This window comes from Chroicocephalus ridibundus, chromosome 21, assembly GCF_963924245.1.
Source record: "Chroicocephalus ridibundus chromosome 21, bChrRid1.1, whole genome shotgun sequence".
Taxonomy (NCBI): Eukaryota; Metazoa; Chordata; class Aves; order Charadriiformes; family Laridae; genus Chroicocephalus; species Chroicocephalus ridibundus.
In genome coordinates this window covers 807775-929670 of record NC_086304.1, presented here as the reverse complement: position 1 = coordinate 929670, position 121896 = coordinate 807775, and the positions used below count along the sequence as shown (strand labels likewise).

General features: G+C 55.9%; 5 protein-coding genes across 9 annotated transcripts; 4 read left to right on the top strand and 1 right to left on the bottom strand.

Moving 5' to 3' along the window:
* Nucleotides 1-835: 835 nt before the first annotated feature.
* On the bottom strand, nucleotides 836-15819 carry EFCAB12 (EF-hand calcium binding domain 12). Its single transcript, XM_063357605.1, has 16 exons — nucleotides 15735-15819; nucleotides 15264-15325; nucleotides 14732-14891; nucleotides 12603-12859; nucleotides 11695-11768; nucleotides 10965-11059; nucleotides 9025-9142; nucleotides 8239-8347; nucleotides 7708-7869; nucleotides 6520-6777; nucleotides 6185-6379; nucleotides 5270-5423; nucleotides 4601-4827; nucleotides 3556-3769; nucleotides 2921-3080; nucleotides 836-2179 (listed from the first exon to the last, which is right to left on the bottom strand). The coding sequence occupies exons 1-16, from the start codon at nucleotides 15817-15819 to the stop codon at nucleotides 2017-2019; spliced, it is 2493 nt and encodes an 830-aa protein (XP_063213675.1). The 3' UTR covers nucleotides 836-2016.
* A 3343-nt stretch (nucleotides 15820-19162) lies between these two features.
* HORMAD1 (HORMA domain containing 1) lies at nucleotides 19163-34725 on the top strand. Its single transcript, XM_063357511.1, has 14 exons — nucleotides 19163-19432; nucleotides 20040-20091; nucleotides 20472-20616; nucleotides 20948-21011; nucleotides 22610-22646; nucleotides 23048-23068; nucleotides 23170-23196; nucleotides 23865-23932; nucleotides 25815-25966; nucleotides 26565-26815; nucleotides 27986-28049; nucleotides 31151-31227; nucleotides 31973-32047; nucleotides 33959-34725. The coding sequence occupies exons 2-14, from the start codon at nucleotides 20059-20061 to the stop codon at nucleotides 34037-34039; spliced, it is 1095 nt and encodes a 364-aa protein (XP_063213581.1). The 5' UTR covers nucleotides 19163-19432; nucleotides 20040-20058; the 3' UTR covers nucleotides 34040-34725.
* Nucleotides 34726-35057: 332 nt separating this feature from the next.
* On the top strand, nucleotides 35058-41965 carry GOLPH3L (golgi phosphoprotein 3 like). 2 transcript variants are annotated; one of them, XM_063356990.1, is made up of 5 exons: nucleotides 35058-35168; nucleotides 35635-35829; nucleotides 39865-39996; nucleotides 40183-40297; nucleotides 40808-41965. In XM_063356990.1, the coding sequence occupies exons 2-5, from the start codon at nucleotides 35647-35649 to the stop codon at nucleotides 41233-41235; spliced, it is 858 nt and encodes a 285-aa protein (XP_063213060.1). In that variant the 5' UTR covers nucleotides 35058-35168; nucleotides 35635-35646; the 3' UTR covers nucleotides 41236-41965. The 2 variants fall into 2 exon arrangements, with proteins under 2 accessions (XP_063213060.1, XP_063213059.1); XM_063356989.1 differs by lacking the exon at nucleotides 35058-35168 and adding an exon at nucleotides 35278-35512.
* Nucleotides 41966-42527: 562 nt separating this feature from the next.
* Nucleotides 42528-50039, top strand: ENSA (endosulfine alpha). 2 transcript variants are annotated; one of them, XM_063356991.1, is made up of 3 exons: nucleotides 42528-42719; nucleotides 45658-45783; nucleotides 47621-50039. In XM_063356991.1, exons 1-3 carry the CDS (start codon nucleotides 42663-42665, stop codon nucleotides 47789-47791), a joined length of 354 nt encoding a protein of 117 aa, XP_063213061.1. In that variant the 5' UTR covers nucleotides 42528-42662; the 3' UTR covers nucleotides 47792-50039. The 2 variants fall into 2 exon arrangements, with proteins under 2 accessions (XP_063213061.1, XP_063213063.1); XM_063356993.1 differs by lacking the exon at nucleotides 42528-42719 and adding an exon at nucleotides 42916-45449.
* A 3832-nt stretch (nucleotides 50040-53871) lies between these two features.
* Nucleotides 53872-89730, top strand: MCL1 (MCL1 apoptosis regulator, BCL2 family member). 3 transcript variants are annotated; one of them, XM_063357037.1, is made up of 6 exons: nucleotides 53872-54513; nucleotides 56361-56608; nucleotides 57086-57198; nucleotides 67912-68094; nucleotides 68753-68965; nucleotides 89651-89730. In XM_063357037.1, the coding sequence occupies exons 1-4, from the start codon at nucleotides 53907-53909 to the stop codon at nucleotides 68009-68011; spliced, it is 1068 nt and encodes a 355-aa protein (XP_063213107.1). In that variant the 5' UTR covers nucleotides 53872-53906; the 3' UTR covers nucleotides 68012-68094; nucleotides 68753-68965; nucleotides 89651-89730. The 3 variants fall into 3 exon arrangements, with proteins under 3 accessions (XP_063213107.1, XP_063213106.1, XP_063213108.1); XM_063357036.1 differs by lacking the exon at nucleotides 89651-89730 and adding an exon at nucleotides 69602-69969; XM_063357038.1 differs by lacking the exons at nucleotides 67912-68094; nucleotides 68753-68965; nucleotides 89651-89730 and having other exon boundaries at nucleotides 57086-58843.
* Nucleotides 89731-121896: the final 32166 nt, after the last annotated feature.

Below are 121896 nucleotides of genomic sequence, written 5' to 3'. Positions count from 1 at the left end.
GAGGTTGGAAGGGACCTTTCAGATCATCGAGTCCAACCATCAACCTGACGCTGCCCAAACCCCCACTGACCCACGTCCCTCAGCACCGCGTCTGCCCGGCTTTTAAACCCCTCCAGGGATGGCGACTCCACCACTGCCCTGGGCAGCCTCTTCCAATGCTTGACAGCCCTTTTGGTGAAGAAATTTCTCCTAATATCCATCCTAAACCTCCCCTGGTGCAATTTGAGGCTGTTCCCTCTTGTCCCATCGCCTGTTCCTTGGGGGAAGAGCCCGACCCCCCCCGGCTACCCCCTCCTTTCAGGGAGCTGCAGAGAGCGAGGTCTCCCCTCAGCCCCCTTTTCTCCAGGCTGAACACCCCCAGCTCCCTCAGCCGCTCCTCGCAGGACTCCTGCTCCAGACCCCTCACCAGCTCCGTTGCCCTTCTCTGGACTCGCTCCAGCCCCTCAGCGTCTTTCCTGGAGTGAGGGGCCCAAAACTGGACACAGCACCTGAGGGGGGGCCTCACCAGTGCCGAGTTCAGGGGGACGGTCACTGCCCCAGTCCTGCTGGCCACACTCCTGCTGGTACAGGCCAGGGTGCTGTTGGCCTTCTTGGCCCCCTGGGCACACTGCTGGCTCACGTCCAGATGGCCGTCGACCAACACCCCCAGGCCCTTTTCCGCCGGGCAGCTCTCCAGCCACTCTGCCCCCAGCCTGGAGCGTCCATGGGGTTGGTGTGACCCAAGGGCAGGACCCGGCACTTGGCTGAGGAGAAATAACTGGACTCCAGACGATCCAACGTGAATCAACAGAAGCCGTTTATTAAGCACAGATCATCATCTTTTATACCCTGTGGTGTAGCCGTACACGCGACTCGCTTATTTCTGATTAGCTCGTTACACTGTCCACGCGCTGTCCATGCAGTTCGTTCACACATCAGATTGGTTACAAGAATTCACATAGTAAATTGCTTAGTCATTAGCACAACATGTTTTCTACCTTCTCGGTTCCCGTTTTTCCCATGTACTAATTCCATCTTCTACCACCTGTTTTGCTCTTAATCTAATCTCTCATAGTAGGGAGGCATTGCGTTACTTAGCAACGGGTATACAACAAATTATGGCAAGCAGTACTTCAAAAGAAAAGAAAAGAAACAAAGGGATAGAGAAGGAGAGAGACTGAGAGATAAAGAGATCGCTGGTTCTGGTTCCAGTGTTTGTCCAGCCAACTGGGAGGGGTAAAAGCGCCCTTCTGTATATCCCCAGGGAAAAATCTTCTTTTTCTCGGGGCACTTATTTTCCCCTTTTATGTTGGCCTTATTTGCATGGCCCGCCCTGCTCCTCGGGGCAGTTTCATCTCAGGTTTCTCCACTTCCCAGGTGATGTGTAGCATGATTTGGATGGGGAGATGAGAGCTATAGTCATATATGTTGAGCATGATCTCGATAATCTGTGTTAGCATATACGGGGGTGTCAACTTTAATATGCATTTCACGGGTAATGAGGCAAAGGTCATCCATCGGGCATGGTAGCCTTCTGCAGAGACAGTGTTTTTTGTTATATCGATTTTACTGTCTTTGCCGACGAAAAGCTGGGCTCTGTAAGCTCCCTCCTTGTCTTCATAAAAACTTCTAGACGAGTTTTCTCTCGCATGAATCACACAAGAGATAAACAGGTGTTAACCTTATCAGTTCTTTAAGCAAAAGGCATGGTACTTGCGAGTGTTGGAGACATTCCTCAGGCTCTCACCATTTGTTTCATGCTTCCCTCGGGCTGCTTCTCTCAATCTTTGTTTACAAGTCATCTTTTACACCAGGTGAGCAGAAAAGCTCCCAGTTGAGAAGTGCATTTTGTGGTCAGTCCAGCTCCCACGCCTTCAGCCCAGCCCAGGTCCCCTGAGCTGACTGAGGGATCACAAAGCTGTGCACGCATCTCCTGCTGCTTGAAGAAGAGCTTCAGGTGGAGCTGGTCTTTTTGAAGGCAGTGTCTCCAGAGGCCAAGCGTCCGGGCTTGCTGAGGAGCCAGCTGCAGTCGGGGCTTTAGAAGCCATGGTAGACAGGCTTGGTTGGACGAACACAGCTGAACAGGGCGTGCGCCCTGTCATGGTGCTTATCAGGAAAGTAAAGGTATAGCTTGTCCAGGAGATGACCTGGCCAGAACCTATTGTCGCTTGTCTTTTGCATCTTATTCCTCTGAAGATGCCTGTGAGAAAAAGGGGGCAAAAAAGGGAAGAAAAAAAAAAAGTGAGAGAGAATACCATGCTTTACAGAAATAAAATTCTGGACAGTTTCACTGCTTCCCTTAGTAAGGGCAAAAGTGAGCCTGACAAGAACCAGCTGTCTGGGCTTCCGGGCACCAGGAAGCTCTGCCAGATCTGTGCACACCTTGTTGGTCCATATTGGACTTGACTGACATTGGAAATGCCAGCTTGTGAAGCTATCTTAAGAGCTGGTATGTTGCCCATCTCTCTAGTATCTAAACACTTGAACTGGGATAAACAAAGAAGATTGTGCTCTGCTTTGTAATGTTTTTGTCTCTCCAAAAGCTTCTCCAGCCACCCAAAGCGCAGCTCTTCAGGATTGCCTTTCTTCCAGAAGACTAAACAATCTCTGAGGGGATTTCTTTCAGACAAGTGCTGGGTTGGTCTGAGGGGAAGTTTTGTCACCTCTGTAGTTCACAGCACGAAGCTAGTCCCAACTAGTCTGCAAGGCTCCTGCCAGGCACCACAAACTGTTCACCAGCACCACCGCAACCCGATGACTTAGCTAAAACACAGGAGTGGCCGTGTAGCCAAGAAGAGGATCTGCCTCTTCGCTGTCGCTTGCTGCTTCCTTGCAGCATCCTAACGGTTTGCTCCAATACCTTGGTACCGCCTCTAACGCGGTGGGGACTGAGCACAGAGGGATGATACACAGCAGGGCAGCAGGAGGGGATTGATCAAACCTATTTTCTGCCTCGTTGGTCTGGCTTCCAGATGCAGATTTGGAGGTGCTCCCAGGTGATCGAGCATCAGCATGTCCTGTGCTGTAGTATCCTCCAGGCTGCCTGATCTTCCTTACATGTTCGCCTTCCTTGATGATCTTGTCTCCTGGATGCAGCAGGGCTGTTGGCAAAGCGCACAGAGAAAACAGTCATGTCTCACCCTGGGATCAGGAGCCTTGTTTCAGCTCAGACATTGTAGGCGTAGCAGTCTACAGGTCAGTCACAGCCGTGTCTGTTCCTGCCTATGCACCCACTGATCCTGACCATGGTCTGACTCCCCAGCTTGACCTTGGACCTGCCCCATCATCACAAACTTGCCTCGTGAGCTGCACTCTCAGTTGAACCTGGCTACCATCCCCGCGGCAATGGGAGAGGGCCTGGCTGATCCGCAGCACCCTTTGATATCCCTGCCCTGCTCTGGCCCTGCTGAAGATATTGCTGATCCTAACCGGCAGCATCTGCCATGGCTCTGCAAGGGCTGCAAACATGCTCCATCAGCAGTGCCCCCTGACAGCAGTCATGCGCCTGGGCTTGGGAAGAGACACGAACTTGTCAGATTTAGTGCATTCACATCAGGCCCTTGGTCTTGTCTTTACCTTTCTGCAGCACTGACTTGGTGATGGGAACATTGCGCTCTTCACACAGCTTGGAGTCCTGCATATAGTTCATCAAGGTTTTGCTGCGATATTGGTCAACCAGCTCTCCAAAGTCAGTCTCTACGGTTGAAGGCAAGCAGTGCTCATCAACGGGGCGATCCCCAGATCTCACCATCCGGCACTTTTCTTTTCGTTCTATTGGGCTCTCTTTGTTCTGCAAGTAGAGGACAGGTCCCAGTTAGCATTCGGTGGGGCCCTGGAGTTGCTGCATTCCCTTCAGAGAAGCTACAGGCAGGGATTCATCTCAAAAGTGTGTGCAAACAGGAGTTGTCACCCTGCAATGGGATCACAGGGACCGGCACTCCTCTGAGAGTTCAGTTCCCATCCAGGGCTGCGTCATCAGACAGATACTCCCTGGACGGCTTAGCGGAAGCGCAGCACACTGGGCACAGGTGCCTCAGATGAATTGCAGTCACCTTCTTGTTTCTGATTGTGTCAGGAAGCCAGAGGGTCTCCCCATTACCGGTGACTGTGGGACAGCACGTTGGCAAGGGGAGGTAAGGCTGCATTCTGCCACAGTTCATCCAACCCAAGATGCTCCAAAGAAAACATTTGGGAGTGAGTGAATGAGTGAGTCACTGTTATATTTCCATTGGAACATCTTGCACTGAGCCTCACAACTGAACAGGACAAAGTGCTTATCAGCACTTTAAAGGACAAATCACAGTCTGGTGGACAGGTCGACTAGACGATCAGAAGGCAGTTCCATCCCCAGACAGAAACTGCTTCAACTTCTCCTCCTCCCTCTCTTCTTCTTGGCAGTTACCCAGAAGAAGGGTTTATCTCGCCAGAGTGTTCAGAAGCCAAACAGATTGTTTGAGACAGCTTGTAGGACCTCAGCTGCAAGGCACCGTGTGGTCAAGCGACTAATGAGAAGATAATACTCACAATAACCCCTTTCCTTTACTGCTGCACTGTCCTCTAAATCACCCCACGTTCACCAAGGCATGTAGGTGCACTTGTTCTCCTGCCACATACACAGTACCTTCTTCCACCGTCTCTTCTCTCTTAATTGTTTTTCAGTCTCTTCCATTCCTTCACAGCTCATTTGTTGTTGTTCTGGCTCGGTGTTGACTGGTGGAACTTCCAAGTGTATTAGTTTTCTTTTGGGCTTGGTAGGAGGACGAGGCGTCATCCATTTGGCTGTGTCCCCAGCAGAAGATGGAAAAGCGGCAGTTTGGCAGGTGGCCTTCTGGAACCAAGCTTCTACGCCTAGGATAGATTAAAAAACAAACAAACAAAAAGCCCAGAGAAGCCATGTTTAAGACAAAGGGGTTTGGCATGTTGTGCTGATTGGAACTCCCAACACAGCTTAGTAAAGAATAAGCTCTTCTGAATCGGTGTTTTCCAGCTGCCACCAACAGCTGGAGAAAGGGTCTGGATGAGCTGGATGATGAATGCCAACAGACAAAATGCAGTACAGGTTGTTAAACAACAGGGTTCAGAGTTTGATCCCAACCTGAAAGACTAGATAACCTGTCTCCTGCAATTGGGCTGACTACAGGCACATCCCTGGGATCCTTCAGCTTTCCCTAGAAGTCTCCTCCGGCCACTCTGCTCTAGGACAATGGTCTCAAGAAGTCATATTCTGGACTCACTTTGGGATTTCCTGTCTGTATAGAGATGCTTTCCGAAACTAGTGCTCTCTTCTCACCTGTTTTGGTCTCTTGGGCTTGTCCTTTCCTCATTTCCAGCCACTGCTTTTGACAGTTAATCAAATCTTCAGGGCTTATAAAATTCCCTGGTTTTGAGGAAGTCAAGAAGATGACCACATCCTCGAGATCCTTGTCGCTGATGGGAACTTTGGTCTGGCAAGCAAAACAGAAAATGACAGTGGGATCACCAAAAGATCAAGGCTTGCCCCAGAGTGGGAGGGGTGAGCTTTGCTGCTGTTCCAGATGCTTTTGCAGGGAAGCACAGCAGAAAGGCAAACAGCTGAGGCAACCTGATAAACCCTGCTTGGGTTTATCAAGCATTCACAACTTGACCAGTCTTCTGCTGCCCCCTGTAGAGCGCTCAGCTTTTACAGTGCCAAAGTTCCCAGTCCTCTGGGTTTCAGGAAGATATTTTGGCTCGGACTAGGATATCAGTTAACATCTGAACTGTTAAACCCCAATAACCTGAACGTACTCTTCACAGCTCTGTCATCACTGTGGCTTGTGGAAAGTGAGGCCCAGTGTGAGCTGTACTGTGCCAACATGTACTGAAAGGCTGTGCGGTGGGGAGATGTAGGAGCCTGACGGGGGAACGACCAAGTAGCAATACTGGGAAACTCAATGTCAGTTCACGGTTTACAGCAGAATCCTGACAGCCACATTACTGAGCAGTGACTGTCTTCCAAGTCTGTGAGGCACTGGGTTTCTTCACTCCCTCCTAGGACAGGCTCCACATGCATCTCTGCAACTTTCCCTTCCCTTTGCCCTTTAGCTTTTGACAGGTTGTGGGAGCCATTCTTTGAAAGTAAGGCAAGTAAGGCCCTTTGCTGAAGCTCTTCCATTTGCTCTGGGTTGGCGTGCTGGAAAATAGGGCAGAGTTGCAGCAGTTCAGTACTTTTCTGTTCCCTACGTACCTCCTTGATGACTTTAATGAAGTCTTCTCTCTTGATGTTCCTCCCACCCATACCAGCTGCCTTGAATACGGACACCATCCTCAGCTTCTTTTCATGCAGGAGGTTATGCAGCGTGACAAGAGCCTGGGGGTACGGTGCACAAACAAGGGGAATGGCACCCTTCTTCTGGGACTGTCTGCTCTTTGGTGGTGAGTGCTGAAAAGGATTAGAAAATACACAGAGATCACCATTATCCAGGACCACCATGCCCGTCAATGTGGCATCAGCTGGGGTAAAGCAGTGTCACTCTCCTGATTTGATGGCAGACGCCATTTCTGAGGCACTTCCATACTTACGTCCAGGCTGTCAGTCGCGGCTGATTTGACAGCAGCCCTCCTGTCTGCTCTGAGTGCCCTTATTCTTTGCAAGAATTTTTTTTCTTGTCGGCTGAGGGAAGGTTTTTGAGTGAGCCATCTTTCAGTGTCCCCTAAGCTTTCCAGCTCAGATCGAAAATGCCTCCTTAGCTGAATCCAAGCCTCCGCTGTCTGTAGACCCTCTTCTGTCTTGGAGGTGTTCTCTGAGGATCCGAGGCTATCTTCTTCCTTCTGAGTCAGCTGCAAGACAGACAAGTCACAGAATTCTGTAGCCTAAATTGGTTTCAAAAAGGCAGAAGCTGGTTTTGTCACAGGTGGAGCAAAAATAATGTGGCGTCTGGATTTGGATGGCACACACCTACTCTCAGTTTAAAGACAAAAGTTGGATACATGTGTCTCCAACGGTGTAATTGGAAACCATGCTCCAAGACCACTTCTGGATTGACATTAGTCAAAACCTCGATCACATCCTTGCTGCTCATGCTGGTCCTTTACGTGACTTCTTGCAGAACTGAGTTGGGGTCAGGTGGGTATGGTGGTTTCCAAAAACGGCAGCAAGCCCATCACAGAACAGTATGGAAACACGGGTGGTAGGACGTGGTCAAAAGTGGCAGCCTCTGTCTGTGTAGTGGGCAGGGGCCTCCGCTTCTGACATACTTCTGGCTGAACCGGGAGGGGTGGGGTGCAGACAGGGCCATCAGCAAACTACTGATGCAGCACAAAAACAGGTGGGTCCTGCCATTTCACAAAATGCTGGCTCCCTGCCACCAAGAAGCAGCTGAAATAACATGTTGGCCATTTTGTTTATGAAGAATGGCCGGGGTGCTACCTGGAGAGACAGCTCTCTCCCTCCACGCCGCCGGCTGGAGCTGGCTCTAGTCATGTGCCTGGGAGAGATCCTGCTCAAGCTCCAGAGCCAGCGCCGGAGCAGACGTGGCTTCCTTCCCAGGATCAGAGCAGGCCCACTGATGCCCTCACCCTGGCCAGCTGCTCGTTTTGCCCCTTGGCCTCTACCAGCAATTCTTCCCTCACAGCAGTGAGCAGGGAAGAAGGAAAACCACAGCCACCTGCCCTGCTCTTTGGAGGGAGCGACGCTGCTGGGACTTGGAGACATTCCCAATTCAGTGCCACTCCAACCAGAAGAAGGCTGCTCCGTTGATACTCCCATACCTGGGCTCTCTGCATCTCGTCGCTTCCTCTCCCAGCGTGCTGTTGAGGCAATTCTGGAAAGGTGATGCTCCCTGCTTCTCTGTTCTGTTCTTCCTCCTTCCTTTTGGCCATGGATGCCTCCAGTTTTCTTCTACTATTCATCCCAAATACAGACCGTCTTTTCTACAGGGACCCAGAAATGCAATAGCAGTGGTTAGTCTCATCTGTCTTTTTTTTTTTAAATAGTGCTCTTCTCTCTTTCATTTTTTTCCAGTTTCTGTTGACAGGCAGTTCTTACAGATGGAATCAGAAAGCCCTTCTGTTATAACCAATGAACTAAGTCATCAAAGAGCTGCTTTTTGAAAAGGCTACAGTTCCTTTTCTGAGATAACAATACCCAAAATAGGTAACTGAATGGGAAAATGAGCCACAGTAAGAGATCTACTCAGAATCAGTATCTGCGTGGTTTTTTATTTACCTATTTCTCCTAAAATATCACCACTTGATTTTCTACAATCAAGTGACACAATTGCCTCAATCGATATTACGTACCTGTCCCGTCTGCCTGTGCTCTTCAGAAGTAGGCAATGGCAACCCAGGGCTCACCAAAGGAGTTTCTTTGTGCTGCCTTCCTTCTGTGCCTGCACATTGTTGCAACAGTCTGAAAATACACACCGGGGTGAGTCGTTATGAATGCAGGAAGAGTTTCTTCTCCATCCTGTCCTCGCACTGCTCAACTGCTTCAGCAGCAGACCAAGTTCTCTTCACCCAAACTGTCTTCCCCTCCACAGAGACAGGGATAACCCTGAGCTGTAATGCTCAGATGTGCCACTGAGGAAATCAAGGAGATGAGCTTTTTCCATAAGGAAGTCTCTGGGACACGCAGCCTGATGCAGCCCTCTTGATGGAATAACGAGAGGATTTGCATGCTGTGCAATGACAGGCACCTGGAGATACTTTTAACCCCTCCTGGCCATTACACTGACCACTGCAAAGCAGTCCAAATACTGTGGGTCTTCCCATCCAGCAAGGAAATGCACTGTGTGGTTGACAGCCCTTCTGAGTCAATGTAAACACCGGGTTCAAAGGAAACAGGGGAACAGATTTCTCAGAGAGCTTGGTCAGTCCCTGTCCCTGAAGGCTTTGAAGACAAGGCTGGATAAAGCCCTGAGCAGCCTGGTCTGACCTCAGCTCACAGGTGACTCCGCTTGGAGCAGCCGGTTGGACTAGGACCTCCCGAGAGCCCTTCCAACCTCCATTATTGTATGAGCTTATAAAACATCCCGCCCAAGCACTAGAGCACAAGGCCATTCTGATCGAGTCCTTTCGGAGTCTCACCTGCCAGGAGGCCCTTTTCTCTCGGTTTTCTCCTGTGCTTCTTTTGCCATATCACCTCTGGCTAAGCTGTCTGGGGAAACGCTCCTTTGCAGAAGGAGTGATGAGTGATGAATAGTCGCTGCAAGCATGAAAGGAGAAAACCTCTTAGAACAGGCAGAAGGAGGCATAGATCTGCTCTGCAATGTTTGACGCCTCTCTGGCATTCCTTCCGAGACCGGTTTTCTTGGAGAGAGATCTTAAGCCCTTCCTGACACCATCCCTTGATCCTGTTCAACCCTCAATAGCTACATTATTCTCTTCAGTGTGAGGTTTCTCCTGCTGTGCCTAGTCCTTCCTCTGCATAGAGTCTTTTGAGGGGAGACAGATCTTGGCGCTTAACAAGCTCTTTTGGGGGAACAATTTCTTGGCGTTGCATATAAGTTTGGTATACAAAAATCTGCTATCATGGTGCATTCAACTCAAACATGTTATAGCTCTGATGTTCCTGAGGAATTTAGGTCGAGGAGCTAGACTTTCCAGCTTTAAAAGAGAAGTGAGGTCTGAGCTCAACTTAGCAACCTTTGCACGGTTGTTCTCTATGTGATTTTTCTCATTGAATCACACCGTGATGTTTCCAAGAGATAGGCTGACACCCCCTCCCAGTCTCTCAAAACTCAAGGGAGAGTTTATGATTCACAGTGCCAATGGACTTCCCCAAACATTTACTCCCTTCTGCACAAAATCCTAAAATGGAAGGGGTATACTCCAGGGCATGGAGTGCAGGGGCAAAACATATTTCAGCACCATCAACTGCAGCAAGTGGTGCTGAGCCCTCCTGGGATCTTGCTCCAAAAAGAGTCCCTTGAGATTTACAGGAGGCGTAAATAGAGGCACACAGGGTGCCTCTACCATCCCAGGCCTCTATTGTAGCTTGGGCCCTAAACACCCACCAGTAATGAAGACAGGCAAATGCACAAACCTCTGATGGGAATCAGTCACTAACCAGTGCTGTTTAACATCTTTGTCGGTGACATGGACAGTGGGATTGAGTGCAGCCTCAGCCAGTTTGCCAACGACACAAAGCTGTGTGGTGTGGTTGACATGCCAGAGGGAAGGGATGCCATCCAGAGGCACCTGGACAGGCTTAGGGGGTGGGCCCATGCGAACCTCACAAAGTTCAACCAGGCCAAGCACAAGGTCCTGCACCTGGGTCACGGCAATCCCAGGCACAAATACAGGTTGGGCAGAGAATGGCTGGAGAGCAGCCCTGAGGAGAAGGACTTGGGGGTGCTGGTGGGTGAGAAGCTCAACATGAGCCGGCAATGTGCACCTGCAGCCCAGAAAGCCAACCACATCCTGGGCCGCATCAATAGAAGCGTGGCCAGCAGGTTGAGGGAAGTGATTCTGCCCCTCTGCTCCGCTCTGGTGAGACCCCACCTGGAGTACTGTGCCCAGCTCTGGAGTCCTCAGCACAAGAAGGACATGGAGCTGTTGGAACGGGTCCAGTGGAGGGCCACAAAGATGATCAGAGGGTTGGAGCACCTCTCCCTTGAGGACAGGCTGAGAGAGTTGGGGCTGTTCAGCCTGGAGAAGAGAAGGCTCCAGGGACACCTTATGGCAGCCTTCCAGTACCTGAAGGGGGCCTGCAGGGAAGCTGGGGAGGGACTCTGGAGCAGGGAGTGTAATGACAGGATGAGGGGTAATGGTTTTAAACTGAAAGAGGGTAGATTTAGATTGGATATCAGGAAGAAATTCCTTGCTGTGAGGGCGGTGAGGCACTGGAACAGGTTGCCCAGGGAGGTTGTGGCTGCCCCATCCCTGGAGGGGTTCAAGGCCAGGCTGGGTGAGGCTTTGAGCAGCCTGGGCTGGTGGGAGGTGTCCCTGCCCAGGGCAGGGGGGTTGGAACAAGATGATCTTTAAGGTCCCTTCCAACCTGAACCATTTTGTGATTCTATGATTACCTTTTTTTCCCATGCTACTCAAACCACTTTTGACATCTGAAGATGTCTCTTCATCTGGGAGAGAAACTCTTCGAGGCACTACCCTAATGTCAAACCTGGAAATAGAAAGAAGGAACCATTCTGAGAAAAGGGCTTCTTTGTCAGACAAATGTCAAAGTATCTGTATAGAAACTACCTCATGTCCTAGACCATTAAGGAAACCACCGAGCAGTGCTGGGCTCAGGAAGGGCTCATCAGCCCCTCACTAGGCAGAAGTTTTGATTTTTTGCCTCAGTCCTCCTGTGCCATCTTGACCCAAGAAGGAATTTCAGAGATACTTTGATTCAAGTGAGTTTCACAGAAGGCATGGAAACGTCACAGACGATTTGCATGCATCTGGTCTTTGATCCACCCACTAAGAGAAGCTTTCCATGTTATATTCAAAACAATGGAAATGTTAGGATCTTACTTCTGTTAAATGTTTGGGCAGTCTCTACCAATGGAAAGAGAATGAGCAGATGAAACGTTAGGAAGGTTGCCTAAATTCCTCTGTCTAGCAAACCAGTTCCCTCTAATGGGAGTAATGGTAAAATGCAAACCACAGTCAGTAGTGGAGGATGCATAACTCCAGACTAAGCAAAAGCAAGGATGAAATTAACTGCAAACCAGTAATTTGACAGAGCCCTACCAAACATGAGCAGAGCACATCTGTGCTTGGTCAGACAAGGGCTGCAGAAACAAATATACTCACTGTGGAAACCGGTGGACACGGCCAAAACGGCTTGGAAAGAGAGTGACTTCTTTGTCTGATATGACCCATTTCTTCTGCAACAGGGACAGAAACATCTGGTGTGACTTCAGGGAAATGAACTCAATGCTCACAACAGCCTTTCCACAGCTCCAAGAATTAGCAACCCCTCAGCAAACTTCTGGCCAAGTGCCTCATCCCCTTGCTGAAACAATCTGCAAAGCATATCATCTGCTATGGGCAAGGAACGTCACCAGCCTTTTTACAAGGACAAGAGTTGATGGCATCAGGCAGGAGACTCCTTGTTTACCAGGGAAGAAGTCAATGGAGGCCAACACAAGGGAAGGCCCATTATGAGCGTGGGTTCCTGGCTGCTGGTTGCAGTGAAGTGGCTTGTGTTAACTATTGCTGAACCAAGCGCAAATGGTTCTGAGCTGATTTTATCCCCAGAGTCCTTCCAAAGACCTCCAAAGAGTCCGCATGCCTCTGCAGTGTGGAGGAACCCAGCCATTGTCTCCTTCTCTTCTGTCAGGCCATGAGAACTACACCAACAGCATGCCAGCAGCCACGAGGGGCTGGTCTCAGCAAGGCCTTGGTGTCTCTGCACCTCAGCCTCACGTCCAGAGCATGGGGTGATTATCATCAACCCTGGCAGCACTTTGGCCTTTTTTCCTATTTATGGCAAGGCCCTTTCAGGGCTTTCCCTTGCCCAGGAAAAGTAGTACTGCGTACCTTTCCAGCACTCTTGGAACACAACAAATAAAAGAAAGAAACTACACAAAGTTTTCACTGCTAGAGACCATGCCTAGTCCGAGAGACCCAGCAGGTTACAGCTGGCCAGCAGGGCTCAGTTCCCCTTTGATGGGATGTCAAACCCAGGCTGAGTAGCACTGGAAAAACAATAAACTTACAGTGAGCAACTTCTCTATCATGTCTGTAGACTTGTTAAGGCTTAGTAAAAAGTCTTCACAAAATGCCATTGTCACTTCTGTTCCTCGGATAGCAAGAGTGCCAACATCCTTTAAAATGAAGTCTGCATCTTCTTTCTTTTTCAGGATGAAGCAGAAAAAGTCCAGGGTCTCCTGCACACAGTGCTGCACGACTTTCTCAGAATAGGGCACATTCAAGTGGGTCTTCTTGTAGCTCACTGACACTTTGTTAATCTCTTCTGGAAAAGAGGAGGAAGACTGTAACTCAGACAGCAGATGGACAGACTCAAATAAAGTGCCAGCAGATCCCAGGTAAAATACATTGCTATAGCACTGTCTGGTCTAACCACCCGATACAGAGGCTGAGGAGCTGATGGAGGCCCCTCCTCAAGTTAAGGTCAAATCACTCCATTAATGGATGTGCCAAGTTGCAGCCATGATTCCCTAAACAGAAACGGCAGCCAAGAACCTCATGCATCTGTGCCCACACAGCGCAGGAGGGCAGGACGAGGTGGGAAGAATGGGGCTGGTTCCCATGGGAAGAGCAGAGGGTTCCAGGCCATGGAGCTGAGCCCACATGTAGTGCACCAGGAGACTCGATATAAACACAAATAAACCACCAAGCTCTTAGTGCTGCACAGGCCTCACTGACGACACACTGCAGATACAGCAACGGCAGCAATGGTCAGAAATGGCAGCAAATCTGGCCATCGGCAGGTTTCTGTGCTATCAATTCCATCTCTTGTTCAAGGTTCTCTACAGCTGACTTTGACCCACTTCTCTGCATAAAAGTAGCTCTAAGGGCCTGTGGGCGTTTGCCTCAATGAGGTCTGGTGCAGTGCAAGAACAAAGCATCACCATCTTCTCAACACCTTTATGGTAAACAGTTCTAATAAACGACCATGTGCCACCAGTCATCCTACAGATCAATAAACGTGGCTGGCACAAAGCCTGTTGCTGAAACAGATCATGGAGAGAAGGCCCAACTTCATGCAACCTTAATAAAAACTAGACCAAAAAAAATGGCCCGTTTCTAGGCATTGCTTGTTGGTGGGCTGTTTGTGTCATATTGGACGCTCTGAGTCAACCACAACTACAACCTGTCTTTTCTTCCTCGTGGAGGTGGTCATTAATCAGGGAGTTAGGCCGTTCTGGTCCTGGCAGCTCCTCTGGTGTAGCTGGAATGTCCCCCACATCATCCCCGGGCTGGCCTAGCCCATCCAGAGCCTATTGTACAGCGGCACCTGGCTAGGGGAGGTGGCCAAGGAGGGGGTTACCTTGCTGCCCCTAGCAAGGACTTGCCTCCATTCACAGCTCTCCATTTGGCCACTGCCTTCAGCCTGGCGGGGGGAGGGTACACAATCTCCTTTATCTTGGGTTTTTTTGGCTGTTGTGGTTTCTCCCTCACGGAGGTCTGAGCATGATTCCACCAATCTCTTTCCTCCCCACGCTCCCTGATGCTCCGTAGCCTTTCTGCTTCCTCTTTTAGTTCTGCCACCAGGCTGAGTACATCGTCCCCCCGCTCGCGCCTCACGCAGCTGTCCTCCCTCCTACCATCCGTGAGCCGGGGGAGGTACCGCACTCCCTGCAGCCTCAGACCCGCCCGGCTGCCTGCTTCCACGGGAACGCTGTCTGTGTGCCCACCTCTGCCCTGGCAAGCGCACAGGGCGCAGATTTCCGCCGGGGAGAGGCCGCGGCTGAGCTCCCCTCTGGGCCTGTCCGCGCCCTCCCCGCCGCGCTCCCCGGGGCCGCCTTCCCGGGGGGGGCTGTGGCCGCCTCCGCCGCCGCCGGCCCCTCAGCCGCCCCCTCAGCTGGCCCCGCGCGCCCTGCTGTCGCCCGGCGGCTCCCCGCGCGGCCGCGGCCTTTCCCCGGCTCAGAAAATGTCGGGAAAAAGCCCCTTTTCGCCGCCCTTTTTGCCGGACGTGCCAGCACCGGAGCTGCTGCTCTCGGCGAGTGACCGTTGGTGGTGGTTATGCCTCGTCGTCTCACGGAGGGTTTTCTCAGGGCCTTCTGAAGGCCTCTGCGTCCATCATCGCTTCTAAACAGCAACCGGCATAAACCCCGAATGTATGGATGTAGGGGAAAACAAAGAATTTAATTGCTCTTCTTACCAGGAACAGGTACAGAAGCATGTTGCAGCTCACGGACCTGTGCAACAGTCCTGGACAGCGAGAACACAGGTCTCTGAAATGTGATCATCTTGCCATTTTCAAAAAAGTGACAGCTTTTGATATGAAATGTCCCCAGTCCTGTTATGGTGACAGCCTGAGGCTGGAAAAAGAAGAGAAGAGCAAGCATTTGTAGGCTGAAAAACAGAGTGAGGAGTTGTGAGAGCTTGAAAGGGGGTTCCCATGTGCCCTGCCAACTGCTGGTGCAGAACAGTTTTGTACACCTCAGACAGACTTTTATTTCTGTATTTATATATTGTGTATACATGAAATATATCTTTTATGTCGCTATATTTAAAAAAAGAATGTATTATTTTATGTGTCTCAGTTTACGGAGAAGCTGGTCTTTGGCACATTGGTGGCAAATCCGTAAATGACAGTGCAGTTCTGGGAAGAACAACAGCACTCGCTGGCATACTGGTGCCGGGACCCCTGAAGCCACCTGTGGGAGGGGAGGGGTAGGGTAGGATCCCACCTCTTCCTTCAGGAGCTGTTGCCGGACATACTTAGACACACCGCTCCAAATAGTAACAACATCTGGAAAGCAAGGGAAAGACACGTCAAGCTCTAAGTCAGACAGCTTAGATGGACACGAGTCCCATCAGCCCGTCTGTAGACAAGGAGATCGCAGATGCGAGTGTGCTTCAACGAGCCTCATAGGATAAACCCATCCGTGACACGGGCCAAATCTTTGACTGGCTTTGGCCTTCTTCCGACAGGACATCTTCCCCTTCAGAGCAAGATCCCTGCATGGGACCCACTGCCGAGGGAAACCCGTCCATGGGACTTCCACCACGGCAAGGGGAGGGTGCTGTGTGCACCGGACACAGTGGGGCGCAGGGTGTCCCCCGGGGCCTCCACCACAGGAATGGACACCACTTCCCACGATTTGTGCCCTTCATCTTGTCTGCAGTGATGCTCGTCAGAGAGCTGCCAAAGGCCTTACCGTTGACAGAAAGCTTCTTGAGAGTAGGAAACGTGAATGTGCTGCAGAGCTCGATGCTGGTGACCCGCGCTGCCAGGTTTGTCATGGTCTTGCTTTGGGTCACCACACCAGGCTGCCAGGGGAAGGATTTTGATGTCTCCTACTGGGAAACACCCTCTCCCTGATGCGCTGGCCTGTGCTTCACCAAACAGCTCCTGCACTGTCCCACCGCCTCCCTTCGTCCTCTGTGTCTCTGGGATAAAGGAGAGACTTCTCGTGTCCCCTGGATCCGAGAGCTCGCCGAGGCCTCGCAGGGAAGTGAAGGGAGGGTCTGGGGCACGAGGCTGTGATGAGGAGGGGCTCTATGACACCTGCTGATGTCACAGAGGGACGTCCCCAGTCACCCCTGTGCCTGCTGACCCGGCTGGGTTTGGTCCTGCAGTGGAAAGGGGGCTGCTTCCTAGAACACACCCCCAGTCCTCAGTCCCCGTGGAGCCCATGGGGCAGGGAGAGTCTCCGAGATGTCACCAGATTATGGAAACAGGGACACAGAATGTGTGAGCCAACACAGGCAGGACGCAGGAACAAAATCCTACAGTTTCTTTCTGATTTTTCGTCCTAGTCATCTGCCACATTCCCACAAGATTGTATCATCTGGAATTGTTACGTCTAATTCAAAAGGATATCCTCGCTTAGGAGTGTGTAATTGCGCACGCTCAGTCATAGCAGTTTTGTAGGCATCAAAGGCTTCCTGTTGCTGCTTGGTCCCCTGCCAAGCAACTTTCTTCCTAGTTAATTTCTGTAGAAGGCAAATAAATATCACCAGATGTGGGATAAAAGTCCTCCAATACCCTAAAAAGTCCCCAAAAGGTCTGTAACTGTTTTACTGTGATTGGTACAGGAAATCGCTGGACTGTTTGCTGTACCTTATGTGGTATTTCTCTAATCTGTCCCTGACAAACTATTCCCAAACATTGTACAGTAGCACTGGGGCCCTGTGTTTTCTTTAGATTAATTGCCCAGCCTCGGTCCTGTAAATGCACTTTCAGCAATTCGGCAGCTGCTTCAGTTTCTTGTTGTGACTCTGCCATAATCAACAGATCATCAATATAGTGATAAACAGTGATGGTACCCAACCATAGAGCTACACCAGCTGCTATCGTTAGGTGGCAAATGGAGGGACTGTGTTGGAGATTGCTTTTGTTGCCTGGTGTGGGAAAGTAACGGAAGATCGGCAAGGAGGATTGTAAACACGCTCAAGTAACTTGCACCTGGGGTGCTGGGAAACACATATATTGTCGACGCAGAAGGCTCGGACAATAACACAGCGACCAATATGATCAGGTTAATGCCAGTTTATTGCACAGATAGCTCAGTTATTATAGACGTTCTGATTCTGCATCACGCGCCAACACTTTGCCGATTGCCTGCATGAGCTGTGCATGCGGCAAGCAGCATATTATAATTGGCTTAAAGCATCTGTCCACGCGGACAATCACCCCTCCTATATCCTGGGTGAAGTTCTACATTTCGCACGCTGAATTCAGCACACTTTCTCATATCTTGTTGGTCTCAGCATTTCTAACATCGCTACAGTGTTTTCACATAGCCTTCAAACTAATAAAGCCTACATAGTTGTTAGCAATTCTTTGGTGCTTGGCCTACATAGTTGTTAGCAATTCTTCGGTGCCTGGAGTGTTCACAGGATGACCCCTTTGTACTAAAAATCCTCCAACATATATCACACTAACTATTGTTCAGTCTTATGTGCTTGCTGGTAGAACATCTGCACTTAGATACCGTAAGTCTGCGATGGACTCAGGGACGCCTTATCCAGCCACTTGAGAATCCGGGCCTGTTGCTGAAGAAGATCAAAGCACAGTGGGAAAACGAGGCCTGCCTGAACTCTTGAAATACCGCAGGAACAGGGAGTCTGTGCGCTCGCACTCTCTCACTCTCTTGCTAACAAGGACTCTCTCACTAGTAAGGATTCTTTCTCGCTCTGCGGTACCTGCGTCCCCTGCTTGCATGCCTCTGCCCGCCTGCTGTTTCGGAGATCCCCCTATCCATGAGGTATCAAGATTAAATTTGTTCTTTGCCTTTCATCTGTGGTTTTGTGGTTGTTCCTGTGTCCTGCCTCCATCGGCTCACACACCAGGTAGCGTCTTGCCTTGAGGTGGCACGGGGGGCCGAGGGGGGTGGAGCTGGTGGTGGTGGTGGGGCTGGGGGCGGTCAGCTTTTTTGCACAAATGCTAACTTTTGCCATTGGCGAAACATTTCTGATGTTACGATCCCACTGCTGCCAAAAGCGTGGGGAGGGAATGTTACCAAAGACAGGCCTCTGCTTTGTTTCTTACTGTGTGAGAAAATAGCTAATTACTGACTTTCTTGCTGTATAAAAATAGTTAGTCACTGAGCTGATGTTACAGATAGCGATAATGAGACAACCAGAAGCAGTTAATCACTTCAAGGTTCTTCTATACGTCCAGTACGTACTCCTATACCAATCAGGATAGAGTTATGGCTAGTTCAAAGAACATCCTTATTATCTTCAAGAAGTTGGCAAACTTACAGAAAACTTTTACTGTCCTGAGATGACTCAATACCTTAAAGGGATAATGTGAGGAAGGGTCTCCTTACCCAAATGACCACTGAGACACTCACACTTGCGCAGAAGTGTTTTGCCAACGCACCAAAATTTGATATGTGTGGGCAAAAAGACTATTTGGTCATCCTAATGAATATGTAGGCCTAGGTGGAGTTATGTATTAGGTAGGCAGAATAATGAGAATATTTTGTGTACAAATAACGGGTGAATATCCCCAGTAAGGGGTGCTAGATTTGTGGGTTTTCCCCCAGCACCTGATGTGAAATAAAGCTGTATTTCCTCTCTGAACTACTTCTGGTTTCGAGGGCTTTTATTTCAGGTGACAGGAACGCAGCAGCCACTGCCAGCGCGTTCACGCTGGCCCAGGGTCTTGGTGACAGACACCCAAACGCAGACCCTACCACTAGCACTTCCAGCTGCCATCACACCCACGAAACATGACCTGGGATGAAGCACAGCACCTGCATCCAACAGGGAGGTAAAACCAACTCTGAAGGAAAAAAGCCTCCACGTGTAAACTGTTGATTGAGTCTGAAATCTCACTAGAACCTTTTCTTTACGTTTAAGCATAAATTACACTGATGCTGGCTTAAAAACGCTTCAGTGCACAGCCGCTCCTGCGAACCCCTGCTGTATTTAGCCGGATGAAGAGCCAAGCGCGGCCACGCGCAGCCTCAGCCCGCCGCGCCATTCGCTGAGGCGGTGGGAGGGGCGGTGGGCGCTGCGCACGGCCCGCAGTGCCGCGTGCCGGGGGCGAGCCCCACCTCTCCCTTTGCACACGGCCCCTTGCCCTATAAAAGCGGAGGCGGGGGGGCGGGCTGGGACAGGCCGGGTGGTGCGTGGGGGGCCGTGGCGGAGGGGTCCGCTCTGGTCCCTGGCCCGGTCGATCCTGGCCCTTGGGGCCTTGCTGTCCCTGGCGTGAGGGCAGTGTGCGGCCCACCCTGTGCTGTTCTTACCTTCTGTTTCCATAGGGGTGATAGTGCTGGAGGGGCCTTTTGTCACAGAGCTGCTGAGCTCAGCCACATCCTGAGATCAGGTGGATTTGGGGAGGCTCAGCTGAGGGGGGTTAAGTTCCCTGTATGGCCCAGGGCCAAGCTCCTACTTAGCAAAGGTATTTTCCATGTCAATAGGTGTGGGTACATTTTGTTTTTAGAGGTGCCGGGGAAGGCTTGTCTTGAGTGAGGGTCATGGTGCTGAGGGTTAAAGGTTTAACGAAAATGTGGTTTAACAATAGCTGGAGAGGGGTTGCTTTTCACAATACTTACTTAGATTACAGAGGAAAACAATCCAAGCCCAGAGGTGTTTTACAAAGGTGATGGTTCAGCTTTGGCTGGAGGTGATGTGGAGAGATGCTTCTTAGGGTTCTTTGAAAATCTGTTAGCCTGGCTGCTGGTTGGCACTTCAGGGCATTGCTTTAAAAGGCTCGTATTTTGTATAAATAGGCACACTATATTCTCATTTCCACATACTGCAACCTTGGGGGACGTCTGTGCTGGTGTGAAGATCAAGAATCTAGTACTGGTGATTAGTATATGAACTCTCCTGCCCTATTCCATGTCATTAAAGTTATGGCGTGTGTTTGAACTAATACAGATCAGTTGTGCAGGAAGTGTTCATAGGTTCAGGTACTGAGTTAAAGCTGAATAGCTGCAGTCTGGGCTTGCACGCGCTTGTGAGTGGTGGTCATACGTGTATTAATGCAGGTGTTTTATTAACAGACAGAAGAGTATCTGCAAAATGGCAACTGCTCAGAAGCAAAGGAATTGCGTGGTATGATTTTCTTGTGTATTTCAGCACAGTATATTATTTGAGTTGGAAAAATCAGTGAATTTTAGCTGACATAGTGCACCCAGGTGCTCTGTAGTATTTCTTCACTTGAAAATGACTGGCTAATTTCATCTTTTAACTACAAATAAAGATGCTTAATAGCGAAATACTTTTGAGTCTGAACTTTGTGGTCATGCACTTGGTAGAAATCAGCTATGTCCTAAAAACACAGTAACATCAAGTGTTAGGAATATGCTTAACTTTATAAATGGCGGAAGTGATAGTTTTCAATTAAATTAAAACAGTAAGCAGGACCAGATTGTAGACTGTAAAGGTTTGTTGTTGTGGACAGAGGTGAAGTCTTTTCTTTCTCTGACTTGCAGAGCGCAGTTGTATTTCCTAACAAAATATCTACTGAGCAGCAATCCCTGATGCTAGTGAAGAGGCTCCTGGCAGTAGCAGTATCCTGCATTACATATCTGAGAGGAATCTTTCCTGAAAGTGCCTATGGAACAAGATACATGGATGGTAACAGCCTGTTTTTACGATTCTTTGCAAAATCTATTGTCATAGGGTGGTTATGAAGTTAATGAGTGTTTTTAAAGCTACTTTGTCTTCTTAATTAAAGGTAATAGCCACTTGCAATGACTGTAATGGAAATTTCATTACTACATTAATTGTTGAATTTTGTGAGAGTGGTGATGCTAATTCAGCAATTAAAACTATGCCTGCACCTGTTGGTAATGTTAATTTTAGTCTGCTTTTGATATATGCTTTTAGAGAATGAACTTCACTGTGTTAGCAATGCAGTTGCATTTTGTCCGAAGTAAATATTGATGAATGTATTCTTTTTTTTGAGATGTCTGTGTCAAAATTCTGAGGGAAGACAAGAACTGTCCTGGCTCTACTCAGCTGGTGAAGTGGTATGTTAATTACAGTGCATAATTAACAATTCCATAGCATGTTGATTCTGAAAGATACCTTTCTGGTTGTTTCCAGATACAAAGGAAAAAGTTCACTTGCTGTGAGCGAACAAGAGCCCAGGCAGTGCTTTTAGTGCATGGTATTTACTATGTTGACAATTATTTATTTTTTTTTAAAAGGGAAGTCAAAATGTGTGTGTGTCAGTAGAGAAGTAATTGGCTTGTACGGTTCAGTTTCTAGAAAGGCTTACAACCTGGTACTTAATAGAGCACAAATCTTTGTTTACGGAGTGATTATACTTTACATTAGTTTCTGTGGCTGTATATGAGTGCTCAAGGCATAGATGCAAAAACCTAACCAGTCGTTTCCCTCTAGTTGAGCAGGAGATGCAGTGTTATTACCATTTTGTATCTTGAATTTAAAGATCTCGCTCTCGGACTTGTGTGAGAAAGGGGTGCTGTTGGCCTTTGTATGCAAAGGCAGAATTGTGTCTACAAATGACAGTCTGTCTGCTTACACACTCCCAGTTGAGTGTGTGTATGTCACTTGGGACCGGAGGTATTTATTTTGATTTTCTTTCTGTTCATGGTAACTGTGAGACTTCATGGCTGCTCTCCTTGCTGTTTAGGAAAGCGTATATAAGGCTTTTGCCTGAAATATAATTACTTTTTTTTACCTCTATAAAGGCCATCTTTTTTTCTTTTCATGCTTTTACTAGTTGTAGGACAAGGTGAGGCATCATAAATGATGCTGCAATCAGCAGAGTGGGTTTGCAGTGTCTGTCAGTGTTGAGGTGTTCAGAGATGTAGGTCTGAGTTCTGATGTTAAAGGTGAAATTAGTCACCCACTCTTTGTCCGTGTGTTGTCACTAAGAGAGGTAGGAACAAGGCTTCCTTTACTGTAACCTGGAATTTCTTAATTGGTCTTTTGTGGTAGAGGAATCTGAAGGGGCGCCCACTGCATTTCACCTTCCCCTCATGCATCAAATATCAGTGAGGGCAGTGGCGTGGCCGCCTGGGGATGCTGACGAGGAAAGCTCCCAGGTTTTTGTGTGAAAGGTGTGTGCTACCTGTTTGGAGTTTACAAGTGAGTAACCTTTCTTAACTTGGCATCATGTACACACCAAAACCAATTTTTGCTTTTTGTCTATATACAAAAGAATAGCTAGCAAAATATGAGGGTAAGTTTTGGTTGACTATTTGGCTGTTGTTTGCACATTGCAACATTTAAATAACAGCAATAATATAACTTCTCTCTGAAGAGATGTCGGTGTTCAGCTGAAGTACGTATTTATTGATAAACTGATTAATGAATACTTGTGTAAGAAAGCGTTTGAAAATATGTGTACAATTGCATTATGTTTTTACTGATAAATTTACTTACAGATTATATTTTTACTTATTCTGCAAAGAGGTTACGGTGATTTGGTGTTACAAAGATAGTAATTGCTTGTATCACTACTAATAACAAAATAATGGAGTAAATATTATTTATTGCTCTAATATTAAGGCGAAACAAAGAATTTGGGACTATTTCATTTAGCAGTGAAGCAAATGGAAATTAGTAGTAGATGGACACTATTATTTGATTTTTGCAGGATGTTAGGATGCTATGATGCCTTGCAGAAGAAATACGTAAGTCATTCAGTATCATTTAGCTATTTTAAATGTATTGGAACATTCACTTTTGTAAGTCCATTAGCTGCCAGCATAGTTACAGGACTTTCTGGTTAGGGGATAGCTGTGCTTTAATATGTTAAAACAGTTGGCTACAATGGGGGATGTGCAGACATTTCAGGATAATGTTCTTTGTAAACAGAAACACTTAGTCAGGTGTGCATAGGAATTTTCTTCTGCCAGTTGAGTAAGTCCCTTCTTCAATGGATAAAGGAGTTAAGCGTGTGAAGAGGTTTCTCTTCAAACGGGCCTTAGTTGTCTACATTGGTTTCCAGAGAAACAAAACAGCTTGGTAATCAGAAATGGGCTATGGAATACATTTAATGTTCTTTTTCTTTCTCTAATTATGTTTCTGACAGCTAAGAATGATTGTCCTGGCAGTAAGTATCTTTGAAAAGTAAGATACATGTTTTTTAAGGTAGATGCTTAGATATAAGTACAATTCTTACTCTGCTTCCTCTCTTTACTTTAAAAATAACAGGTCTGTTCCCATCCAGAAGATCCTCAGGTAAATCTGCTAAAATATTTTACTGGGTGACTACTGATAGTATGGTTATAGTGAAATGTCTATACGAGCAATAGTACTTAACGTTAACATTAAAAAAAAAAGACATCTTAAAATACGAAATGTGAGAATCACTGGAGCTAATCAGGATTGCCACCTAGGGAATTGCCTTTGAATATCTGGTGTCAGGTTACTCTCAGGGCAGTAGAAGAAACCCAGAGTGTCATTGCAGAGTTAAATGCCCATAAAGACGCATCATCCTAACTCTGCCTAACAAATTTATGGAACTTTTCTGTGAAAAACACGGTATGTTTTAACTAACCACTGGGTGTCCCTGCATCTCTGTTATGTGCGTGAAACATTGTCATAATGATTAAAATTTGACTTAATATTTCATTCTAAAAACTTAAGCTGCTGTTTCAATAACTTTATCGTGGTGATTCCTGGAAAATAGTGTAGATCTTCATTTTTATTTGATGACAATTATATATATTCATACTGTTAATTGTTACAGCATTAGAAAGCTGTATTCAGTGCACGTAAGTGGATCAGACAGGAGTTGGGCTATCATTTTCTTTAAAGGCAAGGTTGGTAGATTACTAGACAGAAGCAGCAGCAATAGTAGTTTGCTTGGCAGCTGATAGTTTAATGATTACTGGATTTGTTTGCAGACAATTACAGAATGTTACCACTTCAAATTCAAGTACACCCACAATGGACCACTCCTGGATTTCAGCAGGTACTGTCACTGTGACTTTATTCTGTGCTGTGGCTTTACATTCCATTTGCATACACTTGAATGTAAAAACTTTGGATTTTATCTGTTTGGTGTTTCCTTTTTTAATTCTGGATCTGAACACTGATTTTATCAACATATACTATTAGCTTAGACTCATTCTTAAAATGCAATGAGTCATTTTGTCAGATTATGCTCGTATTTTTAAAGATCCACTCAAAAGATGATTCTTAGGGTTGGAGTTTGATACTCTCTGACCAGGTTCTTTAAGATATTCCATGTGTGGAGGGTGGAAAGTTTAATATCAGATTACTTATTTGAAGATACTCGACGTTATATGGGATTTCTCATTTAAGAGATGATAAAAAAAATACACTGAAAATGCAATACGCTTAGAAAAGCATAGCTATTGCAATACACAGTTCAATCACAATACCAGTGCGATTCCCGTTACTGGTCTCTCCTATGCTCACTGTCATGACACTGGGCATCCCCAGTCATGGGAAAGGAATTCCTGGGTTGGAGCCTGCTCCAGCACATTGCTGTTTTTGGAATTCTTTTGTTAGTTGTTTTTATACCTTTTATATACTTTGTGGCTGAGCCACACATTCCCTCCTCCCATGCTGGTCTGGCTAACTCAAGGAGCCATTCAAATGCTTTTAATGAATGTGGGGAGAAACATTTACACCACCAGTTGATGCACCCAACTGACACAGCTGTTTATCTAAAATGAAGGTCATGCTCAAGTCCCCTGTGTGTTGAGATAAAGTTGGGGCTTTCTTTGCAACAGCTGTGGACAGTGACAACCTGTGTTATTCCCTGAGCTTCATGGGCACATGGCCCTTGCCCATCTCTGCTGAGCCACCTTCTATTGTAGGGGTTTATTGATCAGTCACAGCTGCAAGGAAATGGCTTATTTTAAGACAAGTGATTGAAATGTAGCAAGCTTGTACCTAACAAACTTCTCACCACTTTCCTCCTGCATAAGATGCTTTTTAAATAAAAAAAAAAGGGGGGGGGGGAAAAAGGCTGCAGTGCTGCAGACCTAGGTCCTTTGGGCTGAGTGTAGTTAAGTAAAAAACACTGGTGGAAGGAGATGTGACTCTCAGCCACACCAGGTTACCTTAGTGTATTTGCGTAAATTCATGCCAGACTAATGTAAGGCATGAGCCTGCTTCTCTGACACCCTGCAGGGAAGGGGATAACTATCTGCAGAGGGTAAGTTTGAAACCATTGCGGTTAAGGGTGTGCTTTCAAAAGAGACGGTTACCCAATGAAGTAACTCACAGTTGCTTGCCTTGCGCTGGCTCTTCAGGTCCTCGGGTGCCCCTCTAAGCTGTGTGGCTGTGAGGAGCAGGGAAGCGGAGGGAGATCACTTTTAGTGGTGGTAAGGTAGGGTTTGGGTCAGCTGCTGGTAGAACAGGAGCATGGAAATATCAGCGCTGGATGCCAAGAGTCACTTAGGCATGCATTTTTGTATTGGTAGCTGTTCTTGTCAATGTCCCTTGTTTTATTTAAGGCAAAGCAAGTATGTAAGACTTAGCAGAATTGGGGCTTTCAGAAGTACCTACTCTTTCCTTTTTTTCAGATTGGCTATCTTTTAAGCACTGTGTAATGTAAAATATGGTAGTTGGTAACTGCTGCTGAACCATAACACTTCCATTAGGTCCCTGGCTCAGGATTTGATCTTCCAAGGGGCAGCAAACAAGCAGGTCACTTAGGTGGTACTAGGAATTGCAGTGGCTACAACCTTAGACAATACATGTTATGTCTGCTCCTGACACTCATAGTCTGTTGAACAGTCATGTATCTTAACACTAGAAACAGCTTACTCTGTATATAAAAAAAGAATAATAAAATATCTGAATACTTTGTGCATTTTTAGTAAGAATAACAGGACGGATTCCACAATCACCTGTGCAGACACCAAGAAAGCAAGTATCCTCCTGATTCGCAAGATTTATGTTCTGATGCAAAACCTGAGTCCATTACCAAATGACGTCTGCCTGACTATGAAGCTGTTCTATTATGATGAAGGTAGTATTTCCATATTACCTTGATTTGTCAGCTGTGTTCAGACATTGGGAAACAATTCAAAGAAACACTTTAATGTATAGCCTTTATGGTTGCTTGGACTTGTTAAATTATTTTATTTTGCATGTGTCTGTTTCTCACAACAGTTTCTAAACTCCAAGGGGAATGGATTTGATCTCCCTGCAGGAACACAGTCTTGTCACTGGCTTTGTTGGAGCAAGGATTTCAGTGTGTTTTAAAAACAAATTGAATTTTCCTGTTAGAATGTAACGTGTTTGGATGACTATTTAAATGTCTGTCTCTACTTTCTGGATGTATTATTGCTTTATAATGAAAAAATCAGAGCTCCTAGCTCATCATTCAAATATTTCAGCTATTTCAAATAGCTTTAATTGACTTTTGCCTGTTATGTAGGGGGAAAAAGAACTTCATTTAGTACAAGTGGAATATTGATGATTACCCTCCCCACACACAGGTTTTTTTTTTTTTGGAGTAGCTTTTTGTGTTTAAAAGGGAAGAGAGTCTTTTTACCACACAAGTCAAAACTAATTTTACAAGAGTGTGTTTCATTCTGACGCATTTAATGAATTTCTTTCTGCAGTTACGCCATCTGATTACCAGCCTCCTGGTTTTAAGGAGGGTGAATGTGAGGGGATGATATTTGAGGGGGAGCCTATGTATCTGAATGTGGGTGAAGTGCCAACGCCTTTTCATATGCTGAAAGTTAAAGTTACAACTGAAAAACAACGAATGGAAAACGTTGATAAAAGCATCCTAAAAAGTGGAGAGACTAATGTGCCTCTCCATATGCTCAGAGTGGACAGAGATGGTGAAGAGAACCAGGACATGAATGTAAGAGCGCAAATGTTTTGTGTAGCTTGTTGAAAGTTTTTTGTGGTTTATAGACTGGAAAAGAGCCATTAATTGTTTTACTACATGTCTTACTATCACATTAGTAAAAAACTCTGTGTTTCCAGATATATTTAAGCAAGACATTATGTCTTCGGTACACTTTTACGTTAATTCAACTGCTCCAGTTAGCAACCTGTCATAGTTAGAGCAGTATTGAACAGTGCATCAGCATAACGCCTGTCAGGAGCGGTGGTATTGGTTGTGTCTCTGTGAGAAGAGCCAAGGGGCAGCTCTGTGCTGTGGGTACATGTACCATTTGTTCAGCTCCACACACAGGATGCTGGTGAAACCTCCCTGGAGCTGTGCCATACCAATCCCAGGGGAGCTGCTGCAGCCACACAGTATTGACTGGCAATAAATTTGCTCTGGGATCCTCTTGTACAGCAGCATACATACAGCTAGTGATACCACAGCTAAAGCTAAACCAAGCTCGATTCTGTATTGAGAGATTCCTTGGGGAAATCTGCCTAGAAAAAGGCACCAAGCAAAGCTTGCTGAAGGCATGAGTGCATGACAGGTGTGTGCAGCCTGATGCTGGAGCGCCCGGGACAGCTCTTGGGACTGTGCTTGTGCACGCTTCAGCAATTGGAGACACGTATTTCTGGGGTCGGTTGAGGCAGGCAGCAAATACCTGTAGTCATGTTAAAATGTGCAAATACGTGTGCTGATTTATGCTGTCCATAGGTGAGAAGAAGGCAGAGCTTCAGGGCTTTTGGCCCTGCCCATACAATTAGCGCTGCTAGGGTGGCCTGTAGGTGATGAGATAGAAGTAAACCACTTGGCCCTCCTAAATCTGCCTGTGCCTCTGAATTGCTGTTTCACAGGCAAAAGGCAGGCAGTAATTAATGTACTGATAGTATTCTTTCAATATCTGTTGTTACAATTTTAGTATTTTTTACAGATGGTTTTCTTGGGGTAGTTGAATTAAATGTGTGCTTGTGTTAATAAGTAATACTGAGCTAGTCCGTATATTCTGTGTCAGATTGAATTATTTCAATACCACTTGTAGCACTGAGAATCCATCTAATAAGCTCTGTCCCTAAGCATCTGAGTACAAACCCTCGTCCTTATTTATCTGCAGTTAACTGATAGACCTGTTTCTTAATCTAGGAAGATCCTGTCTTGGATAATAAAGTGGAAGATAGGAATAATGTCAATATTTCAGAAGCTCAAGGTAACTTGTATGTATATTCTCAAGTCTCTTCAGTTTGTCCCTCTCTTTCCTGATATTACTAGAACAAAAACTTAATTTTGTGATGCAGACCACTGTATTCAAACTTACATTCTGTTTTCTTCACATACATCACTGTGCCTTTCTTTTCTCTTATGGCTTTGTTCTGTGAAGCACTTGGTTAGCAAATGCATGTTTTTATGTTTCTGTTAAAATTCTGCTCTTCTGTTCCATTTTATCCAATAAGCTAAATTTAGTGGATTATATATTTAGAAGTAAATTTTATTGTTTGATTTTTCTACTACTGTGGTTGTTACTATATTTTTACTAATATATTTAATTTCCACATAAAGCTTGCAGAAGCGTTCTGCTCTTGAGTTCATTATTGCAGACACAGGAAGCAGGATTCTCTGGTCAAAAAATGGTCCAGGTCTATTTTTGTTTAAATCACAGCTGTTTGGACTGTGTCCTTGCAGCTTCAGCCACTAAATAAGTTTAGCAGAAATATCACATAGCAAAACTTTTTCCTTACGCTCTGACTGCAATAGGACCACACGCTGATTCTGCAATCCCTACATACTTCAGTCTGTGTAGTTGCGGAGGAATCAAGACCATTGGGGCTCTTGTACACAGAATTCTGAGGTTTTATGTTGTGGTGGACTGAATGATAGCCATGTAAAAACCCCTATCCATATGATGCATGTTCTTCTGTACAATGGCAATTGTTTGTTACTGTGGCTTGCTTGTACAATGAGTAACTTCATCTTAAAGTATGTTTTGTTTTATGAATGATTGCATAATTATGTCTGCGCTGCTGGCTATTTTAGTGCCTTTTCCAACTGCTTGCTTTTACACCTCGCCCCGGTCCTCTTTTCTTACTGCGTATGTGGAGCATTTTGATAATTGCAAGTGATCTTTAAGTTTTAATAGGCATACATTCTAGCAAAGCATATTTATTAGTATGAATCTCAGCAAACTGAGTTTCCTCAAGTAAAATCCTAACACCATAAAATCTGTAAAACTACACAAAAAATGTGACTAGCAGCAAAAAGCAAATTCCAGGTGGAAGCTTGTAAGGCAGCACTTCTCAAGAAGGTACCAAAAACATTTACTTCTTTTATTTCAAAAAAGTTTCATATAACAACTTCAACAAGCAGTTGAACTGAGAGTTCTGCAGAGAGTATAAATGAAATCTTATGTTTTGGAAGCACTCTGAGGACTCTTTACACCTACGAAGTCTGCCTTCTCCCTTGTTAGCAAATAAACAATGATGCCCTTCCCGCTGTGCAGGACATCAGGAAGTACCTGCTTATCCTTTAGGAAGAAAAACAGCAGCACTGGGTCTGTTGGAATTTTTTTTTAGCCTTTATAAATAAATTGTTTCTGTGCTGTTTGCTTACAGTTGTATAAATCTCCTCCGCTGTAAGTTCTGAATGCAGAATAAAGTAACTGTCCTGGCCACAGCTGCTACCGGAAACATGCCCTGGAAGATTTTTCTGTTGGTTTGGTTTTTCAATCATGGCAAAGAGGGATCCAAAGAGGAAATAAGTGCCCTTTTTGGAAGAAGATTAAGTGGAGATTATGTAGATGAGTAAGCTCAAAAATGCTCCGGTATGCTAATGTAAAATAGGATAAATAGGATAACTAAAGGAACACAATTCTCAAGACTGAAGTAGAAAACCAAGCTTTTTTTTTTACCGAAGCTGGGGGGGGACGACAAGGAGAGAACCTGTATTTGGATGAGAAGCCAATGTAAAATGCTGCTTTCCTGTAGCAGAGGTAGAAGCTTCTGTGGAGATCACAAATATATGTCACTCCTAGAAGAAATGCCCATTGGTGCTGGTGCTTGCTCTGTTTGCTGTTGTTAATGCATTTCCCTGAAGCTGGATCTGCTTTGAATTAGAAGTCTGGTTCTGCAGACTTCAGAAACGCCAGTTTTCATAAAAACTTCCAGACGCATTGTTTTCCACGTAACTATAAAAGTAGGAAAGTGTCAGTGCTGATGCTTTTGGTCCTCCCAACCCAAACAAGACTAGCAGCTTCTTGGGGCTGCCATGGTGACGCGAGTGCTTGTGGAGGCAGTTGGACAAAGCAGGTTGAGCCTGGATTTTATTTTTTTAAATGGATTGGAGTGTCCTGTCTCTCAAGCCCAACACTGAACAGGCTGTATTGTGTATTTAAATAGTGGCATTAATGTTGTGTTTTTCAGAAATAAAATGTGGAACAGCTAATGCTTCCATGCTGTTCAAAAATAATAATGGAAGTGTGTAGGAAACAGCATGTGTAGATCAGTGTTATTATCTTGACAATGCTATTAGGCTGCAGAACTGGAACTGCCGTATAAAGCTGTATCTGGTGCTTTTAGGAATTCATAGAAGTTACAAAACCAGGCAAAAAATGCAGCAAACTGCTTGTCTTAATGAGTTGGTGTAATGTTTTATTTATAGAAACTACAAGACATGTGAAAAGGCATTTATCACCCTGAAATTCTTCAGTCCATCTTTAACCAGTTCATGCTTATGTCTGTATCCTAGAAAAAACCCAGCATGGATTAGAAATACCACCACAATCTCCAGCATTGCCTGTCCGTGGCCTGTTCCTGCAGCTGCCGCGGGGACGCGGGGGACGGTAGCCCCAGGCACTGCGGCCCACGCTGCTGGGCTGCGTGTGGTTGGGCTACAAAATGGGAGCCATCTGCTGGCAGGGGGTTCAGAATGGGCAGAAGCTGGGCCAGGGTGGCCCCGCAGTGCAAAACGGGCTCGTGAGGCTTTTTACTTGGAAGCAAATCCCAATGTAGACAAGCCTTTAGTGGTACAGTGTATGAACAAGTTTGGGGATCAAGCCCACGCCCCCAAAGGTCCCGTGTGTAAATCTGCGCTGCTTAGCGTAAGCATCTCTTGCCTGCCTGTGGTGGGAAGTTGTGATAGGAAATCACTGAATGGAAGATGTACGAGGCAAGGCTTGTTTGCACTTAAGAATTGGAGCCCTTTTGAAACACCTGTTCCCTGAACTTATAAAGTGTTTCTTGTGGCAAAACATCAATGTTAAGAGGCTGCTAGTGTGCTGTCAACAGTGTGCTTCATTATTGAAAAATTGTTTTATAGAACCAAATATAACTTGTGAAGAAGATGAAGTTACAAAGCCTGGAGGGAACCAGAATCTGTATGTTTCTAATCCTCAGGTATGAAAACTGCACTCTATCTTCTTAAACTTTTACTAGAGCTTTTATGAAGCTTCTTTCCTACTTTGAGTGATTAATAGGTAATCTGGTTAAGGTTTGTTTATCACAATCAGTATTTTCAGGAATAAAATGCCTTTGCATTTTACTTTCTGGTGTTTTACGAAAGCAGTTAGTATTCTAAATCAAAGGCTGTTCCTCTGTCACACGGTTTTCAAACCAAACAGATGGTCTGACTCTTATTAAGAGAAATGGGAATGTAATTTCTGTGTTTATAAACTGCCGCAGCTAAGCACTCTGCCTAACAGAAATTTCTCTGCTAATTCTGACAGATCAAAATTTGTTTAAAGGTTGATTAAAACTTAAAATGCAGGTTTAATGTGCAGCCTTAAAACTCAGGTTGTATTCCCTGCGTCTAGCAAAATGGTATAATTTAAATGTGGAGGACTACTTCAGACGCAGGTCCTTAAGATGTCTTATAACAGAATAGCCCTAGGTAACTGCGAGTGACTTACTGTGTAAGAATAACTGCTGCTTTGATCCATCGGGGCTCTACACGTTCAGCTGTAAATAGTGCTGTTGACTTTAATGGGGATACTCCCATATTTAAATCTCAGCTCAAGCGCTGCGGTGAGCGGAGCCAGAGCTCTTTGCATGCTGCAGCACTGAACCCTGCTGTAGCCTCTAATATATATATTTTATTTTTTTTACTGCTGTCACAAGGTAATGTCTGTTTTTTGAGTTTTAGGTCGATCATTTGGCAAGTAAGACATCTGAACTTAATGTGTCAGAGAGCAGGACAAGAAGTGGAAAGATATTTCAGGTCAGTGCCGTTAGTACGGTTTTTTCTCTAGTTCTGTTCTTTCTGCTTCTCTTCAACTTTAAGCCTTTTTTGGTTCCAAGCAGTGAATGAAACTCTTAAGATTTAATACACTTCACGTTGACAGAATGGAATTCTCATCACTTCTAAAATTCCCATTAAATTCAACACATTTGGATTCTTACTGTCCAAAAAAAATCTGTTCCAAAGAGTTAAAAGCTGAGTGTTGATGTTAACACAGGTTGAGAAAGATTCCTTATGATTGAGTTACATCTTCTTGAGAATGCAGTTAGCCGAATTCCACACTGGGTTAATCCGTAGTTGATGGGAGTGTGTGCCAGCAGAGATCCCCAGCCCAGCGTACCATATGCTTGCTGGTGATCTTACTTGGAAAACACGAGGCCAAAACTCTAACCTCGTCTCTTTGACTCATTCATACCAAGAAAAATCTGTTATTTCTTTGCTTGGTCACAGCAGATGTGTCTTGTAGTTGGTGCTACTTGTGGGGAACCCAATTCCTCCAGCCTTGCACAGGTGGAGCAGAAGTTGTCTTCAGGGGGAAATTTGGCCTTTGGGGATGGTGTTGGGGGTCCCCAGCTGTCTGCTGCTGCCACCTCCACCAGCTGGGCTCGGGAGGCTCTGGGGGCCTTCACAAGTCCTCAACATCTCTCTTAGTTGTGAATTTTTAGGGTTACTGGTAGGTTCTTCTCAGAAAAAGCTGTGGAGTGGATATTGCTGTTCTAGTAAATAAGTAAGTGTTCTTCATTTACAGTCAGGAGGGGGAATTATGTGTCAGGGCCAAGGAAAATGGTACCCTTCCTGTCCCTGCTCAGGAAAGCTCTTCATTAATTTTTAGCGCAGTAGTTTTGTAAGGATTCATAACGTGCTGCTCAACCGTTGCCAGTAGTTTTCTCCTGAACTAATGGTTTCCTTAGTTCTGTAGAGGCTGGTGGAAATCAAGCTTGGGAGTGTGTAAAATTCATGCCTCAGCAGAACGTTCTAAAGAAATCCAGAAGATAAATTGGTCCGTGTCATAAAAATACCTGTGTATGAGAGCTGCGTGTGAAAAGGGCTATTAGAGTTTGCAACAAAGTCGTGAAGTGGAGATGATAAATTCAGAATATAGAATTAGTAGATTCAGTTTTTCTGTAACAGAGAGTACTGCTTACTGCAGAATAGAATTTTTTTAATTCTAACCCCAGGGCCATAGGCAGTATTTTTTGTCGCTCACTGATGTGAAAAAAAACAAAACAAACAACAACCCCAGCCCGTCATTCTGTATGCTCACTATCGCCGTATCTTCTTAAAAGAAGGTTTTGTTAATGAGCTTAACAGTAGAATTTAAACACAACACAGTTACTTTAAATAATCAAAAGCACAGCAGAGTACAGCCTGAGTTGTCATCTTTTCCCGCGTGCGTGAGTGAGAAATAACAGCATTACAGCTGGTGGGACGAGGCCGTGTGGTGCTGAGCCTGGGCCGTTGGCGCAGGGCTGTGGTGCCGTGCCGGGCCCTCCCGGTGATGCTGGCTCTGCCCTGTCCCTGATGGGGCTCCTGCGTGGGGAGCTGGGCTCCGTGTGTGCCGCCTCTGCCGAGGGGGCTCCGCGCTCATGACGTGCCCTCGGAGCTGCGACAAGCAGGAGGTGCTGCCGTTGCGGCACAAACACATCCCTGCCCTCCTGCGGGAATTCGCGGGGAGGGTCAGTTCTGCCAGAAAACAGTATCCAGATGTTACTCTGGGCTCAGCACCTCTGGGCAGGCACCAGGTGCCAGTGAGGTTGAGCCTGACGCACGGCGCTCTGTGTCACGCAGCGCCTTGCGGGGGTGGGCGCCTCCCAAGTTGAGGCTGGTGGCGCAGGGAGCGGGCTGGGCCGCGCGGCAGCCCGTGACGCCGTCTTTATTCTCCCGTGGCAGGTCCCTCAGTTCGAGCTGTCGTCGAGTCAGGATGTGCTGCCCAAAAGGAGAAAGATCAGCGAGCCAAAGGAGCAGTTCTAGATGCCTGTCTCCTCCTGTTTGGTCACGGAGTTCTCCACACTGCTTTCAGTTTGTTGTTTAATGTGAATGTTCATATTTAGGTAACTTTTAGGGATTTTTCTTTGATATTTGTGATCCAAATGGAGAGCATTTAAAGGAAAGATCTGTCGAGAAGCCCAGCTGAAGAAATTGGTACTTATTTTTCATGGGAGGCTGTACCCCATTGGGGAAGATGGAAAGGGCGTGATGTGGGGGATTTGCCTCCCTGCTGATGCCACGTGTAGATCCTGGTGGCCGTCGTGTTGTGGCTGTTGCTGGCAGCACCCGGTTTCTCTGGTGCTTTTGGGTTGTCCCGAAGCCGAGGAGCTCCCAGCCCAGGTCCCACCATGGGGTGTGGGCCCCGGGGATCTCGGGCCCTTTCTGGAGCATTACCTGGCCCTGGCAGTTTCACTGTTACTACTGGGACTGTTGCAGGGGTTGATTCTGTGCATTTCCTCCAGACTGAAGGCACCAGACTCGTGTGAAAAATGAGCATTCTTCATCCTCCCCGTTGCATATTTCACGCCAAAATGCAGGAGTTTCTGTACAGCTGTGATGAGACATGCATGTAATTACAGAGTGTTCATGTGTGGCAGGCATCTGTTATAGCGGTGTGAGATGATTTGAAGGAGCCTGTCTGTACTGCAAATGATTAATTGTAGCATTAATGGGAGACATTTTTCTAACGGAGGCCTGTTAATTGTTCCTGTGCTGTGAATGAATGGGAGTGAAGCTGTTTCTGCGCGCGGGGGGGGGGAGCTAAACGTTTCTTGACGTGTTTGACTTTTAAATATTCAGACTGTCTTTTTACCGTTCCTCAATTAAAACGCCGTTGACGTTGCGCTGCCGCGTGTTTCTGTACGGCGCGTGCCGGCGCGCCGCTAATGAATGGGGCGGGGCCCGGCGCCTCGCCCCGCCCCCCCGCGCTCATTGGCGGCTCCGGCCCCGCGGCCTCCCATTGGCCGGCGCCGAGCGGCGCGCCGCCCTACCGGAGCGCAGGAAGCCGCCGGGGCGGCCCCGCCCCCGGCCAGCAGGAAGCGCTTCTGCCCGCCGGCCCCGAGCCGCGCGTCGGGAGGGAGCGAGGGCAGCGCGGCGGGAGCCGCCGGGCGGGGTAAGGGCGGGCGGGGGGCACGGCCCCGGCTGCCCCCGGCCCGGCGCGCTGCGCACGGGGAGCCGCGGGATCTCGTTACCGCCGCTCGGGGGGTCGGGGTGGGCAGCGCGAGCCCGGCCGTGCGCCTGGTTGACCGCCGTGAGGAGGTGAGAGGGAGCTGGGCCGAGGGCGCTGCCTGGCGTCCCGTGCGGATGCGGGGCCACGTCGCCCGTGGAGGCCCCCGGGGGAAGGGACTCTGCTGCAGCCCCCATTTCGCTTCCTCAGGTGTGTCGCCGGCCGCTCCCCATTGGTGACTCCGGTATGGCCACCCTGGGAAGGGTGAGCCAGGAGTCCTTGGGTGGAAGGTACAAGCGTCCTTCGTCCTTGTCTGGGCCTCCCTGGGGGCTGGGGGTCGGGGCTTGGGGCTTAGCACTGGTGTAGCCCATAGTGTTTGGACACGGGGCTGACCTCTGTTCTCCATGCCCAGCTGGCAGGGGAGATGACGACGCTGACACACCGAGCGCGGCGTGCTGAGGTGGGAAGGAACTTGGACAAGAAACCCAACAGTGAGGAAGATGCGGCTGCGGACAGAGACCCGAACGATGGTGATCCTGATGATTCCAAAGATATCCGCCTCACGCTTATGGAGGAGGTGCTGCTCCTGGGGCTGAAGGACAAGGAGGTAAGACGGGCATCGCCAGCGCTGCCCTGGTGTACCTGGAGGGAAGGATCTTGGTGAGCAGCAGAAGGGATCAGACGAGTTCCTCTGAATCCTCTTCAGTAAAGCCAGCCTGCTTTGTGCAAAACCACCTTTGTGTGTAGCTTAAACTGAGCTGTGGAGACTGCTTCCAAGTGCTGTCCCACCAGCTCTGCCCTGAGGACTGTGAGGAGCAGTCTGGAGGTGAGGGCTGCCTTAGGGTGTTGTGTGACTGACATTTGCAGAGCAAAGGCGGGTTTGTTCTTTGCCAGGGTCAAAGACCTGGGGTAAAAGGAGCCTCACCTTATGCGTCAGATGGGCGAGGGAAGAGGACGTTTATGAATTGCACTCTCCTACCCAAAACCATCAGCTGCAGCACAGCAGTTTCCGCTTTGTTAAAAATTGATGTGAGAAATGGCAGGGGTAGATTTTGAGAGAAGGCAGCTGGAGCAGGAGCTGACAGCAGGCACAGGATGGGTCTGAACACAGCAGTGGCGAAGGAGGTAGGAGCCACGTCTCTGTGTACCGGCCGGTAATTGCCTCGGCTGGGCAGGAATGGCATCGTGCAGCTCCGGGCAGGAGGGGAGCGGGTCTGGATGGGAATCCCTCTGCTGGATGCTCGTCTCACCCACGTGTGCCAGTTTAAGGGCATTCCTTGGCAGCAACGGACAAACTTCACAGCTGGTTATTTTCGGGGGGTTGCTCTCTGCTGGAGAGGGACCCTGGTCAAAGTGAATGGTCTTGTGCTTACAGCCAGTGGGAGCTCATTTCTCAGCTCTGCCTAGAACAAGCCATGGGGAAAGGAGAAGACATCTCGGGCTGAGTTCTCTGAGCTGCTTCGCTCTTATCTGCTGTGCCGGCATGCCTTATCATCTTCAGTGCGTGCATCATCTTGATCTCTTTGGGGGAATCTGATGCTGCTACTCCTGTCAAACAGATGGGGAAATCAAGACCAGGGGAAGCAAACCAGTTGCCCAAGGTACTTCTTGGGATGATAATGGCAGAGGAGAGCCTTAAACACAGGTTTTTCTGCTCCAGGAGCACTTTTCCTGTGAGCCTGTCCCTCTTTCTGAGGAAAGGAGACACCGTGGTTGTCAAAGCTGTGGTAGATGGGCCACCTTCTCTTCATGTTTCTTTGGGTTGAAATTAAGCCCCTATGAGGTTCCTGAGCTTTCTTTTTTTTCCGTAGGGCCCTGTTAGTGCTGAGTCGGTCAGAGCTGGTGCCTTGCTCTCACGTAGACCTGCTCAGGCCGTGACTTCTGACGTGGACCACGCTTGCAGATCCGGCAGGGAAGAGCTGTGGGTTGTGTGAGAGGCTTGTAGCTGTCCTGTTTAACGAACCCAGATAAGATCTAGGACTTGCTGAGCCAAAAAGGAAGTGACAAGAGAGCAGGACTATAAAGAGAACATCATGCAAATATTTGAGAACAGCTTAGGAGTGTGGCATGGTCTGCTTTCTTCCTGGGCTATGTTTAGCATTCTTGGTTTGGTTAATATATTCCTGGGAATGGTCCTTCAGCCATCAGGGAGTTAGGAGAGCACAATAGATAAGAAAAAAATAAAACCCAAGCCACCTGTCACCCTGTTTTTTTTCTTTTTTTTTTTTTCTCCCCATCCTGTCCTTCCGCATTCCTCTGTCTCTAAAGGAAAACCAGAGGCAGCAGTAACTGGCCGTGAGCTGAGCTCCCAGGCACTGGGTTTTCCCAGCTCTGTTGTTCACTCCTGGTTTGATGATTGGAAAAAAAACAAGACAGTTTTAGCCAAATCCAGTGAGCTCACAGCATAATTTCATTACTTTAAGTACCAGTCTGCCCGTCTAGGAGAAACTGGCTGCACACCAGCCTGGCATTTGTACCCAGCCTAATTCCAGAAGCTGAAAGTAATCCAGGAGCTTTCAACTTGTTTGATTTCAGACCCCTTAACGTTTTCTAGGGGCAGCGTGCCTTCCAGCCCAGTGAACTGGAACTTTCGGTCACCTCCACACCCTTTTCTGGAAAACTTGTTCCTAAAGGGCACGTGCAAAACCGAGCGTGTCTCCCATGGACGGAAGTCAGCAGGGCAGGGATGAAAGGTTGCATTGTCTTTCCTCACAAGGAAATGAAGAAAGCAAATAAGGATTTTTGTTTCTTTTATGGTTCTCTGTGCTACGCAAGCTGAGCAACCAACCCAGTGTCCACATGCACTGTACAAACAGACAGGCTGGGGACAGGAGTTTACCCACATGGACTGTAAAAGCTTCCATGTAGGAAGGCTGCGTGTTCTCACCCTTTTTTCCTTGGGGAGGGGGCTCGGTAGGTTGCTTTGTCTGCATCTCCTAGTAGCTTTTAGACCTGCCCTTTCTCTCCTCCCCACCACCACTCCCTACAGAGGAAAAAAAAGCAATGAAAAGGGAGTTACGAACTGGGGCTGTAGCATTTCTGGTGTATTGGCATCACCCTGCAAATAAGCCAGTTGTGACTTTGCATCCCGCTTGGCTCACCCTTCCCTCGGGCCCATCTCGGACACCAGTGCCTGCCCCTTTCCCAGCCCCACCACCTGCCTGGGAGGCCTCTCCCCACAGCCCTCTCTGCTCTCCGCTTGCCCTGAAACACACGGACTGCCACCCCACGTCATGCCACGGCGCAGCAGCCGTCGGGGCGGAACAGCGGGGCTTTGTTCTAGTCAGGGGATAAAAGACAAGTGGGAGAAGGGAACGGAGGGGTCACCTGGGCTGTCCCATTTTTCAAACCAGGGTCAGCGCTCTCCCGAGAAGCATCAGTTGAATGTTCTTAAACCTCAAGGGACAGAGACTTCCCTTCCCTGCCCCCTCCCTCCAGGGGCGAACCGTTCCTGGGCTTTCTTGTCTGGACAGTATTTTCTCCCTGGTGCCAGCTCCAATCTCTCTCTGGCTGCAGTTTTAGCCCAGGACTCTGTCCCATCCACAGTGGCCGGGGGAACTGGCCATTCCCTTCCCTTTTGCTGCTGCCTTTGATGCGTCTGACCCCCCTTATCCTGTTCTCCCTCCGTTTTCTCTTCCCTGGACCAAAACGAGCTGGTTCCTTGTGGGTTGTATTTTCCAGACCTCTGCACCTGCTTGTTGCTTTGCCAAATGCCTTAATGATTTTGGACCTTACGCTTCTCGGGATGAGGACCCCATCCCGTGGCAGGCTCGGAGAACAGGGCTTGGGGCCATGTGTGGAAGGTGCTGAGTCCACATAGATCTGGTCAGCAGCGGCCCCAGCGCTGTTGGTGGGACCCGAACTGCTGTCCCCCAGCCCTGAGGTGCCCACTCTGGCAGGAGAGGAGGGATGTATTTTCCCATCCTTCATCCCTGACTGGAAAAACTCTCTTCCCTGGCAGAAGTGTGCAGGTGGATTTGAGGGGGGGGGTGTGATAAGGGTGGGGTGGGCGAGGGGCTGGGGAAGCTCTTGTGCCCTGTGGTGGGGCTGGGGCTTCCTGCAGCCTGTTCCCCGTGGGATGGCGCTGCGAGTAGTGGGGAAGCTCTTCTTCACAGGTCTGATGAGCGATTTCTTCATCCAGCTAATTACTCTCAGGGCATGCCTGGAGCTGGTGGGGGGCTTTCTTCAAGGAGAAGAGCAGATTTTGTTTCCTGTTTCCCCTGGATGTGTCCGCAGAAGGCGCTGGGGCAGGGCGGAGCGGAGCGCAAGTGGCTGGTGCAGCAGCAGCAACGTCCTCCTGTGACCAGGGGCTTGCCAGGGGAAAGGGCCCTGCTCTTCTCATTGTTGCTTGGATTTTTTACGATCTGGAGTTGGGCGCAGCCGCCCGGCCAGCGCTGGGGTGTGCCGGGTGGGTGTGGGTGCAGCGGGAAGTGAACGGCCGGAATTGCTCAATGTTTGCAGGGGGGAAGGGGGTTAGTTGGGGCTGCTGAGCACTTTTCACCTGGTGGGGAGAGCCCTTTGGCCGGGGAGGCAGAGCTGAGCGGTGGGAGAGTCGCCTGGGTGGGCCTGGGGGGGGTGGGGGGACTTGTCGGAGCTCCCCTTCCCATCTCTCTTCTCTTTCTGTCCATCCTCTCTCTCACAGGGCTACACCTCCTTCTGGAATGACTGCATCTCTTCAGGCCTGCGGGGCGGCATCCTCATTGAGCTGGCTCTGCGCGGCCGGATCTGCCTGGAGCCACTCTCCATGAGGAAGAAGAGGCTGCTGGAGAGGAAGGTGAAGGAGCCGCAGGAGCTGGGCTGGGGGATCGACAGGCTTTGTGGCTCCGTCCACCCCAGTCGAGCCCTCTGGCAGCAAACTTTGCGGAGGCAGCACTGCACGCCGGGGCTGGCCCCGTTCCTTTGGGAAGGGAGCGCAGGTCTGCGTCCAGCCTGACGCCATGCTTCTGCTTTGTCCTTCCAGGTGCTCTTGAAGTCAGATGCGCCGACTGGTGATGTCTTGCTGGATGAGACTCTCCGGCACATCAAGGCCACGGAGTCTGCAGAAACGGTGCAGACCTGGATAGAGCTGCTCACTGGTAGGGCCAGTTAGAGACACCATCTCACAGCTCGCTCGGGGCCTGTCCCTGCTGTCTGTCCCCTCTCCATGGCTTGGCCATCCCCTTGCTTCACTGGAGATGGGCAGAATACTGACAGCAGAACAGGGGAAGGCTGAATGTGGGCACAGAAAACAGTTTTCCAGGTCTTTCTTGTTAGGAGCTCGGTGGAAGACTTGGACTTTGCTCCCTGTTGCCTCTTTTTTTATGATGAGTCTTCACTGAGTCTGGGTTCCAAGGTCCTGGGTAGAAGGGGCTTTCCAAAGGGAGCTGCCCCAGGCTGCTGCGCCCTGTGGCCACCGGGAGCTTTGCCACCTTGGACTGAGGGAGAAGTGGGTCATAGTCAGGCCAAGGGGAGGAAGAGGGTTCCTGCAGAAGGGACTGGTGTCCATGCAAGCACAGCTGGTCCTGGGCTGGAAGCAGCCTGGGCACCGGGGTTGGGTAGCAAAGCTGTTGCTGCCCCAGCATTGAATGGAGTCTCCTCTCCTGCAGGGGAGACCTGGAACCCCTTCAAGCTGCAGTACCAGCTGAGGAACGTGCGAGAGCGCATCGCCAAGGCGCTGGTGGAGAAGGGCATCCTCACCACAGAGAAGCAGAACTTCCTGCTCTTCGACATGACCACCCACCCTGTCAGCAACGCCACTGAGAAGCAGCGCTTGGTGAAGAAGCTCCAGGAGAGCATGCTGGAGCGGTGGGTGAACGACCCCCACCGCATGGACCGCAGGACTCTGGCTCTCTTGGTGCTGGCCCACTCCTCAGACGTGCTGGAGAACGTGCTCGCCAGCCTGGCAGATGACAAGTACGATGTGGCAATGAACAGGACCAAGGACCTCCTCGATATGGACCCTGAGGTGGAAGCTGCCAAAGCCAAGGGCACGGAGATGATCTGGGCCGTTCTGGCAGCCTTCAATAAGTCCTAAAAAGTCCCAGAGCCCCCTAAACCAGGCGTGTGTCGGGGGGAGCCTCACCCCCTCGACACAAGGCTGCGGGTATTTGGGCATGGAGTTCCTGCAGCAGTGGGTGGGCTCAGCTCAGGGGGACTGGGGGATTTCGCTCACTCCCCCGGGCAGGGGTGGGAGGGTGAGCGCCCACCCCCGCAGGCAGGTCACATCTCCAAAGGCCGGTGCCTGCGGGAGAGGTGGTGGCAGCTCTTCACTTCCCATCCCATGGGCTTCATCCTTGGGCCAGCGCGGAGCTGGGAGGTGGCCCAGCCCAGCCTTACCTGTGTGTGCTCCCAGCCTGAGCGGGGCTGTGGAACAGCTCCCAGTGGGCCGGCTTGTCCAGCTGCCTCCCTGGCTCCCTGTCCCATGCACAGATCTTGCCTTCGGGGTGCCCAGGCAGCACGGGTTCCCCTGGGGCTCACACTGACACCCTGGGGCAGGGGCGCGGGCAGGAGGGACGGCTCCGGGGGGGCAAGGACTAACCCCGGCGCTGGCTGGGAAGCCTTGGGCCAGTGTGGCCATCGAGCAGCAGCTCTGCAAAGGCCGTGGAGCCCCCCAGGCGGTGCTCCTGCCATGCTCCCGCTCTTTCTAGTAAGAGAGGAAGTTAAACTGTGATTTATTATTATTTTTTTTTTTTTAAACCCCTTCCCCTTCCACCACCACTTTAATCTGTAGTTCATTTAAATGTATTTCTCTGCAGCCCAAGGGACTCCTGGGTGTTTAAATCCGCTGTCGGTAGCTGCGGTGGGTCCCGCTGCCCCCTCTGGTGACGGGGCTGGCAGGGGAAGGGGCGCTGGGGTGGCGGGGGGTGTCCCCGGGCTCTCCAGAGCTGATGGTGGCGGTTGTGTCACCGCGCATCAGCCGCCGCTCCCGGTGATGTGTCCGCGGGCGGTGGGGCCGGTGCCGTCCGCTGGCCCCATCCCGCATAGCCCTGACCGGGGACGCCTCGGGCCATCCCGGAACCCATTCGCCTCCCCGCGGCCTGACCCAGCCATTCTGCCCGCGAGTGGCCCCTCTTCGCCCCGGTGCCCCCACACCCCGCGCCGTCCGCGCTCGGGGCCGCCGTGCGGGGCTCTGCCGGAGGCGGGCGGGGGAGTCCGCGGCGCAGCCCCAAGTCCCGGCCCTCGGGAGGAGGCGGAGGGCACGCGGCGCTGTCTCACTTCCCATTGGGCCGCCCCGCCGCTCTGACCGCCCCTCGCGGGCGCTGGTTGGTCGGGTGTGATGTCACCGCGGTCGCCTCGCTGTGCCCATTGGGCAGCGCGCCTGTCCGTCAGGCAGCTGAGGCGTTAGGGGGCGGCAGTGGCCATTTTGGAGCAGAGCGCGGGGCCGGAGGGAGTGGAGGAAGCGCGGGGCTGGAGGGAGCGCGGAGGCCAGCCCTGCCCTGCCCTGCCCTGCCCTGCCCTGCCATGGCAGCCCCGCTCGGTACCGGCGCCCGCGCGGAGGAGACAGGACAGGAGAAACAGGTGGGAACCCCGGGGCGGGCCCGGATGGCTCCCATTGGCTTAGCCGCGCGTCGCTCTTGACGGCCCTGTGCGCCGATTGGTTGCTTCTCTTGTCCTTCTGATGAATGCCGGTTTCTCTTTGGCTGTGGGACTAGTGGGGTTGGACTTCCGGCAGCGCCGGTGGGGGTAACTTGGGCTCGATGGCGGTGTGGGGGTTTGTGGGATGCTGGGGGTTGGATGGGGGTTACCGGCATGACGGGTAGCGGGGCCGGGGGTCCCGGCGGGCGGCGGGGGGTCGTGAGGTGCGAGAATGCGCCCCGCTGCCGAGGGTCCGGGCGACCAGCCCTGGCTGCGGCTCGTTGGCTGCCCCTGCGGGGCAGAGCTGCCTGCAGGCATCGGGGGGCCGGGCTGGGCGATGGCTCCAGCGGCTGCCGCGTCCCCGGGCGCGGGCCTCACCCCCCGCCACCCCGATCCGTGGGACCCGGCAGAGCTGCTGCCTTCCCCTGCTGCGGCCGCTCTCAGCCCTTGCCCCGCCGCCAGCGCGGCCTCGCAGCTTTTCCCCCTTCCCTGGTGTTAGTTTAGCGCTGGGGTGGGCGTAGGAATAGGAGGCAGATGTGCTGCTTTTTGGGCACCGGGAGGAGGCGATGGGCGCTCCTCCGTGGGAGAGGGACATGGAGGCGCTGCCGTGGGCGGCCCCGGGATCCGCTGGCAGGTGTTAAGGACGCCGCCGCGGCGTTGGCCCTGCCGGGTGCCGCAGGAGAAGTGATGCCCGTGAGGTGGGCGAGCAGCAGGGTGCAGGGCGCTCACCAGACAGTGCAGGAGGGATGGGGTGGCGGAAGACAGTAGCATTTACAGCCGGGCAGGGAGGAAGAAGACTTGGAGATAAAGAACTGAGGAGAGCAGGCTGAGACGATGGAAGGGCCGCAAGGGCAAAGCTTCAGCTCCTGTTGCCAAAATCCCCCTCGACCCATCTGGTGTTAGGGCTCGTGGGGTGCCTGGCTCTGGGGCAGGGCCGAGTGGCATGCATTGGCCATGGCTCCTATTCCTGGAGCTGTCATGGAGATGAGTGAGAAGAGCCAGGCTCCTTCAGGCCGTGCGTGGGTGCAGCAAGCAGAAGCTGAAGATCGTGACGAGACTCCCAGCACTTTCCCCGCCTTCACTCTCCCTTCAATCCCCTGGGAACCCCCATGGATGGGGGCGTGAGGAGGAGCTTGTGCGGTTGGGGATGTGGGATGTGCTGAGCCTGCACATCACGCTGCTGCTGCCAGCTCCAGTTGTCCCAGTTGTGACTGTTGGGAGCTGCCATTAACTCAGGTTTGCTTTGTCTTTTTGAGGCACAGCTGAGGAGCCATTTCACGGCAGCCTTTGCAGGCATGCTCTCACAGCCACTGTGGCCGCAGGGCCGCAGCTGTGCTGCGAAGAGCTGCTCCCCCGGCTCAGCACCAGTGAAGGATCGTGTTGGAAACCTCCTGCAGTCTGGCAATGCTTTCTAGCCTGGGGGCTTGCAGGCTCCAGCTCTGCTCTTGGCCACCTGGGAAGGGAAGTCCTGGCAGTCGAATGCACAGGAGCGCGTCCCCATAATGCCACCAGGCCGAGCTTCAGTGCCTCGTCCTTGGGGAGCCCAGGACTCCCATCCCACCAGCCTCCACCGGCTGCATCCTGCCAGCTTGCTGGTCCTGCCTGATACTGAGAGCTTTCCAGCTTCACGGATGGGGCAAAGGCTCGTCGTGGCTGCGTTCTGCTGTGCTGGTTGCGTGGAGCGGGCCGTCTCCGTTGGGCTGGGAGCTGTTCAGGGCCTCAGCGCTGGGGAGAAGATGCGCACAGCATCCGTCGGTGCTGCCAGGCTGGCAGGAGCAGAGCTGCTGCTACCAAGTCTGCCAACATCGTCCCTGCTGGAAAGGGGACAGCGATGAAAAACCACCCCTTGCCAACATCCTGTGAAACAGCAACTCGGGTTTATACGGTGGCTTGGCCCCAGGTGGCGACTGGTGGAGGTGGCCAGCAGTGACATCTTCCCATTGGAGCTGGGCCAGCGGCCAGCTAGGACTCAGCCTTGCCATGGGTGAGGCTCTCCAGGCCCTGCTGGGACCCTGACTCCTACCCACCCCAGACCAAATTCCTGTCCCCAGACCTGCAGTCCTTCCCTGGAGGGAGGTATGCATCTCCCCAAAGAGAGAAGCTGGTGGCTGGGGAACAGATCCCAAGCCCTGTACTGGGAACCCGCCGTGGGGCATTGCTGCTCATCTGATAGCTGGGCTGGGGGGAGGCGTGGATCTCGGAGCTCCTGCAGAGGTGCCAGGTGACAACCAGGCACCTGCCACAATTGGCCCCAAGGGTCCCAGGCTTCGAGCAGGCTGGGTGGCTTCCTGGAGCATCCTGAAACTCCTGTGGCTGTGAAACAGGTGCTAAAATGCTGCTTTGCTACCTGTGCCGGTTGTCATTCCCAATAAGTTCCCAGTAAATTGGTTTTGGAGCAGAAGGGTGTCTTCCATCTCAGCTGTACTGCAACGGGGTGCAGCAAGGCTGAACCCTCCCAGCACCGCAGTGTGCTGCCACAGCCCGTCATGCCAGGCAGCTCTGGACTGATGTCTGTTGATGCTGGTCCGGGGAAGGCGCTTGTCCAGCAGCGATATGTGGTGACATTTTAAGCACAATTTGCAAAGCGAAATGTCAGCGCAAGCACCTGCAGGAGCTCCCATCTGGGAAGAAAGCAGGCAGAAGGGTCTCTGCCTCTTTCCACAGGTGCTGGAGGTAAAAGCTGCTTCTGTCTGGGAAGGCGTTTATAATATTTTCCAAGTGCATCTGGGTTTTCCAGGGGACCACATCTTGCTTAGCGAGCCGGGCGCCGGGGTTTGGACGTGCTGCTGAATATTGTGCTACAGCATCACAGGGGTGTGGTTTTCTGTGGGGCTGAAGGTCTTTCCACCCTCCTCTTTTTTTGTTTTTTTTTTATTTTTAGGACACACAAGAGAAGGAAACCGTCACCCCTGAGAGAGCAGAAGAGGCGAAACTGAAGGCTAAATACCCCAACCTAGGCCAGAAGCCTGGAGGCTCCAACTTCCTCATGAAGAGACTGCAGAAGGGGGTATTTATTTCTCAGCCCTGGCTTGTCTGCATCCTCTCCTCCCTCAATGGCACAGGCAGCCACGCTCCAACCAGGCCAGAAGAATCACACCAAAATTCCCCAGGCCAAAAAGTCTGTTAAACCCATGGTTCAGGCTCCTTTCAGTGCCTGTGTTGGACGTGGCACCCAGTGGGCACAAGCCTGAAGCCGTGAGGTCTGCTGTGGTCAAGCAAGAAGGGCTTGTGCCTGCTCAGAACCCAAAAGCCGCCACCTTCAGGTGGTTTTGCTCTGTGTATCTCCTCTAGTGGTTGATCCCACCCTGTCCTCCACACCCTGTCCCAAAACCTGGAGTCTAGAGGCGAAGCCAGTGCATAAGTCTCCCCCTGCCTGCCGCTGTGCTCCCTGGGGTTGAGTGGGCTACTGAGATGCCGCAGGCCTGAGTTTTTCTCCCTGGTCTGCACTTTGCCTGGGTTCTGGGCTGGTGCAAAGGGCACTGAGAACGCCAGTGAGTCAGCTTGGCTGCATCTCCGTTGCTGGCACCAGTGTAAAACGCCAACCCTCTGACACTCTGCTCCCTGTAAGTGTAATTAAATCCCTCTCCTAGAGCCATCCGTAGCCTGCTTGGGTTGTCACTGCTGGCTCTCCTCATGGAGGCTGGGGCACAAAACATAAATCCTTCCTGAGCTGCTGGTAGTCAGTGGCCGTGTGCCTTCCCCAGCTCTGAACACACGGTGTCTCTGTGTCACACTGCCCAGGGTTTGGCTCTGTCCTGCCACTTCCCTTCCAGCTTATATTGACGGCTGTCCCCTCTGCCCGAGCAGCCGCTGTGTGCACTCGCTCTCACTGTTGACATGGTCACTGGGCCTTTTTAGGCACTAACTAGAGCAAGCGCAGAAAGGAGGGTTGTTTAATGGCTTGGTGCTGAAGCAGGGAAGGGCTTTTTGTTGGGATGGGGCTCATTGGTTCTGAAGGTGCATGAGGGCAGAACTGGGCTCTTCAGAGCTCCTTGTGCCCAGCAGAGCCCTGTCTGTAGCACTGGCACGAGCTCTGCTTTGGTATTCAGCGTGTCCCACACCACTGCGGGGGGTGAAACAGCACCAGGAAGGAGCACAGAGTCCTGTGGTGATAAGGGAACAAAATGCCCTTTGGACCGTGGGTCGGTGTTGCTGTGGCCTCTGGCCACATCTTCGCAGGCAGTTCCCTGCATCATTTTGGCTGTTGGGAGCCTGGGGGGTTCATCAAAGGTCTTGGCACTGGCCGGGCTGTGCTCCCTGGGGAGAACATCCTGCCTCTGTCACAGCAGCTCATCTATTCACCGAACCAGAATAAACTATCAGCAAACGTCCCCTGGCTTTGCCACTGCAGCGGAGCCTCCTCCTGGAGGCATCTGCTGACGTGGCTGTGCCTGCATTTGGCTGTCTGGAGTGTCTGGACTGTGACTGAGTCCCTGTCACGCTGAGTGTGGTGCAAGGGCAGAGCAGGACAAACCTGGCCTTTACCCAGCAAGCGCCACGCCAAGCAGCGCAAGTTCACAGGCTGCAAACACCCAGAGGTCGGTCAAAGGGAAAAAATGCGCCCTGGTGTCTGGAGTCAGACAGGCAGCTGCTGTGGGGCAAAGCTTCTTCCAGCTGGGGCAGGTCGGGTCGCTCTGGGGATTGTGGGTGGGTACTAAAGGCTTTTTAAATCAGGCCAGGCTCCCTTGCTTGGAATTTCCCCTTGTGTGATATTTTTGTGGCGTGGTTTTGAGCAACCCCAGCAGCTCCTTAAAGGATCGTATTTGTGGCCAGGTGTCTGTATCTCTGCTATGTCCCCACACTCCTGCAAATCAAAGTAACCCAAGCTCCTCTCCCTCTTTCAGCAAAAATACTTCGATTCTGGTGACTACAACATGGCCAAGGCAAAGATGAAGAACAAGCAGTTGCCAAGTGCGGGGCCAGACAAGAACCTGGTGACAGGAGACCACATCCCCACACCGCAGGACCTCCCGCAGAGAAAATCCTCCCTTGTAACCAGCAAGCTGGCAGGGTAGCCTGCACTCGCAGGCTAGGTTTTTTCCTGTTTTCTTTTTTCCTTTTGGCTAAATGGATTGAACTTCACTGTACCATAGGGACAGGAGCACCAGAATCCACATAGTTATTTGAGTATTTGCAGCAAACACACACCAAAACCGAGAAGGCGAGTGAGAGGTGTCAGTAGCCTGGGACGCCCGGGCAGATTTGATCAGGCCGTTCCTTTTAGCGAGTCAGTTTGCTGCCTTAATTTTCCTGCTGTTTGAAACCATCCTCGCTTGCAGAGCCACTGAAGCGCTGCCTCCTCGCTGGGGGAGTCGAGCATCTGTGGGAGAAACTGCTCTTTGCTTGGCGCTGGGTAGGAGGGGAGAGCTCAGGGCTGTGGCGCGTGGATGCTTTTCAGGCATCAGGTGTCTGCAGAGGAAGAACTGGCTGGGCAAAATGTGTGATACGTGATCTGGAAGTTTAGTTAGGTATGTATGTTAGAGCTTCTAAGGGAAGAAATTAGCTGATATGCAAAAAAATCCATGTCTGGCTGTCCCCTGGGATCTGCCCCTGCTTCCACAGAGCAGCTGAGCTCGCAGGAGGGGATGACACGTCCAGCGGCTGCGAGAGGCGCTGGGCAGTGTTTGAAATGGTCCTGGTGGCTTGGAGCAGTGACGAGGCGTTTGCTATTTCGGGGATATCCGAGTGCGGCTGTGCTGGAGGGATGCGGTGTGAGGCTCGCAGCTGCCCCAGAGGGTTTGGGGGCAGCTTCCCTCTCCCTGGTCACTTCTAGCCGGCGAGGCTGTCTGCCTTGGCAACGGGGAGAGATGGCTCCTCTCCCTGCTGCCAGGTAGGCAGCAAAAGGTGGTGAGCCGAATCCCGCCGGCAGCTTGGCACAGAGCGGAGTGTGGCCAGGCGGGCAGAGCCCTCTCCGGTCGCATGCAGCCCCCGCCTGATGCCCAGACGTTGTCGCTTGCAAAATGGGGGCTGTCAGCAGCTGGAGAGATGGACGTGAGCCGTTGGAGCCTGTCTCCGGAGGGAGAGAGGCAGGACTGGGAATAACCGCCCTGGAAGGAAAAAAAGCACCAGAGACAGAGAGCATGGAGATTAGGAAGAGAGGAGCGTAGAGGCAAACCTGTGTTCACAGTGTCAGGCACCCCAAACTTGGATTTCTTTCTACCTTTTTTTTTCTTCTTGCCTTTTATTTGTTCCAGGCCTGAAAAAAACCCAAAAAACAAAACAAAAAAAACCCCAAACAAACACACACACACACACCCCCGCCCCCAAACCACAGCTGTGATGGCTGCAGTATGCAACATGATGCGCGTGCTCGGTGCGTGTACTGTCCGCTCCTCATGCCGCGGAGGTGAGGCGGCCTCCTGTCCTGTGCAGCGGAGGGGCTCGGCGTGCCAGTGCCGGGGCAGCCCTGAACGGGCCTGGTTTAGGCCTGGTTTTGAAGGCGTGTGGGCGAAAGGAAGTTGAGGGGATGTCTTTTCTTTTTTCCTTTTTTCTTTTTTTTCCCTTTTTTTCTTTATTTCATTTTTTTCTTTATTTCATTTTTTCTTTATTTCCTTTTTTCTTTATTTCCTTTTTCCCTTTTTCCTCTTTTCACCCTTTTTTCTTTTTTCTCTTTTCTCTTTTCTCTCCTCCTTTTCTTTCCCCCCTTTCCCTTCTTTCCCCCTTTTTTTCCTTTTTCCTTTTTTTTTTAGTTTTTTTCCCTCATTTTCTTTTTTTCTTCTGTTTTTTTCTTCTTTTCTTTTGGGGATTCCCATCAGGTCAGGAGAAGCCAAGGCAGGGAGGCAACTGGCCATGCTCTGCATGGGCACAGCTTTCCTTACGTGTGTTCTTGGCTGGCTGACTCGGGCCTTTGCTTTCCTGCTGCTGGCTGGAGCGAGGAATATGGTGTTGCTTTCCAGGAGAGTGTTTGCCAGGGGTGTGCTGGAATGCTTGCGTCTGCCTTCGGGTGGTTCGGAGCAAGCCAGCCACGGCTCCACTCACCAGGGCACCATGAGCCAGGGGCTCTGTTGCCAGCCCCGTGGCTCCAGAGGATAGTTTTCTCTTTGTGGAGCGGGCAAGGAGCGTAGCAGGATTGGGGGCTGCCCGCTTGTAACCATGGGTCCGTGCTTCGGTCTCTGTCGCCTTTCCCAACCCTGTATGACCTGGCTGGGGCAGCACTGGCTGTGGCTGTGCAACCTCCTTGGATGTTCTGCTGTCTGTCCCAGCCATGTTGTAAATAGATATAAATCATATATATAAAAATATATATAATTTTTTACATGTTCATTTCTCTTCTAGAGTGCTATGCTTGCTTTTTGTTTAAAAAAAAACCCCCAGGAAATATAGTGAAGAATGCAAAGGGGCATTGCAGCTTGGGGGCTGCCCCCGTGCTGGGGGGAGGGGACAGCTCTGGAACCAGATCTTCCCCCAGTTTTCCGGAAATGCCAGGCATGCTTGCACAGGAGGGGGAAGCGATCGTGACAACACAGGATGAGAACTAGCGAGAGCAATTCTGTACAACGGTTCAGCCGGGGAGCGGGGTTACTTCCATTCTACCCCCAGCCCTGGGCTGGCAACAGAGGGCTCTGGGCTGTGGGTGGGGCAAGAAGGTGTGTGTTGGGTGGGTGTGGGACGTACGGGGGCCATTGCTCAGCGATGGCACCATGGGGTGCATCGGATGCGGGTGAGCTGGGGAGTGGGGGGCGAACATGGGATCCATCCTGTTGTGCAGCCACAGCAGCCACCTTGGCTTGCAGCTGAGAGACTCGGGGAGGGGGGAGCACAGGGGGAGGTGGTGTCTATCTTCCTGCCATTAACAAATCCCTGCCCCGCTCCATGCTGTGGGGCAGGGGCTCCTGGTGCCCTCCCCACGGATCAGGACTGCCCCACAGTGACATGCTCCTGCTGTAGCTCGCTCTCGCCACTGTCAGCTGTCCTGGAGGCTTTAACTCCGGGGTGTTCAGCCTTTACATTACACCTTTCCTCCCTGGGGTGTGACAGCCCGGCTGATGGTGTCACCAGGATGGGCCGCTCTTCAGAGGAACGCAGTGACTCTCCCTGGGGCTGCCTGAAGCCTCTTTGCTGTGTCTTCCACCCCCGAGCTGGCCATTTCGCAGCCCCTCAAGCCCACCCCACAGTGGGGGCCAGGGCTGGGTGTTTGCACAGGGACACGTTGTTCCAGCTTGATGCCAAGTATGTGCCGATGTTTGTTTGTGCTTTAAAGCTTGGCAGTGCTGGGGAACTATGTGCTGGGCGCTGCCCCAAGCTGCTGGAGCAAGCTGAGCTTGCCTCTGTTATTGCTCCCTGTGCCAAGAATTCGCTTCCTGACAAGGATGCATTCCTGGGGGCCACAGGAAGGATTTTGAGGGTGTTTCGTCTTGCTGGACCCCAGCGCAACCCAGTCCCGCTCTCACGCTGGGGTGTGGGGGTGGCAGCTGGGAAAGGAGCTGGCGAGGATCTGAAGGGGCACCCCGGGTGGATGCACGTCCCTGTCTCTTGCAAGATCTGGGGGAAGAGCGCTTTGGGGCGCTCAGGATGGGGCTGTGCCCTGTGCTCACCGCAGCTTCCTCCTGTGCTGTTCCTGCTGGTGCACGGTGATGCTCGGGATGGTGACAGAGGCTTGGGTTTGCTGCAGTTTCTGTCCCCAGAAACGCTGACCAGAGAGCGGCTCCTTCACGGTGGCAGCTCCCTGTGCCCTCACTGCCTCCCTGGAGTGGAAAGACCCATCTGAGGAGCCGTGCTGCTGTTCCCACACATCTGGGGTTCCCCCCACCCCCCAAATCCCAAGGCACCAGGATCGCCTGCCCTTGAGGCCCTGCTGGCCGTGCCTTTGGTTCAGGGCTCAGCAGTGAGCCCACACGCCTGCGCCAAGCGGGGAAACCAGAACCTCCCCCCGCTGTGGCCCCTGCCCCAGTGTCTCGCTCTCATCGTGTGGCTTTGGTGACACTGTGGTGCCTCAGCCAGGTGACGCGGGGATGACGTCACCTTCCCTGGTGGGGCCGGGGCTCCGCTGCGGCCTGTGAGGAAACCCTTTCCTGCCTTCAGACCGGGGAAGAGGAGGGGGGGATTTCTGGGGGCGCCAAACCCCAATTTCCAGTGTCTTGAGTCTGGTTAGGCACATAAAGGCCCTGAGGCTGGGGTGGGTCCTGCTGCACAGAGCACCGCGGTTTTTGTCCAAACCAGGGCAGATTTGGAGGGCATCAGGTGAAGGAGGGGCCTGTGGCCAGGGAAAACCAGAATTGAGAGCCGGTACCCCAATGATGCCGAGACTGGCCAAAGTGCCCCTGGGTGTGATGGGTGACAGAGGAGCAGGTCCAGCCTCCCAGGGCACCCACCAGTCACGACCACCTCCCGGGCAGATCCGGGCACGGGGTGCTGCCCTGCTCTGTGATGCCCCAGCCCTCATGGGGCCGGCGGGTGCAGGGAGGTTTTGAGTAATGGGGGAAATTGTGAGGCAACCCACCCGTGACCGGAAGAAATGGGGCAGTTCCCCATGAATGTCCAGCTGAGCGAGCCAAAGTCGGAGGGGGCTTTAACCAGACAGATCCAGGTAAAACGACGAGTGGGTGGGAAGTGCCGTGGAATCATAGAATGGTTGGAAGGGACCTTTGAAGGTCATCTAGTCCAACCCCCATCCTGATTTTAGCTGGGACAGGGTTAATTTTCTTTCTAGTGGTGGTTGTGTTTCAGATTTGATATGAATGTCAATAAAACTTATTGTTTTAATTGTTGCCAGGTGATGTTTATAGTTTTCAAGGACCTTTTTTCAGCTTCCTGTAGAAACTGAGAAGCCTAGACAGAACGATGGAACGTTCCGTACCACAGACGTCATGCTCGGTATAGAAATGGGGCTTGGCCAGGGGGTGGGTACTTGTGATCACGGCTTGGGACAGTGCTAATTCACCGGGCCGTGAGTGACTTGTGCCATTATTATTATTGTTATTTTCCTTATCTGATACTGTTCTATTAAACCGTCGTTATCTCAACCCACAAGGTTTTTTTTCCTTTCCCTTCCTTTACTCCCTACCCTTCTTGGGGGGCAGGGGGGCTGAGCAAACAGCTGTGTGGTCCCAGCTGCTGGCTGGTGTTAAACCATGACACTCCCCCCGCCACGGTCAGGGACATCTTCATCCAGACCAGGTTGCTCAGAGCCCAGTCCAACCTGATTTGGAATGTCTCCAGGGATGGGGCATCCGCCATCTCTCTGGGAAACCTGGGCCAGTGTCTCACCACCCTCAGTGTAACAAATTTCTTCCTTATATTTAGTCTGAATCTCCCCTTTTAGTTTACAACCATTCCCCCTTGTCCTTGCGCAACAGGCCCTGCTAAAAACTCTGTCTCCATCTTTCTTATAAGCACTGAAAGGCTGCAGTAAGGTCTCCGCGGAGCCTTCTCTTCTCCAGGCTGACCCCCCCCAGCTCTCTCAGCCTGTCCTCCCAGCAGAGGGGCTCCAGCCCTCCCAGCATCTCCGGGGCCTCCTCTGGCCCCGCTCCCACAGCTCCGTGTCTCTCCTGTGCTGAGGCCACTGAGGTCCTAGAGCTGGAGGCAGCACTGCGGGGGAGTCTCCCCAGACCACACCACGCTCCCCACTTCCAAGCAGCCCTTTTGGTGTACGCCAGCAAGGGCATCCTGGCTCCCTGCATGTGCCAGGGCTTCAGTCCTGCTGGCAGCCTGCTGACGGCCTCGCCGGGGATGCCTCGTACTGCAAAAAAACCCAGAAAGAAAACAGGGGCTGAGGCAGGGGAGGGACACGCAGCCCCTCGGATAACGGTGCCGGCTGCAAGGACTGCGTGTCTAGTCCTGGGGGGGCCGCGGTGGGGCCCAGCTTTGCCAGCGGGACATGGGACACTGCAGCCCCGCACCCCTGGGGGGCTGCTATAGGGTACCGAGAAGGGACGGGGTAGCACGGGGCGGGGGAGTGGCGGGCCCGCATCGACGCCGTGGGACCGCAACAAGATCCAGATGAAGCCGGGGGACACGAGCGCCTCTTTCACCCTTTTCCAGCCCAAAACGACACGCCCAGCCGAGGCGTGGCTCCCGCCCCCACGGGGCCAGGCCGGAAGTGCGTCCGGAAGCGGAACCTCGCCCCGGACGTCATCGCCACCATATAAACGGCAGCGACGGTCGCACCTACAGAGCTGGGAGTTGGTCGCCATGTTTGCTGTGCAGCGGAACGCCGTTATCGGCTTCAACCTCTGCTGTGGCGGCGGCAGCAGCCCGGCCCTGGCGCATACCTCGCCGGGGGGAGACTCGGCCCCGCCGCCACCCGCTGGGACTCCCGCCGCCGCTGAGGTACCGCGAGCCCTGATTGGCTCCGTGGGGGCCTGGGGCGCCGCCGGCCGCCCTGACCCCCCCCGCGCGCTGATTGGCCCGGCCGCGGCCCCCCGCGCGCTGATTGGCTGCGGCGCGGCCCCCCGCGCGGCGCTGCCCCTCGCGGCGCGGCCCGGCGCGCTGTGGCGGCCCGAGGAGGAGCTGGACGGCTGCGAGCCCGAGGCCGAGCGCGGCCCCGTCGGGGACTCGCTGCCCAGCACGCCGTCCGGGCCCCCCGACGGGCTGCGGCAGGACTCACTGGAGCTTATCAGCCGCTACCTGCGGGAGGCAGCGGGCGAGGCCCAGCCCCCCGCGAAGAAGCTATTCCCGGGGCTGCTGGGTGGGCCCGGACGGCCCGGCGGATCGGGCGACGCCGTGATGGAGAAGGCGCTGGAGACGCTGCGGAGGGTCGGCGACGGCGTCCTGCAGAAACACGAGCTCGCCTTCCAGGGTGGGTGGCGGCTGGCTCTGCGCCGGTGGGGGTGGGGAGTGGACGGTGTGTGGGATGGGGGCGCCTCGGGCTCTGTTGCGGGCCCGCCGGGACGAGCGGTCGGGAGGCCGCGGGCCGGCCTGAGGTCCGCTTGCCCTCCTTTGGAGGCGAGCTGCAGCCCCCCGTCCTAGTGCGGGGTCCGAGGGCCTTGCCCCTAGAAGAGAGAGGGGGGCGCAGGGATGCGGGTTCCCGGCAGTTCCAGCCCCCACGTCTGCTCCCTCTGCCGCGCGTGTGGGCCCTCGAGGTGGGTGGGCTGCAGGGCTGGGGCTGGGAGAGGCCTAGACCGGAGCCGGCCCTCGGGGCTGGAGCAGGGCCTCTGCGCCCCTCCTCCCCAGCGGGGGGAGTGCGGGGGGCTGAGCTTTCGGCCGGGTCATTTACTGGATGGGATGTGGCCCTGGTTTCGAGGGAGTTAAAAGAGCCGAGAAGTGATTAAAAATGAAACTGAACTTTGTTCAGCTGGGAGGTGGAAAAACCACTGGTAACGTGTGCAGAGGAGATAATCTAGTTACAGATTAGCCTCGGTTCCTCCTTGCGCCCTGCTTTGCTCAGCATGACTATACGCAAATAACCCCAAGCGGACAAATATTAGTTAGCTCAGGACTTTAAACTCATCACACCCCTGGCTCAGGTGGAATGGAGTTTCTGGGGGAGAAATTCTCCCGGATGTATTTTAGTGTTTTTTGCCCACTTCTGATGAGTCCTAGAATAGCCATAGAAACTTGAAGCCTGGGCTTGGAAGAGCAGATGTCCTTGCCGCAGAGTGTCCTGGGAACAGACTGGAAGTGAGAACTGACAGTTTTGACCTGGTTTCATTTAACTTGGAAACAAGTTGTTTTGCAGCTAGCCTGAGCCATCAGGGTAGTGGGGCTGGCTGTGGGGCTTGTGCTGGGACTGCTTTTGGCTCATCACACTGCATCTGATCCCAGCTCAGGCTGGTGCCAGCACAGAAGGGTACTGTCTGCATCTCCTCATGAGACACCATATGGTGAAATGCGTTCCTTTGCAAGAGGATGTTCCACTTTTTTTTTTTTTGGACACAAAAGTCTTCAGTAGAAGCTGCCTTTTGTCCTTAGCTGTGCTGATGCAAAAGACTGGGTTCAGTTACCCTGGCCAAATTCATGGACATGCTCATTGAATGAGCCACACTTGGAAGGAACGTTTAGGCCAATGTGAGTTGGCATTGGTATTTGAGGCTTCTGTAGGGACGGTTACCTTCGTGTGTACAGAAAAGGAACTGGCTTCAGGAAGGCTTCCTGTTAGTTTGAGCAACAACAAGCAATGCCTTTCAGTTTCATAAAGGCTTGTCTTGTTTGCTTATTCATGAGGTGGCACTGCAGGTCAGACTGGGGAGTTCAGTTGTTCCAGTCACTAAAATCACGTTAATAAAAGGATGACGTGTCTGCCTGGCCGTAGGTGACTGTCCTTCATTTTGGCTTGAGGGGCAGGGCTCACTTCAGGCTGCAAAATGACTTCTAGGCTATGGTTCTGATGTTGTGGGGCTTTAAAGCCCTTGTGAGATAGCAGAGTGTGACATGCACAGAGGCAGCAGCTGTGTCTGAGGTGGGGAGGAAGGAACTAGAAATGGGTTATGGGTTTTGTTTTTTTATTTTTTTTGTCTGGCCCAGGCGAGCGTGAGCAGCTGAGCTATCTGCAGAGCAGGCAGGTGCTTGCTCTCCATCACTGGTACTTGGCAGTGGCTCTTACACCTTTTGGACCTGGAGTGTTGGGGCTGTGTCTTCTCCCTGGTGGCCTTGCAGGGTATTTGATGTCATGTGCATGCCTGCCTCTAAACCAGCATCTCTTTGCAGGAATGCTGCGGAAGCTGAAAATCCAGAAAGAGGAAGATCTGCAGTCAGTATGTGAAGTGGCTGCCCACGTGTTCAGTGATGGAGTAACAAATTGGGGTCGAGTGGTGACACTCATCTCCTTTGGTGCCTTTGTTGCGAAACACCTGAAAAGCATAAACCAGGAGAAGTGCATCAGCTCGCTGGCGGGGATCATCACAGATGCGCTTGTCTCATCTAAGCGCGAGTGGCTGATGAGCCAGGGAGGCTGGGTGAGTCACTGCCTGTCCTGAACACTGAGTGTTTCAGAACAGTCTAATATTTTCCTATTTCTGTGGCATTTCACTGACGACCATGTGTGTCAGCAAAGCACAGAGATGACTCACTGCTCCAGTTAAAACCAGTTTTTAAAAGCCACACCTAGCTGGAGTTCTGGTGTTTCAGGAGCTCGTTGCTATGAGCTGCCTGAAGCAGTCTTGACCTAAAAATGTGCCCCCCCCTGCAGTGTGGAGGGGTCAGCATTCCCAAAGCTGAGTCAATCCCAGGTGCACTGAGCTTGCTTGAAGCTGGTCACAGCTGATTGCTACCTCTGCAGGGTGGGCTGTGGCTGTAATGAATCTGGGGGAGTGCACTCAGTGGATGTGCTGGGCAGGCTGTACCCCAGCCCACTGCCAGGAAAAAAGGTTTTCCATGCCTTCCTGCCAAAAAAGGATGACTGGCAGGAAATTACTTTCCCTTCTTTCTCCTAGGAGGGCTTTGTCGACTTCTTTCGAGTCGAGGACCTGGAAGGCAGCATCAGAAATGTACTGATGGCGTTTGCAGGCGTGGCTGGACTGGGAGCAAGCTTGGCCTACATGATCCGGTGAGCCAGGGTATGCTGCAGAGGGACAAAACTCTGGGTGGACTGGCTCTGTTTGGGGCTGGCGAGCTGATCGCTTCCTCCTGTGCGTTCTTATGAAGCTGGACTTCAGTGACCCAAGGAGAATATCTAGGCATCCCCTGAGCAATCCTTTCCTAAGAAGGAAGGTGTGATCCAGTCAGATTGTGGCTACTGATGAGAATTTATTGGTTTGGGAACAGAAAGTGGAAGAAGTGATATTCTGCTTCCTTCAAGAGGATGATGACAGAAAGCTCAAGTGGACTGCTTCAGTTCTATCCTGGAGAGAACCAATCTGCTTAGCAGGAAGCCAGGGAGCACCAGCAGCTGTTGTGTGGACTGAAGCCTCCTGGGCTTGGCATGGCACCTGTGCATGGAGCAGATGTTTCAGGGTTGTGGTTGTGGGGTTCTGGAAATAGTAGCTTGTGGTGCTGGTGTCCTGCCTAAGCTTGTGGCTTTTCTGTTGGAGCAGAAGCATTGAATGCTGGTGTTGTGTGAGCCTGCGCCTACTGCGAGGTGTGCGGGTCAGCAGGTCTTTGGCCACTGCTGGCTCTGCACACATCCGCCCTCCAGAAGCAGTAGAGCCACGCTGGCAGCTGAGATGTGTGCCCTGCTGCTGGAATGTGGGCGCTGGAGCCCCCGTGGCCCCTTTTCCGCCAGCAAGGCTTCAGCCTGGTCACTGAACAGGCAGAGGAGAGGTGGGGGCTCAGAGTGGTGACCACAGCCAGCTGCAGCGCATCTGCATTGGCCTGTCTGGCTGAGCTCAGCTACACTGATACGTCTCACCACACACAGGCAGTTTAAAAATAGGGAGTGTGTAAGTATGTAAAAACCCCACATGGGGTGGGGAGGCTGTAGAGAACTTGTAAATATCTATAAATCTGTAGAATATGTACATTTTTACAGAGCTAATGATACAAAAAGGAGGAATTTTGAATGTTGAACTGCTTATGGGTGCACTGTACTTCATTCCTCAAGTGAAGTAGCATTTTTGTGGCGAAGCCTTCTCCTGCCTTGACTCCAAACGAGCCTTTCTCTGATGTACTTGAGCAACATTGCCAGGGATTGTAATGAGGATCATTGGCCTGGCGGACTCTCATTGTGCCCACGGCTTGCTGGCAACCGTTGATGTTTCTGTTTGTTTTAATCTTCTTGGTTATTCTAGCCCTTGCAGTGGGTGGGGAGCTGTGGAAGTTGGTATCAGTCACTTCCTTGTCTTCCCCTCATTCTGATCCTCTAAGCCGCGAGTTGAACGAAGCTGATCTTTGAATGTAACTGTTCTGGAGCAGAATAAAACTCACCAGCTCGGATCTACGGCTTGTGCAAGTCTGTCAGTGCCAGCCCTGGCCTTGGTCCATGGTCTCCAGCTGGTAGTGTTGCTTCTTGGTGGGCTTCCAGCGCTCATCTGCCTTGTGCCCTCCAACTGTGGACTGGTTGGTTCTCGGGGAGCTCCACTCTGTGGGACCGGGTCCCACACAGCGAGGAACATCCTCATCCACAGTGCTTGACCTGCAGCCTGAGTGATGCCCTACGGAAACCAAAGTGGAGAGCTGAAAGATGGTGCTATTGTCAGGCCTGCTTGTTTGGTCAACAGGCACTTAGTTTTTTCAATAAATGTCTTTGTTCTCAATCCTGTAGTATAAAACTTGCCATTCCTGCAACGAGATGCTGATGTGCTAAACGTTCCTGCTCTGCTTTGCTGGTGGGGGCCTGTTCACATGGATGCTGCCTGTGGGCACCGTGCAGCCTCTTGCTTTATTAGAAAGCTTCTGCAGGCTGTGGAAAACTGCTCTGGATGTCTTGTGTCACCCGTTGGGGCTCCCCAGAGCTGCTCCATGCTGAGATGCTCTTTCTTCACTGTCTATGTGTGTGGGGAAAGTCCACGAGGCGCCTTGTGCTCAGTGCCTGCACACTCTGAAACCACTCTTCTTGTGGTGCCTGAAGCATGCTGCAGCTCTGGCTGCCTGTGGCTGGGGCTCGTCACCCTCTGGGTCAGCAAGGCGGGGACCCCCAGGCTCGACGAGAAGGGGACCTTCTCCCAGCCCAGGGGTGAGCTCTGCTCCTCCTCTCTTGTGAGAGGGGGAGACGTGCTCTTTGTTGTCTAGTACTTGTCCCTCCTGCCTGGGCAGAGCAAGCTGGTGTTGCAGTTGCTGTGGCCTCTTCAGGGGGATCCTGCGGCCCCTGAGTTTCAATTCCTGCAGGCTGGGGATGGAGGAAGTGCACGGCCCGCCCAGGGCTGGAGGGCGCAGCATGGCTATGTCCAGACCTCGCATGGGCAGCGCTTTGATGAACAGCTTCCTCTTGCCATGACCAGCTCTGCTGTGGGAGCTGCAGCTGGAAAATCCCTCCACTGGGGAGCGAAGTACTTCCCTGCCCCAAAAACTGTGGTGGCTCCAGCCCCGTGGGCTGTCAAACCTTGCTGCAGATGGGGCGAGGCAGCAGCTTCCTGTGGTGCTGGTGGGGCCCTCGCTACCAAAAACAAGTTGGCAACTCAGACCTGCTATGCAATATTGCAAAATGTGGTTTTGGTGTGTGGGGTTTTTTTTTTTTTTTCTTTAAAAATGCTGTGTCTTTCTGAGCTATTTTGGTCCCGTTTGGTCCCCTGGGCTGCAGTGGGGCCCTCATGCAAAGCTGGGCCTTTGCTGTGGAAATATGCAAAGGTGCTGGGGAGGGTGGGGGAGTGTCAGGGCTGCTGGTGCTTCCTGGAAGCTGCAGCCTGATAACGCCTGGCTTGCTGCCGATAAACTGGGGGCTTCCTCTTCCGCCCCAGCCAGGGCTTTTCGCAGAAACCGGCTTCGATTTCTCTGAACTGTTTGTGTAAATAAGAGAGGGTGTGGGGGGGGGGAATTAAAGCATTTGCCGTGCCTGACTGTGTGTGTGGGGCGCTGCAGGTTAGGGGGATCTTCAGCACCCCCCCTGGCTGTGTTGGGGTCCCCCTTGGCCTGGGATGGGGGGCAGGAGGGGAGGTGTTGGGGGAGCAATGCCAGTCCCTCCCGTGCCTCTGCACCCAGCAGGGCGGAGCAGGATCTGGCCCTGCTGCCTTCATCCTCCGAAAGCCAGCGGCGTTGACATCCTTGTGTGGGTGGGGGCACATGCAAATACAAAAAGTCCCCTGGCCTGTGAAAAAGCCCCAATCCCTGCCCATTTCTGGCTCAGTGGCCCTAGTCCTGTGTTGGGGTCTCAGATAATAAATATTTCATGTGATTTCTTGCAACAGGAGCCTGGGCTGCTGTTGCCCCAGATGTCCCTTTGCTCTCGGGGGGGTTCCAGGGGGTCGGGGGGCTGCTCCCCTGTCTTGCTGGCACAGTGCTTCCTCTCGCAACCTGCCTGGGCACCCAGCAGGCTGCAGCCCCCTCCCACGGGGAGGGGGGGGAGGCGGTTTGGGGCTGGGTCCATGGGGAACCTCTGGGATCTGAGTCAGAGGGGCTGGGCAGGGACAGGTCCTTGAAAGGGAGAGGCTTTAGGGGGAGAGGGGCTTCCTGGAGCTGGCCCTGGGGTCATCCGGGTGGCCACAGGTGGGTGCTGGGAACATCCCCCCCACCATCCGAGCTCCCTGGGATTGTCAGGGGGGTGTCCCGAGGGGGAGGCCACGGGGTGTGGGGGTGGGTGACTCGTTTGGGCTGAGATGGCAAGTATTTGGTTGTTGCTTTCAGCGGGTGGGGTGTGCGTCACTGCACTCCTGTAATGAGCCTGACAGGCCTCAGCCCCCCCAACACACAGCGGAAGGGTGGCCTGGGGCCCCATCCCACCCTCCCAGGGCACGGAGGGTGGCCGTTGGTGGGCTCTGTCCCCTGCCCAGGCTGAGCCAGGGCCTGGGCCGCTCTCAGGGTGTTGGGGGGCACCCTTGGGTTCCGGCCGCCCGGCAAAGCTCTGCCCAGCAACACGGGCCGCTAATAGCATATGGGGAAGTCACGTGGGCCTCTTCCAGGAACCCAGGCGTCCGGTGTGGCCCATCCCCCTCCTGGCCCCTGGGGTGACACTGGGGTGGGAGGACTCACGTATCCCTGCCATCCCCGGCCCTGGGCTGCCCTGACGGAGGCCTCCCCTCTTGCCTGGAGGCCTCAGTGCCCCCCGGCATGGGGGTGATGAAGGGTGTGTTGGGGTATGAGGTGTAAACAGTGTGAGTGTGGGATACGGGGGTGTTTGTGGGGCCTTGGGGACACGGGACATGGGGGCTGTAAGCGTGTGTGTAGGGCAGAGGGGGTGCACAGGCTGTAGGGGGACTCTGCGGTTACAGGGTTTATAAGATGGGGGGGCGTCGGGGTGAATGGGGGTGTGGGCACTTATACGTGTGTATATGCACTGACTGGGGTGGGGGGGTTTGAGTGTGCGTGTGGGGCTGGCCCCACGGCAGGGCTGGGGTGGAGCGGGGCTGCTGTGGGGCTGTGGCCACAGACCTGCCCAGGCAGGAGCCGGCAGTGACTCAGGCAGGAATGTGCTGTCAGGACACGGTGTTCCAGCAGCACCCAGCTCCGCCGCCAGCACCCAGCCCCACACCTGGCATGCTGCTGGCAGCCCTGTGGCTGGTGCCCCTGCGTGGCCCTGTCCCACTTGGCTCAGCCACAGCCCCACACCCCACTGGGGGGGTGCCCCGTGTGCCCCACATGGACGCATGTGTCCCATGGGGTGCCCAGGGGAGGTGCAGGGAACAGGCACTGGGGTGTCCCTGAGCAGGACAGTGTCCCCTGATGGGGGCACATGTGACATGTCCCTGTGGGAAGCAGATGGGGACACTAAATTAATCTGCCCCACGTGGCTGCCCTCCTCCCGGAGGCGTCCTGTGGGCCAGGAGTGGCTGCGGGGTCCTGCGGGCCTTTGGGCCAGGGGTGTCAGGGCTGGGTTATGGGCACAGGCGGCGCAGCAGATGCAGAGCCAGGCTTGGGCCACCCCCGCACAATGTGTGTCCCTGCAGCTCTTTGCTGGTGGGAGGACAATGGGGGATGGGGCACTGGGGGCCACAGTGTCCTGGCACCCCGGCCCCCAGCCTGCCCCAACCCAGCCCCTTCCCAAGCTCCAGGGTGCAGGCGTGGGTGTTGCAGGAGTGCTTGGTGCTGGTTTTGAGGTGGGGGCACAGAGGGTGCTGAGGGTCTTCTTGGGTGTCAGGCACTGCGTGTCCCATGCCTGAGTACCCTCCAGTACGCTCGGGAGCACTGTGGGGACGTGGGGACTACCCTGATCATGGGGCGGGGTGAGAGGACATGGGGCTGGGGAGATGGGGAGGACCTGGTGGTTTGGGTTGTATGGGGGTGGGGGACACAGGGGGGGACCCCGTAGGGGGATCCACAGTGATGGGGGACACAGGGCACCCCACAGCCAAGCACCTGTGGAACAGGGGACGCAGGGGACTCCATGGCCAGCCGCAGGGACTCAGGTGGTGATGAACCATCAGGAGAGGTGGCAGGGTGGTGCAGGGCTGCAGGGCTGGGGGCTGCTCCAGGGGGCTGCGTTCCTCCGCTCCGGTGTACCCACCAGGGCCCACTTGCAAAGCCTGGCAAAAGCCATAGGGAACATAGAATCATAGAATCACAGAATGGTTCGGGTTGGAAGGGACCTTAAAGATCATCTAGCTCCAACCCCCCGGCCATGGGCAGGGACACCTCCCACCAGACCATCAAAGCCTCACCCAGCCTGGCCTTGAACCCCTCCAGGGATGGGGCAGCCACAGCTTCTCTGGGCAACCTGGGCCAGGGGCTCACCACCCTCACAGCAAGGAATTTCTTCCTGATATCCAATCTAAATCTACCCTCTTTCAGTTTAAAACCATTACCCCTCATCCTGTCATAACACTCCCTGCTCCAGAGTCCCTCCCCAGCTTCCCTGTAGCCCCCTTCAGGTACTGGAAGGCTGCCATAAGGTGTCCCTGGAGCCTTCTCTTCTCCAGGCTGAACAGCCCCAACTCTCTCAGCCTGTCCTCAAGGGAGAGGTGCTCCAACCCTCTGATCATCTTTGTGGCCCTCCACTGGACCCGTTCCAACAGCTCCATGTCCTTCTTGTGCTGAGGACTCCAGAGCTGGGCACAGTACTCCAGGTGGGGTCTCACCAGAGCGGAGCAGAGGGGCAGAATCAACTCCCTTGCCCTGCTGGCCACGCTTCTATTGATGCGGCCCAGGATGCCGTTGGCTTTCTGGGCTGTGAGTGTACATTGCCGGCTCATGTTGAGCTTCTCACCCACCAGCACCCCCAAGTCCTTCTCCTCAGGGCTGCTCTCATCTTTCACGATGCCTCCTGTAGACCTTCCTTTCGCACCACAGCCCTCCTTCACCTCTGTAGTACACTCTGGAGCCCTCTTGCTCCCTCAGAACCATTCCTAATGCCTTCTTGGAGACCCAAAACATTTTGTCCTCTATGCTATCTAGGATTTCTCTGTTCCGTCCCCTCTTTGCCATTTAGGGTACCTCCATTTGGCCCCTGCCCCCTGATGACACCTGTACTTTGTTGAAATCCCCTTCAGAGTTCCTTGTTGTTGTCTCTGAGGCTTCTTTGGTCTCTCTGCCCTCCCTCAAGAATCCTCTGCAGCCTTTCCTGAGCTCTTCTGAGACATCCCCAGTGCCTCAGAGACCTATTTTAGCTCAGGAGGGGGTTTTTCATCCCCTTTTTCCTCAGAACCCTTCCTGACTCCGTATCTGTTAACCAGGTCAGTCTTTTTGTCCTCTCATCTTTTTGATGTGCCTCCATTCAGTCCTCAGCCCCCCGAGGGCATCTGTACTTTGTTAAATTCCCTTTTGAGTTCCTCATTGTATCCTCAGGACTTCTTTGCTCTCTTGGCCTCCTCAGGACCCCTCTAATCCCTGTGATGATGTCTCCTGTTCTGTCAGAACCTTTTCTGAGGGCTTCTTTGTGCTCCAGAGCTGTCTTTTCGTTTCTGTGGCTTATAATATGCTTCTCTTCAGTCCCTGGTACCCCAAAGATATCTCTTGTTAGCTCAGATCTCCTCTTGGGTTTTTCAGAGAAGGCAAGAGACTTCTCTTGCCTTTGTAGTCCTCCTATGAGATGCATTTCTTGTATTTCTATGCTTTTTGGGGTGGGCCTTGTCTATTTCTGTTAAGGGACTTAGAGAGACCATCAAGGAGGGTCAGTGACTCAGAGTTGTTGGTGATTTACAGTAAATAATTCTCTTTACAACCAAAGATAAGTTTGGGAAGGGATTCGTGTGGGATCTAGTTCTGCTTTGTTGTTCAGTCCTATCCAGAACGTAGCTCTGGTAGAAGTTAGGAAATATCTCTGGTATTGCTAGAAATGAATCATAACCTCATAGTGTCTGGTTTCTTCAATAGGAAGCTAAAACACATAATTTCTGCTAATAATGTTGCTATTGCATTGAATGAAGTACTTTCCCACGTGGATTAGTATGATCTTAAGCTAATTTTATCTATTTAAATACAAGTTTGTGTTTGTCTCAGTAAAACGAAGTTTAACTACCGACCTGGTCGCACGGCTGGTGTGACAGACAAAGCTGTAGCAAAAGAAAATCACAGTTTCTAGTAAAGGTCCTTGTCTTTGTTCGGTGTGTCTTACAGAGCAGAACACCCGCCACCGCTCCCTGTGGCTCTGCTGGGGGGCCGCTTTGGGCTGGGTGCTCCGCTCCTTTGGGCACCCGCGGTCTGAGCTGGCCGAGCCACAGGCAGCCGCGTTCTGAGGCACAGAGGGGCCGAGGTGTCCGTCCGTCCGTCTGTCGGTCTGAGGCAGGAGCTTCGGGGTGAGTCAAGGTTGAGCAGCATCTATAGCAGAAAGTACATTTGTTGTGCACGGCTTGTTCTTGGGTCAGTGGTTGTATATGGGGAGTTCAGGAGTCGCAAGGCGGTTTAATATTCTGCGTTCTTGTTTTTGTTTAATTTTATTTTAGGTGCATTGTGGTTTTTCGGCATTTCTGAGTTTACTGTAGAAGGAACCTTGATTTTTTTCACTGTTTCTGTTGGATATTGTTAAAGTTGTTGCCATCTTTGTCTATAGGACTGATAGTAAGTTCTAGCAGGTGTTAGGGAGCATCTTGTATCCCTCTGTATCAGGAGTTTCAGCATTTCTCGGGAAAGCAGCAGGCCTAGTGTTTTTCAGGGCATGGAACAGCTTGTCGCCTTTCCCAGTCGCCCATAAGGTACCATGTCGTTCCGTTGCAGCCTGCAGCAGGCCCCTCCCAGGCTGTAAGTGTCTCACATTCACTTACTGTGTAGGCCCGTAGCAGAGCCCAGAGCCCAGGGGATGTGGGAGGACTGGAGGTACCTGCGGGAGCAGGGCAGGGCTCGGAAGACAGACACAGGGGTGCAAATACAGGGCAAGGAGCTGTCAGGAAGGAGTGGGGTTTCTTCCCCGACTTTTCAGAAGAAGAGAAGGGGTTTCTAAAGTTTTGGGACCAAGGGATGGTTGGGAAGGGGAAGCGGGTTCGTCAGTTGTCCTCAGGTTGGTTTTGCAGTCGGATTCCGCCGTCAATGAGATTTGTTCTGTTTGAGTTGCTCTGCAGCCAATACGAGGTACAATGAGGTTACGAGAAACGCAGTGTCAACCGTCCGGGCCTCTGTCGCCGTGCACGGCACTGACTGTCAGATGGGTCTCATCCCTGCAGGAGGTCCCGAGGTAGGAGCTCCGGCAATGACAGAGCCGAAGAGGAGGACGGGCTGTTTGGAGTTAAACGGTAGTGGAGGGGTTAAGGGTGGGTTAAGGCTATTTTAATAGGCACATATCATGGCTTAGGTGCGAGCGTAGGAAACTGTCAGAACTATGGCTCAGAGACACCAAGGGCAGGGGAGGCAGGAGGATCAGCCGTACAAAGCAGGCCACGGAGGTGACGGTACCCATTGCTCATTTGGTACGTGAGGTGTACTTTAAAATATACTGTCTGGAACTCTGAGGTCTGTGCTCCCTTGTGCCTTTTAGTCACCACATTCCCTGACTTAATTTTCATATCCATCCCTTCACCATTCGTTCGGATGTCATGGTCACCGCTACTTAGAAGCATCAACAAGGTGCTTATGTCCATTGCAGATTTCTGGCGCAGTCTTCCCAGGAATTTCTCGGAGAAGAGTATGTACATTATCCCCGCTCTTAATAGTCTCCGTCCAGGCGTCTTTTCTTTATTGCAGTCCCTGGCCACGCAAGCCTTCTCTGTTATCCCAGTTTTGCTTGTTTTCCTTAACTGTCCAATGAGGCTTGCTTTGGTATCAGTCATGGCAGTTATACTCTCTTGTCCTTGTTGGTCTATTGTTTTTTTAGCACCAGTTTCTGTAGCCATAAGGTGTCCATTTTTGGTCTTTGAGTTGCCACATCATGCCATCGTGGTTTTTCCCACGAGCTGACCCCCTCTGTAGTTGCAGAAGGGGCTTCGTAGGTAATTGGGCTTGGGTGTCCTGAGCCGCTTTCATGGCAAGCCTCTCGTCCTTGGGACTTCATCGTTTAGGCAGTCTTCATTGCCACATTCAGAGCTCTTGCAACAGAAGGTAAGAACTGAAGCTCATGCCGAAAGCAGAATAAGAATTGAAAAGGCAGAAGGAAAATCAGCATCCCAAGAATCAGAAATTCAGAAAAGGACAAGAGAAGACAGTAACATAACTTCCCCTCAGTGCAGTAGCTGAACACATACAGGCTCTTTTTCTTCATTCCAAGCTTACAAATTCCTCATAGAAAGTCAGCCTGTGTGAAAAATAGAATAAGCTTTTCTTCTCTCTTTTTTTTTTTTTTGGTCCTTCTGTGATGGTACTGTGTGTCCTCCTGCAAGGCTCCTGGAGGTGTAGAGGAGCTCCCTGCAGCACACCTTGGTTCTTGGAAAGCCGATAAATTCAAGGACTGGGTTTCTTTATTGAAGATGAACTTCAAGTTCAGGGGTTATGCTGGTGCTTTTGTTTGTGTTTTGAGTCTATCTGTCTGTCCCAAAGCCAGCGGGACATGCCCAAATGATAAATCGTATGCAGGCAAAGACTGTGGGGGAGACTCAGTCTGCTTCACTCTTACGCGTTTCAGGGCAGCTCAGCTGAAATATGGTTGCTAGAAGAAGCTGCATGGTGCACCCGTAACTAGTCCTGTGCCTGTCGCAACCCACCCAGCCTGGTCCACGTCAGGGGAAAGCAGCAGAAACAAGCCTGTTTCTTTCCCATTGGAGCCTGATCTCCAGCACAGGGAAAGCTTTTTCTGGGAAGGCAGGGAGAAAGCTCTAAAGAAATATGACGCCAGAAGAGCTTGAGACTCCTCCCAGGACCCCTAGGCTTTGCTGTGGACCTGCTTGTCCTGCTCTGGGACAAATGCAGCTCCCGTGGAATTGGCGAAGGCAATGCTGTTGGTTTTGGGGTGCTGCAAGCTGGGCCATGGGTCTTTTGCCTCCCCTTCTCTGCAGAATGTGTCCCTCTTCCCTGGGCCCCTTTCAGCTGCTGCTTTTGGGGATCTCTTTCAAGGGGGGACCTTGAGGGGGGCTGGGGGAACGGGGGGGCTGTGGGGGCCCGGGCAGTGGGGAGGGGGGTCCTGAAAGTGTATTGGGGGCAAACGGGGAGGTCTGAGGGGGTGCTGGGTGGGTGGGAGGACTGTGCTGGGGGAGCCCTGCGTTTGGGGAGGGGGCTGTGGCCTGAAGTGGGTGCCGAGTTGGAGAGGGGCTGTGACGGGGAGAGGGGTATGGGCTAAGGGGTGATGGGGGGCAGGGCTGGGGGTGGGAGGGGAGGGTCGAGGCATTCTCCAGTGTTTGGGGGTCCCTGTGACCCTCCACCGTGTCCCGTCCTGCAGGACAAGGAGTCCTACAGTGAGCTGTACCGGAGGGTCTGCAAGAGGCTCAGCACCTTCTCCAAGGTCATTGTCTTCGTCTTCAAGGGAATGTCCCCCATGACTGGCATGTTTCCGCCCCCAGCGCAGGCGGCCCCCTCACCAGTTGTTCCTCGGGGGCCTGTGCCGTCGCCATCCATGTCACAGGTATGGGGATGCTGGGACCCCTCCAGAGCTCCCTGAGACAGTCTGGGACCCCCCAGAGCCCTCTGATACCTTCTGGGATCTCCCAACCCCCCCAGGATCCCCCTGAGACCCCCTAGAATCTCCTGGGACCCCCTGCCCCCCCACAAGAGCTCTGCGGGATGTCCTGCTTCATCTTCTCCCAGGACGCTTCTGGGACTATCCGGGACCATCTAGGACCTCTCATGTTCCCCTCAGGGTTCCCTGGAGCCTTCTGGGATCCCCCACATTCCCCCCAGGACCCCTCTAGGACCTTCCCACACCCCCTCCAGGACCCCACAGATCCCCCCTGGAGCCCCCCAGGACACGCCAGAGCCCTCTGGCACCCCCTGGAGCGCCTGCTGGTACCCGCCACGTCCCTCTGGTACCCCACCCCCTGACAGCCCCCCCAGGGCCCTCCAGGATCCCCCTGGGACCTGTTGTGTTCCCTCAAGACTCCGTTGAGCCTTCTGGAACCCCCTACATTCCCCCTGGGACCCTCCCACACACCCCTCCAGAACACACCAGAATCCCCTGAGTCCCCCCCAGGACACCCCAGAACCCTCTGGGATCCGTTGGAGTCCCCCCTGGTACCCCCCGACATCCCACTGGGACCCCCGTTACACCTGCTTCCCCCTCCCAGGGGACACCAGCTCCTGCCAAATGCTCTGGGAGCACTGGAGCTTGACAGAGCATCTCGGCAAAGGAGAGATGAGCGAGGAAGTGAGTGGGGACCCCCTGGATGCAGAGACGAGGATAAAGAAGCTGCGGAGCAGAGAGCAATGGGGGCTCGAATGGGATGAGAGAGAGGGAAAGAGAGATGAAGTGCCACAAGGTGCCCCAGAGATGGAGGAAGGTATTTGCTCTAACGCTTTAAAAAGAGGCAACTGAATGCAATGGATTTTTTTTGCCCCTGATATTTAGACAGCTTGCTCTAAAGTACTTTATTTCTGTCTGGCTTTCAGTGGCGTGTTTCCCCGGCAGCCCAGTAGCATCTCTCTCGGGCAGTGCCGCTGGCCAGATGCCCCTCCTTGTTGCGTAGCACACAAAAAACCTTGTAGTCCAATTATAACTATGTATTTTGGAGAGAGATAGTGTTATGGTATCAATTCTCAGCTGTGCAAGTGAAATTAGTGCCTGAAGAAAGTCAAATACCTTTATAGCGTAAGTATTTTTATTCGGTGTATATAAACCCAACGCACACCTTTTCACCGAAAGGGAAGGGACAAGGCATTTCCCAACACCAGTGAGAAGGTTTACTGTTATGCTAAGAGCGTGTTCAAAATGGTAGCAATTAGACTTAATCCTGGCTTTAAGAGTTGAGCTGGCGCTGGCTTTTGCAGGCTGTGCTGTGTTTGGAGCTGAGCTGCGTCCCCAGAATCCTCCTGTAGCTCAGCGACTGTCCTGTCCCTCGGTCTGACAGAATTCCTCTACTCCCTTCCGGGCTACTTTTTAAGATGCTGAGCTATAATTGGGGATTTTTGTTTTCCAGGTGCCTCGTCGTAGGTGTCTCGTGCTGCTCGAGAGATGCCCCAGCCCAGGTTTGCAGCCGGTGGCGGAGCCCCCCTGAGGGGAAGGGGCCAGCCCTGAGTCTGGGTGTTTTGGGCATTTTTTTGGAGTGAGTAGAAGGACGTCTGTGTGTCTCAGGGTTGCGAGGATGTAATTTGGGGTACCTCGATGTCATTGGGGCAGCGATGATGTGGCGGAGGAGCAGGTGATTGGGGGACGTGGGGTTACGTGAGGGTCTCCCAAAAGAGGTGGTTCACAGCCCCAAAACATCTGAAAATCTTGGGATGCATTAAAAAATGTGAAAACCTGTAACTATGGGCGTGAGGCATTGAAATAGAGAACAATCTCTCATTTATATATGAGAAATATATATACTGATAAATAATATTATGTATGTAAAATAAGTTCAAAATAAAAACCTCTATGTCTAAGGATTCTATGATTCTGTGCTTCCCTGTTATATAAAAGATCCTACAATATAAAAATATTTTAAACAATGTATTTATAAAAAGATATTAGTGTCAAAATAGATGTGTAAGCAGACAGTCTAAATAGATATTCTGTATCATAAATGTTAAAGTCTAAGCAGATTTGCTGTAGAAAGTTCAACAGGGGATATAAATTCCCCAAATCGATACTGTGTAAATAACTGAGGGGGTGCTGCCGCCCGGCGGCTGGAGGCGGGTCCTGCAGGTGCGCGCTCCTCCGGGCGCTGTGCCCCGCCCCCGCCCCGCCCTGGCCCCGCCCCCGGCGGCGCTGCGCGTTCTTCCGCAGCTCGTGCGCATGCGCGGCTCCGCGGGGCCCGTTCAGGCGCCGGTCTCGAGAGCGCGGCGGCCGGAGGGCGAACCAGGACCGCCGGGACTCCGTCGAGCTCCGCGACACCTGGAGCGCGATCGGTGCCGCCCGCCCGGCCTCGAGAGCGGCCGTCGGCGCTCCAGTATCGGCTCTTGCGCGTTACCGCGCCCCCGTCAGTGCCCGGCAGTTTTCCGGTTGTCCATTTCCATGGCCCCTCAGTCCGCCGACGCGCCTCTCTATGGCACTTTAGTCCTCCAGGAGGCCGCTCAGTCAGCCGACGCGCCTCTCTATGGCATTTTAGTCCTCCGGGGTGCCCCTCAGTCAGCCGACGCGCCTCTCTATGGCACTTTAGTCCTCCGGGGTGCCGCGCAGTCAGCCGACGCGCCTCTCTATGGCACTTTAGTCCTCCAGGAGGCCGCTCAGTCCGCCGACGCGCCTCTCTATGGCATTTTAGTCCTCCGGGACGCCCCTCAGTCAGCCGACGCGCCTCTCTATGGCACTTTAGTCCTCCAGGACGCCCCTCAGTCCGCCGACGCGCCTCTCTATGGCACTTTAGTCCTCCGGGGTGCCCCTCAGTCCGCCGACGCGCCTCTTAATGGCACTTTAGTCCTCCGGGGTGCCGCGCAGTCAGCCGACGCGCCTCTCTATGGCACTTTAGTCCTCCGGGGTGCCCCTCAGTCCGCCGACGCGCCTCTCTATGGCATTTTAGTCCTCCGGGGCGCCCCTCAGTCAGCCGACGCGCCTCTCTATGGTTTTATAGTCCTCCGGGGCGCCCCTCAGTCCGCCGACGCGCCTCTCTATGGCACTTTAGTCCTCCGGGGTGCCCCTCAGTCCGCCGACGCGCCTCTCTATGGTTTTATAGTCCTCCAGGACGCCCCTCAGTCAGCCGACGCGCCTCTCTATGGCACTTTAGTCCTCCAGGACGCCCCTCAGTCCGCCGACGCGCCTCTCTATGGCACTTTAGTCCTCCAGGGCGCCGCTCAGTCAGCCGACGTGCCGCTCTATGGCACTATAGTCCTCCGGGGTGCCGCGCAGTCAGCCGACGTGCCTCTCTATGGCACTTTAGTCCTCCGGGGTGCCGCGCAGTCAGCCGACGTGCCGCTCTATGGCACTTTAGTCCTCCAGGAGCTTGGAAGTTCCCGCTCAGTCCTCCCACGCACCTCTCTACGGCACTTTACTCCTCCAGGATCTCCCTCAGTCCTTCGAAGCTCGTCTCTATGGCACTTTAGTTCTCCAGGATCCAGGAAGCGCTCATCAGTCTTCTGAAATTACCTGTTTCCAGCAGTCTTCCAAAACCATAAAACACAATTAACAATTAACCACAAAAATATCTGAAGATCGCAAAAATAAAGCAACGCCTGCAGAGCTCTCTTCTTCACAGCAACAAGTAGATGGCACTCAAACAAAAGTGGTAAGAGAATCACCACAGGTGAGTGCCCAATGGAAATAAAAATGTCTGTTGCTTTGCCTGCTGGGAACTTAAAGCAGAACGAAAGGAGCTGTGGCTTCTGTGGCCACCTTTATGTCTTCTGGGGGGGGGGTTTGGGGGGAGCGGTACAACGGTACGGAACCCGCCGGTGCGCATGCGCAGTACAGCCGTACGGCAATGGGGGGGCGCATGCGCAGGAGAAACGTATGGCACCCGGGGGGGGAGCGTGGTCTGTGGGACCACGCAAGTGGTTCCCAAAGAGCTTTAGAACAAGGCACAGTTTTCCCTCCTGGCTCTTTGGGCGTGCGCGCTATCTCCAGACATTCGGACATATGTAAATTTTGGAGGCTGGCGCGGCGCCAAGTGGGAAAGGGGGGTTTTGACACTCTGAAGGCAGAAGGAAACCCTGCAGCCCCACGGGCTGTGGGGCCACGGGAGCAGCTGCCAAAGAGCTTTCCAAGGAGGCACGGCTTTCCCTGCTGGCTCTTCGGGCGTGGGAGATGTCTCCAGAGCCACGGCTCTATCGGAAAATGGTTTGGAGGAAAATTCGGGCCAGTGGAAAATGAAGAGCCGAAGAGCCAGGAGGGAAAGCCGTGCCTCATTGAAAAGCTCTTTGGCAGCCGCTCGCGTGGCCCCACCGCCCGTGGGGCTGCGGGCTTTGCGGCGGCCGTCAGCCTCGGCGCCACCGGCGCCCACGTGGCGCCGCCGCGCCAGCCTGCGAAGCATTTTCCGGTAGGGCCGCGGCTCTGGCCACAGCTCCCATGCCCGAAGAGCCAGGAGGGAAAGCCGTGCCTCGTTGGAAAGCTCTTTGGCAGCCGCTCGCGTGGCCCCACAGCCCGTGGGGCTGCGGGCTTTGCGGCGGCCGTCAGCCTCGGCGCCACCGGCGCCCACGTGGTCCGCCGCGCCAGCCTGCGAAGCATTTTCCGGTAGGGCCGCGGCTCTGGCCACAGCTCCCACGCCCGAAGAGCCAGGAGGGAAAGCCATGCCTCGTTGGAAAGCTCTTTGGCAGCCGCTCGCGTGGCCCCACAGCCCGTGGGGCTGCGGGCTTTGCGGCGGCCGTCCGCCTTGGTGCCACCGGCGCCCAAGTGGCGGTGCCGCGCCAGCCTGCGAAGCATTTTCCGGTAGGGCCGCGGCTCTGGCCACAGCTCCCACGCCCGAAGAGCCAGGAGGGAAAGCCGTGCCTCGTTGGAAAGCTCTTTGGCAGCCGCTCGCGTGGCCCCACAGCCCGTGGGGCTGCGGGCTTTGCGGCGGCCGTCAGCCTCGGCGCCACCGGCGCCCACGTGGCGCCGCCGCGCCAGCCTGCGAAGCATTTTCCGGTAGGGCCGCGGCTCTGGCCACAGCTCCCACGCCCGAAGAGCCAGGAGGGAAAGCCGTGCCTCGTTGGAAAGCTCTTTGGCAGCTGCTCGCGTGGCCCCACAGCCCGTGGGGCTGCGGGCTTTGCGGCGGCCGTCAGCCTCGGCGCCACCGGCGCCCACGTGGCGCCGCCGCGCCAGCCTGCGAAGCATTTTACGGTAGGGCCGCGGCTCTGGCCACAGCTCCCACGCCCGAAGAGCCAGGAGGGAAAGCCGTGCCTTGTTGGAAAGTTCTTTGGCAGCCGCTCGCATGGCCCCACAGCCCGTGGGGCTGCGTGCTTTGCGGCGGCCGTCAGCCTCGGCACCACCGGCGCCCACGTGGTGCCGCCGCGCCAGCCTGCGAAGCATTTTCCGGTAGGGCCGCGGCTCTGGCCACAGCTCCCACGCCCAAAGAGCCAGGAGGGAAAGCCGTGCGTCGTTGGAAAGCTCTTTGGCAGCCGCTCGCGTGGCCCCACCGCCCGTGGGGCTGCGGGCTTTGCGGCGGCCGTCAGCCTCGGCGCCACCGGCGCCCACGTGGCGCCGCCGCGCCAGCCTGCGAAGCATTTTCCGGTAGGGCCGCGGCTCTGGCCACAGCTCCCACGCCCGAAGAGCCAGGAGGGAAAGCCGTGCCTCGTTGGAAAGCTCTTTGGCAGCCGCTCGCATGGCCCCACAGCCCGTGGGGCTGCGGGCTTTGCGGCGGCCGTCAGCCTCGGCGCCACCAGCGACCACGTGGCGCCGCTGTGCCAGCCCGCGAAGCATTTTCGGGTAGGGCCGCGGCTCTGGCGACAGCTCCCACGCCCGAAGAGCCAGGAGGGAAAGCCGTGCCTCGTTGGAAAGCTCTTTGGCAGCCGCTCGCGTGGCCCCACAGCCCGTGGGGCTGCGGGCTTTGCGGCGGCCGTCAGCCTCGGCGCCACCAGCGCCCACGTGGCGCCGCTGTGCCAGCCCGCGAAGCATTTTCGGGTAGGGCCGCGGCTCTGGCGACAGCTCCCACGCCCGAAGAGCCAGGAGGGAAAGCCGTGCCTCGTTGGAAAGCTCTTTGGCAGCCGCTCGCGTGGCCCCACAGCCCGTGGGGCTGCGGGCTTTGCGGCGGCCGTCAGCCTCGGCGCCACCGGCGCCCACCTGGCGCCGCCGCGCCAGCCTGCGAAGCATTTTCCGGTAGGGCCGCGGCTCTGGCCACAGCTCCCACGCCCGAAGAGCCAGGAGGGAAAGCCGTGCCTCGTTGGAAAGCTCTTTGGCAGCCGCTCGCGTGGCCCCACAGCCCGTGGGGCTGCGGGCTTTGCGGCGGCCGTCAGCCTCGGCGCCACCAGCGCCCACGTTGCGCCGCCGCGGCAGCCTGCGAAGCATTTTCCGGTAGGGCCGCAGCTCTGGCCACAGCTCCGATGCCCGAAGAGCCAGGAGGGAAAGCCTTGCCTCGTTGGAAAGCTCTTTGGCAGCCGCTCGCGTGGCCCCACAGCCCGTGGGGCTGCGGGCTTTGCGGCGGCTGTCAGCCTCAGTGCCACCGGCGCCCATGTTGCGACGCTGCGCCAGCCTGCGAAGCATTTTCCGGTAGGGCCGCGTCTGTGGCCACAGCTCCCACGCCCGAAGAGCCAGGAGGGAAAGCCGTGCCTCGTTGGAAAGCTCTTTGGCAGCCGCTCGCGTGGCCCCACAGCCCGTGGGGCTGCGGGCTTTGCGTCTGCTGTCAGCCTCGGCGCCACCGGCGCCCACGTGGCGCCGCCGCGCCAGCCTGCGAAGCATTTTCGGGTAGGGCCGCGTCTCTGGCGACAGCTCCCACGCCCGAAGAGCCAGGAGGGAAAGCCGTGCCTCGTTGGAAAGCTCTTTGGCAGCCGCTCGCGTGGCCCGACAGCCCGTGGGGCTGCGGGCTTTGCGGCGGACGTCAGCCTCGGCGCCACCGGCGCCCACGTGGCGCCGCCGCGCCAGCCTGCGAAGCATTTTCCGGTAGGGCCGCGGCTCTGGCCACAGCTCCCACGCCCGAAGAGCCAGGAGGGAAAGCCGTGCCTCCTTGGAAAGCTCTTTGGCAGCTGCTCGCGTGGCCCCACAGCCCGTGGGGCTGCGGGCTTTGCGGCGGCCGTCAGCCTCGGCGCCACCGGCGCCCACGTGTCGCCGCCGCGCCAGCCTGCGAAGCATTTTCCGGTAGGGCCGCGGCTCTGGCGACAGCTCCCACGCCCGAAGAGCCAGGAGGGAAAGCCGTGCCTCGTTGGAAAGCTCTTTGGCAGCCACTCGCGTGGCCCCACAGCCCGTGGGGCTGCGGGCTTTGCGGCGGCCGTCAGCCTCGGCGCCACCGGCGCACACGTGGCGCCGCCGCGCCAGCCTGCGAAGCATTTTCCGGTAGGGCCGCGTCTGTGGCCACAGCTCCCACGCCCGAAGAGCCAGGAGGGAAAGCCGTGCCTCGTTGGAAAGCTCTTTGGCAGCCGCTCGCGTGGCCCCACAGCCCGTGGGGCTGCGGGCTTTGCGTCGGCCGTCAGCCTCGGTGCCACCGGCGCCCATGTTGCGACGCTGTGCCAGCCTGCGAAGCATTTTCCGGTAGGGCCGCGTCTGTGGCCACAGCTCCCACGCCCGAAGAGCCAGGAGGGACAGCCGTGCCTCGTTGGAAAGCTCTTTGGGAGCCGCTCGTGTGGCCCCACAGCCTGTGGGGCTGCGGGCTTTGCGGTGGCCGTCAGCCTTGGCGCTACCGGCGCCCACGGGGCGCCGCCGCGCCAGCCTGCGAAGCATTTTCCGGTAGGGCCACGGCTCTGGCCACAGCTCCCACGCCCGAAGAGCCAGGAGGGAAAGCCGTGCCTCGTTGGAAAGCTCTTTGTTAGCCGCTCGCGTGGCCCCACCGCCCGTGGGGCTGCGGGGTTTGCGGCGACCGTCAGTCTCGACGCCACCTGCGCCCAATGGCACCGTCGCGCCAGCCTGCGAAGCATTTTCCTGTAGGGCCGCAGCTCTGGCGACAGCTCCCACGCCCGAAGAGCCAGGAGGGAAAGCCGTGCCTCGTTGGAAAGCTCTTTGGCAGCCGCTCGCAGGGCCCCACAGCCCGTGGGGCTGCGGGCTTTGCGGCGGCCGTCAGCCTTGGCGCCACCGGCACCCACGTGGCGCCGCCGCGCGAGCCTGCGAAGCATTTTCCGGTAGGGCCGCGGCTCTGGCCACAGCTCCCACGCCCAAAGAGCCAGGAGGGAAAGCCGTGCCTCGTTGGAAAGCTCTTTGGCAGCCGCTCGCAGGGCCCCACAGCCCGTGGGGCTGCGGGCTTTGCGGCGGCCGTCAGCCTCGGCGCCACCGGCGCCCACGTGGCGCCACCGCGCCAGCCTGCGAAGCATTTTCCGGTAGGGCCGCGTCCGTGGCCAGAGCTCCCACGCCTGAAGAGCCAGGAGGGAAAGCCGTGCCTCGTTGGAAAGCTCTTTGGCAGCCGCTCGCGTGGCCCCACAGCCCGTGGGGCTGCGGGCTTTGCGGCGGCCGTCAGCCTCGGCGCCACCGGCGCCCAAGTGGCGCCGCCGCGCAAGTCTGCGAAGCATTTTCTGGTAGGGCCGCGGCTCTGGCCACAGCTCCCACGCCCGAAGAGCCAGGAGGGAAAGCCGTGCCTCGTTGGAAAGCTCTTTGGCAGCCGCTCGTGTGGCCCCACAGCCCGTGTGGCTGCGGGCTTTGCGGCGGCCGTCAGCCTCGGCGCCACCGGCACCCACGTCGCGCCGCCGCGCCAGCCTGCGAAGCATTTTCCGGTAGGGCCGCGGCTGTGGCCACTGGTCCCACGCCCGAAGAGCCAGGAGGGAAAGCCGTGCCTCCTTGGAAAGCTCTTTGGTAGCCGCTCGCGTGGCCCGACAGCCCGTGGGGCTGCGGGCTTTGCGGCGGCCGTCAGCCTCGGCGCCACCGGCGCCCACGTGGCGCCGCCGCAGTAGCGTGCAAAGCATTTTCTAGTAGGGCCGCGGCTCTGGCCACAGCTCCCATGCCCGAAGAGCCAGGAGGGAAAGCCGTGCCTCGTTGGAAAGCTCTTTGGCAGCCGCTCGCGTGGCCCCACAGCCCGTGGTCCTGCGGGCTTTGCGGCGGCCGTCAGCCTCGGCGCCACCGGCGCCCAACTGGCGCCGCCGCGCCAGCCTGCGAAGCATTTTCCGGTAGGGCCGCGGCTCTGGCGACAGCTCCCACGCCCGAAGAGCCAGGAGGGAAAGCCGTGCCTAGTTGGAAAGCTCTTTGGTAGCCGCTCGCGTGGCCCGACAGCCCGTGGGGCTGCGGGCTTTGCGGCGGCCGTCAGCCTCGGGGCCACCGGCGCCCACGTGGCGCCGCCGCGCCAGCCTGCGAAGCATTTTCCGGTAGGGCCGCGGCTCTGGCGACAGCTCCCACGCCCGAAGAGCCAGGAGGGAAAGCCGTGCCTCGTTGGAAAGCTCTTTGGCAGCCACTCGCGTGGCCCCACAGCCCGTGGGGCTGCGGGCTTTGCGTCGGCCGTCAGCCTCGGCGCCACCGGCGCACACGTGGCGCCGCCGCGCCAGCCTGCGAAGCATTTTCCGGTAGGGCCGCGTCTGTGGCCACAGCTCCCACGCCCGAAGAGCCAGGAGGGACAGCCGTGCCTCGTTGGAAAGCTCTTTGGGAGCCGCTCGTGTGGCCCCACAGCCTGTGGGGCTGCGGGCTTTGCGGTGGCCGTCAGCCTTGGCGCTACCGGCGCCCACGGGGCGCCGCCGCGCCAGCCTGCGAAGCATTTTCCGGTAGGGCCACGGCTCTGGCCACAGCTCCCACGCCCGAAGAGCCAGGAGGGAAAGCCGTGCCTCGTTGGAAAGCTCTTTGGTAGCCGCTCGCGTGGCCCCACCGCCCGTGGGGCTGCGGGGTTTGCGGCGACCGTCAGTCTCGACGCCACCTGCGCCCAATGGCACCGTCGCGCCAGCCTGCGAAGCATTTTCCGGTAGGGCTGCAGCTCTGGCGACAGCTCCCACGCCCGAAGAGCCAGGAGGGAAAGCCGTGCCTCGTTGGAAAGCTCTTTGGCAGCCGCTCGCAGGGCCCCACAGCCCGTGGGGCTGCGGGCTTTGCGGCGGCCGTCAGCCTTGGCGCCACCGGCACCCACGTGGCGCCGCCGCGCGAGCCTGCGAAGCATTTTCCGGTAGGGCCGCGGCTCTGGCCACAGCTCCCACGCCCAAAGAGGCAGGAGGGAAAGCCGTGCCTCGTTGGAAAGCTCTTTGGCAGCCGCTCGCAGGGCCCCACAGCCCGTGGGGCTGCGGGCTTTGCGGCGGCCGTCAGCCTCGGCGCCACCGGCGCCCACGTGGCGCCACCGCGCCAGCCTGCGAAGCATTTTCCGGTAGGGCCGCGTCCGTGGCCAGAGCTCCCACGCCTGAAGAGCCAGGAGGGAAAGCCGTGCCTCGTTGGAAAGCTCTTTGGCAGCCGCTCGCGTGGCCCCACAGCCCGTGGGGCTGCGGGCTTTGCGGCGGCCGTCAGCCTCGGCGCCACCGGCGCCCAAGTGGCGCCGCCGCGCAAGTCTGCGAAGCATTTTCTGGTAGGGCCGCGGCTCTGGCCACAGCTCCCACGCCCGAAGAGCCAGGAGGGAAAGCCGTGCCTCGTTGGAAAGCTCTTTGGCAGCCGCTCGTGTGGCCCCACAGCCCGTGTGGCTGCGGGCTTTGCGGCGGCCGTCAGCCTCGGCGCCACCGGCACCCACGTCGCGCCGCCGCGCCAGCCTGCGAAGCATTTTCCGGTAGGGCCGCGGCTGTGGCCACTGGTCCCACGCCCGAAGAGCCAGGAGGGAAAGCCGTGCCTCCTTGGAAAGCTCTTTGGTAGCCGCTCGCGTGGCCCGACAGCCCGTGGGGCTGCGGGCTTTGCGGCGGCCGTCAGCCTCGGCGCCACCGGCGCCCACGTGGCGCCGCCGCAGTAGCGTGCAAAGCATTTTCTAGTAGGGCCGCGGCTCTGGCCACAGCTCCCATGCCCGAAGAGCCAGGAGGGAAAGCCGTGCCTCGTTGGAAAGCTCTTTGGCAGCCGCTCGCGTGGCCCCACACCCGTGGTCCTGCGGGCTTTGCGGCGGCCGTCAGCCTCGGCGCCACCGGTGCCCAACTGGCGCCGCCGCGCCAGCCTGCGAAGCATTTTCCGGTAGGGCCGCGGCTCTGGCGACAGCTCCCATGCCCGAAGAGCCAGGAGGGAAAGCCGTGCCTAGTTGGAAAGCTCTTTGGTAGCCGCTCGCGTGGCCCGACAGCCCGTGGGGCTGCGGGCTTTGCGGCGGCCGTCAGCCTCGGGGCCACCGGCGCCCACGTGGCGCCGCCGCGCCAGCCTGCGAAGCATTTTCCGGTAGGGCCGCGGATCTGGCCACAGCTCCCACGCCCGAAGAGCCAGGAGGGAAAGCCGTGCCTCGTTGGAAAGCTCTTTGGCAGCCGCTCACGTGGCCCCAGAGGCTATGGGCTGCGGGATTTGCGGCGGCCGTCAGCTTCGGCGCCACCGGCGCCCACGTGGCGCCGCCTCGCTAGCCTGCGAAGCATTTTCCGGTAGGGCCGCGGCTCTTGCCATAGCTCCCACGCCCGAAGAGCCAGGAGGGAAAGCCGTGCCTCGTTGGAAAGCTCTTTGGCAGCCGCTCGCGTGGCCCCACAGCCCGTGGGGCTGCGGGCTTTGCGGCGGCCGTCAGCCTCGGGGCCACCAGCGCCCACGTGGCGCCGCCGCACTAACGTGCGAAGCATTTTCCAGTAGGGCCGCGGCTCTGGCCACAGCTCCCACGCCCGAAGAGCCAGGAGGGAAAGCCGTGCCTCGTTGGAAAGCTCTTTGGCAGCCGCTCGCGTGGCCCCACAGCCCGTGGGGCTGCGGGCTTTGCGGCGGCCGTCAGCCTCGGCGCCACCGGCGCCCACCTGGCGCCGCCGCGCCAGCCTGCGAAGCATTTTCGGGTAGGGCCGCGGCTCTGGCCACAGCTCCCACGCCCGAAGAGCCAGGAGGGAAAGCCGTGCCTCCTTGGAAAGCTCTTTGGTAGCCGCTCGCGTGGTCCAACCGCCCCTGGCACTGCGGGCTTTGCGGCGGCCATCAGCCTCGGCGCCACCGGCGCCCACCTGGTGCCGCCGCGCCAGTCTGCGAAGCATTTTCTGTTAGGGCCGCGGCTCTGGCCACAGCTTCCACGCCCGAAGAGCCAGGAGGGAAAGCCGTGCCTAGTTGGAAAGCTCTTTGGCAGCCGCTCGCGTGGCCCCACAGGCTATGGGGCTGCGGGATTTGCGGTGGCCGTCAGGTTCGGCGCCACCGGTGCCCACGTGGCGCCGCCTCGCCAGCCTGCGAAGCATTTTCCGGTAGGGCCGCGGCTCTTGCCATAGCTCCCACGCCCGAAGAGCCAGGAGGGGAAGCCGTGCCTAGTTGGAAAGCCCTTTGGCAGCCGCTTGCGTGGCCCCACAGCCCGTGGGGCTGCGGGCTTTGCGGCGGCCGTCAGCCTCGGCGCCACCGGCGCCCACGTGGCGCCGCCGCACTAGCGTGCGAAGCATTTTCCAGTAGGGCCGCGGCTCTGGCCACAGCTCCCACGCCCGAAGAGCCAGGAGGGAAAGCCGTGCCTCGTTGGAAAGCTCTTTGGCAGCCGCTCACGTGGCCCCACAGCCCGTGGGGCTGCGGGCTTTGCGGCGGCCGTCAGCCTCGGTGCCACCGGCGCCCACGTGGCGCCGCCGCGCCAGCCTGTGAAGCATTTTCCGGTAGGGCCGCGGCTGTGGCCACAGCTCCCACGCCCGAAGAGCCAGGAAGGAAAGCCTTGCCTCGTTGGAAAGCTCTTTGGCAGCCGCTCGCGTGGCCCCACAGCCCGTGGGGCTGCGGGCTTTGCGGCGGCCGTCAGCCTCGGCGCCACCGGCGCCCACGTGGCGCCGCCGCGCCAGCCTGCGAAGCATTTTCCGGTAGGTACACGTCTCAGGCCACAGCTCCCATGACCGAAGAGCCAGGAAGGAAAGCCGTGCCTCGTTGGAAAGCTCTTTGGCAGCCGCTCGCGTGGCCCCACAGCCCGTGGGGCTGCGGGCTTTGCGGCGGCCGTCAGCCTCGGCGCCACCGGCGCCCACCTGGCGCCGCCGCGCCAGCCTGCGAAGCATTTTCCGGTAGGGCCGTGGCTCTGGCCACAGCTCCCACGCCCGAAGAGCCAGGAGGGAAAGCCGTGCCTCGTTGGAAAGCTCTTCGGCAGCCGCTCGCGTGGCCCCACAGCCCGTGGGGCTGCGGGCTTTGCGGCGGCCGTCAGCCTCGGCGCCACCGGCACCCACGTCGTGCCACCGCGCCAGCCTGCAAAGCATTTTCCGGTAGGGCCGCGGCTGTGGCCACAGCTCCCACGCCCGAAGAGCCAGGAGGGAAAGCCGTGCCTCGTTGGAAAGCTCTTTGGCAGCCGCCCGCGTGGCCCCACAGCCCGTGGGGCTGCGGGCTTTGCGGCGGCCGTCAGCCTCGGCGCCACCGGCGCCCACGTGGCGCCGCCGCGCCAGCCTGCGAAGCATTTTCCGGTAGGGCCGCGGCTCTGGCCACAGCTCCCACGCCCGAAGAGCCAGGAGGGAAAGCCGTGCCTCGTTGGAAAGCTCTTTGGCAGCCGCTCACGTGGCCCCACAGCCCGTGGGGCTGCGGGCTTTGCGGCGGCCGTCAGCCTCGGTGCCACCGGCGCCCACGTGGCGCCGCCGCGCCAGCCTGTGAAGCATTTTCCGGTAGGGCCGCGGCTGTGGCCACAGCTCCCACGCCCGAAGAGCCAGGAAGGAAAGCCTTGCCTCGTTGGAAAGCTCTTTGGCAGCCGCTCGCGTGGCCCCACAGCCCGTGGGGCTGCGGGCTTTGCGGCGGCCGTCAGCCTCGGCGCCACCGGCGCCCACGTGGCGCCGCCGCGCCAGCCTGCGAAGCATTTTCCGGTAGGTACACGTCTCAGGCCACAGCTCCCATGACCGAAGAGCCAGGAAGGAAAGCCGTGCCTCGTTGGAAAGCTCTTTGGCAGCCGCTCGCGTGGCCCCACAGCCCGTGGGGCTGCGGGCTTTGCGGCGGCCGTCAGCCTCGGCGCCACCGGCGCCCACCTGGCGCCGCCGCGCCAGCCTGCGAAGCATTTTCCGGTAGGGCCGTGGCTCTGGCCACAGCTCCCACGCCCGAAGAGCCAGGAGGGAAAGCCGTGCCTCGTTGGAAAGCTCTTCGGCAGCCGCTCGCGTGGCCCCACAGCCCGTGGGGCTGCGGGCTTTGCGGCGGCCGTCAGCCTCGGCGCCACCGGCACCCACGTCGTGCCACCGCGCCAGCCTGCAAAGCATTTTCCGGTAGGGCCGCGGCTGTGGCCACAGCTCCCACGCCCGAAGAGCCAGGAGGGAAAGCCGTGCCTCGTTGGAAAGCTCTTTGGCAGCCGCCCGCGTGGCCCCACAGCCCGTGGGGCTGCGGGCTTTGCGGCGGCCGTCAGCCTCGGCGCCACCGGCGCCCACGTGGCGCCGCCGCGCCAGCCTGCGAAGCATTTTCCGGTAGGGCCGCGGCTCTGGCCACAGCTCCCACGCCCGAAGAGCCAGGAGGGAAAGCCGTACCTCGTTGGAAAGCTCTTTGGCAGCCGCTCGCGTGGCCCCACAGCTCGTGGGGCTGCGGGCTTTGCGACGGCCGTCAGCCTCGGTGCCACCGGCGCCCACGTGGCGCCGCCGCACTAGCGTGCGAAGCATTTCCCAGTAGGGCCGCGGCTCTGGCCACAGCTCCCACGCCCGAAGAGCCAGGAGGGAAAGCCGTGCCTCGTTGGAAAGCTCTTTGGCAGCCGCTCACGTGGCCCCACAGCCCGTGGGGCTGCGGGCTTTGCGGCGGCCGTCAGCCTCGGCGCCACCGGCGCCCACCTGGCGCCGCCGCGCCAGCCTGCGAAGCATTTTCCGGTAGGGCCGCGGCTGTGGCCACAGCTGCCACGCCCGAAGAGCCAGGAAGGAAAGCCGTGCCTCGTTGGAAAGCTCTTTGGCAGCCGCTCGCGTGGCCCCACAGCCCGTGGGGTTGTGGGCTTTGCGGCGGCCGTCAGCCTCGGCGCCACCGGCGCCCACGTGGCGCCGCCGCGCCAGCCTGCGAAGCATTTTCCGGTAGGTCCACGTCTCAGGCCACAGCTCCCATGCCCGAAGAGCCAGGAAGGAAAGCCGTGCCTCGTTGGAAAGCTCTTTGGCAGCCGCTCGCGTGGCCCCACAGCCCGTGGGGCTGCGGGCTTTGCGGCGGCCGTCAGCCTCGGCGCCACCGGCGCCCACGTCGCGCCGCCGCGCCAGCCTGCGAAGCATTTTCCGGTAGGGCCGCGGCTCTGGCCACAGCTCCCACGCCCGAAGAGCCAGGAGGGAAAGCTGTGCCTCGTTGGAAAGCTCTTTGGCAGGCGCTCGTGTGGCCCCACAGCCCGTGGGGTTGCGGGCTTTGCGGCGGCCGTCAACCTCGGCGCCACCGGCGCCCACGTGGCGCCGCCGCGCCAGCCTGCGAAGCATTTTCCGGTAGGGCCGCGGCTCTGGCCACAGCTCCCACGCCCGAAGAGCCAGGAGGGAAAGCCGTGCCTCGTTGGAAAGCTCTTCGGCAGCCGCTCGCGTGGCCCCACAGCCCGTGGGGCTGCGGGCTTTGCGGCGGCCGTCAGCCTCGGCGCCACCGGCACCCACGTCGTGCCACCGCGCCAGCCTGCAAAGCATTTTCCGGTAGGGCCGCGGCTGTGGCCACAGCTCCCACGCCCGAAGAGCCAGGAGGGAAAGCCGTGCCTCGTTGGAAAGCTCTTTGGCAGCCGCTCGCGTGGCCCCACAGCCCGTGGGGCTGCGGGCTTTGCGGCGGCCGTCAGCCTTGGCGCCACCGGCGCCCACGTGGCGCCGCCGCACTAGCCTGCGAAGCATTTTCCGGTAGGGCCGCGGCTCTGGCCACAGCTCCCATGCCCAAAGAGCCAGGAGGGAAAGCCGTGCCTCGTTGGAAAGCTCTTTGGCAGCCGCTCGCGTGGCCCCACAGCCCGTGGGGCTGCGGGCTTTGCGGCGGCCGTCAGCCTCGGCGCCACCGGCGCACACGTGGCGCCGCCGCGCCAGCCTGCGAAGCATTTTCCGGTAGGGCCGCGGCTCTGGCCACAGCTCCCACGCCCGAAGAGCCAGGAGGGAAAGCCGTGCCTCGTTGGAAAGCTCTTTGGCAGCCGCTCACGTGGCCCCACAGCCCGTGGGGCTGCGGGCTTTGCGGCGGCCGTCAGCCTCGGCGCCACCGGCGCCCACCTGGCGCCGCCGCGCCAGCCTGCGAAGCATTTTCCGGTAGGGCCGCGGCTGTGGCCACAGCTGCCACGCCCGAAGAGCCAGGAAGGAAAGCCGTGCCTCGTTGGAAAGCTCTTTGGCAGCCGCTCGCGTGGCCCCACAGCCCGTGAGGTTGTGGGCTTTGCGGCGGCCGTCAGCCTCGGCGCCACCGGCGCCCACGTGGCGCCGCCGCGCCAGCCTGCGAAGCATTTTCCGGTAGGTCCACGTCTCAGGCCACAGCTCCCATGCCCGAAGAGCCAGGAAGGAAAGCCGTGCCTCGTTGGAAAGCTCTTTGGCAGCCGCTCGCGTGGCCCCACAGCCCGTGGGGCTGCGGGCTTTGCGGCGGCCGTCAGCCTCGGCGCCACCGGCGCCCACGTCGCGCCGCCGCGCCAGCCTGCGAAGCATTTTCCGGTAGGGCCGCGGCTCTGGCCACAGCTCCCACGCCCGAAGAGCCAGGAGGGAAAGCTGTGCCTCGTTGGAAAGCTCTTTGGCAGGCGCTCGCATGGCCCCACAGCCCGTGGGGTTGCGGGCTTTGCGGCGGCCGTCAACCTCGGCGCCACCGGCGCCCACGTGGCGCCGCCGCGCCAGCCTGCGAAGCATTTTCCGGTAGGGCCGCGGCTCTGGCCACAGCTCCCACGCCCGAAGAGCCAGGAGGGAAAGCCGTGCCTCGTTGGAAAGCTCTTCGGCAGCCGCTCGCGTGGCCCCACAGCCCGTGGGGCTGCGGGCTTTGCGGCGGCCGTCAGCCTCGGCGCCACCGGCACCCACGTCGTGCCACCGCGCCAGCCTGCAAAGCATTTTCCGGTAGGGCCGCGGCTGTGGCCACAGCTCCCACGCCCGAAGAGCCAGGAGGGAAAGCCGTGCCTCGTTGGAAAGCTCTTTGGCAGCCGCTCGCGTGGCCCCACAGCCCGTGGGGCTGTGGGCTTTGCGGCGGCCGTCAGCCTCGGCGCCACCGGCGCCCACGTGGCGCCGCCGCACTAGCCTGCGAAGCATTTTCCGGTAGGGCCGCGGCTCTGGCCACAGCTCCCACGCCCGAAGAGCCAGGAGGGAAAGCCGTGCCTCGTTGGAAAGCTCTTTGGCAGCCGCTCGCGTGGCCCCACAGCCCGTGGTGCTGCGGGCTTTGCGGCGGCCGTCAGCCTCGGCGCCACCGGCGCACACGTGGCGCCGCCGCGCCAGCCTGCGAAGCATTTTCCGGTAGGGCCGCGGCTGTGGCCACAGCTCCCACGCCCGAAGAGCCAGGAGGGAAAGCCGTGCCTCGTTGGAAAGCTCTTTGGCAGCCGCTTGCGTGGCCCCACAGCCCGTGGGGCTGCGGGCTTTGCGGCGGCCGTCAGCCTCGGCGCCACCGGCGCACACGTGGCGCCGCCGCGCCAGCCTGCGAAGCATTTTCCGGTACGTTACTTCCGGGTGGTCACGTGGGGAGCGGCGTCTGCCGGCCGCGTTTCCGTCGGGCGGGAGGATGGTAGGCGGCCCCCGCTCCCGGGACGGTTCCCCCCCGCCCCGCGTCCCCCTCCCGCGTCCCCGGGCTCCCAGGCCGGCCCCGGCCCCGCCCCCCCCGTCCTCCGGCTCGGACCCCCCAGCTCTAGGGACGGTTCCCCCCCCGTGTCCCGGCCCCGGGCTCCCAGGCCGGCCCCGGCCCCGGCCCCCCCCCCGCGTCCTCCGCCTCGGACCCCCCTCCCTTCCCCCCTCGCGTCCCCCCGCATCGGGACAGTTCTCCCCCCGTGTCCCCGGGTTCCCGGGCCGGAACCCCCCTGCTCCCGGGCCGGCATCCCCCCGCTCCCGGGCCTGCAGCCCCCCCGCTCCCTGTTCCTTTGCGAGGAGACGGGCCCCGGCCCTCCTCCCCAGCCGAGGCACTGCCGGCAGATGTCCTCCCCCCGTCCCGTTCCCGACAGCGGCGGCCGCCCCTGGCTGCGCTTGGTCGCCTCTCGATGCAGGTGCCAGGAGCATCCGGGTGGGGAAAGCAGCGTCTCCAGGAGCTCCTGCTGCAGGGGGGGCTCCCGCTGGGGCGAGTGGTCGGGGAACTGCTGCCCCTTCTCTTTCTCTCCCGGAGGCCGCGGTTGTCCGCTCCTCCCCGGGGTTGTCGTGGGCTGCCTTTGCCACAGACTTGCCTGGGCTGTCTCCGTTCAGCCCCGTTCTCCCTCCTGGTGTGGGCGACCTGGGACTGGTGGACGTTTACTGGCTTTGAACAGGAGCTGCTGTGGGTGAAGCTTAAGATGCTTGAAAAACGTGAAACAGCCAGAGAACAACATCAAGGTGATTCAGCCAGAAGGTGCTTCCTGCGGCAGGGAAGAGACAGCCAAGCATTTCTGGGTGAGGAAGGGTCCCCTCTGAGTTGTCCTCAGCAGACCAGATTGCTGATATGTACCGCAGGGTCCGTACGCGTATCCAAAATCACGGTATGGCCATGGGGAAGGGTTGTGTGCGTGCAAGGCTGCACATCTGGGAAGCTTCATATCGCAAGAGCTGTAAGACACCGCTGTGTTCTCTTAGGTGGAGGATGGTCAAGTGACCAGCGCTGCAGAAGAGGAAGGGACAGAGAAAGAGAGAGGCACCTGAACTGGAAAATTCTGTGGGCAGCGCTGAAAGCAGGAGCTGCGGTGAGTCCCAGGCTTTGGGGCCGTGTCCCACTCGTCAGGAGCCTCCGTTGGCTGCAGTCTTCACAGACCTTCACGAAAGAAGGACGCTTTAGATTGCCACCTAGCTTTACGCCAGAAGTTTTTTTCCTGTCTTGGCAGAATGCCAGCTGCCAGCGTTTCTCCGTGGTCGCCCTTCCTTCTGCCGTGATGGTACAGGACAGACGGAAAGAATCCGGAGTGCTCTGCGAGTACGAGGTGCGTCTGCGATGCGCGTCTGCTTTTTTCCTGAGGTACTTGTAGTGTGGACTCTGAAGTTAACGGGAAGGATGTGCCAGCACTCCTCCTATAGTTTTTCTGTGAAATATTTTAACAAAATCCTTGTCGCTTCCCGCTGTCAGGAAAGAGGGGAGGGTAAGTGACTTCAGATTTGTAAATTCTCAGCGGCACGGACTAAGGTGAGATAAATCTCAAGGTCCATACAGAAACATTTATTAGCTTACCAAAATGGTTAGTATAGATCTTAACAAGCCCACGATAATTGGTTAGGTATATAAAAAATTATGGCAGGTGTTGGGGTGTACATTGTGTTAGTTAACACCAGGTGTAGGACAACTTACGGCAAGTGGTGCTTAAGGTCGTACTTAAGGTCATCACTTCACAGCTCTAACTGTTACTTAACAATTCCAAGAGAAAAGAGAAACTGAGGGACAGAGAGAGGAAAAGACAGAGAAAAAGACAGAGATAAAGAGATCGCGGGTCCTGGTTCCAGCGTCTTTTTCAGGGATTCTTCCCAGGCATAATCTTCTTCTTTCTTGGGAAGAATCTTCCCAGGCACTATCTATTTCTTTTGTTTCTTTTTTGTTCCCTCGGGGCACTTGTTTTCCCCTTTTACGTTTGCTGAATCAGCACGGTCCGCCCTCCTTGCTGAGGACGGGCTCAGCTCAGGTTTCTCCCTTCTCCCCGGTGACGTGTGCCATGATTTGGGTGGAGAGACGAGTGCCATGGTCACACATGTTTAGCGTGATCTCTGTAATCTTCATTAGCACATGCAGGGCGTGCGCTTTCACGTGCGTTTCGCGGATAATGAAGCAAAGGTCACTCATGGGACACAACGGCCTCGAGAACTGAGAACGAGCGAGCTCACGGCACGAGCGGCAGAACCGACCTGTCTTCACCAGACAGTTCTCCCACACTTTCAGCCGCCAGAAGTGTGAGCCTCATCAGCTGTTTGAAGGCCAGGCCTGCGTTATTTATTTCCTTGCGAGTGTTTGAGGCGTTCCACTGAAGGCTTGGAGGGGCTCCTGCCCCTCGGCAGGGAATTTACAGTCCGTCCCTCACAATCCTAAAAACAAAATAAAGTCTGTCCTGGAGCACGTTACGCCTCTGCAAAGCTTACTTCCCTCCATTTATTTTTCTCTTCCTGAAAGCATATTCTTCTCTTTCTGGGTGCTCACTGTCAAACGATACTGTGAAAATAATTCTGTACTAGAAGAGGGAAGGAACTGTTTGTAAGAGTTCACGTGTCCAGAAGAAGCAGGCTTTGCTTTCACGATAAAAACTTTATGCTTTCTCAGTCAATAAGTCTTTAAAATATTCACAGCGGTACTCGAAAACCTCACTGAGATACTGGCATCTGTCCTAAAGGCGATTGAGGTCAAAGAGGAGACATGGACAAAACGGGACAAACGGGCATCGCCTCTCTGCGTTCTCCAGGCTTTGCCGTGAAGCATCAGCAGCGTTTAACTCGTGACGGCGAATCCTGTGGTTTTGGTTGTGGTTTTGGTGAGTTACGGCTTCAACAATGTCCTTTTTCTGTAACCTCGGGAGGAAGTTCATTTCCTTCCGCAGGCCCAAGTGCCGCGCGTCTCCCCCCAGTTGCTGGCATTGCCGGCCTTTGGGTTCTCGGTTGGAACAGTCGAGATACCATAAAAACGCGTTCCTCTGCGCCTTCAGCACAGCCAAAAGCATTCGCGAATCTGCCGGTCCTTTTTGGTAGCCCTACGGATCGCGGCGCCAGCGATTTGATTCCCCGCCCCCAAAAGTAAAACCATTTGGAGGAGTTTTTTCTCTCACTGATTTTTCTATGTTAAATGAAGCTAAAAAAAAAAAAGTGAGAGTTGTATAATCGACAAACTGACTTGCGTAGTTTAAACTGCAGCCGCCTAAACGGCTGTAGTGTACAATTTATGAGGTGTCCCTGGGCAGTTAGGTATTTGTTCGAAATGTTTAAAAGGAGAGACAACTGAATGTTACGCGGTTTTCCCCCCGTTTTTTTGGCAGAGTGCTCTGAAGTACTTTACTTCTGTCTGGCTTTCAGTGCCGCCTTTTCCCGGCAGCCAGTAGTGTCTCTCTCGGGCAGCGCCGCTGCCCCGATGTCCCTCCTCCTCCTCGTGTAGCACACAAAAAACCCCCCGTGGTCAAATCATAGCTGTGTATTTTGGAGACGGATAGTTTAGTAGTATCCGTTCACAGCTGTGCAAGTTAAATTAGCGCCGAAGGAAAGCCAAGTACTTTCACAGGGTAAGTATTTTCACTGGGTGGATGTAAACTTCATGCACACCTTCTCAGTGAAAGGGAAAGGGCCAGGCGTTTCCCAGCACCAGCCGGAGGGTTCGCCCTTATGCTAAGAACGTGTTCAAAATGGCACTGATTAGTCTTAATCCTGACTTTTAAGAGTTCAGATGGCGCTGGCTTTTGAAGGCTGTGCTGTATTTCGAGCTGAGCTGTTTCCCCAGCTCCTGTCCCGTCCCTCCGTCTGACGGAATTCCTCTGCTCTCTTCTGTGCTGTTTTTTTGGGATGCTGAGCTATAATTGGGGATTTTTGTTTTCCAGGTGCCTCGTCGTAGGCGTCTCGTGCTGCTCGAGAGATGCCCCAGCCCAGGTTTGCAGCCGGTGGCGGAGCCCCCCTGAGGAGAAGGGGCCAGCCCTGGATCTGGGCGTTTTGAGCCTTTTTTTGGGGTGAATAGAAGGGTGTCTGTGTGTGTGTCTTGGGGGGTGATGGTGTCATTTGGGGCACCCCGATGTCACTGGGGCAGCGATGATGCAGCAGAGGAGCAGGTGAGTGGGAGATGGGGGGGGGTTACGTGGAGTTGCCCCCCCAAAAGAAGTGGGTCGCGGCCCCAGAATGTCTGAAAATTCTTGGGATGCATTAAAAAATGTGAAAACCTGTAACTATGGGCAGGAGGCGTTGAAATAGGGAATGAGAAATATACATATATATAAATTATGTATGTAAAAGTTCAAAATAAAAACCTCTGTCTCTAAGGGTTCTGTGATTCTGTGCTTCGGTGTTATATGAAAGATCCTAGAATATAAAAATACTTAGATGCGTTTATAAAAAGATATTAGTGTCAAACTAGGTGTGTAGGCAGACAGCCTAAATAGATATTCGGTATCAAAAGCGTTAATGTAGGAAACGGGCAACGGAAATTCCCTAAACGCACAGATGTGTGTCAATACCGGAGCGGGGGCTGCCGCCTGGCGGCTGAAGGCGCGTCCTGCAGGTGGGGGGCGGCGCATGCGCAGTGCCCGCGCCTCCCGGCCCCCCTCGGCCCCCGCCGCCGGCGCCGCGTGGGTTCCGCAGCTCGTGCGCAGGCGCGGCTTCGCGGAGGCCCGTCCGGCCGCAGTCTCAAGAGAGCGGCGGCCGGAGGGCGAACCAGGACCGCCGGGACTCTGGCGAGCTCCGCGCCACCTGGAGCGGCGTCGGTGCCGCCCGCCCGGCCTCCAGAGCGGCCATCGGCCCCTCCGCATCGGCTCTTACGCGTTACCGCGGCCCCGTCAGTGCCCGGCAGTTTTCCGGGTTTCCATCTACGTGACCCCGCGGTCCTCCAGGACCCCAGAAGTGCCCCCTCAGTCCTCCGACGCGCGTCTCCGTGGCACTTCGGTCCTCCAGGAGCCCGGAAGTGCCCCCTCAGTCCTACGACGCGCGTCTCTATGGCACTTTAGTCCTCCAGGAGCCCGTAAATGCTCATAAGTCTTCTGGAAATCATATGCTTCCAACACTCTTCCAAAACGATAAAACACGATTATCAGTTAACCACAAAAATATCTGAAGATCGCAAAAATAATGCAACCCCTGCAGAGCTCTCTTCTCCACAGCAACAGCTGGACAGAAATCACACAAAAGCGGTAAGAGAATCACCAGAGGTTGGTCCCAAATGGAAATAAAAAGGGGAGGTGCTTCGCCTGCTGGGAACCTAAGGCAGGAGAAGCGAAGCTGCTGCTCCCGCTGCCACCCGCCTTCACGTCTTCTGGGGGTTGGCCCCGCCCCTTTCCCAGGGGATTGTGGGAAGGGTGGTGGGCGGGGCCTGAGGGCGGTGGGCGGGGCCCGGGGTACATGAGCCCCAGCCCGGGCTCAGGAGCTCATTCTGCTGCTGGGCCCCGTGGGGTGGGTGCTCTGCTGGTCCCTCGCTTTGCTGCAGCTTTGGGACAGGCTCAGCTGTTTGGGCAGGCGTGTTTCGGCATTTAGGGAGGCAGAGGTGAGAAGGCTGAGCTGAGACCTCCGGGAGCAGTAAACATCCAGCTGCCTGTATGGTAGAAAGTTGACTGGTATGCTCCTTTTTTTTTCGGGTCATAACTTTGTGATGAGTGTTTAGGGGGTGCCCAGATGGTTTAATAGTATGCTTTTCTTTGTTCTAGGAGCACTGCATTTTCCTAGAATTTCTGACTTTATTGAAGATAGAACTGTGGGTTTTTCACCAGTTTTGCAGTATGCTGTGTAAATTGCTGATATTGTTTCTCTTAATTGGGTTGATGATGAGATTATCTTATGGGGGTTAGGGTGAGCGTTTTGTATGCATCTGCATATATGGCACTAGCATTTCTCAAGAAAGCAGCAGGGATGTAAGGCATAGCGTCATTCAGGGTATGGCATGGCTCATCACCTTTCCCCGTTGCCCATGGAGTGCCACGGTGTCCCTAGAGTTTTTGCAGCGGGCAGCAGGCCCCTCATAGATTGTGTCAGGACATTATTTGTTTTGTGGGTCTGATGCAGAGCCCAGAGTCTGTGGGAAGACAGAAGATAGGAGGTGCCTGCCAAACGCAGGGCACAGCTCAGAAGAGCTGCTCCTGAGAAGCAGCCGGCGTAGGGGGTTCAGGGTTGCAAATACAGGATGGGAGCTGTCAGGAAGGAGTGAGGCTCCTTCCCTGACGGTTGAGGAGAAGAGAAGGGGTTTCTAAAGTTTTGGCGCTGGGGGCTGGCTAGGAAAAGGAGGTGGGTTCATCAGTCTCTGTCATATCGGTTTTGCATTTGGATTTGGGTGTCGACAGGGTCTGGTCTGTTCTAGTCTCTTGCATTTGAGGTGAGCTGGACAGTGTGGAGGAGGAGCACGGGACTGGTGATTTTGCAGAAATGCAATGGTAATTTTGTGTCTGTTGGTATCTTAGGTGCCATAAATAACTGTTGCTGCATCCTCCGACTGGAATCGACGTGAAGCAGGTGAGCGGATTGCCATGGCACCTCTGAGGATGAGGGTGTTGTGGAAGAGGTTGGCATCTACTGTCATGGTGGTCACTGCTGGAGCTGTGATTTCTTTTTGTTTTGCTGATGAAGAGGAACACGGTGACTGCAGGAACACATCAGTTAGCTGTTTGTTGTGGCTTTTTTTGTCAAGGATGAATTCAGACCACTGGCCCTCTGAAAGCGAAGTAGAGGGACAGGTGCTGGAGGGGGGCCAAGGTTGACAGTTTCAGGGAGGAGTTTTAAAGTCAGGCTAGAGCAGAGGGCTATGCGGGAGCAGTCTCCTCTGAGTAGGTAAAGGGAGTGGGTTACTTTTCAGCACAAAGCTAGTGTGTGCTGGGCAGGGCAGTTCTGGCCTGTGTCTTCGGTTGTGTAGTTTGTGTGCTCTGTCTTCTGTGTCTTGGACTTTCCTTAGGTTTTGGTGTCCTTATTTCTCTTTGCACTCAAGGAGCACAGCATGTGCCTCGGGCACCACCTGTAGGGTCTCAAATGCCTGTGCTAATTGGCAGAGTGCCCAATGGGCACTTCTTTTCTTGCATAACAATTTTAAAGTGCAGATAGGACTTGCCTCTCAGGAGTTTCTGAATGGTCCTCTTCTGCAGCGTCGTTCCCGGCTGCCTGAGCAGCTCTCTTCTCTGAGCCCTAGCAGTTCTAGCCACCTGCTGTTACGCACTGGGATTTCTTCCCTGCATCCTTACGTTCTCGGGTCTTGAAGCCATGCTTCCTGCGCATACGTCATCTCCGTTTTGACAGGAACTTCTTGGAATGGTCCGTTACATTTGAGTCTTTTATGGCTTGGCTGTAGAGCCTGGTCGTGTCAGCGCTGCAGCCCTGTCGCTCTTCTTGCCCGACAGTGTCTCTTGTCTGAAAGTCGCTCTTCTTGTGGAGAGTTTTCTCTCATCTTGGAGTCACGTTGTCTCTAGTGCTGTGTGGTGTTGGGCTGCACGTGGGTGTGTTTGGCTTGGAGCTGTGCTGCCTGGGGCTGTAGAGTCAGGGCTAGGGGGAACAGCAGTGAGAGTGTATGGTTAATACGTTGATCTAATGAGACTGTTGAGGCCAAGGTGGTACAGTCAACTCCCATCAAGTTAGCCATCAGCAGGTGGTGTGGGCAGCTCTTTAATTAAGGGTTTTTTTGGGATGAGCAGAGCTATGTGGGAGGGGCTGTTCAGCAGTAGTGAAGCAGACTGCATCTCAAAGATGTTAAAGCTGCTTTGTGTGGGGTGTGATGTTTGTGTAGTTTGTTTTTTTTTTAATGTCAGGCTGTAATTGTACTCCAGATGGTATTTCTAAGTCAAAAGAAGACCTTTTCCAGGGGGGTGTGGGTTGTCACACTGGGTCCCCCCCAAAAGAGGCGGTTCACAACCTAAAAATGCCTGAAAATTCATGGGGGGAATGTGTGTTTAAAAATGGAATAAAACCTGTCTATATGGGCATGAGGCATTGAAATAAAGAAGAATTTCTCATTTTTATACCTATTGTAAAATATGAGTTTATGTATATAAATTTGTTTTTGTTCTAGCTACTTAGATGTTAATTAGGGTGCTTTATGCAGGTTCAGGAAATACATGACTTGTAATTCCATGCTTTTTTGTTGCTTTCTGTATTTTGGGACTCAAGTAGTGCTGTTGAGTAACAAGTCAAAATGAGATTATCAATATGACTTTAAATTGCTAGCAATTTACAATAAATAACTTATTTCACAGAGGAAAATGTTTTTGAGAAAGTTTTCTCATAGAGTCTGATTCTGTTTTGTTATTCACTCCCATCCAAAAAGGGGTTCTGGCAGAAGTTCGTTAGTACACATGGTCTTGCTAGAAATAAGGAATGACCCCATAGTAATAGATTGTGTTTGGGTTTGTATTTTTTTTTTTGAAGGACACTCAAGTACATACATTTTAATAATAATGTTATCATTGCATTGAATAAGCTACTTTTCTATAGAGATAAGTCTGATGTTTATTTTTTTTCTATTTACATTCCATAAAAAAAATAACTTAATTGCTCACCTGGACACATCATTGATGCAATAGGTGTAGCTGCAAGGGAGGAGCAGATAATGCTTTTTCTATCAAGGGTCACTCTTCACTACTTTGTAAATGGTAAACTTAAAGCAAATAACAACACCTGCTGCACCTTCAGGTGCTTTTATGCTTCTGGGGGTTGGCCCCACCCTTTACCCAGGGGATTGTGGGAAAGGTGGTGGGTGGGGCCTGAGGGCCTCAGGTGGGGCCCGGGGTATATGAGCCACAGCTTCAGGGCAGGACCTTGTTCTGCTGCTGGTCTTTTCCAGGGTCAGAGCTCTGGAGCTTCTTAAGTGTTGTTTTGGAGCTTGTGCAGCTGTTCGGGAAGGCTTGTTTTAGCGTTTGAACTAGCGTAGGTAAGACATCAGAGGTAAGACTTCTCAATGTAAGGGTGGTTGCCATAGAAAGTGGAGTTGTATGTTATCTTCCCCCCCCCCCCCCCCCCCCATATCTTTAGTTTTGTAGGGAGCATTTGGTTTGTTTAAATGGCTTAATAGTATGTATCTTTTTTTTTTTGCTTATGGCAGGTGGCGTGTTTTACTATAATTTCTGACTTTATTGAAGATAAAATCTTGTGTTTTTTCCAATTTTGATGTACACTATGTTAGTTGGTGTTTTTATTAGTCTTAACTTATTAGCCTTTTTTCAGGAAAGACAGACCACTTTTCAGGAAAGACAGACCAGCAAGGCGTGGTGGTGGAATTGCACTCTATGTGAGAGAGCATTTGGAATGCATCGAGCTCTCAGTAGGGGCGGATGAAGAGCGGGTTGAGAGCTTATGGGTGAAGATTAAGGGACAGGCAAATATGAGGGACACTGTAGTGGGTGTTTATTACAGGCCACCTGATCAGGATGGGGAGACTGATGAGGCTTTCTACAGACAACTGAAGGTAGCCTCGCAAGCGCAGGCCCTGGTTCTCATGGGGGACTTCAATCACCCCGATATCTGCTGGGAAGACCACACAGCCAGGCATGCACAGTCCAGGAGGCTCCTCCAGTGCATTGATGACAACTTATAAAAAGGGCAAGTGTAGGGTGCTGCACCTGGGGAGGAACAACCCCATGTACCAGTACAGGTTGGGTGCTAACCTGCTGGAGAGCAGCTCTGTGGAAAGAGACCTGGGAGTCCTGGTGGACAACAGGATGACCATGAGTCAGCAATGTGCCCTTGTGGCCAAGAAGGCCAATGGCATCCTGGGGTGCATCAAGAAGAGCGTGGCCAGCAGGTCAAGGGAGGTCATCCTCCCCCTCTACTCTGCCTTGGTGAGGCCGCACCTGGAGTACTGTGTCCAGTTCTGGGCTCCCCGGTTCAAGAGGGACGGGGAACTGCTGGAAAGGGTGCAGCGGAGGGCTACAAAGATGATTAGGGGACTGGAACACCTCTCTTATGAGGAAAGGCTGAGGGATTTGGGTCTCTTCAGTCTGGAAAAAAGACGTCTGAGGGGTGACCTTATCAACGCTTATAAATACTTAAAGGGTGGGTGTCAGGACGATGGGGCAAGGCTCTTTTCAGTGGTGCCCGGGGACAGGACAAGAGGCAATGGGCACAAACTTGAGCATAGGAAATTCCACCTAAACATGAGGAGGAACTTCTTTACCCTGAGGGTGGCAGAGCACTGGAACAGGCTGCCCAGAGAGGTGGTGGAGTCTCCAACTCTGGAGACATTCAAAACCCACCTGGACGTGTTCCTGTGTAACCTGCTCTAGGTGACCCTGCTCTGGCAGGGGGGTTGGACTAGATGATCTCCAGAGGTCCCTTCCAACCCTATGATTCTATGAACTGTGTGTGTTATGAGATACTGGAGTAGGATTTAGGGTGAGTGTTTTGTACATATCTATATATTGAGTTTGTTTGTTTTGAGGAAGCAGCAGGGATGGCTCATCATTTTCCCCCAGAGCATGCAGGGTATCACGGTGGCCCTGAAGCTCTTGCGGGAGGCTACCAGTAGGTTCTGTAACTGTTTTCCTGGCTTTCCAGGTCTGTAGCAGAGCCCGGAGTCTCTATGAAGGCGGAAGACAGGAGGTGCCTGCCAAACACAGGGCAGGGCTCAGAACAGCAGGTCCTGAGGAGCAGTTGGAAAATAAGGGGCAGGAGTTGTGGGGAAGCAGTGGGCCTCCTTCCCTGATGGTTCGGGAGGGGGATGGCTAGGAAAGGGAGGCGGGTTCATGTGTCTTTCTCAAACCAGTTTTGTAATTGGGTTTGGTCGTCGATGGTATCTAGTCTGCTCTAGGCTCTCGCATTTGAGGCAAGACAGATAGTATTGAGGAGGAGCACAGGACTGGTGGTTTGGCAGAAGCGCAGTGCAAATGCTGTGTTTCTTGGTATCTTAGGTGCCGTGAATAACTGTCGCTACAGCATCCGACTCTAGAATCTGTGTGGAGCAGGCAATCAGACTGCATCAGCATTCAGGAGGCTTGAGGGGTTTTGTGGAGGAGGTCATCATCTCCTCTCAGGATGCTTATTGCTGGTGTTGTGGCTGCTTTTGTGATGACTTTCTCTTTTCCTTTTCCTTTTGCAGAGGAAGAGTAAGCCGGTGACTGCAGGAACGTATCGGATGGTTGTGTTTTGTGGACTATGTTGAGGATGGAATCAGATGCTAGCCCTCCAAAAGCCAAGTTGAGAGACCAGCACTGGAGAGGGGTGGAGGCTGACAATTGTGTAATGGGGTCTTTGACGTTAGTGTAGGGGGGAGGGCTGTTCTGGGGCACAGTCTCCTTTGGGCAGGTAAACGATGTAGCTTACTGTCCAGTGTGATGTTAGCGCATCCTAGGCAGGGCAGTTGCAGCCTGTGTGTGTTGTCGTGTCGTTCGTGTGGTCTGTGTTTTGCATCCTAGACCCTTTTTTTGGGTCTCGAGATCATCTTTAAGCTCCAGGAGCACGGAATGTGCATTGGGTGCCATCCTTATGGTGTCGAACACCTGCACCCGTGGGTGTAGCACCAACCGTCTGCCTCTCTTCTTGCATTAGCATCTTAAAGCGTGCATCGGTCTTGCATCTTGGAACTTTCTGGATGGCCCGCTTCAGCGACTGGGGCTTCTTCCCTGTGTCGTTAAGTTCTTAGGTCTTGAAGCTAGGCTTCCTGCGTGTCCATCTTGTCAGGCTCAACAGTCCCTTCTCAGGAACTGTGAAGTTCTACGCTTTGTTTCAGGGGGTTCTGTGGAGCCTCTTCACATTGTCTCCATCACAGTCCTGCAGGCTGTCTTGCCCGACGATGACTTTGGTCCCAGTGTCATCCTTCTTGCTGAGAGTTTTCTCTCATCCTTGAGGCGCGTCGTTCGTTGTGTTCTGTGTAGCGTCAGTCTGTGTGTGTTTGGCTTGGGGCTGCCCTGCCTGGGTGTGTAGCGTCCAGGGTAGGCAGAATCACGACAGCAGTCTGTACTGAATATGAGGATCTGTCTAGACCCAGGCAAAGGTTGCTCAGTCGTCTCGAATTGATTAGCTTTCGAGAGGCTGTGTGGACGGGTGTTTCATTAGTGGGCGCTGGCATAAGCGGAGACAAGTTGGAGAGGGTGTTCATGGCTAGTGAAGGGGACAGTATCTCAAAGATGGTAAACCTGCATTGTGTGGGGTGTAATGTTTGCAGGCGTCTCTTCTTTGGATGACAGGCTGTAGTTGGACTTATGTGAACAGGGTTCCTAAGTAGAAACAAGACCTTTGGAATTAAGCTACTGCTCTGCATTAGGGTAATGTTTGATGTTGGTGTGTTGCTTTTTTTTCAGATGCAGAGAGATGAGGTGGCCAGGGATACACAGGGGAGCTGATGGGGGCGCAGGACAAAGGTGGCTGAGCCCGAGGTCTTAAAGGGAAGATGTGACCGGCGGCTCCATGAATACATTTGGCCACTTCTTCTTTTTTTCATGTGAATGTGAGGTTACGTAGCCATGTGTGGAAGTGCTGGTCTGAGGTACAACAGAACTGGTGTTGTTTGCAGTCACTTTACTTTTCAGGTAAGTCTCTTCCAATGAAGTGAACTCTCTGAAAATAATGACGTATTTTTCAGGTAGTATCTGCCTTCAGAGCACCAAGAACTTATATTTACACTTAATGCGAAGGGATGCCGTGCAGAGAGGCTCTTGCTTATACTTATTCCTACAACAGCACAGCCCAGCTAACTTTTATATCTGCCCTGTTGGAGGGTTGGAAGCAGAAAAGCGTAGAGGGGTTGCACCCATAGTGAAGAGTAGACGGGACCGGTGACCCGAATCTGACTGATAGGGTATTCCATCCCATCCTCATCACGCTCAGTATAAAAGCGGAGGGATCAAAGGGGTCGGTACCTGTTGTCTGGCCTCTGAAGACTCCTCTGTCTGTTTATTGTCCTTTGACCTCGATCTGTGCATTTATGCAACCAGGTCCGGAGTCTGGTTCCAGTCTGTCACGGAGTCTGGTTCCAGTCTGTCACGGAGTCTGGTTCCAGTCTGTCACGGAGTCTGGTTCCAGTCTGTCACGGAGTCTGGTTCCAGTCTGTCACGGAGTCTGGTTCCAGTCTGTCACGGAGTCTGGTTCCAGTCTGTCACGGAGTCTGGTTCCAGTCTGTCACGGAGTCTGGTTCCGGACTTTGCCAGTGAAGCAGCGGTCATCCTGGGAGCTCTGTATCGGGTTGTGTATGTCCTGTATATATTTAATTGTTTTCTTGTTACTGTTGTCTTTTCTCAGTATTATTTTGCTGTTAAGATTTCATTACAGTTCAGTTTATCTTTCAGTCCCTAAGTCTCTCTCTTGTTCTTTTCTGCCTCAGGAGAGAAGTTAAAAGGGAGCACGTGTCACTTGTTTTACTGCATGGCCTAAGGCACAACAGCAATGATGACAGACAGGGCACTGGAGCAGACTCGGCCGAGGAGAGCGGCGGCCCCAAGCCTTGGTTCTTTCTCAGCCACTGCATTACGGGCGGCGCACAAGCCTCTGCTTGCACTCTGTCTGTCGGTCCGATCCAGAACACAGTTCTGGCAGAAGTCGGATAATATGCGTCGTCTTGCTAGAAATGCTGTATGACTCGTTGTGGGGTTTCTTTTACAAGGAAACTAAAGCACATTGAGTCTTGATAAAAATATTGTTATTGTGCTTCATGATCTTCTGGCCTTTTTAGGTTAGGATGATGTCTTTCCCTTTATGTCTACGCCCTGCAAAAGTTTAATTAAGTTTACTTACCTACCGGGCCCTGTTGCTGACACAGTTGATGTAGTTGTAATAAAAGAGCACATATTGTCCGTTCCTCTAAGGGTCGCTTTCTCCGTTTTGGTGTTTTGCATGCTGTACTTCTCAGGCCTGTGAGGAAAGGAGCAGCTTTTCCTCTGGCAGGCTCTATGCCTTGTGGAGGTCAGCCAGGCCCTTTCCCAGGTGCTGGTGGGAAGGGCGTTGGGCGGGGCCCGGGGTATATAACCCACAGCCTCTGCTGGGGCAGCTCATTCTGCTGCCGGGCTTCTCCAGGGTCAGAGCTCTGCCTGTCCTTCAGTCGATTGCAGCTTTGGAGGCGGCTCAGCTCCTTGGGTGGAGATGTTATCCCATTTAGAGAATAGCAGGTAAGAAGCTGGAGGTGGCAAGACCTTCAGGACCAGGTGAGGTTTGGCAGCGTGTATAGTAGAGAGCGGCCTCATGTGCCGGTTCTCTTCCTTGTGGTTTTTCAGGTGAGTCACGTGGTAATGAGTCTTAGGGGGCGGTGAGATAGTTTAAGGGTATGGTTTTCTCTCTTCCAGGCATGGCGCATTTTCCTGGAATCCCTGACTGTATTGAAGATGGAACTTTCTTGTTTGTGGTTTTTTTTTTTTTTTCCCACTAGCTTTGCTGTATCCCAGGTAAGATGCCAATAGAATTTGTCTCAATCGGGCAGATGATGAGATTACTTTGCAGGGACTGGGTGAGCACCTTGTCTGCAGCTGTAGATGGAGTTTCCACATTTCTCAGGAAAGCAGCAGGGCCATAAAGCATAACGTATTTCAGGATGTGGGGTGCCTTGTCACCTTCCCCCACCGTGCTCAGGGTTTTGCCGTGTCCCTGGAGCCTTTGCGGCTTGTGGCAGGCCCCTGGTATAGGTCAGATCAGGGCTTCACTGACTCTGTGGGTCTGCAGCAGAGCCCAGAGTCCGTGGGAAGACAGAAGATAGGAGGTGGTGGTGGGACGCAGGGAGAGGCTGGGAAGAGTGGCTCTCGAGAAGCGTCCAATGCCGGGTGTTCGGGCTGGCAAATAAAGGGTGGGATCTATGGGGAAGAAGTGGGGCTCCTTCCCTGGCAGCTCAGGGAGAAGAGAAGGGGTTTCTACAGTTTTGGCACTGGGGGAGGGCTAGAAAAGGGAGCCGGGTTCATGAGTCCTTCTTGGACAGGTTTTGCAGATGGGTTCGGGTGTTGTCAGAGCCTGGTGTGCTCTAGGCTCTCGCGTTTGAGGCGAGCCAGATAGTATCGAGGAGGAGCACGGGACTGGTGGTCTGGCAGTAGCGCAGTGGTAATGCTGTGTTTCTTGGTATCTTAGGTGCCGTGAATAACTGTTGCCGCAGTGTCAGACTCTGGAATTGGCGCTGAGCGGGCGAGCAGAATGCCTCGGCGTTCATGAGGCTGAGGGTGTTGTGGAAGAGGTTGGCGTCTCCTCTCAGGATGCTTATTGCTGGTGCTGTGGCTGCTTTTGGGATAACTTTTTTTTTTCTTTTCCTTTTGCAGAGGAAGAGGAGGAAGCTGGTGACCACAGGAACGTACTGGATGGCTGTTTTCTGTGGACTGCCTCAAGGATGGATTCGGACCCCTGGCCCTCCAAAAGCTAAGTTGAGAGACTGGCGCTCGAGAGGGGACGAGGTTGAGAATTGCAAAAAGGTGTCTTTGCAGTTGGCGTAGGGGAGAGGTTTGTCCTGGAGGGCAGTCTCCTTTAGGCACGTAAGGGATGCGGCTTACTGTTCGGCATTCCCGGGCAGGGTGGTTCCAGCCTGTGTGTGTTGTTGTCTTTCGTGTGGTCCGTGTTCTGTGTCTTAGACCTTTCTCGGGTCTCGAGGTCATCTTTAAGCTCCAGGAGCACGGCATGGCGCCTCAGGCGCCATCCCTAGGGTCTTGAACACCTGCACCCATGGGCATAGCACCATTCGGCTGCTGGTCGTCTTGCATTAGAAGCTTAAAGCTTGCATCGGTCTTGCGTCTTGGAAGCTTCCGGATGGCCCGCGTCTACAACTGGGACTTCTTCCCTATGTCATTACGTTCTTAGGTCTTGAAGCCAGGCTTCCCCCGCATACATCTTATCAGTCTTGACAGTCCCTTCTTATCACAGATGATGATGTCCTACACTCTGTTTCAGGGGCTTCCATAGAGCCTCTTCACATCACCACCACGGTCTCCAGGTCGTCTTGCCCGACGGTGACTTCCGTCTGGGTGTCATCCTTCTTGCTGAGAGTTTTCTCTCATCCTTGAGGTGCGTTGTTTTTAGCGTTTTGTGTAGTGTTGGTCTGTGCTTGTGTGTGTGTCTGGCTCGGAGCCTCCCTGCTCGGGTGTGTAGAGTCCAGGGCAGGCAGAATAGTGACGAGAGTCTACAGTTAATATGTGGATCTGTGGAGACCGAGGCAAAGGTTGGGTAGTCGTCTGGAATTAATTGGCTCTGAGTAGGTTGGGTGCGTGGGTGTTTTATTAGTGGGTGCTGGCATAAGCAGAGCCAAGTCGGAGAGGCTGTTCACAGTCAGTGAAGGACGCAGTATCTCAAAGATGTTCAGGCTGCTTTGTGTGGGGTGTAATGTTTGTGGGCTTTTTCTGTGGTTTTTTTTTTTGATGGCAGGCTGTAGTTGGATCTAATTGAACAGTGTTCCGAAGTAGAAACAAGACCTTTGGAATTAAGCTATCGCTCTGCATCGGGGTAATGTTGGATTTTTTTTTTCTTTTTTTAGATGCCGAGAGATGAGATGTGCAGGGTGACGTAGGGGAGCCGAGAGGAGCGCTGTACGGAGGTGGCTCGGCATGTGGCATTAGAGGGAAGATGTGACCGGCGCCTCTATGAATACAATTGGGTACTTTTTTTTTCATGTGAATGAAGACAGAAGATAGGAGTTGATGGTGTGGCGGTTTGGCAGAAGCGCAGTGGTAATGTTGTGTTTCTTGGTCTCTTAGGTGCTGTGAATAACTATCATTGCAGCCTCGGACTCCGGAATCGGCGCCGAGCAGGCGAGCAGAACGCCACGGCATTTGGGAGGCTGAGGGTGTCGTCGAAGAGGTTGGCATCTCCTCTCAGGATGTTTATTGCTGGTGCCGTGGCGGCCTCTGGGATTATGTTTTATTTTCCTTTTGCAGAGGAAGAGGAGGAACCTGGTGACTGCGGAAATGTATCGGATGGCCGGTTTTTGCGGACCGCATCGAAGAAGGATTCAGATGCCTGGCCCTCCAAAAGCTAAGTTGACAGTCAGGCGCCGGAGAGGGGCCGAGGTGGACAATTGCAAAATGGGGTCTTTGACGTTAGCGTAGTGGCGAGGGCTGTCCCGGGGCACAGTCATATTTAGGAAGGTAAAGGATGTTGCTTACTGTTCAGTGTGACGCTAGCGTGTCCCGGGCAGGGCGGTTCCAGCCTGTGCGTGTTGTCATGTCGTTCATGTGGTCTGTGTTGTGTATCTTCGCCCCTTCTTGGGTCTCGAGGTCATCTTTGAGCTCCAGGAGCACGACGTGGGGCCCTGGGCGTCATCCTTAGGGTCTCGAATGCTTGGGCCTGTGGGCGTAGCACCATTCATCTGATGCTCTTCTTGCGTTAGCATCTTAAAGCGTGCATCAATCTTGCCTCTCGGAAGTTTCTGGACGGCCCACTTCCATGTCTGGGAGTTCTTCCCTGCGTCGTTACGTTCTTAGGTCTTGAAGCCAGACTTCCTGCATGTCCATCTTAGCGGGCTCAACAGTCCATTCTTATTACGTACCATCACGTTCTACAGTTTGCTTCAGGGGGTTCCGTAGAGCGTCTTCATGTTGACATCATCACGATCCCACAGATTTTCTTGCACGACGGTGACTTTGGTCCCCGTGTCATCTTTCTTGCTGAGAGTTTTCTCTCATCTTTGAGGCGTGTCGTTCGTAGCGTTCCGTGTAGTGTCTGTCCGTAACCGTGAGTGTTTGGCTCGGGGCTGCCCTGCCTGGGCACGTAGTGTCCAGGGTGGGCGGAATCCTGTGGAGAGTCTATATGCAGTACATGAATCCCAGTAGATCGGGGCAAAGGTGTTAGAGTTATCTCAGGGTAGCCATTGGGAGGCTGTGTAGACACCTCTTCTGTTTTGTTTGGGAAGAGCAGAGGCATGTTGGGAAGGCAATACAGCAGCAGTGAAGAAGAGTTCATGTGGAAGAGGGTACGGCTGGTTTTGGTGCGGATTTTTTTTTTGTAATTTTCTTTGTGTACGGTTGTATTTGGACCTTAGATGGTATTTGTAAAAAGGTGCAAGACTTTTTGTTGTTATGACTCTATTGCTCTGCCTCAGGGTGATTTCTCTGATGTCGTTCTTGCAGATGCAACAGGACAAGCTTGGCGGGGCAGCGTTGGAGAGGAGAGCAATGTAAGAAGGTGAGTCAGCACGTGGTATTAGAGAGAAGATGTGGCTCTGAGTACTGTATGTATTGGTTCTTTCCAATTTGAAGTTTTGAAGCAATGAATGACATGGGATGTGGGGATGGGGATGAGTCAGTCACTTCAGCCCACCCGCCGCTGCTGACCTTATCACATCTGCCTCAGAGGGAGCAACTTTGAAGTTTTAAAGCAACCCATGTCTGTGGGTTTTATGGGTGGTTTGCGAGCCTTCAGGTTGCACGCCTCGGGGGAGGATGGGCGGGCAAGGTGAGGGAGTGGGAGATGGGGAATTTGGTAGGGTTTTGGGCAGTATCTCGGCGTGTGTTTCTTCGGTTGGTGTGACATGCAGGGTCAGAGGGGCGATGCTGCACGCCCACTGAGTAGTCCCAGCAAGTGAGGCGGTTGTGGACACGTTGGCGTCTAATAGCCCAGTGCTACATTGCAGCTCAGGGGAGTGTTTGTCTTTGGTTTTGCAGGTGCCGCAGGCATCCGTAGCCGGACGAGTGTTGGAGGTGAGCTGGGTAGCAGAGAGGTAGCGCATGGGGGTGGTGGTTTCCCGTAAGCTCAACAGTAATATTGTGTGTCTTGGGTGTTTTAGGTGCCAGAACCAGAGTGTGCCACAAAGTCCATACCCGGAATCCATGCGGAGCAGGTGAGCAGAAGGGTATGGCGCGTGTGATGCGGGGGATATTGCAGTACAACTTAGTGTTGACGGACGCGATGGTGCCTGATGGCACCATTTTGTGCAAATCGGGATTACGTTGCTCAGTAACTTCCTTGACTGCCATTTGAGATGGTCTTGTGTCGTACGCTTAAGAACTTGGTTCCGTACTATGTTCTTGTATATTTGAAATAGTATTGCTCCGCCTCACTCGGTATCGGTTTTGCATCGTGTTGCCCCGTCACGCTCTTGATTGCTCTGTGATCTATTCTGGCATCGTACCACACCGTGTTGCGTGTTTTTTTTTTTTTTTAATCGGTTGTTCTTTGACTGTGTAATGCCTTGTACCGCCCTCTATTGCGTTATGTCTCGTGTTATATTGCCCCGTCGTAGCCTTGACTGCCTTCTGATCTGTTCGGGCCTCGTACCACGCTGTATTGCGGGTTTTTTAATCGGTTGTTCTTCATCTGGCTTTCTAATGCCTTGTACCGCCCTGTATTGTGTAACATCTTGCATTATATTGCCCCGTCATAGTCTCGACTGCCTTCTGATCTACTCTGGCATCACACCGCACTGTATTGTGTGGTTTTTAATCGGTTCTTCTTTATTTGACTGTGTAATGCCTTGTACTGCCGTGTATTGTGTTACTTCTCATGTTATAGTGTGCTGTCGTTGTCTTGACTGCCTTCTGATCTTTTCTGGTATTACAGTTGAACGTATGCTGGGTTTCTTAATCGGTTGTTCTTCGTTTGGCTGCATGTTGCCTTGTTACCACCTGGTATGGTGTTGTGTCTTGCACTGTATTGCCCTGTCACTGTCTCGACGGTCATTTTACACGTTCCGTCCTAGGACCGCGCTGTATTGTGAATTCTTTCATGGGTTGTTGTTTCCTTGACTGTGTCGCCTGGTAGGGCTCCGTATCGCGTTACGTCTTGCCTTGTATTGCTCTGTCATTGTGGTGACCGACATCTGATATATTCTACCGTTGTATGGCACTGTACCGTCAAATCTTCCATTGTCTGCTCTGCATTTGATTGCATGTTGCCTTGTACTGCCCTGTGTAAGGTTAGATCTTGCATGGTGTTGCCCTGTCGTTGTCTTGCCAGTTATTTTAGAGTCTCTGGCACTGTATTGTGCAATTTTTAACCGGTTGTTCTGTATTTGACCGCTGTTGCGATGTCACCCCCCCTTTTTCCCCCGGGCTGCTGCTCGAGCTATAACGACCAGCAGGAGTCGCTACGAGTGGCACTTGAACTTTGTGGGATGGCTGGCACCAGAGTCAAGACACTGTGAGTCAGTTAGCTTGCTATAGACCTAGCGGACAGACCAAGAGCCCTTGGAGCTTTCTTGCAAGGCAGCGGCCTGTTTGCCAGCATTTCCCGGGGACACTCACTTAAGGTTCTGCTCCTGGAGGCTGAGAGAAGCCTTGCCGCAACAGATTCTGGGTAAGTGACTAACAGCATGCCAGACTTTGCCATCTTAGCTGAGCGATACGAAGGGTTTGATCACGCAGATATGATCCTTTAGAGGTGAACCGTTGCCCAAGTCCGGGGCGAGGATGGGATCCAGCCGCACCTAGACTCCTCTCGGAGAAGGAGTTTAGAAAGCAAGGGGGTCCTTTCCGAGCCTCGTGACTCAACAGGAGGGTCTCCCAGACAGCGTGTCAGACCCTGGCCCCGAGGCAGTAAATGACCCGGGGTGCGTGGCCGTGCAATCTGGTAAAGTGCCATCACGTGCGCTGCTACCTTTAGTGAATCACTGTTGTGTTTGTTAATGTTTCTCTACCTCTCTCTTAGGAGTGAATTTTATCATTGCGCCTGCCACAACTGCATATGGCCTGTGTTACATCTTGCATTGCATTGCCCTGTCGTCTTGACGGTCACGTTAGAGAATCTGTCCTAGGTCTGGACTGTAGTGTGATGTCTCTCATGGGTTCTGATGTGGCTGTGTATTGCCTTGTCCGGCCCCGTGTGGTGTTACGTCTTCCATTGTATTGCTCTGTTGTTGTCTTGATTGTCATCTGATCTATTCTGCCGTTGTAGGCCACCATATTGTCACTTCCTTCATCAGCTGTTTTTTATGAGCCATGTAAAGGGTTGACGGCACAGACATAATCCTTTAGAGGTGAACCGTTGCCCAAGTCCGGGGCTAGGAATTGGATCCAGCTGCACCTAGACTCCTCTCCGAGAAGGAGTTTAGAAAGCAAGGGGGTCCTTTCCGAGCCTCGTGACTCAACGGGAGGGTCTCCCAGACAGCTTGTCTGACCCTGGCCCCTAGGCAGTAAATAATCCGGGGTGCGTGGCCATATGGAATCTGGTAAAGCGCCGTCACATGCGCTGCTGCCTTTGGAGAATCACTGTGTTGATGTTTCTGAATGTTTCACCGCTTCTGTCTTAGAAGCGAAGTTAGCTGCTCGGCCTGCCACAACTGCGTATTGCCTTATCCGGCCCCGTATGGCGTCACGTTTGGCATTGTGTTGCCCTCTATTCGCCCGTACTGCCATCTGATCTGTTTTGGCATTGTACTGGTGTGTATTGTGGGTTTTTTAATTGGTTTTGCGTTATTTGAATGCGTGTTGCCCTGTCTAGTGTTGTATCTTGCATTGTACTGCCCCGTCATTCCGTTCACTGTCACTTTAGACGTTCTGGGATTGCAGCGATCCGTATTGTGCAGGTTTTATTCGCTGTTCTGTGTTTGACCGTGTATTGCCTTGTTACCACCTTGTATTGTGTTGCGGCTTGCATTGTATGGCCGTGTTATTGTTCTGAGTGCCATCTGATACATTTTGGTGTTGTACAGCCCTGCGTTATGTCTTCCATTGTATAGCTCTGTCACTGCCTCGACTGCTGTCTCACACGTTTTGGCATTGCATCGCACGGTATTGTGGGATACTTAATCAGTTATTTATTTGACCGTGTATTTCACTGTACTGCCCTGTATTGCGTTATTTCTTGCCTTGTATTGCTCTGTCATTGTCTTGACTGGCATCTCCATTTATTTTTGTTTTCTCCCGCACTGTACTGCGGTTCTTCTAATCGGTTGGTATTTAGTTGACTGCGTCTCCAGTTCTACTCTGTCGTGTAATGTTGCATCTTGGATCGTGTCGCCCTATAGTTGTCTTGACTGCCACCCGAGACCGTGTGGGATTGTACTGCACCGTATTGTGGCGTTTTGATCGGTTGTTTCCTATATTATTCTGTATTGTGTTGTAGCAACCTGTATTGTGTTACATTGTGCGTTGTGTTGCCATGAAATAGTCTTAACTGTCCTTTTACACTCTCTGGGGTTGTACCGCACCGAACTGAGGGTGTTTTTGATCGGCTGTTCTATATTTGACTACGTATTGCTTTGTACTGCCCTGTATTTTCCTAAGTCTTGCGTCGTATTGCCCTCTCACCGTGCTGCGAGCCATCTGATGTATTCTGGCGTTGACAGGCACTGTGTTGAGGGCTTCTTAGACTGTTGTACTCTATTTGACCGTGCATCAATTTTGTGATCGGTCGTTCCCTATTTGACTGTGTATTGGCCTTGTACTGCCCTGTGTAAAGTTACGTCTTGCGTTGTATTGCCCTGTCATAGTATTGCCTGTCATAGTCTGTCATAGCACCAGGATGTGCCCTTGAGCGGGGAGGCTTGCTTCAGGTTCTGCTCCTCAAGGCTGAGAGATCCCTTGCCGCAACAGAGTCTCGGTAAGTGACTAGTACCACGCTAAACCTCGTAGCCTTAGCTCAGTGATATAAAGGGTTGATGGTGCGGATACAATCCTTTAGAGGTGAACCGTTGCCCAAGTCCAGGGCTAGGAATTGGATCCAGCCGCACTTAGACTGCTCCTCAAGAAGGAGTTTAGAAAGCAAGGGGGTTGTGGCTCAACGGGAGGGTCTCCCTAACAGCTCGTCTGACCCTGGCCCCTGTGCAATAAATTATCCGGGGGATGTGGCCACGGAACCTGTAAAGGGATGTTATGTTCACTGCTGCCTTTGTCGAAACACTGTGTTGATGTTTCTAAATGTTTCTCTACTTCTCTCAGGACTGAAGTGAATGGCTCCACCCGCCACAACTGCATATTGCCTTGTCCAGCCCCGTATTGGGTTACCTCTCGCCTTGTATTGCCCGGTCCTCCTTTTGGTTGCCATCTGACCCATGTGAATTCACTGCACTGTGAATTTTTTGACTGTCTGTTATTTATTTGACTGAGTATTGCCTTGTACTGCCTTGTGTACTGCGATGTAGTGCTTTGTATTGCCCTGTAATTGCCTTGACTGCCATCCGAGACGTTTTGAGATCGTACGGCAGCGTAGTGCGGGTTTTCTGGTCAGCTGTACTTTATTTGACTGTGTACTGCCTTGTGCTGCCCTGCACGGTGTTCCGTCGCGCGTTGTCATTGTCTCGACCGACATGTGGGATTGTTTGCCGTTGTTTGCCAGTGTGTTTTGGGTATTGTAGTTTACTGTTATTCATTGGACTGCGTATTGCCTTGTACTGACCTGTATAACGTTATGTCTTGCACTGCGTTGCCCTGGCATTGTCTTGACCGACATCTGAGACTGTCTGGCATTGTACTGTACTGTATAGGGAGTCTTGTAATTTGCACTAATTTATTTGTTAGCGAATCGGGTTGTACTGCCCTGTATACTGTAACGTGTGACGTTGTACCGCCTGTCACTGGCTTAAAGGTGGCATCAGAGATTCTGCTGTAAGACTGCACTCCGTTCTGAACTTCACTATTGGTGATTTTGTGACGGTGTATTGCCTGGCACTGCCCAGTACTGTGTTACGCTTAACGTTGTATCGCTCTGTCACAGTCTTCAATGACATCTGACACTTTATAACAGACGATGGCACTGTATTGCCAATTTTTCCATTGGCTATGCTTAATTTGAGCATGTATTGATGTGTAGCGCTCTGTATAATGTTAAGTCGCACACTATCTTGACTTAAAAATAAAAAGGCTAGAGGCTGGCGTGGTGCCAAGTGGGAAAAGGTGGCTGTGAGATTCTGAAGGCAGCAGGAAATCCCGCAGCCCGAGGTGGTGCCGCCGCGCCAGCCTCCAAAAAATTTTCGGGTAGGGCCGCGGCTCTGGCGACAGCTCCCACGCCCGAAGAGCCAGGAGGGAAAGCCGTGCCTCGTTGGAAAGCTCTTTGGCAGCCGCTCGCGTGGCCCCACAGCCCGTGGGGCTGCGGGCTTTGCGGCGGCCGTCAGCCTCGGCGCCACCGGCGCCCACGTGGCGCCGCCGCACCAGCCCCTGCGAAGCATTTTCGGGTAGGGCCGCAGCTCTGGCCACAGCTCCCACGCCTGAAGAGCCAGGAGGGAAAGCCGTGCCTAGTTGGAAAGCTCTTTGGCAGCCGCTCGTGTGGCCCCACAGCCCGTGGGGCTGCGGGCTTTGCGGCAGCCGTCAGCCTCGGCGCCACCGGCGCCCACTTGGCGCCGCCGCGCTAGCCTGCGAAGCATTTTCGGGTAGGGCCGCGGCTCTGGCCACAGCTCCCACGCCCGAAGAGCCAGGAGGGAAAGCCGTGCCTCGTTGGAAAGCTCTTTGGCAGCCGCTCGCGTGGCCCCACAGCCCGTGGGGCTGCGGGCTTTGCGGCGGCCGTCAGCCTCGGCGCCACCGGCCCACACCTGGCGCCGCCGCGCAAGTCTGTGAAGCATTTTCTGGTAGGGCCGCGGCTCTGGCGACAGCTCCTATGACCGAAGAGCCAGGAGGGAAAGCCGTGCCTCGTTGGAAAGCTCTTTAACATCCGCTCATGTGGCGCAACAGCCCGACGGGCTGCGGGCTTTGCGACGGCCGTCAGCCTCGGCGCCACCAGCACCCACGTCGCGCCGCCGTGCCAGCCCCCGAAGCATTTTCCGGTAGGGCCGCGGCTCTGGCCACAGCTCCCACGCCCGAAGAGCCAGGAGGGAAAGCCGTGCCTCGTTGGAAAGCTCTTTGGCAGCCGCTCGCGTGGCCCCACAGCCCGTGGGGCTGCGGGATTTGCGGCGGCCGTCAGCTTCGGCGCCACCGGCGCCCACGTGGCGCCGCCTCGCCAGCCTGCAAAGCATTTTCCGGTAGGGCCGCGGCTTTTGCCATAGCTCCCACGCCCGAAGAGCCAGGAGGGAAAGCCGTTCCTCGTTGGAAAGCTCTTTGGCAGCCGCTCGCGTGGCCCCACAGCCCGTGGGGCTGCGGGCTTTGCGGCGGCCGTCAGCTTCGGCGCCACCGGCGCCCACCTGGCGCCGCCGCGCCAGCCTGCGAAGCATTTTCCGGTAGGGCCACGTCTCTGGCCACAGCTCCCACGCCCGAAGAGCCAGGAGGGAAAGCCGTGCCTCGTTGGAAAGCTCTTTGGCAGCCGCTCGCGTGGCCCCACAGCCCGTGGGGCTGCGGACTTTGCGGCGGCCTTCAGCCTCGGCGCCACCGGCGCCCACGTCGCGCCGCCGCACCAGCCTGCGAAGCATTTTCCAGTAGGGCCACGGCTCTGGCCACAGCTCCCACGCCCGAAGAGCCAGGAGGGAAAGCCGTGCCTCGTTGGAAAGCTCTTTGGCAGCCGCTCGCGTGGCCCCACAGCTCGTGGGGCTGCGGGCTTTGCGACGGCCGTCAGCCTCGGCGCCACCGGCGCCCACCTGGCGCCGCCGCGCCAGCCTGCGAAGCATTTTCCGGTAGGGCCGCGGCTGTGGCCACAGCTCCCACGCCCGAAGAGCCAGGAGGGAAAGGCGTTCCTCGTTGGAAAGCTCTTTGGCAGCAGCTCGCGTGGCCCCACAGCCCGTGGGGCTGCGGGCTTTGCGGCGGCCGTCAGCCTCGGCGCCACCGGCACCCACGTCACGCCGCCGCGCCAGCCTGCGAAGCATTTTCCGGTAGGGCCGCCCTGTGGCCACAGCTCCCACGCCCGAAGAGCCAGGAGGGAAAGCCGTGCCTCGTTGGAAAGCTCTTTGGCAGCTGCTCGCGTGGCCCCACAGCCCGTGGGGCTGCGGGCTTTCCAGCGGCCGTCAGCCTCGGCGCCACCGGCGCTCACGTGGCGCCGCCGCACTAGCCTGCGAAGCATTTTCTGGTAGGGCCGCGGCTCTGGCGACAGCTCCCACGCCCGAAGAGCCAGGAGGGAAAGCCGTGCCTCGTTGGAAAGCTCTTTGGCAGCCACTCGCGTGGCCCCACAGCCCGTGGGGCTGCGGGCTTTGCGGCGGCCGTCAGCCTCGGCGCCACCGGCGCCCACGTGGTGCCGCCGCGCCAGCCTGCGAAGCATTTTCCGGTAGGGCTGCGGCTGTGGCCACAGCTCCCATGCCCGAAGAGCCAGGAGGGAAAGCCCTGTATCCTTGGAAAGCTCTTTGGCAGCCGCTCGCGTGGCCCCACAGCCCGTGGGGCTGCGGGCTTTGCGGCGGCCGTCAGCCTCGGCGCCACCGGCGCCCACCTGGCGCCGCCGCGCCAGCCTGCGAAGCATTTTCCGGTAGGGCCGCGGCTCTGGCCACAGCTCCCACGCCCGAAGACCCAGGAGGGAAAGCCGTGCCTCGTTGGAAAGCTCTTTGGCAGCTGCTCGCGTGGCCCCACAGCCCGTGGGGCTGCGGGCTTTGCGGCGGCCGTCAGCCTCGGCGCCACCGGCGCCCACGTGGCGCCGCCGCACTAGCCTGCGAAGCATTTTCCGGTAGGGCCGCGGCTCTGGCCGCAGCTCCCACGCCCGAAGAGCCAGGAGGGAAAGCCGTGCCTCGTTGGAAAGCTCTTTGGCAGCCCCTCGCGTGGCCCCACAGCCCGTGGGGCTGCGGGCTTTGCGGCGGCCGTCAGCCTCGGCGCCACCGGCGCCCACATGGCGCCGCCGCGCCAGCCTGCGAAGCATTTTCCGGTAGGGCCGCGGCTCTGGCCACTGCTCCCACGCCCGAAGAGCCAGGAGGGAAAGCCGTGCCTCGTTGGAAAGCTCTTTGGCAGCCGCTCGCGTGGCCCAACAGCCCGTGGGGCTGCGGGCTTTGCGGCGGCCGTCAGCCTCGGCGCCACCGGCGCCCACGTGGCGCCGCCGCGCCAGCCTGCGAAGCATTTTCCGGTAGGGCCGCCGCTCTGGCCACAGCTCCCACGCCCAAAGAGCCAGGAGGGAAAGCCGTGCCTCGTTGAAAAGCTCTTTGGCAGCCGCTTGCGTGGCCCCACAGGCCGTGGGGCTGCGGGCTTTGCGGCGGCCGTCAGCCTCGGCGCCACCGGCGCCCACGTGGCGCCGCTGCGCCAGCCTGCGAAGCATTTTCCGGTAGGGCCGCGGCTCTGGCCACAGCTCCCACGCCCGAAGAGCCAGGAGGGAAAGCCGTTCCTCGTTGGAAAGCTCTTTGGCAGCCGCTCGCGTGGCCCCACAGCCCGTGGGGCTGCGGGCTTTGCGGCGGCCGTCAGCCTCGGCGCCACCTGCGCCCACCTGGTGCCGCCGCGCCAGCCTGCGAAGCATTTTTTGGTAGGGCCGCGGCTCTGGCCACAGCTCCCACCCCCGAAGAGCCAGGAAGGAAAGCCGTTCCTCGTTGGAAAGCTCTTTGGCAGCCGCTCGCGTGGCCCCACAGCCCGTGGGGCTGCGGGCTTTGCGGCGGCCGTCAGCCTCGGCGCCACCGGCACCCACGTCGTGCCGCCGCGCCAGCCTGCGAAGCATTTTCCGATAGGGCCACGTCTCTGGCCACAGCTCCCACGCCCGAAGAGCCAGGAAGGAAAGCCGTGCCTCGTCGGAAAGCTCTTTGGCAGCCGCTCACGTGGCCCCACAGCCCGTGGGGCTGCGGGCTTTGCGGCGGCCGTCAGCCTCGGCGCCACCGGCGCCCACTTGGCGCCGCCGCGCCAGCCTGCAAAGCATTTTCCGGTAGGGCCGCGGCTGTGGCCACAGCTCCCACGCCCGAAGAGCCAGGATGGAAAGCCGTGCCTCGTTGGAAAGCTCTTTGGCAGCCGCTCGCGTGGCCCCACAGCCCGTGGGGCTGCGGGCTTTGCGGCGGCCGTCAGCCTCGGCGCCACCGGCGCCCACGTGGCGCCGCCGCGCCAGCCTGCGAAGCATTTTCCGGTAGGGCCGCGGCTCTGGCGACAGCTCCCACGCCCGAAGAGCCAGGAGGGAAAGCCGTGCCTCGTTGGAAAGCTCTTTGGCAGCCGCTCGCGTGGCCCCACAGCCCGTGGGGCTGCGGGCTTTGCGGCGGCTGTCAGCCTCGGCGCCACCGGCACCCACGTCGCGCCGCCGCGCCAGCCTGCGAAGCATTTTCCGGTAGGGCCGCGGCTCTGGCCACAGCTCCCACGCCCGAAGAGCCAGGAGAGAAAGCCGTTCCTCGTTGGAAAGCTCTTTGGCAGCCGCTCGCGTGGCCCCACAGCCCGTGGGGCTGCGGGCTTTGCGGCGGCCGTCAGCCTCGGCGCCACCGGCACCCACGTGGCGCCGCCGCGCCAGCCTGCGAAGCATTTTCCGGTAGGGCCGCGGCTCTGGTTACAGCTCCCACGCCCGAAGAGCCAGGAGGGAAAGCCGTGCCTCGTTGGAAAGCTCTTTGGCAGCCGCTCGCGTGGCCCCACAGCCCGTGGGGCTGCGGGCTTTGCGGCGGCCGTCAGCCTCGGCGCCACCGGCGCCCAGCTGGCGCCGCCGCGCCAGCCTGCGAAGCATTTTCCGGTAGGGCCGCGGCTCTGGCCACCGCTCCCACGCCCGAAGAGCCAGGAAGGAAAGCCGTGCCTCGTTGGACAGCTCTTTGGCAGCCGCTCGCGTGGCCCCACAGCCCGTGGGGCTGCGGGCTTTGCGGCGGCCGTCAGCCTCGGCTCCACCGGCGCACTCGTGGCGCCGCCGCGCAAGTCTGCGAAGCATTTTCTGGTAGGGCCGCGGCTCTGGCGACAGCTCCCACGCCCGAAGAGCCAGGAGGGAAAGCCATGCCTCGTTGGAAAGCTCTTTGACAGCCGCTCATGTGGCGCAACTGCCCGTGGGGCTGCGGGCTTTGCGGCGGCCGTCAGCCTCGGCGCCACCGGCGCCCACTTGGCGCCGCCGCGCCAGCCTGCGAAGCATTTTCCGGTAGGGCCGCGTCTCTGGCCACAGCTCCCACACCCGAAGAGCCAGGAGGGAAAGCCGTTCCTCGTTGGAAAGCTCTTTGGCAGCCGTTCGCGTGGCCCCACAGCCCGTGGGGCTGCGGGCTTTGCGGCGGCCGTCAGCCTCGGCGCCATCGGCGCCCACCTGGCGCCGCCGCACTAGCCTGCGAAGCATTTTCCAGTAGGGCCGCGGCTCTGGCCACAGCTCCCACGCCTGAAGAGCCAGGAGGGAAAGCCGTTCGTCGTTGGAAAGCTCTTTGGCAGCCGCTCGCGTGGCCCCACAGCCCGTGGGGCTGCGGGCTTTGCGGCGGCCGTCAGCCTCGGCGCCATTGGCGCCCACCTGGCGCGGCCACGCCAGCCTGCGAAGCATTTTCTGGTAGGGCCGCGGCTCTGGCCACAGCTCCCACGCCCGAAGAGCCAGGAGGGAAAGCCGTGCCTCGTTGAAAAGTTCTTTGGCAGCCGCTCGCGTGGCCCCATAGCCCGTGGGGCTGCGGGCTTTGCGGCGGCCGTCAGCCTCGGCGCCACCGGCACCCACGTCGCGCCACCGCGCCAGCCTGCAAAGCATTTTCCGGTAGGTCCGCGGCTGTGGCCACAGCTCCCACGCCCGAAGAGCCAGGAGGGAAAGCCGTGCCTCGTTGGAAAGCTCTTTGGCAGCCGCTCGCGTGGCCCCACAGCCCGTGGGGCTGCGGGCTTTGCGGCGGCCGTCAGCCTCGGCGCCACCGGCACCCACGTCGCGCCGCCGCGCCAGCCTGCGAAGCATTTTCCGGTAGGGCCGCGGCTGTGGGCACAGCTCCCACGCCCGAAGAGCCAGGAGGGAAAGCCGTGCCTCGTTGTAAAGCTCTTTGGCAGCCGCTCACGTGGCCCCACAGCCCGTGGGGCTGCGGGCTTTGCGGCGGCCGTCAGCCTCGGCGCCACCGGCGCCCACGTCGCGCCGCCGCGCCAGCCTGCGAAGCATTTTCCGGTAGGGCCGCGGCTCTGGCCACAGCTCCCACGCCCGAAGAGCCAGGAGGGAAAGCCGTGCCTCGTTGGAAAGGTCTTTGGTAGCCGCTCGCGTGGCCCCACAGCCCGTGGGGCTGCGGGCTTTCCGGCGGCCGTCAGCCTCATCGCCGTTGGCGCCCCCATGGCGCCGTCGCGCTAGCCCCTGAATCATTTTCCGGTAGGGCCGCGGCTCTGGCCACAGCTCCCACGCCCGAAGAGCCAGGAGGGAAAGCCGTGCCTCGTTGGAAAGCTCTTTGGCAGCCGCTCGCGTGGCCCCACAGCCCGTGGGGCTGCGGGCTTTGCGGCGGCCGTCAGTCTCGGCGCCACCGGCACCCACGTCGCGCCACCGCGCCAGCCTGCAAAGCATTTTCCGGTAGGGCCGCGGCTCTGGCCACAGCTCCCACGCCTGAAGAGCCAGGAGGGAAAGCCGTGCCTCGTTGGAAAGCTCTTTGGCAGCCGCTTGCATGGCCCCACAGCCCGTGGGGCTGCGGGCTTTGCGGCAGCCGTCAGCCTCGGCGCCACCGGCGCCCACCTGGCGCCGCCGCGCCAGCCTGCGAAGCATTTTCCGGTAGGGCCGCGGCTCTGGCCACAGCTCCCACGCCCGAAGAGCCAGGAGGGAAAGCCGTTCCTCGTTGGAAAGCTCTTCAACAGCCGCTCATGTGGCGCAACAGCCTGTGGGGCTGCGGGCTTTGCGGCGGCCGTCAGCCTCGGCGCCACCGGCGCCCACGTGGCTCCGCCGCGCCAGCCTGCGAAGGATTTTCCGGTAGGGCCGCGGCTGTGGCCACAGCTCCCACGCCCGAAGACCAAGGAGGGAAAGCCGTGCCTCGTTGGAAAGCTCTTTGGCAGCCGCTCGTGTGGCCCCACAGCCCGTGGGGCTGCGGGGTTTGCGGCGGTCGTCAGCCTCGGCGCTACCGGCGCCCATGTGGCGCCGCCGCGCCAGCCTGCGAAGCATTTTCCGGTAGGGCCGCGGCTCTGGCCACAGCTCCCACGCCCGAAGAGCCAGGAGGGAAAGCCGTGCCTCGTTGGAAAGCTCTTTGGCAGCCGCTCGCGTGGCCCCACAGCCCGTGGGGCTGCGGGCTTTGCGGCGGCCGTCAGCCTCGGCGCCACCGGCACCCACGTCGCGCCGCCGCGCCAGCCTGCGAAGCATTTTCCGGTAGGGCCGCGGCTGTGGCCACAGCTCCCACGCCCGAAGAGCCAGGAAGGAAAGCCGTGCCTCGTTGGAAAGCTCTTTGGCAGCCGCTCGCGTGGCCCCACAGCCCGTGGGGCTGCGGGCTTTGCGGCGGCCGTCAGCCTCGGCGCCACCGGCACCCACGTCGCGCCGCCGCGCCAGCCTGCGAAGCATTTTCCGGCAAGGCCGCGGCTCTGGCCACAGCTCCCACGCCCGAAGAGCCAGGAGGGAAAGCCGTGCCTCGTTGGAAAGCTCTTTGGCAGCTGCTCGCGTGGCCCCACAGCCCGTGGGGCTGCGGGCTTTGCGGCGGCCGTCAGCCTCGGCGCCACCGGCACACACGTCGCGCCGCCGCGCCAGCCTGTGAAGCATTTTCCGGTAGGGCCGCGGCTCTGGCGACAGCTCCCATGCCCGAAGAGCCAGGAGGGAAAGCCGTGCCTCGTTGGAAAGCTCTTTGGCAGCCGCTCGCGTGGCCCCACAGCCCGTGGGGCTGCGGGCTTTGCGGCGGCCGTCAGTCTCGGCGCCACCGGCACACACGTCGCGCCACCGCGCCAGCGTTCAAAGCATTTTCCGGTAGGGCCGCGGCTGTGGCCACAGCTCCCACGCCCGAAGAGCCAGGAGGGAAAGCCGTGCCTCGTTGGAAAGCTCTTTGGCAGCCGCTCGCGTGGCCCCACAGCCCGTGAGGCTGCGGGCTTTGCGGCGGCCGTCAGCCTCGGCGCCACCGGCGCCCACCTGGCGCCGCCGCGCCAGCCTGCGAAGCATTTTCCGGTAGGGCCGCGGCTCTGGCCACAGCTCCCACGCCCGAAGAGCCAGGAGGGAAAGCCGTGCCTCGTTGGAAAGCTCTTTAACAGCCGCTCATGTGGCGCAACAGCCCGTGGGGCTGCGGGCTTTGCGGCGGCCGTCAGCCTCGGCTCCACCGGCGCACTCGTGGCGCCGCCGCGCCAGCCTGCGAAGCATTTTCCGGTAGGGCCGCGGCTCTGGCCACAGCTCCCACGCCCGAAGAGCCAGGAGGGAAAGCCGTGCCTCGTTGGAAAGCTCTTTGGCAGCTGCTCGCCTGGCCCCACAGCCCGTGTGGCTGCGGGCTTTGCGGCGGCCGTCAGCCTCGGCGCCACCGGCACCCACGTCGCGCCGCCGCGCCAGACTGTGAAGCATTTTCCGGTAGGGCCGCGGCTCTGGCGACAGCTCCCATGCCCGAAGAGCCAGGAGGGAAAGCCGTGCCTCGTTGGAAAGCTCTTTGGCAGCCGCTTGCGTGGCCCCACAGCCCGTGGGGCTGCGGGCTTTGCGGCGGCCGTCAGTCTCGGCGCCACCGGCACCCACGTCGCGCCACCGCGCCAGCGTGCAAAGCATTTTCCGGTAGGGCCGCGGCTGTGGCCCCAGCTCCCACGCCCGAAGAGCCAGGAAGGAAAGCCGTGCCTCGTTGGAAAGCTCTTTGGCAGCCACTCGCGTGGCCCCACAGCCCGTGAGGCTGCGGGCTTTGCAGCGGCCGTCAGCCTCGGCGCCACCGGCGCCCACCTGGCGCCGCCGCGCCAGCCTGCGAAGCATTTTCCGGTAGGGCCGCGGCTGTGGCCACAGCTCCCACGCCCGAAGAGCCAGGAGGGAAAGCCGTGCCTCGTTGGAAAGCTCTTTGGCAGCCGCTCGTGTGGCCCCACAGCCTGTGGGGCTGCGGGCTTTGCGGCGGCCGTCAGCCTCGGCGCCACCGGCGCCCACGTGGCGCCGCCGCGCCAGCCCGCGAAGCAGTTTCCGGTAGGGCCGCGGCTCTGGCGACAGCTCCCACGCCCGAAGAGCCAGGAGGGAAAGCCGTGCCTCGTTGGAAAGCTCTTTGGCAGCCGCTCGCGTGGCCCCACAGCCCGTGGGGCTGCGGGCTTTGCGGCGGCCGTCAGCCTCGGCGCCACCGGCGCCCATGTGGCGCCGCCGCGCCAGCCTGCGAAGCGTTTTCCGGTAGGGCCGCGGCTCTGGCCACAGCTCCCACGCCCGAAGAGCCAGGAAGGAAAGCCGTGCCTCGTTGGAAAGCTCTTTGGCAGCCGCTCGCGTGGCCCCACAGCCCGTGGGGCTGCGGGCTTTGCGGCGGCCGTCAGCCTCGGCGCCACCGGCACCCACGTCGCGCCGCCGCGCTAGCCTGCGAAGCATTTTCCGGTAGGGCCGCGTCTCTGGCCACAGTTCCCACGCCCGAAGAGCCAGGAGGGAAAGCCGTGCCTCGTTAGAAAGCTCTTTGGCAACCGCTCGTGTGGCACCACAGCCCGTGGAGCTTCGGGCTTTGCGGCGGCCGTCAGCCTCGGCGCCATCGGCGCCCACCTGGCGCCGCCGCACTAGCCTGCGAAGTATTTTCCAGTAGGGCCGCGGCTCTGGCCACAGCTCCCACGCCCGAAGAGCCAGGAGGGAAAGCCGTTCGTCGTTGGAAAGCTCTTTGGCAGCCGCTCGCGTGGCCCCACAGCCTGTGGGGCTGCGGGCTTTGCGGCGGCCGTCAGCCTCGGCGCCACCGGCGCCCACGTGGCGCCGCCGCGCCAGCCTGCGAAGAATTTTCCGGTAGGGCCGCGGCTCTGGCCACAGCTCCCACGCCCGAAGAGCCAGGAGGGAAAGCCGTGCCTCGTTGAAAAGTTCTTTGGCAGCCGCTCGCGTGGCCCCATAGCCCGTGGGGCTGCGGGCTTTGCGGCGGCCGTCAGCCTCGGCGCCACCGGCACCCACGTCGCGCCACCGCGCCAGCCTGCAAAGCATTTTCCGGTAGGTCCGCGGCTGTGGCCACAGCTCCCACGCCCGAAGAGCCAGGAGGGAAAGCCGTGCCTCGTTGGAAAGCTCTTTGGCAGCCGCTCGCGTGGCCCCACAGCCCGTGGGGCTGCGGGCTTTGCGGCGGCCGTCAGCCTCGGCGCCACCGGCACCCACGTCGTGCCACCGCGCCAGCCTGCAAAGCATTTTCCGGTAGGGCCGCGGCTGTGGGCACAGCTCCCACGCCCGAAGAGCCAGGAGGGAAAGCCGTGCCTCGTTGGAAAGCTCTTTGGCAGCTGCTCGCGTGGCCCCACAGCCCGTGGGGCTGCGGGATTTGCGGCGGCCGTCAGCCTCGGCGCCACCGGCGCCCACCTGTCGCCGCCGCGCCAGCCTGCGAAGCATTTTCCGGTAGGGCCGCGGCTCTGGCCACAGCTCCCACGCCCGAAGAGCCAGGAGGGAAAGCCGTGCCTCGTTGGAAAGCTCTTTGGCAGCCGCTCGCGTGGCCCCACAGCTCGTGGGGCTGCGGGCTTTGCGACGGCCGTCAGCCTCGGTGCCACCGGCATCCACGTGGCGCTGCTGCACTAGCGTGCGAAGCATTTTCCGGTAGGGCCGCGGCTCTGGCCACAGCTCCCACGCCCGAAGAGCCAGGAGGGAAAGCCGTGCCTCGTTGGAAAGCTCTTTGTCAGCCGCTGGCGCGGCCCCACAGCCCGTGGGGCTGCGGGCTTTGCGGCGGCCGTCAGCCTCGGCGCCACCGGCACCCACGTGGCGCCGCCGCACTAGCCTGCGAAGCATTTTCCGGTAGGGCCGCAGCTCTGGCGACAGCTCCCACGCCCGAAGAGCCAGGAAGGAAAGCCGTGCCTCGTTGGAAAGCTCTTTGGCAGCCGCTCGCGTGGCCCCACAGCCCGTGGGGCTGCAGGCTTTGCGGCGGCCGTCAGCCTCGGCGCCACCGGCACCCATGTCGCGCCACCGCGCCAGCCTGCAAAGCATTTTCCAGTAGGGCCGCAGCTGTGGCCACAGATCCCACGCCCGAAGAGCCAGGAGGGAAAGCCGTGCGTCGTTGGAAAGCTCTTTGGCAGCCGCTCGCGTGGCCCCACAGCCCGTGGGGCTGCGGGCTTTGCGGCGGCCGTCAGTCTCGGCGCCTCCGGCGCCCATCTGGCGCCGCCGCGCCAGCCTGCGAAGCATTTTCCGGTAGGGCCGCGGCTCTGGCGACAGCTCCCATGCCGGAAGAGCCAGGAGGGAAAGCCGTGCCTCGTTGGAAAGCTCTTTGGCAGCCGCTCGCGTGGCCCCACAGCCCGTGGGGCTGCGGGCTTTGCGGCGGCCGTCAGCCTCGGCGCCACCGGCGCCCATGTGGCGCCGCCGCGCCAGCCTGCGAAGCGTTTTCCGGTAGGGCCGCGGCTCTGGCCACAGCTCCCATGCCCGAAGAGCCAGGAAGGAAAGCCGTGCCTCGTTGGAAAGCTCTTTGGCAGCCGCTCGCGTGGCCCCACAGCCCGTGGGGCTGCGGGCTTTGCGGCGGCCGTCAGCCTCGGCGCCACCGGCACCCACGTCGCGCCGCCGCGCCAGCCTGCGAAGCATTTTCTGGTAGGGCCGCGTCTCTGGCCACAGTTCCCACGCCCGAAGAGCCAGGAGGGAAAGCCGTGCCTCGTTGGAAAGCTCTTTGGCAGCCGCTCGCGTGGCCCCACAGCCTGTGGGGCTGCGGGCTTTGCGGCGGCCGTCAGCCTCGGCGCCACCGGCGCACACGTGGCGTCGCCGCTCCAGCCCCCGAAGTATTTTCCTGTAGGGCCGCGGCTCTGGCCACTGCTCCCACGCCCGAAGAGCCAGGAGGGAAAGCCGTGCCTCGTTGGAAAGGTCTTTGGCAGCCGCTCGCGTGGCCCCACAGCCCGTGGGGCTGCGGGCTTTCCGGCGGCCGTCAGCCTCATCGCCGTCGGCGCCCACATGGCGCCGTCGCGCTAGCCCCTGAATCATTTTCCAGTAGGGCCGCGGCTCTGGCCACAGCTCCCACGCCCGAAGAGCCAGGAGGGAAAGCCGTGCCTCGTTGGAAAGCTCTTTGGCAGCCGCTCGCGTGGCCCCACAGCCCGTGGGGCTGCGGGCTTTGCGGCGGCCGTCAGCCTCGGCGCCACCGGCGCCCACGTGGCGCCGCCGCGCCAGCCTGCGAAGCATTTTCCGGTAGGGCCGCGGCTCTGGCGACAGCTCCCATGCCCGAAGAGCCAGGAGGGAAAGCCGTGCCTCGTTGGAAAGCTCTTTGGCAGCCGCTCGCGTGGCCCCACAGCCCGTGGGGCTGCGGGCTTTGCGGCCGCCGTCAGCCTCGGCGCCACCCGCGCCCACGTGGCGTCGCCGCGCCAGCCTGCGAAGCATTTTATGGTAGGGCCGCGGCTCTGGCCACAGCTCCCACACCCGAAGAGCCAGGAGGGAAAGCCGTGCCTCGTTGGAAAGCTCTTTGGCAGCCGCTCGCGTGGCCCCACAGCCCGTGGGGCTGCGGGCTTTGCGGCGGCCGTCAGCCTCGGCGCCACCGGCGCCCACCTGGCGCCGCCGCGCCAGCCTGCGAAGCATTTTCTGGTAGGGCCGTGGTTCTGGCGACAGCTCCCACGCCCAAAGAGCCAGGAGGGAAAGCCGTGCCTCGTTGGAAAGCTCTTTGGCAGCCGCTCGC

Excerpts from the sequence above, each read along its gene's own strand:
- EFCAB12 (XM_063357605.1), bottom strand. The coding sequence starts at position 15,819 with ATGACAAACCTGGCAGCGCGGGTCACCAGCATCGAGCTCTGCAGCACA. Across the intron at positions 12,860-14,731 it reads TGCTTCTGTACCTGTTCCTG|AAGAGATTAACAAAGTGTCA; the intron begins GTAAGAAGAGCA and ends CCTCTTTTCCAG. Across the intron at positions 3,081-3,555 it reads CAAGTCAGTGCTGCAGAAAG|CCCTGCTGCATCCAGGAGAC; the intron begins GTAAAGACAAGA and ends CTTTGCCAACAG.
- HORMAD1 (XM_063357511.1), top strand. The coding sequence starts at position 20,059 with ATGGCAACTGCTCAGAAGCAAAGGAATTGCGTG. Across the intron at positions 23,197-23,864 it reads CCCATCCAGAAGATCCTCAG|ACAATTACAGAATGTTACCA; the intron begins GTAAATCTGCTA and ends ATTTGTTTGCAG. Across the intron at positions 23,933-25,814 it reads CCACTCCTGGATTTCAGCAG|TAAGAATAACAGGACGGATT; the intron begins GTACTGTCACTG and ends GTGCATTTTTAG.
- GOLPH3L (XM_063356990.1), top strand. The coding sequence starts at position 35,647 with ATGACGACGCTGACACACCGAGCGCGGCGTGCTGAGGTGGGAAGGAAC. Across the intron at positions 39,997-40,182 it reads AGAGGCTGCTGGAGAGGAAG|GTGCTCTTGAAGTCAGATGC; the intron begins GTGAAGGAGCCG and ends TTGTCCTTCCAG. Across the intron at positions 40,298-40,807 it reads CTGGATAGAGCTGCTCACTG|GGGAGACCTGGAACCCCTTC; the intron begins GTAGGGCCAGTT and ends CCTCTCCTGCAG.
- ENSA (XM_063356993.1), top strand. The coding sequence starts at position 45,366 with ATGTCAGCGCAAGCACCTGCAGGAGCTCCCATCTGGGAAGAAAGCAGG. Across the intron at positions 45,450-45,657 it reads TCTTTCCACAGGTGCTGGAG|GACACACAAGAGAAGGAAAC; the intron begins GTAAAAGCTGCT and ends TTTTATTTTTAG. Across the intron at positions 45,784-47,620 it reads TGAAGAGACTGCAGAAGGGG|CAAAAATACTTCGATTCTGG; the intron begins GTATTTATTTCT and ends TCCCTCTTTCAG.
- MCL1 (XM_063357037.1), top strand. The coding sequence starts at position 53,907 with ATGTTTGCTGTGCAGCGGAACGCCGTTATCGGCTTCAACCTCTGCTGT. Across the intron at positions 54,514-56,360 it reads ACACGAGCTCGCCTTCCAGG|GAATGCTGCGGAAGCTGAAA; the intron begins GTGGGTGGCGGC and ends ATCTCTTTGCAG. Across the intron at positions 57,199-67,911 it reads AGCTTGGCCTACATGATCCG|GACAAGGAGTCCTACAGTGA; the intron begins GTGAGCCAGGGT and ends CCCGTCCTGCAG.